Source organism: Symphalangus syndactylus, chromosome 17 (genome assembly GCF_028878055.3).
Source record: "Symphalangus syndactylus isolate Jambi chromosome 17, NHGRI_mSymSyn1-v2.1_pri, whole genome shotgun sequence".
Taxonomy (NCBI): domain Eukaryota; kingdom Metazoa; phylum Chordata; class Mammalia; order Primates; family Hylobatidae; genus Symphalangus; species Symphalangus syndactylus.
Window position 1 is genome coordinate 83,694,034 of NC_072439.2, and position 144,179 is coordinate 83,838,212.

The 144,179-nt window shown below is 39.0% G+C and overlaps 1 protein-coding gene and 2 long non-coding RNA genes across 3 annotated transcripts in view; 2 read left to right on the forward strand and 1 right to left on the reverse strand.

Moving 5' to 3' along the window:
• The first annotated feature begins 13,810 nt into the window (after positions 1 to 13,810).
• LOC134733322 (uncharacterized) lies at positions 13,811 to 22,589 on the forward strand. The gene is made up of 3 exons (XR_010116794.1): positions 13,811 to 14,003; positions 21,287 to 21,406; positions 22,470 to 22,589. It is a non-coding gene; the product is annotated as an uncharacterized lncRNA (long non-coding RNA).
• Positions 22,590 to 25,340: 2,751 nt separating this feature from the next.
• Positions 25,341 to 73,921, forward strand: LOC134732849 (uncharacterized). The gene is made up of 9 exons (XM_063619968.1): positions 25,341 to 25,395; positions 26,456 to 26,597; positions 28,682 to 28,888; positions 43,178 to 43,252; positions 43,864 to 44,102; positions 44,534 to 44,679; positions 71,463 to 71,575; positions 71,700 to 71,861; positions 72,473 to 73,921. Exons 6-9 carry the CDS (start codon positions 44,581 to 44,583, stop codon positions 72,768 to 72,770), a joined length of 672 nt encoding a protein of 223 aa, XP_063476038.1. The 5' UTR covers positions 25,341 to 25,395; positions 26,456 to 26,597; positions 28,682 to 28,888; positions 43,178 to 43,252; positions 43,864 to 44,102; positions 44,534 to 44,580; the 3' UTR covers positions 72,771 to 73,921.
• A 65,064-nt stretch (positions 73,922 to 138,985) lies between these two features.
• Positions 138,986 to 144,179, reverse strand: part of LOC134733127 (uncharacterized) — a 5,457-nt gene continuing 263 nt past the window's right edge. Inside the window, exon 2 of the long non-coding RNA XR_010116664.1 lies at positions 138,986 to 139,137. This is a non-coding gene — a long non-coding RNA (uncharacterized lncRNA). The remainder of the gene's footprint in view (positions 139,138 to 144,179) is intronic.

Sequence of the window (144,179 nt, forward strand, 5' to 3'; positions counted from 1 at the left end):
TGATGTGCTTAAATATATTGGAAAAGATTGAGACAATAGGAGAGTGTGTGAAGATATATTGGTGATAAATACCTATAAAAATACACCAAGCTGAAAAAAAAGGTAAATCAAAAAAGAGAACCATTAACTAAAGAGAAAACAAAAAGTTATGAAAGATGCTATGGAAATAAATGAAAGATATCTTTACCTCCTACTATGGTATGATCAATATATCCAGGTTATATTGTTAAGTTAAATGCTTCCATTTTCCTGTATATTAGTTCTTTCTCGCACTGCTATAAAGAACTACTTCAGACTGGGTAATTTATAAAGAAGAGGTTTAATTGGCTCATGGTTCTGTAGGTGATACAGGAAGTATGGCTGGGGAGGCCTCAGGAAACTTACAATAATGGTGGAGGGGGAAGTAGACATGTCTTATGTGGCCAGAGCAGGATGAAGAGAGAGAAACGGGAGGTGCTACACACTTTTAAACAATCATGTCATGAGAACTCACTCATATCATGAGAACAGCAAGGGGGAAATCCGCCCCCATGATCCAATCATCTTCCACCTCTTCCAAAATTGGGGATTACAAGTCAACATGAGATTTGGGCAGAGAAACAAATCCAAACCATATCACCCTAATAATATCCATTTGATTATATTAAAATTAAAACAAGTGAAAACTCATCTGAGAGGGAGGTTAAAAATAAAAGCAAGAAAAATACAATTCATAAGATAAATTTAAGGTGAGGGAGGTGATAGCTAGAAATTTTAAAATATATATTGCCTTATAGATTTGACTTTGGAACCAAGTTAACATTCTACTTAATTACTAAACAAAATTAATTTTTAAAATACAATCCCTTAAAAGCAAAATAAAATGAAACAAATGAACCTCACTGTGTAGCCAGTGAATGACATTATCTCACAGAGGAAAACCATTCTGAATGGCTTTTACAACACAGTTATTTGTCTATGTGTTCTTAGTGGCATATATTCTAAGGAGAATTATTTTCAATAATTATAACTGTTTTCAATAATTATATTAGCAGTAGTAGTGTTGGTATTGCTACTCTGAGACTATTGTATAATTATTTTGGTATCAACTTGGATATTCAGTTAAAAAAAGATAAAAAAATATGAAGTTAAGAAAAACCCTGAATCTGTATTGACAGTATCAACATAAACTTGTATTTTATCATTATATATCTATATCACATATATGTTACATATACATATCTTTTATCTATTCACTGTTCACTGGAAAAAAATGATCAACCCAGTAGCAACAAGCACCATTCATGCTCATACCATGGTATCTAAATATAATTTCCCAGTAAAATGGAAGACCAGAGTTCTTTGGAGAGAAATGTCCTATTCCAGGTCTAAAGTAGGAAATGTACAAGATGACCCTGGAACATCTTGTCATATTAGAAAACAAGGCAGCTATCAGAGATTACTGAGGTTCTATCAGGACTTAGGAGCCAACTTGAAGAGGCTTCTGCTAACAGACATAGGAATAATTTGAGTATATATGATAAGGGTAATAGTAATAAATAGAAATATATCTAATATGGTCATGCTACAGTTTCATAAGTGGTATTATTATTATAGCAATTATTTAGTAGCTCACCTAGTAATCTGTCTCTCCATTGAAGTTCTATGATACTGCCTGTAACACTCATTTGATAAGGAGAGATATACCACCTTTTTTAAATAATAGTTTACCTGTTGTATTCCTTTTAAAAATTGGCTTATCTCTTAAAAATTGTATCTATTGCCAGGTACAGTGGCTCACGCCTGTAATCCCAGCACTTTGGGAGGTCGAGGTGGACAGATCACCTGAGGTCAGGAGTTTGAGACCAACCTGACCAACATGGTGAAACCCTGTCTTTACTAAAAATACAAAATTAGCTAGGCATGGTGGCACATGCCTGTAATCCCAGCTACTAGGGAGGGTGAGGCAGGAGAATCGCTTGAACCCAGGAAGCCGAGTGAGCCAAGATCATGCCATTGCATTCCAGCCTGGGCAACAAGAGCAAAACTTCATCTCAATAATAAATAATAATAATAATAATATCTATCTATGAAAACATCAAAATATGGCAAAAGGTGTTTTAAAAAAACTATTTCTTCACTCACACATTCCTAATCTCTTATAATTATCCCATCTATCTTTAAAAAGTAACTACTATCGTATTTCTTATAGAACACTTTTTAAAAATAGTATGCTCATCTAAGTACAGTCACGTACTGCATGACATTTCAGTCAACGATGAACTGCACATATGAAAGTGGTCCTTTAAGATTATAATGGAGCTGAAAATTTTCTATTGCCTAGTGACGTCGTTGCTGTCCTAATGCCATAGCACAATGCATTATTCACATGTCTGTGATGATGCTGGTGTGAACAGACCTACTACACTGCCATTCATATAAGAGTATAGCAATACAATCATGTGTAGTATATAATACCTGATAATGATCAAAACCACTATGTTCTGGTATGTGTATTTTCTATACAATAGTTTTGTTAGTGTGCATTTATTGTATTTTTTAAGTTAACTGTAAAACAGCCTCAGGCAAGCCCTTCACAAGATACTTCAGAAGAAGACATTTTTACCATGGGAGGTGGCAGCTGAATGCTTATTACTGCCCTTGAAAACCTTCCAGTGGGACAAGATGTGGAGGAGGAAGACAGTGATATTGATGATCCTGACCCTGTGTAGGCTAGGGTTAATGTGTGTGTTTATGTCTCTGTTTTTAACAAAAAATGTTTAAAAAGTGAAAAAAAATTAAAAAAATAAAAAATGCTTGTAGAATAAGGATATAAAGAAAATATTTTTGTGTAGCTATACAGTGTGTTTGCAGTTTAAGCTAAGTGTTATTACAAAGGAGTCCAAGAGTTTAAAAGAATTAAAAAGTTTAAAAAGTAAAAAGCTTCAGTAAGCTAAGGTTAATTTATTATTGAAGACAGAGTTTTTTTTTTTTGACATAGTCTTGCTCTGTCACCCAGCCTGGAGTGCAGTGGCACGAATGGCGCGATTTCAGCTCACTGTAGCCTTGATCTCCTCCCAGGTTCAAGTGATTCTTGAGCCTCAGGCTCCCAGGTAGCTGGGATGACAGGCATGCACCACCACACCTGGCTAATTTTTGCATTTTTAATAGAGACAAGGTTTCATCACATTGGCCAGGCTGGTCTCAAACTCGTGGGCTCAAGTGACCTGCCCGCCTTGGCCTCCTAAAGTGCTGGGATTATGGCTTGAGCCACTACACGTGGCCCAGTAAAATATTTTTTATAAATTTAGTATAGCCTAAGTGTACAGGGTTTGGAAAGTCTACCGTAGTGTACAGTAATGTCCTTGGCCTTCACATTCACTTACCACTCACTCACTGACTCACCAAGAGCAACTTTCAGTCCTAAGACCTCCATTCCTGCTAAGTGCCCTGTTTAGGTGTACCATTTTAAAACGTTTTATACAGTATTTTTACTGTACCTTTTCTAGGTTTAGATAGGTTTAGATTCACAAGTACTCACCACTGTGTTACAATTGCCTATAGTATTCATTATAGTAACAGGCTATATCCTGTTGTTAAGTGACAAATGACTATACACACATATATTTATAGATCTCTATATCTTTTAAAAAGGCGCACAAGTGTCATTTTTGTAAAACAGTTCTTTCCTTGTATGTTCATTGCAGCATTATTCACAATAGCAAAGATATGGAATCAACCTAGGCGCCCATCAAGGGTGGATTGAATCAAGAAACTGTGCAGGCCAGATGCGGTGGCTCACGCCTGTAATCCCAGCACTTTTGGAGGCCAAGGCGGGTGGATCACCTGAGGTCAGGAGTTTGAGACCAGCCTGGTCAACATGGAGAAACCCCATCTCTACTAAAAATACAAAAATCAGCTGGGCATGGTGGCGGGCACCTGTAATCCCAGCTACTTGCAAGGCTGAAGCAGGAGAATCACTTGAACCCAGGAGGCAGAGGTTACAGTGAGCCAAGATTGTGCCATTGCACTCCAGCCTTGGCAACAAGAGTGAAACTCCATCTCAAAAAAAGAAAATGTGGTGCATATATACACCACAGGATACTACACAGCCATGAAAAAGAATGAAATCATGTCCTTTGCAGCCACATGGATGCAGCTGGAGGCCATTTTCCTAAACAAATTAACACAGGAACAGGAAGTCAAATATCGCATGTTCTCCTAAGTGGGAGCTAAGCATTGGATACACATGGACATAAAGATGTGAATAATAGATACTGCGGACTACTAGAGGGGGGAGAAAAGCTGCCTATTGGGTACTGTGCTCACTACCTGAGTGACAGGTTCATCTATACCCAAAACCTCGGCATCGCACAATAAACCCATGTAACAAACCTGCACATGTACCCTCTGAATCTAAAATAAAAGATGAGGCCAGGCGCGGTGGTTCATGCCTGTAATCTCAGTACTCTGGGAGAACGAGGTGGGTGGACCACGAGGTCAGGAGTTCGAGACCAGCCTGACCAACATGATGAAACCCCGTCTCTACTAAAAATACAAAAATTAGCTGGGCGTGGTGATGTGCGCCTGTAATCCCAGCTACTCAGGAGGCTGAGGCAGGAGAATCACTTGAAGCCGGGAGGCGGAGGTTGCAGTGAGCCGAGATCACACTACTGCACTCCAGCCTGGGTGACAGAGTGAGACTCCATCTCGAAAAAATAATAAAAATAAAATAAAATATGAAATTAGTTTTTTAAAAATGAAAGAGAAATAGAAATGGACTTCTTTTTTTTTTTTTTTTTGAGACGGAGTTTCACTCTTGTTGCCCAGGCTGGAGTGCAATGGTGTGATCTCAGCTCACTGCAACCTCCACCTCTCAAGTTCAAACCATTCTCCTGCCTCAGCCTCCCGAGTGGCTGGGATTACAGGCATCCACCACAACATCCAGCTAATTTTTTGTATTTTTAGTAGAGATGAGGTTTCACCATGTTGGCCAGGCTGGTCTTGAATTCCTGACCTCATGTGATCCACCCACCTTGGCCTCCCAAAGTGCTGGGATTACAGGCATGAGCCACTGCGTCCAGCCAAGAAATAGACTTTATAAGACAAACAAACAAAAGTTGCACAAGTAAGCTAATTCTATAGCTACTATCCTACACCTTTTTTAATCTGAAAAATGTATCTTGAGGCCTTTCACATACCAATATATCCAGAGCTACATAATTCTTTTTTTTTTTTTTAAATGGAGTCTCACTCTGTTGCCCAGGCTGGAGTGCAGTGGCACGATCTTGGCTCACTGCAACCTTCCCATTCGAGGTTCAAGCGATTCTCCTGTCTCAGCCTCCTGAGTAGCTGGGATTACAGGCACATGCTGCCATGCCCAGCTAATTTACTGTATTTTAGTAGAGACAGGGTTTCACCGTGTTGCCCAGGCTGGTTTCAAACTCCTGATATCAGGCAATCCACCCACCTCAGCCTCCCAAAGTGCTAGGATTACAGGCGTGAGTCACCATGCCAGGCCTATGTAATTCTTTTTAATGAGTACAAAGTATCCCATTATACAGGTGTTCCATAATATATTTACCTAATTCCACATTGATGAATAGTTAGTTTTATTTCAGTTTTATGTGATCTTGTGTATTTGATATTACTGTTTAACTTTACACAAGTCTATACCTTATTTGATTGTGAACTCTTCATTAGGGGATGAAGCCTATTGCAAGTTTCGTTATGTCACACACCGAAAGCTCTAGAAAATATGTACTTCAATGATGGTGTCTGCTTTGCCCTCAAATTGAAGTCTCCTTGAAAAATGTTCATACGTCATTTTAATACTGTAAATTTGCAGTTTTACTTTTGAGATCAATAAATAGATGCTAATAATTCATCATTATTGCTAGGGTAAACAAGAAGCTCTTTACAAAACTATAGACCACTTAGCACTTTATAGATCAAAGATAACACTTGACATTGTGTTCAGAGGTGAAGAAACAGTCACCACAACAAAAGAGGGCATAATCTAGTTTGTGCTCTAAAGACTGTGTCCTGGAGATTTGGGTTGATTTTGTCTTTATGGCTCTTGCTGTATCTTGGGACCATTAGATTTTGTTTGAAGGTGGAGGATGAACAGCACACCACGTACCAACAAGCAAGACTCCCACATATTTTCCTCCTATATGTCTTTGGTGATTCGGATTCCTTACTCAAGTAGAAATGACTTAAGCCTATCTCCATAACAATTAGCTACAGAATCATTTGCTCCAAGTTCAGGAAGCTCCTTTACCTGCTGCAGAGCAGTTTCTATTGTAATAGAAGTAAAGCCTGGTAACAGACTGAAAAGACTTGAAAGCCGTTCTATGCACATGGTAAAAGTATGAAATGCACCCCAAACAAAGCCTTGCATGTGTCTGAAGATCTCAGAGTGTGATTGTTTGCATCAGATTATCTATCAGTGCATTTGTGAGGAAGATAAGGATCTATAATAGGTATGGCACCCTGATGCCAACACAGCATTATTCCTTATATAGGTAAAATAATATTCTCATCATGAATTTAAAATGCTGAGGGGCATAAGCTACTTGTGTTTAAAGTAAGCAAACAAATGATAACACTGTCTAATAAAGTCACTATTAAATGAGAGATGCATGCATGCATGCATGAATAGATGCAGCAGAAAAAAAGAAAAAAAATCACTAATTCACTGGCAGTCTGTTGGTTTGTATTTCACTAATGTACAGGGTTTGTGGTTTATAATGTCATGAGAGTTGTACAACAGCATTATATCCCTGGGAGCTGTGCAGGTATCTCTCTCTTTCTCTTTCTGTTCTTTGCATACAATGGGGGATCTAAGCCTGGATTCATGCCCTACCCAGGACATTTCCTTTTTGTGGCATGTGAGCAGAGCCGTTACCAACGCTAAGATTTACTGCTTTGGGGATCGGTTCAGAACAAATGTTCCAAACAGCCGCCTGCCTCGGGCAAGGTAATTTTGGACAAATACAACAAGACTTCAAAGGAAGCCACCTACTACAATGCCTAAGGAGGATAAAGACCTGATTTAAATGAATGTATTGCAATTAGTGGGTATTTACTTTATATGTTGCCAAGTTCTGATAGCTTTCTCTAACCCTCAAGGAAATAATATGTATGTCTACTTCTGGGGAGCTGAAGAAATGGGATATGGGCTTCCCAGAGAGACAGGTGTTGTGAACATACACAGATCTAAAAGAGAGAAAAGATAAAAAGTTCACGAAAGCTGGAGACAAAGAATAAATGCAATGTTTGCTTTGAGGTGAAAAAAAAAAAAAAAAAGGTGAGTGTAAGTGTTGTTCTTTCAGTGTCCTCCTCCCTAGAGAAGAGACCCTCTGTTGTAAAAATCTGTTTTCTTTGAAAACAGTTTGTATTAGCTAAAGAAAAGTAAGGAAAGTAAAGAGGAGGCAATATTTAATATTGATAAATGCAGGAAAGCCACTTATCAAGTAAAGGAGTCTTGGACCACCGAGCTGATTTAGGTACATCCTGAAATGCTGCGCTGTTAATCCAATCATTCAGCATGAAGCATTCCAGCAGTAGAGGAAATTAAGGATTAAACTGTGGTGGGAAGAATGAGAAAGCAAGATGCTAGATGTATAGTCTGAGTGGACTTTAATCAAATCAAGCCAGAAACAGACCCAAATGGAAATCTAATAGTATGGTGTTTTCATATTCATGTTCACAGTTTCATTCCAGACCTTACATTTACAAGTGAGGTTTAGTGTGAGAATTGTTACAGGAAAAGACCAGAATGTTCTCTTAGTATTTCTCAAAGAATGAATGAGCAAGCCAGCCCAAATTTAGTCAAGAAACAGCGTAGAGACTTCTACTTGATGCAAAAGAGAGGGCAGAAGAAGCTACATGCCAAACAGCTCCCTAATCTGATTTATATTTGCCCTGAAAAGATTCCAAAGAGAGGGAAAGCAAAATACAATCTACTCTGTGTTCTTGTTTATTTCAGACAATACACAATTGAGGAAATAAACTCTCAGTGAAAAATCTAATCCAACACAGAGATTTAAAGACAGGACTAAAATGAGTAGAAGTCTGTTAATCAATAAGATTGCTTTAGTCAGATTTTAAAACTTGATTTATCAAGATAATCACCAACATTCTCTTCCATTGGAGATGTGACCACATACTTTCATCATATAGGTAACTAACATCTTCCTGAATTTTGGACTCAAAAACATATTTTGATGGTTAGAACTTATCAAGGGATTAAAACACTTTCGAAAAGTAGACTCCATGGAAAACTGCTCAAATACCCTTCTAGGAGTTGCCATCAGTAACATATTTTCCAGCCTTCATCATTAAATATTCTGTAAACCAGCTAAATGTTTTATGGCTGTGTATTTCTTCCTTGATGTTGCAGCATTCCTAGCCTAGAAAATTTACCGTTGCCCTATTATTTCTGAGATTTCTGAGACTGTTGCTATCTGATTACTCTTGTTTTAGAGGAAGTAGAAAAAGAGAATGAAACTCTGTAGGGACGGGGAGTGTGGCTTCTGCCAGCATGGGACTATTTGTTTTAATTAATCTTAAACCATTTTGACATGTGCTAATGTTTGAATGTAGGTATCTGGTAGGTGTGTGGCCTGTTGTGCCTCTCCCTCGCTGTTTACTTTAGCGACTTGTCTGTCTGAAAGTTATGATACCATAAAGCCTCCTTAGGGTCTTAGAGCATGATGTAGCATGCAGACTTCAAAAAACAGCCCCGAGGGATACCCCTTTAAGCTGTTGCAGGTAGAACCACTGAGGTGAGGGCAGGGAAGCTTCAAGGGAACAATGAGGAGGTAAGCAGGTGACTTCATCCTGGCTTCACCTGGGTGCCCTGAAACAATTAGGCAACTTCTACCCCCAAAAACCGCTCTCCTTTGGAAAGATAAAGGGAAATCTGTTGTTAAGTGACTATTGTCACGTTCTGAATTGCCATGTGATGCTAATTTTTCATTTCCTGGGCCTGCCATTCCATCCAAATCACATTTTGCTCAGCACGCTTCTTAACAAAATAGATCCAGTTGATTGGTGACTTTTAAGTGAGGAAGCTTTCTGATTTTTAAAAACACATTAGCAAAGGAATTTATTCTGAGATAGGGAAGAATGAAGTGGCAGTGTAAAACATAATGACCGAGGGAAAGCAGCCTTTAAACTACACACACACACACACACACACACACACACACACACAGCAAATATGAGATTTGAAATAATCAATTTCTTTAACCTGGTGATCGCAATTTGGCAAATACATTTTTGGTTTATCATTTCTGAAACAATTGCTTCTAACAAAATTTAAATTGTTTATTTTCCCTTGACAGTCTTTTTGTCTTTTTTGTCTTTTGTTATATAGGTAATGTACAAATAGAGTATTATTATAAAAGATTTAACAATACTTCCGTCACTATCGTACCCCCCAGCCCCATATACACAGACACAATCATTCACACTCTCTCCCCTTTTTAGAGGTAACTGGCTAGTGTTAGAAGTTTGCTCTGTATCTTTTGAATTTCCTTTTGTCACATTTACATACAAATACATCTACTTTGGAGGCTTTAAATATGAACACAACTAGAAACGTAATATGCCTGCTTTCTTGCAATTTTTCTTTTTTTTGCTTAATATGTCTTGGACATTTTTCAAAGTCAGCAGATATTTGATTCTCTGTATTTTAAAAATGGCTACATGCTATTCCTTAGGTGGAATTAGCATCATTCACTTGCTCATTCTTCTATTGATGGGCTTTAAGGTTGTATCTTTTATTTCTATTAAATTTTGAACTCCCCTGCCCCGTGTTAGGCTGTTCTTGAGTTGCTATAAAGGAATACCAGAGTCTGGGTAATTTATAAATAAAAGAGGCTTAATAGGCTCATGGTTCTGCAGGCTGTACAGGAAGCATGGTGCTGGCATCTGCTCGGCTTCTGGGGAGGCCTCAGGGAGTGTTTACTCATGGCAGAAGGTGAAGTAGGAGCAGGCATGTCACATGGTGAGAATGGTAGCAAGAGAGAGACAGAGGGAGGGTAGGTGCCACACACTTTTAAAACAACCAGACTTCTTGTCAACTCACTTACCACCAAGGGGATAGTGCTAAGCCATTCATGACGGATCCACCCCCAAGATCTAAAGACTTCCCATCAAGCCCCACCTCCAACACTGGGGATTATGTTTCTTTTTTTTTTTTTTCTTTTTTGAGACAGAGTCTCGCTCTGTTGCCCAGGCTGGAGTGCAGTGGCGCTACCTGGGCTCACTGCAAGCTCCGCTTCCTGGGTTCACGCCATTCTCCTGCCTCAGCCTCCCGAGTAGCTGGGACTACAGGCGCCTGCCACCACACCCAGCTAATGTTTTGTATTTTTAGTAGAGATGGGGTTTCACCATGTTAGCCAGGAAGGTCTTGATCTCCTCACCTCGTGATCCACCCGCCTCGGCCTCCCAAAGTGGAATTATGTTTCAACATGAGATTTGGAGGGGACAAATACCCAAACCATATCACTCCCACACAGATGAGAATCTATTTTTAGCAGAAATTTCCAACAAGTAGAATTATTGCATTGAAAATGTCAACTTTGCTGTCCTTTTCCAAAAAAACCTCATTTTTTCATTGATAAATTAATTACTAGCATATTCTGCATACCTACTATGTGCATGGGGCTTTAGGCAAGACATGAACACATATATCTTAGTAGGGAACATGATAGATTCCCATTTGGGGCCTATGTCTTTTCAGACAACAATTACTTTTAAACAAATCTTGCTTTCTTTGATCATAAAACAATCCTCTAAATTAATAAAAGGCAGTGGGTCTTTGCTGTAAAGCTGACTGAAGCTACTTTATTATAATACAAAATTTTCAGTTTAGAACCTTGTGCTACATTGGCACTGAACGTTTGAGATTGGCTTTTGATTATGTGATTCAAAAGGACCAATGACTGCTTTGGGAGGCCGAGGCAGGAGGATCACCTGAGGTCAGAAGTTCAAGACTGGCCTGGCCAACATGGTGAAACCCTGTCTCTACTAAAAATACAAAAATTAGCCAGATGTGGTGATGCATGTCTGTAATCCCAGCTACTTGGGAGGCTGAGGCAGGAGAATTGCGTGAACCCAGGAGGTGGAGTTTGGAGTGAGCTGAGATCGTGCCACTGCACTCCAGCCTGGGTGACAGAGTGAGACTTGTTCAAATAAAAGACAGGATGACCGTTTTTGCCTGGGATTCCCAGCCACTGAGTATCTAACTATCCCTGATATGCCTAGGCAACCCAACCCCTGGAATGCGTGTTAATCCACATCAGGTTCCGAGGGCTGGACTCTTTTTTTTTTTTTTTTTTTTTTTTGAGACAGCGTCTCGCTCTGTCACCCAGACTGGAGTGCAGTGGCGCGGTCTCGGCTCACTGCCAGCTCCGCCTCCCCGGTTCACACCATTCTCCTGCCTCAGCCTCCCGAGTAGCTGGGACTACAGGCACCCGCCACCACGCCTGGCTAATGTTTTGTATTTTTAGTAGAGACGGGGTTTCACCGTGTTAGCCAGGATGGTCTCGATCTCTTGACCTCGTGATCCACCTGCCTTGGCCTCCCAAAGTGCTGGGATTACAGGCGAGAGCCATTGCGCCTAGCCTAGGGCTGGACTCTTGACAGTGTAGCTGCAATGTACAGCATGTGGAGCTAGCAGGCTTGAGTCTGATGGTCTCTCTGCAGGACAGCATAATATGATGGGACACCAACTCTGGGCAGAGACACTTACCTCTAGCTAGTGAGGAGTAGAGCAGGGACTTGAATTCAGGTAGCTTTACACCAGATAATGAACATTTAACCATAGGTTATCTGGCAACTATCAGTGCAAAACTGAATTTCTACAGAAAGTGTTCAGAGGAGAGAGTATTTGCTGTGGGCTAGGATTGCCCTATAGGGCTTTCAGGAAGAAGCTGGGATTTGAATAGTTTTGGTTTAGGTTATAAGGAGGAAGAAGAGGAGGAAGATGAAAAGCAACTCAGGACCAGGCTCGGTGGCTCACACCCTGTAATCCTAGCACTTTGGGAGGCCAAGGCGGGTGGATCACTTGAGATCAGGAGTTCGAGAACAACCTGGCCAACATGGTGAAACCCTGTAAAAATACAAAAATTAGCCAGGCATGGTGGCACGCACCTGTAATCCCAGCTATTCAGGAGGCTGAGGCAGAAGAATCACTTGAGGCTGGGAGGCAGAGGTTGCAGTGAGCCGAGATGGTGCCACTGCACTCCAGCCTGGGCAACAGAGTGAGATCTCATCTCAAAAAAAAAAAAAAAAAAAAAAAAGAAAAAGTAAAAAGAAAAGCAACTTAGAAAGGGAAAAATATGGATATGGAAAAGGGAAAGCAAAAAGTAAGATAGCAGCCAAAACAATAGCAACAAATTAACATTACTGATTGCTTTATTAATACTATGTGCTAGTGCTCTGCTGAGTGCTCTACAGGAAATATTTTATTTAATCCTTAATAAATTGGGATGAGATAATGCTATTCTTTTTGTATAGATGAGGAAATGGGACATAAATATATATTAAGTAAGCTGCCCAAAGCCATGGAGCCAATAAATATGTGTAGCCCAGTGATTGGAGGGGATGAAGGGCAAGGCACTCATGGATGTGAAGGGGCATCGTGGGAAGGGTAGAGAGGAATACTGGGACAGGTTGTGGAGCATTTTTGATAGGGAGGCTGACCATGCCAGTAGGCAATGGGGAATCCTTGAAACATTTTTGAGCACTAGAGTGACATGTGAAAGGGCATCTGTGATAAAATCACTTTATTTTTATCCTTAAACTCTCCCCACTGATGAGAGGTGGAGACCCTGTGCCACTCCAGATTTATAGATGCTTTCTGTGATGGCTGGTGGTGATTACAAAGGAAGAGCTGAAGATAAAGACTGAGCAGTGTGACCTTCTCCTTTCATCCCTGCCTTGAGGGCCCCAGCTGAGACCTAAAATAGTCTAATATATATTGACACCTGGTTAGGTCCAACAGTGCTCCAGGGAAAAGAGCATAAGCTTCGAGACAAGAAGGACCTGGATTCAAATCCTGGCTCTGCCACTTTCTGGCTTTGTGCACATTCCTGAGTGTCTAGTTACTAGTCTGTGAATTCTAGTGGGAGGGGACTGTGCCCTGTTCACACTGTGAACAATGCCTGACTTATAGGCTTCACAATCATCCTTTTTTGAGTAACAAGAGAATGGAGCTTTCTGAGGCTTTATCTCCTCATCTGTAAACGAGGATTATCACACCTACTTCATAAAGTCTCATCTCCCATAAACCAAGGAATTGCAAACAATCCAGGCCCTCCCTGGAGAGGGAGGCCCATGTCTCTGCTGCCACGTTATCCTGATTTCCCATGTTTTGCCATCAGGGTGGGGGTGGGAAGAGATGATGATTCCTTGTTTGTTATTTTGGAAAGTAATTCTTTCCTGATTATTAAAGTAATACATGTTTATTTGTTTATTTTATATAGAATCTGGAAAAAATTCAAAGAAATTTGAAAAAATAGAAATAGAAAGTAAAAATATGTTCCTGTAAGATAAAATGTATTAGTGTTCATGTTTTAGACAATTTTCTTACAGTCTTTGTTCTTTTCCTCTACATATACATTTTATGTAATAAAATTGTGATCATACTGAATAAAACTTTCTAACTTGTTTTTTTCTCACGTACCATTTTATCATGCGACTTTTCCTAGATCTTAAACAGTATTTCAAAATAGGATTTTTAATGTCTGTATAAAATTTCATTACGTGAACTTCCTTTACTTTATTAAAACTTTTTCTTATTTTCCAACAGGTGCTTGGTTTTCAGTTTTGCAGTATTGGAAAGGACACGGCAAGGCGCCACCTCACTAGTGGGTGCTCAAAGGTTGTTTCCAGGCTGACTGATTCAGAATTACCTGGGTAGCTTTTAAACCAGAGATTTCTCCCTTCCACCCTAGATTCCTGAAGAGGGAGGTGGCTATTAAGAAAAAAATAAAAGGACCCTCCAGGTGATCCTGTTGTAAATTAGGAACCACTGATCTTGAGTTCTCAGAGGACTGTTTTTCTTTCCTTTTTTTTTTTTTTTTTTCATAGCTGAAATTCCCTTGCCCCACACAGTGCCTGACACAGTGGGTGTTCTGTAAATACTTATTGAGTGAATTAACAAATCTTATATTCTGCATTTTAATTCTGTTTCTTGTTTCCTTAGCAGAGTCTTGAAGGTAAATTAATGGGTTAAAATTTTAATTTTAAAAAACATTGATGGGGGAACAGGAGCCAAGATGGCCGAATAGGAACAGCTCCGGTCTCCAGCTCCCAGCCCCAGCGACACAGAAGACGGGTGATTTCTGCATTTCTGCTTGAGGTACCGGTTTCATCTCACTAGGGAGTGCCTAACAGTGGGTGCAGGACAGTCGGTGAAGCGCACTGTGCGCGAGCCGAAGCAGGGCGAGGCATTGCCTCACTCGGGAAGCGCAAGGGGTCAGGGAGTTCCCTTTCCTAGTCAAAGAAAGGGGAAACAGACGGCACCTGGAATATCGGGTCAGTCCCGTCCTAATACTGCGCTTTTCCAACAGGCCTGAAAAACGGCACACTAGGAGATTGTGTCCCGCACCTGGCTCGGAGGGTCCTATGCCCACAGAGTCTCGCTGATTGCTAGCACAGCAGTCTGAGATCACCACGCTGCAAGGCGGCAACGAGGCTGGGGGAGGGGCGCCCGCCATTGCCCAGGCTTGCTTAGGTAAACAAAGCAGCCAGGAAGCTCGAACTGGGTGGAGCCCACCACAGCTCAAGGAGGCCTGCCTGCCTCTGTAGGCTCCACCTCTGGGGGCAGGGCACAGACAACCAAAAACTCAGCGAGAACCTCCACAGCCTTAAATGTCCCTGTCTGACTGACAGCTTTGAAGAGAGTAGTGGTTCTCCCAGCACGCAGCTGGAGATCTGAGAACGGACAGACTGCCTCCTAAAGTGGGTCCCTCACCCCTGAGCAGCCTAACTGGGAGGCACCCCCCCAGTAGGGACAGACTGACACCTCATTCAACCAGGTACTCCTCTGAGACAAAACTTTCAGAGGAACTATCAGACAGCTGAATTTGTGGTCTCACGAAAATCCGCTGTTCTGCAGCCACCGGTGCTGACACCCAGCCAAACAGGGTCTCGAGTGGACCTCTAGTAAACTCCAACAGACCTGCAGCTGAGGGTCTTGTCTGGTAGAAGGAAAACTAACAAACAGAAAGGACATCCACACCAAAAACCCATCTGTACATCACCATCATTGAAGACAAAAAGTAGACAAAACCACAAAGATGGGGAAAAAACAGACCAAAAAAACTGGAAACTCTAAAAAACAGAGCACCTCTCCTCCTCCAAAGGAACGCAGTTCCTCACCAGCAACAGAACAAAGCTGGATGGAGGATGACTTTGAAGAGTTGAGAGAAGAAGGCTTCAGACGATCAAACTACTCTGAGCTACGAGAGGAAATTCAAAACAATAGCAAAGAAGTTAAAAACTTTGAAAAAAAATTAGAAGAATGGATAACTAGAATAACCAATGGAGAGAAGGGCTTAAAGGAGATGATGGAGCTGAAAGCCAAGTTTCGAGAACTACGCAAAGAATGCAGAAGCCTCAGTAGCAGATGCGATCAACTGGAAGAAAGGGTATCGCTGATAGAAGATGAAATGAATGAAATGAAGAGAGAAGGGAAGTTTAGAGAAAAAAGAATAAAAAGAAATGAACAAAGCCTCCAAGAAATTTGGGACTATGTGAAAAGACCAAACCTACGTCTGATTGGTGTACCTGAAAATGATGGGGAGAATGGAACCAAGTTGGAAAACACTCTGCAAGATATTATCCAGGAGAACTTCCCCAATCTAGCAAGGCAGGCCAGCATTCAGATTCAGGAAATACAGAGAACGCCACAAAGATACTCCTCGAGAAGGGCAACTCCAAGACACATAATTGTCAGATTCACCAAAGTTGAAATGAAGGAAAAAATGTTAAGGGCAGCCAGAGAGAAAGGTCGGGTTACCCACAAAGGGAAGCCCATCAGACTAACAGCTGATCTCTCAGCAGAAACTCTACAAGCCAGAAGAGAGTGGGGGCCGATATTCAACATTCTTAAAGAAAAGAATTTTCAACCCAGAATTTCCTATCCCACCAAACTAAGCTTCATAAGTGAAGGAGAAATAAAATACTTTACAGACAAGCAAACGCTGAGTGATTTTGTCACCACTAGGCCTGCCCTAAAAGAGCTCCTGAAGGAAGCACTAAACATGGAAAGGAACAAGCGGTACCAGCCCCTGCAAAAACATGCCAAATTGTAAAGACCATCGAGGCTAGGAAGAAACTATAGCAACTAACGAGCAAAATAACCAACTAACATCATAATGACAGGATCAGATTCACACATAACAATATTCACGTTAAATGTAAATGGGCTAAATGCTCCAATCAAAAGACACAGACTGGCAAACTGGATAAGGAGTCAGGACCCATCAGTGTGCTGTATTCAGGAAACCCATCTCACGTGCAGAGACACACATAGACTCAAAATAAAGGGATGGAGGAAGATCTATCAAGCAACTGGAAAACAAAAAAAGGCAGGGGTTGCAATCCTAGTCTCTGATAAAATAGACTTTAAACCAACAAAGATCAAAAGAGACAAAGAAGGCCATTACATAATGGTAAAGGGATCAATTCAACAAGAAGAGCTAACTATCCTAAATATATATGCACCCAACACAGGAGCACCCAGATTCATAAAGCAAGTCCTCAGTGACCTACAAAGGGACTTAAACTCCCACACAATAATAATGGGAGATTTTAACACCCCACTGTCAGCATTAGACAGATCAACGAGACAGAAAGTTAACAAGGATATCCAGGAATTGAACTCAGCTCTACATAAAGTGGACCTAATAGACATCTACAGAACTCTCCACCCCAAATCAACAGAATATACATTTTTTTCAGCACCACACCACACCTATTCCAAAATTGACCACATAGTTGGAAGTAAAGCTCTTCTCAGCAAATGTAAAAGAACAGAGATTATAACAAACTGTCTCTCAGACCACAGTGCAATCAAACTAGAACTCAGGATTAAGAAACTCAGTCAAAACCGCTCAACTACATGGAAACTGAACAACCTGCTCCTGAATGACTATTGGGTACATAATGAAATGAAGGCAGAAATAAAGATGTTCTTTGAAACCAATGAGAACAGAGACACAACATACCAGAATCTCTGGGACACGTTCAAAGCAGTGTGTAGAGGGAAATTTATAGCACTAAATGCCCACAAGAGAAAGCAGGAAAGATCCAAAATTGACACCCTAACATCACAATTAAAAGAACTAGAAAAGCAAGAGCAAACACATTCAAAAGCTAGCAGAAGGCTAGAAATAACTAAAATCAGAGCAGAACTGAAGGAAATAGAGACACAAAAAACCCTTCAAAAAATTAATGAATCCAGGAGCTGGTTTTTTGAAAAGATCAACAAAATTGATGGACCGCTAGCAAGACTAATAAAGAAGAAAAGAGAGAAGAATCAAATAGATGCAATAAAAAACGAAAAAGGGGATATCACCACCGATCCCACAGAAATACAATCTACCATCAGAGAATACTACAAACACCTCTATGCAAATAAACTAGAAAATCTAGAAGAAATGGATAAATTCCTCGACAAATACACCCTCCCAAGACTAAACCAGGAAGAAGTTGAATCTCTGAATAGACCAATAACAGGTTCTGAAATTGTGGCAATAATCAATAGCTTACCAACCAAAAAGAGTCCAGGACCTGATGGATTCACAGCTGAATTCTACCAGAGGTACAAGGAGGAACTGGTACCATTCCTTCTGAAACTATTCCAATCGATAGAAAAAGAGGGAATCCTCCGTAACACATTTTACGAAGCCAGCATCGTCCTGATACCAAAACCTGGCAGAGACATAACCAAAAAAGAGAATTTCAGACCAATATCCTTGATGAACATTGATGCAAAAATCCTCAATAAAATACTGGCAAACCGAATCCAGCAGCACATCAAAAAGCTTATCCACCATGATCAAGTGGGCTTCATCCCTGGGATGCAAGGCTGGTTCAACATACGCAAATCAATAAATGTAATCCAGCATATAAACAGAACCAAAGACAAAAACCACATGATTATCTCAATAGATGCAGAAAAGGCCTTTGACAAAATTCAACAACCCTTCATGCTAAAAACTCTCAATAAATTAGGTATTGATGGGACGTATCTCAACATAATAAGAGCTATCTACAACAAACCCACAGCCAATATCATACTGAATGGGCAAAAACTGGAAGCATTCCCTCTGAAAACTGGCACAAGACAGGGATGCCCTCTCTCACCGCTCCTATTCAACATAGTGCTGGAAGTTCTGGCCAGAGCAATCAGGCAGGAGAAGGAAATAAAGGGTATTCAATTAGGAAAAGAGGAAGTCAAATTGTCCCTGTTTGCAGATGACATGATTGTATATCTAGAAAACCCCATTGTCTCAGCCCAAAATCTCCTTAAGCTGATTAGCAACTTCAGCAAAGCCTCAGGATACAAAATTAATGTACAAAAATCACAAGCATTCTTGTACACCAATAACAGACAAACAGAGAGCCAAATCATGAGTGAACTCCCATTCACAATTGCTTCAAAGAGAATCAAATACCTAGGAATCCAACTTACAAGGGATGTGAAGGACCTCTTCAAGGAGAACTACAAACCACTGTTCAATGAAATAAAAGAGGATACAAACAAATGGAAGAACATTCCATGCTCATGGGTTGGAAGAATCAATATCGTGAAAATGGCCATACTGCCCAAGGTAATTTATAGATTCAATGCCATCCCCATCAAGCTACCAATGACTTTCTTCACAGAATTGGAAAAAACTACTTTAAAGTTCATATGGAACCAAAAAAGAGCCCGCATCGCCAAGTCAATCCTAAGCCAAAAGAACAAAGCTGGAGGCATCACGCTACCTGACTTTAAACTATACTACAAGGCTATAGTAACCAAAACAGCATGGTACTGGTACCACAACAGAGACATAGATCAATGGAACAGAACAGAGCCCTCAGAAATGATGCCGCATAGCTACAACTATCTGATCTTTGACAAACCTGACAAAAACAAGAAATGGGGAAAGGATTCCCTATTTAATAAATGGTGCTGGGAAAACTGGCTAGCCATATGTAGAAAGCTGCAACTGGATCCCTTCCTTACACCTTATACAAAAATTAATTCAAGATGGATTAAAGACTTATATGTTAGACCTAAAACCATTAAAATCCTACAAGAAAACCTAGGCAATACCATTCAGGACATAGGCGTGGGCAAGGACTTCATGTCTAAAACACCAAAAGCAATGGCAACAAAAGCCAAAATTGACAAATGGGATCTCATTAAACTAAAGAGCTTCTGCACAGCAAAAGAAACTATCATCAGAGTGAACAGGCAACCTACAGAATGGGAGAAAATTTTTGCAACCTACTCATCTGACAAAGGGCTAATATCCAGAATCTACAATGAACTCAAACAAATTTACAAGAAAAAAACAAACAACCCCATCAAAAAGTGGGCAAAGGACATGAACAGACACTTCTCAAAAGAAGACATTTATGCAGCCAAAAAACACATGAAGAAATGCTCCTCATCACTGGCCATCAGAGAAATGCAAATCAAAACCACAGTGAGATACCATCTCACACCAGTTAGAATGGCCATCATTAAAAAATCAGGAAACAACAGGTGCTGGAGAGGATGTGGAGAAATAGGAACACTTTTACACTGTTGGTGGGACTGTAAACTAGTTCAACCATTGTGGAAGTCAGTGTGGCGATTCCTCAGGGATCTAGAACTAGAAATACCATTTGACCCAGCCATCCCATTACTGGGTATATACCCAAAGGACTATAAATCATGCTGCTATAAAGACACATGCACACGTATGTTTATTGTGGCACTATTCACAATAGCAAAGAGTTGGAACCAACCCAAATGTCCAACAATGATAGACTGGATTAAGAAAATGTGGCACATATACACCATGGAATACTATGCAGCCATAAAAAATGATGAGTTCGTGTCCTTTGTAGGGACATGGATGAAACTGGAAAACATCATTCTCAGTAAACTATCGCAAGGACAAAAAACCAAACACCGCATGTTCTCACTCATAGGTGGGAATTGAACAATGAGAACTCATGGACACAGGAAGGGGAACATCACACTCCGGGGACTGTTGTGGGGTGGGGGGAGGGGGGAGGGACAGCATTAGGAGATACACCTAATGCTAAATGACGAGTTAATGGGTGCAGGAAATCAACATGGCACATGGATACATATGTAACAAACCTGCACATTGTGCACATGTACCCTAAAACCCTAAAGTATAATAAAAAAAAAAAACAAAAAAAAACATTGATGGTGCTTTTTAAATAAATACCTTCTCTAAAAATCAATATATATTTCTTTTTCTTTAGAAATACATATTTTTCGTTTCTTTTTTCTTTTTTTTTTTTTCTGAGACAGAGTCTCGCTCTGTTGCCCAGGCTGGAGTGCAGTGGCCCGATCTTGGCTCACTGCAAGCTCCGCCTCTGGGGTTCACGCCATTCTCCTGCCTCAGCCTCCTGAGTAGCTGGGACTACAGGCACCTGCCACCACGCCCGGCTAATTTTTTTTTATATTTTTAGTAGAGACGGGGTTTCACCATGTTAGCCAGGATGGTCTCAATCTCCTGACCTTGTGATCGGCCTGCCTCGGCCTCCCAAAGTGCTGGGATTACAGGCATGAGCCACCCTGCCCGGTCCAGAAATACATAGTTTTCTTATAAGAACAACATAGATTCATAATATAAAAATTTCAAAATGTAGATATGTAAAAAGAAAAAATCATACAATATGCACACACATATATGTATATGTATATTTCCATTCAGTTCTTTTCCTGTATGTATATGTGTGAATATATGTGAAAAATATATATTAGCCACATATCAGGCAGTAAACAAAATGTTGTGTAATCTGCTTTTTCTTTGTGGGTCTCACAATCATGATTTTAAATCCTGGTTTGGCAGTTTTTGCAATTATATTTCTAGCCTGTTAATACATAATACCTAGTCTATTAAATCTGTGTGTAATAGGGATCTATTTTCATGGTTGAATTTAAATATTTCCAAAATCATAAGTAAACACAGTTTAAAAATATTTAGTGAAACGTTTTGTTTGGTGTGGTGTAGACTGCAAGTTTTCATACTTTTTGCATTTACAGGAACTGGTAAATATCTTTTGGGGCATGGCATGGAAGTAATATATTAGTAAAGCCATTTTAAAAACCTAATTACCATCTACTACTATATCAGAGAAGAAATGATATTTTAATGTAGAAAATGTAAGTGCATTTACTTTTCTAAAAATTAAAACTCAGTTTGAGATGTGCAGACCCTATGTCACTTTAGAAATGTAAAATGGCACATAGCAATTGCAGAGGATGTACTCTGGGTAAGAAGGATAAAGCTGAGAATAAGTTTGCTAATTTTGCCCCAGACTGATGAAAACATCGTCATTAACCAGCTACAATCCTTCAGTATCCACTAGATAAATGCATGTCTTGCTTCTTAGCCATTGTATTTTCATTCACTTATTTGTGGGCTCCTAGAAGGGAGAAGTCATGTTTAATTCATCTTTGAAGTCCTAGTGCTTAAGGCTGTGCAGTTAGAGTAAATGGAATGATTGTGAGAAAGCACACTCCATTTCTGAACTACTTTCTTTTCACTTTGTCACTCAACTTTCTCTAAGTTGCTCTTTAAATTGGTATTCATTATTTGAGCAAAAGATTTAGGAGACAGAGTTGGGGAACAGATCATTTTTATGCAGTTACAAACTTGATTTTCAAGATCTGGCAAGATTGAAGAAAGATGTTTAATATACATTATCTTTACATCTAGCAACTCAAACCATAAAGGAGCATGAACACAGGATTACTGTTGTACAGGTCATGTTAGAACTGCTTTGCAAATTTGGTCCCTACTTTAATGTCCCATTGCTATTTTGTGTTTCCTCTACCAGAGGCTCCATTCTCTTCTCTGTCAAGCTCCTCCTTCTCCTTTAAAAGCCCAGCTCAAATGCTCCTTCCTCTATGGAGACTTTCCCCCCTTTTGCTTCAATGTCTCTAAACTGGGCAGAAGTAGTCATTTCCATCTTCATGCTCCCATTATGATCTGTTCATGCCTAAATTTTAGCACACCATTGTGCTTTTCTGTTAAATATATAAGGGTCTATCTTTGGTGCATGTTGAAGTTCCCTGAGGGATGGGGAGGGTTATTATCTTTGTCCTCAGTATTTAGTACAATATATGATCTAGGGTAGGGAGCTCATAAACTGATATTTTTAGGGCTTTTTAATTCAGGATCATCAGCTATACATATATATACTTGAATCCTTTTTGTTCTCAGTGGCTGCTAAGCTAAATCCATGATGACTGCAACAAATCCAGGATGTCCTTTTGAATGGATTCTTTTGGCTGGGTGGCTTCTCAGGCATCTTCAGCCATTGTTAAACTCCATGAGAAGGCGCTGTGGGTGGGGTGGGATGGGGCTTTTGAGGCAGATGCAGTACCCAAACTCTCTCTCTCCACGTACTGTTGTAAGGAGGATGGCTTGGTTCTCAACCCATTGGTCTTCTAAACCCAAATGTGTTTAATCACCTACAAGTACCACTCATTAGACTACCCCTAAAAACAATAATTAGGTACCACATTTCAATGTGAAGTGATCCATGTTACCATTGTTTCTTCTGCATAGTGACTCTCCCACTGCTGGTATTGTGACAGCTAAATAAAAAGGCCAGTAATATGTGGGTTTCTGTTTTCTGTTTTTTTACCTTGAGGAAACAAAGACTCTCCTGACGTAATGAGATACTAGGAATCTCAAAAGAGCCAAACAGAACAATAGATTCTTTTTTGTATATTATTATTATGAAGCCACTAAGAAGGAATTATTCAGCAATAACATATGGGAGACTGGTTATTGTTAGAACCTTCAGCTCATCACTAGGGGAAAAACCAAGTTGTTCAAAGCAACCTGTGAGGGGTGGATTACCAGAAATGCACATAAATTGTTAGAATTGACATTGTCTCTTGGCTGGGTGCGGTGGCTCACGCCTGTAATCCCAGCACTTTGGGAGGCCGTGGCAGGTGGATCATTTCACTTGAGATCAGGAGTTTGAGACCAGCTTGGCCAATATGGTGAAACCTCATTTCTACTAAAAATACAAAAATTAGCCGTTTGTAGTGGTGCGTGCCTGCAATTCCAGCTACTTGGGAGGCTGAGGCAGAAGAATCGCTTGAACCCACTAGGCGGAGGTTGCAGTGAGCCAAGATCGTGCCACTGCACCCCAGCCTGGGCTACAGAGTGAGACTCTTGCCAAAAAAAAAAAAAACAAAAAAACCCAACATTGTCTCTCAAAGGCAGAAATTAACAAGCAACAAAATGCTAATAAGAATCTCTCAATGCACCTTTCAAACAAAACTCTCTAGTGTTAGCCCAAAGTTTTAAAAAAGGGCAAACCTTTTTATTAAAAAAGTGTTCAGCCGTGTTGCCTTGTACATGACTTTTGGAGCCCTCACTAAAAAGCTGTTTACCCTAATTTCCCAGTAATGTCTTCATTTCTTGGTCAGGAGATTTAGATTATCTCATTACCAAGATCCTGATTCATTGGCTTGAGGAGTTAGGTCTCCCCCACAAAAGGTCCTCTCTGTCCTCTGGGAAGTAAAAAAGCCACATATAACTCCATATAACTGCCATAGAATGCCCAGGCAACTAAACTGACATCTTACCATGTGATTAGTCTGGTGCCCAGGAGCACCATGGGAGAGAATTTGAACGCTCTTGGCAGTTGGGATTCAGACCTTGACAGTTGTAACCGATAGACTGGGCTGGGGCAATGCTGATGAAAGGCAAATTTCTGAGAGAAAAATCACCCAAAGTAAGGAGTTTGGCACTGTAGACTAGATTCGGCTGCAGGAATTGTGCACTAGAAAGATGCAGTGTTTCTTTTCTTTCTTTTTTTTTTTTTTTTTTTTTTGAGATGGAGTCTTGTTCTGTCGCCAGGCTGGAGTGCTGGAGTGCAGTGGCACTATCTTGGCTCACTGCAACCTCCCTCTCCTGGGTTCACAAGATTCTCCTGCCTCAGCCTTCTGAGTAGCTGGGATTACAGGCACCCACCACTATGCCCGGCTAATTTTTAGTAGAGACAGGGTTTCACCATGTTGACCAGGCTGGTCTTGAACTCCTGATCTCATGTGATCTGCCCGCCTCGGCCTCCCAAAGTGCGGGATTACAGGTGTGAGCCACTGTGCCCAGCCAAGATGTGGTGTTTCTAATGGCAGGCACTTGAACCCAACTGAACCCTGAGAGCCCCTCTGAGAGGGCTGTGTGTCTTGGGAATGAGAGAGTTATGAGGTAAAACTGAAAAAAACATCATACGGGGCCCCAGCCATTTGAGAATTGGGCACTGGAAGAAAAAATGTGTTTCCCTGTTGGGTATTGGGTGGAGAGTGGTGTTAGAATTGGAGATTAGGAGGCAGAAGATAGGGAAATACAGGCAGGGGTAAGAACAGATAGCACAGGGCCCTGCTGGAGGTCAGGAGTGAGGCAGCGCTCCCCGACGGGGTTCTGAGGTCATAGTGAGCCTCACATCATTAGGCTCTGAGTGCTGTGGGGATTTTTCAGAAACAAAAGGAAAGCTTCTAAATTTTAGAGAGTGACTAATCCATGTGAAAGGATGGGACATAATGACCAACAATACAGGGCAGTGGCATTTTTAAATAGTACCAACAATAAGAGCACTTGTAATTCAGAGGAAGAAGGGGTTTCTGGGAAGATGGTTAGAAGGGGCTTAACGGAGGCTTAATTGAATAGCCTTAAAAGAAAGACCAAATTTAGGTAGCTGGAGGGAGGAACACTGGGGGCAAGAAGAATTCCTAAGAGCTAAGGTGTGCCTTGAGTCTGTCAGCTCCATTGGATAACTCTGGTATGCCACCTATTATAACCATTGTGTTTAAGTTTTTCAGTGCCTTCTCTAGCTTTCTATAAGTTGTTATGAGTGGACCTGACTACCTAGAGAGAGTAATACAGAAGCTCCATCCCGATCACAGCTACCTCATTACCATGTTCCTCCAAGATGGCCGCCCCTAAGCAGAAGCTCCATCCGGATCACAGCTACCTCATTACCATGTTCCTCCAACATGGCCGCCCCTAAGGAGAATCATCAACTGGGCTTTAAGAAGAGAGAAATCCAAAAGACCATCAGCAACAAATGAAAGACTGAAGTTGAAAGGCAAGTCTTCAGATTTGGAGTAAGAGCTGTATCCAGTGTGAGGTAATATTCTGGAAGGGAATGTAATTTCTGAGGTGGCAAGATATCAGTTAGTAAACTAATTTTGTCACTGTGGCTATTTGTATAACTCACATGTGTGTACATTTCACTGCCTGAGATTAATACCTTTATCTTGGTTCACAATTGGTTCTATCTTAGTATACAGAGTTGCTGTAAAATGAAAGATGCAAAAGAACGACAAGGTTAAGAGAATTTTCAGATAGATGATCACATGCAGAACCAGGAATTCAGAGAAGAATGAAGTCTTTCTCCTCCCATGTCCTCCTCCCACTGGGATATCATCAAGAGTCAGTCGGAGAAATATGTCTCAATAACCTTGAACTCATCCCTGCCCTGATCCTTCTGGAAACTGAGAATCAGTATGACATGTATTGATGAATTAATATTCCAGGCAGGCTAATTCTATTATTCTGCCCAACTCAGGAGAGAAGAGTTTACTATGCAATGAAAATAATTTTCTCCCAATGTCATCTTTGCCCTTTGGCCAAGTATAGTGAGCACCAACTGAAGGGGTTGACAAGTAAGTGGTCAGGTATATGGCTTGACAGTCGCACTGCCTTGCACTGTTAAGTCTATTTCTCCCTAAATTATCCATGCTGGCTCTCAGTGCAACACGACTCACTGATTCTTCTCCAACCCTTCAGTTCCCTTGAAGTAGCAGGTGGTTAAAAGTTTGCTGCCAATTATAAACCTCTGACCTTCAGCAGCACTCTCTTCTTGACTGCTTCTGAATCCAGTGTTTTAGCAACTAAATATCAGAGATGTTGTTAAGTGAGTATTTTGGGGTTTTGGCTTCATGTTTGGTCCAAGACTTTATGAAAGGATAAGGGATTCTATGGTTATTATTTTAACCATATTCTATGGCTATTATTTTTTCAACAAAAATACAACTACCACTGTCCCAACTTTACCACTCCCCACTAAAGATCAGCACCAAAAGGGCTTCTGGGGTTTCCAGGCAACAGGTTTATCAAAGATACCATCAATTTTAAACTTTAATTAATGTCCTCCTCTTTATTACTATTATTATTTTTTTACACAGTCCACAGGAATTTCATGGCTGCAGTCTCCTAGAAGAGTTCTTATGATTCATCCAGAATGAAAGAGTGCCTCCTTATGAGGTCAAGGCTTTCAGAGGTATATGCAGCCTGTCACCTGGACCTCCTGGCCCTGCCCCATTTCAGGTAGGTCACTGCATGAACTGCAGGTATTGAGAGGATCTTTGCTTTTCTACTTTAGCTGCTCCATGGACATAATCCCCCATCCCTGCTTTACATTTTCAACCTTTTGCTTCCATTGCCTGATGGTCAGATGCAGAACCAGGGATCAGAGAGGAATGAAGTCCTTCTCTCCCAATATCTTCCTCCTACTGGGATATCATTAAGAGCCAATGAAAGAAATATATCTCAATAACCTTGAACTCTCTGAAAATCATGGAGTTAAGGGGATTTAAGAGGGGTGACTACTGGTTTCTCTGGAACTCTTCCCCCTTCGAGATTCTAGAATGTGGGCTGAATAAAACATGTGGCTTTGTCTGCAATTGCAGGGAGTCCAGAGCCACAAGCTTCAAGCTCTGGAAAGAGCCATTGGCCTGGGATATTGGTTGTTAAAATGTTAAGAGAAAGGCAGTTTAACATGCAGCAATGAGTTCCACTTACATAAAGAGGAATATGTATAGATAAAAGATCTGAATTCAGTAAATTAAAGTATTCACAGCTGCATTGTCAGATTATAGTTGATAGTTTTCTTTGTTTTCCTGCACTTCCCAGCCCACAAAGAGCATGTGTTATTTTTATCAATAGAGTTTTAGCCTTTAAGAAGAAATAACGTAAGGGTAGGAATTGTGCTTCTTTCATTTCACTGTTGTGGTTAATGACTTCTATGGTGGACACCTGGCCCAGCACCTGGGTAATCTAGCATTTATTTCAGTGCTTCTCGGGACAGATGAAACAGTGGTGACTAAGTGCCAGGAATGATACAAGTCACTTTACATAGGTTATTTTTAAATCACGCTATCAAGGTAGGTACTATCCCCACCTTAATCTTGTAGACAAAGAACTTGAGGCAGACAGATTAAGTAACTTATCCTAAATTACCCAGGTAGTAAGAGTCTAGGCTAAGTTTTGAGCCCATGTCTATCTGGTTCAAAATGGTTTCAAAATGGGCTTTCACTATTTCCAGCATGACTACCTGATTCCTAGTCTTAGAGCTTTATCTGTTGTCTCTGCAAGTAAAACTCAGATCTGTTTTTACCTATGTCACTGCGTTGATTCACCCCTAAAAAAAGCATTCCTCTTGCTGGGATAGTTTGGTGTTGTCAGGAAGAGGCCCCCTCCCAAATTGAAAGCTGCGTGGCAGCCAGCCTTCAGCCTGAGCTCAGACTTGCTTTCATTTACTCATTCACTTCCCTTTTGTTGTGAGTGTTTCCACTTACAGGCCATGGGTACACCCAGACAGAGTGAGAGTATGGTCACCAGGAGATCACTGGTGCCCCAGTAGTAGGAGTGGAGCCGTGGGGACACAGCACCTTCAGGCTTCTGCTGGTAGTGGCTCAGGCAACCCTCACCTGACCCTTCTGCCCTCAGCCTTTGGGAAGGCTGGAGCCTGACCTGGATTTTAGGGAAAAAAGAATTGAGGGCTTCCTGAGGTGAGGGTGGAGGTGAGGCAGGGCAGATAAGGCGTCTTCTCTTTCAGAGGGAAGTAAAGACTCAAATCATGAAAGGAATCAATTTAGAGTAAGTTCTTCATGTTTAGCTTGGCTGGAGGCATTCTGGTTGATCAACTATTCTTAACAAGGGTGGTGGTGTGTGCTATACGTGGCTGAACACTTTTCCAGGGATTATAAACACAATTAAGTGTGGGTAAAATCCAAACTTCACTAAATATAATTAAATTTTTCTTTGATGATTCTTAAGACCTTCAGGATCCTGTAGTGCCTCAGGGTCACCATCAGGTTTATCATCATCCTTGATGAGGTGGGCAGCTGAATTAAAGCAACAGATTTAAAATTACAGATCTCACTCCCACCCTGCCTACTTGGGTGGTGTTGGACAGGTGACTTTGACCTCTGGAGCCTCAGAGTCTCCTCCAAAATAAGGGCGGCAGCATTACCTCATAGGGTTGTCATAGCAGAAAACTATGTGCATGAAGAATATTGTCCTTATCATCATTACTATTAAGCTACAAGGACATCAAACTGCCAGCTAATACAATGTCTTTTTTTTTTTTAATCATGTTTCAAAGCCATTTACTTTGGTCTCCTTTTAAGGAAAATGGCTTCCCCTGCAGCAGGAATTGCTGAGAAAGTGATATTTAGTCAAGTGCTAGGAAGAGTGCTATAAAACATTGTTTAACCTGCAGAAGGAGTATATGTCTGTTGTAAAAAAAAAAAAAAAAAAAAAAAAAAAAACACTAAAGAAAAACATGCTTTTTAGAAAGTTCATTTCTACTCTAATTGTTTCAATCTTCTCCAGAGGTAAGCCTTTCATAAGTCAGTGTGTACATGAGATTTAAATTATACTGTTCATTATTGTTCTGTGACTTTGCTTTTTTTTTTCAATTGACAACTTAGCCTGGGGATCTTTTTATTCTTTTTGAGAGCTGCATCTGCATAGCCTTTCATGAGATGGATGAATTTCATCTTGCTTATCTATGGCTCTGTTGATGGACAAACTGCCAGCTAATACTAATGATAGACATTAGACTATTTCTGGTTTTTCTATGGCAAACAATGCTGTAACGAACACAGAATGGCATTCATGCACTAACTCCATTGTAGCCACTCAGTAATTGTTTATTAACCTCAGGTTGCCTTAACCCATACTTCCTAAAACACGTTCTTCTTGATCTGTAGGTCGCTCCAAAGAGATAGTATCAAACATGAACACAACAAGTGATTTTTAAAAACAGTCTAGTGATTTCTAATAAGTTTGTACACTTGTGCAACTATCACCACAACTCAGTTTTTAGAGCATTTCCATGACCTCAAAAAGTTCCCTTACACCTGTTTGCAGTTCCCTTCACCCCATGCAAGATCTAGGCAACCACCAATGTAATTTCTGTCTCTACAGTTTTTGCCATACCTAGAAAGTTCATATAAATGGAATCACAGTTTGTAAGACTATGTATTGTGTCTGGCTTCTTTTCCTTAGAAAAATGTTTTTTGAGATTCAGTCAAGTTGTTGGATGTATCAGTTATTGCTAAGCTGTGTTACATTACAGAGATGTACCACATATTGTTTGTTCATTTGAATTATTTCCAGTGTAGGCCTATTTTCAGCTTATGCCTATTACGAATAATGATGCTTCAAACATTTGTGTACAAGTTTTTTTATGGGTTGGTACCTAGGAGTGGAATTACTGAGCTTATAAGTATGTATTTAACTTTTAAAAAGAACTGCCAAACTTTTCCAAAGTGGTTGTTTCATTTTACATTACTACCAGCAATATATGTGAGTTCTAGTTTCTCTATATACTCACTAACCCTTGTTCTTGTCAATCTTTTTTATTTTAGTTTAGTTTATTTTTTGGAGATGGGATCTCTCTGTGCTGCCCAGGCTGGAGTGTAGTGGTGTGATGATAGCTCACGGCACCCTAGAACTCCTGGGCACAAGGGAGCCTCATACCTCAGCCTCCCCAATAGCTGGGACTACAGGCACATGACACCATGCCTGGCTAATTTTATTTTTATTTAAAAAGTTTTTTTTTTTTTTTTTGGAGAGACAGGATCTCACCATATTGCTCAGGCTGGTCTCAAACTCCCGGCTTCAAGCGAAACTCCTGCCTCAGCCTTTCAAAGTGCTGGAAATACAGGTATGAGTCACTGCACCTGGCCAGTCTTTATTAATTAATTAATTAATTTAGTTAGTTTTTGAGACAGAGTCTCACACTGTCACCCAGGCTGGAGTGCAGTGGTGCGATCTCTGCTCATTGCAACCTCCGCCTCCCAGGTTCTAGCAATTCTCCTGCCTCAGCCTCCCAAGTAGCTGGGATTACAGGTGCTCACCATCATGCCTGGCTAATTTTTGTATTTTTGGTAGAGGTGGGGTTTTGCTATGTTGACCCGGCTGGTCTTGAACTCCTGACCTCAGGTGATCCACCTGTCTTGGCCTCCCAAAGTGCTGGGATTGCAGGCATGAGCCACCATGGCCGGCCCAGTCTTTTTTATTATAAATATGCTAGTGGTTGTGTAGTGGTAACACATTGTCATTTAAACAGGCATTTTCCTAATAACTATTGACATTGGCTACCTTTTCATGTGCTTGTTAGCCATTCATATACACTCTATGGTGAAGTGCTGATTGAAATCTTTTGTCAATTTTTTTTGCTGGCCCATTTGCCTTTTATTTCTGTGAGAGTTTTTAATACAAACTGAGTATATATATATATGCACATTTATACATGTTACATTAAACACATTTATACATGTTACATATATAGATACATGATTTATAAATATATTCTCCCAATCTGTGGCTTGTTTCTTCATTTACCTAGTGGCGAATTAGAAGAACAAAAGTATTTGATTTTGATGAGGTATAAATTAGTCAATTCTTTCTTTTATGGATCATGCTTTGGGTACTATATCTAAGAAATCTTTGCTTAACCTCAAGGTCACAAAGGATTTCTCTTATATTTTCTTCATGATTGTTATGATTTAGAAGACTAGATGAAGCTAAAGTTCTCTATAGCCCTCCTTAGGCTGAAATCAGCAGGACCATGGAATGAAATCTACAGAGTAGTTCTTCCCTACCTTTTCAGGGTAGTTTTCACAGCTTAGCTAGATTCTGTAGGTAAAAAATCAACCAAAGTTGCTCTTATTATTGACTCCTCAAAAATTTTTACCAAGAAAAAAATGTAAGATCATGTTTATTTAGGAGGATTAGGAAAGATTTCCTTTCAGAAGGTCATATTTATTTCCTATACCATGAATAGAATGTTCTTCTCAGTGTGTTATTTTATCAAACAACTGTAGGGTGATTTCTCTCAGGCAGTAAAAAGGCATTTCCTATTTACCATGGTTTTGACATGCCATAGTTTCACTTGCTTCTCTTTATTCCCAACAACTCACTTTATTTCTCTAGGTAATGAGACTATTATTTATTAGCCTTTAACAAGGTTCTGTGTGTGTATGTGTGTGTGTGTGTGTATGCACATGCATGTGTGTGTGTGTGTGTACTCTAGATGTACATTGCTCCTGATTTTTGGAACTCTTGATTCTCATTTATTCCAAACCTTCATTGATCATAGCATATACAGGTCCTCATTCTTTATTTGAAATTCTTAGGGCCAGATGTGTTTTAAAAATCACGATGTTTTGACTTTAGAAAGAACAGTGAATATGCTGAATTAATATAATATTCTCGGGGAGTCAAGATGACTAATATTTCATACTATGAACATACTAATCTTTTTAAACATCCTGAATATTTACAAGATCTGAAATAAATAGAGACTATAAATGAATTTACATCAGTTCAGATTGGATTTTGTAACATGGATTCAGGTCTGGTCAGTTTCTGGAGGCAAGTAAGTTATTAAAAAAAAAAAAAACAAACCTGTCCATTTAGAGCACTTTTGGATTTCCAAATCGAGAGTAAGGGCTTCTGGATTTGTGTTTCCTGATGCACTGCACAAGCTACCTGTTGTAGTATACTGGGTTCCTCAGCCTTAATTGACCACTGCTGGAGCTGTGAACGGTGTCATGTTCTAGAAGACATGGGGAAGCATAGACATTGGTGAGGCTTTCAGTCTGAGAGAGTTTTCTGAAAAAAAAAAAAACGTTTTGAAGACAAATAATTTCCACTGTAAACAGTGCTGTGGTTTATCTTGTTCTCTTCTGGGGGAAGATTTTCTGCCATTTGAAATCAGTATGTGCTTTTAAGAATAATTCCTTATCTCCTACTAATTCTAGTGCAGCATTTGCTTCACGGCACAGACTCTCAGACACAGATGCCTAATACATTTTTCTAGGGGTGCCTGGATTCCTGGCTTGGGGTGAAATTATATCATAAAATGGAATTGAGTCAAGCTGTGGTATATTTGAATCCCATTGAGAGCTAGATTATACGATCAATGGCAGCTCACAAACACATTTTAATCAGCAAGCACTTTGGTGCTGACCCAACAGCACTTGTGCAAATCTTTGGCCCATGTTCCCAGGAAAAACAAGAGCTTCCTTGGTACCCACTACTTCTTTCCTCTTGAATAGGAAGAATCTTGTCATTTCAACTAATGGCACTCCAAGAAAAAATTACAGAAGCAATACATACTTATAAACAAGTAATACATATAAAATACTTATACAAGTAAATTATATGCAAAAGTTTATGTAAATATATAGAGTTAAAATGTAAAAGCCCCTCAGTGCAACTTTCCCACGTCATCTCTGCTACCCTCTTCAGAGGTCACCACTTAAGGTAACTTGACATGTGTTACTCTAGGCTGTCTTCTTTGTAGCCGTATGTATGCCCACACACAAATACATTCACGCAGTTGTGTTTATAGGCAAGTGGGTCATAGTCTTCGAATTGTCCTGTCACTTGCTTTTTTTTAACCATCTACTGGAAACATCTTTCCTTGACACTGTTATCCTTTTGATGGCTGCAGAGCATTGTCAGGAATGTATTTAACTCAGTCACCAGTAAAAAACCCGTAGGCATTTTTTTTTAATTACACAGTATGCTTCAATGACCTTCCTTATTCATATTTTTTGCACACGTGTATTTTCATAGAATAGATAGTAAAAAAAAAATTTTTGTTGTTTAAGATCCCACTCCCAATAGTTGCTTTAGTAACTCCAAATTTCAGCATTTACCATGTCCTTCTCTTGCTTCTCCAGAAAAGCAATTTGGGGGCATTGCTCATCTTTCCTGGAACATGAGTTTCTATTGGGGTGCAAATGGGGACAATAAAGAGGTTTATTTTTGTTTACAAATTTGTTATACTTCTGGTTTCGCCTGTTAGCTATTAACTTGATGTCATAGTCTTTTATTTCCTCTCATATATAGGACAGGTCAGATAAAATAAAACAAGAGTTTGCCTTTAGCTGCGTAAATTGTTGCAACCTTTTTGGGAGGGCCCTTTACAATATCTACTAAAATGGCATCATGGAAATTATTTTGAGACCTGAAAGATTTTGTTAAGATATGAATCTCAGCAGGTTTTAGAAATCTGTTTAAATAGTTCATTTCATGCAAATGTTGCAAAACATATATAAATCTTTTAATTCATAGAATCACAAAATTTTAGAGCCCTAGAGTTTAAAGCTATAAGGACTTTTTGGTGCCTTGAAAAATGAGAGGATTGGATTAGATGATCTCGAGTTTTTCCTTTAATTCTTGGCATTTTGTGGTCTGTTGTTCCCAGAGAAAAGATAATAGTAAAGGTAGAACGATGACAGTGATCAGTGTAGTACTAGTGGAGGAGCCTTTGCATTTAGGACAAGCCCCTTTATTGCTTTCATTCCTAAGGTAGAAATTTTCTCTCTTCATCCTTTATTATTGTATGGTCTTTCTTTTATGTGTGCAAATATTTCTGTCAGCTTAAAGCATTCTTTGACGTGGCTTTATTTTCATAATTTTTACTGAGGAAGGTTAATTGGTGGAGATGTAATCAAACTAAGAAACAGGTTATCTTTTTGAGTATGAAGAGTGGCTGCTAGTTAACTTTTAATTGCACATGTGTAGTATTTTCCTATGGAGTAGATGTTACCTGATGTAATGGAAGACTGTTCAACATTTGTTCAATATTATAGGAGGTATAGCAGGAACTGTGGCTGCAGAGATAAACGAGGTGGAGTCCTTGTCCTTAAATAGGTCATATTTTGGACTTAAAAAAATCCAGTGACACTGGGGACAGAAATAGGGTCAAAGGGTGAAACTCCATGGAGATAGCTTTTAGCATAATTTAATAATGCAAATGAACCTAAACTCTTATCAGCCCTGGAGTATATAAATAAGGTCTTAAAGACTATGGACCTAATTATGATGATCCTTTATGCCCACTTACATGATCATAGGACACCAGCTCCCCCCTCCATCTCTTCCAGTTTCTAGAATAGGAACAAGTGCACGCATGCTCTCCCAATCTGGTAACCCACCATGTCACCTTGCCTCTGGCTTAGCTATGATGACAGTGCTTCATTGGCACAGGTTTCCTCTGCTGAGCTGTTAGGGTTCCAAAGACACACCATAGTCTCTGACAGAGCTGGGGAAGAATGGTCCTTTTCTCAGCTCTCAGTACATTTTGTTTCCTGGGCCCCACAACTGTCCTGCTTGTTCCTCCAGTGATGTTCTTCAAATTCTCCCTCTATAATCTTCCTCACCATGTTGGATCTAAACCAGTTCCCCAGGCTGTGTGACAGGGCTGGATGGGCTGATAGCATGCTGTTTCTCTGTTGTCCTTGCCTGTTTGTTTTTTTCTCATTTTTCCTCTGTAGTTTCTTGCAGGCACTACTGTCTCTTTTAGAGAAAAGCAGGTTCTCCATGCACATCTCTTCAGGCAAATAGATGCCCAGGAGCATGGCCAGCTTACTGGTTCCTCAGCAGCCAGATTTCAACATAGACCCTCTCTTATTTGACTTTGTATCCCTAATGTCAGCTAATTGCTTGCTACAGAATGGGCCTCGAATTCTTGTTGAATTAATGAGTCAATGTTTGTTAAAAGGTACATATATTAATTCCATGAAGATAGAACAGAGGTTTCCCAACTTCATGGTCATGCCCAAATTTGTAAAACACTTGCCCAAGATTAAAGCTATATATTGTCTGGATCTACAATATGGTTTAAAAAGATTAACAAACATTTATTTGGAAAAATATGTGCAATTAAAAGCAAAACAACTTGTGCTACCCCCTAGGAAGTTATCAATGTTATGGAGAGTAGCAGACATCTGGGTGAAAGGAGACAGGGAAACTGGGAGTTGGGGAGAGAGGGAAAATTGTGACTGAGGATTCCCACTTGGAACTCCTGGCCATCTAGCTCCCAAGTTCTAACTCTGAGGTGAGCAAGTTCACTTTTTGGTTTCCTTTAAATGGAATGTTTCTGAATAAGCAATCAATTCACGTAGTTTGACAACCCCTACTCAAAAAAAGCTTCCTTCTATTCATTTCCTCTTGTCACCTGGCTCCTGGAGGGGCGTTTTATAACTACCAATGCAAATTTGCTTCAGACTGGGGCCAGAGAGAAGATATGGAGACTTAAAACTTTTAGTCCCTCAGGCAAGGTCAAGGCTGACTGACTTGTTTAGGGAAAAAAACCTGTGATCTTGGTCTCGTTAGTCTTATGTTTGAACATACTGAGCTTATCAGCCTGGACAAGGAGCCCTGATTGTTCACAAACCAGCAGGCTCTCAGAGGTCTTGCCCTGTGCTTTAAAAGATTTCAGCAAGAGTTGGATCTGGTATTTGAGTTCTGAGGAAGCTATGCTTTGATGAGGACATTCCCATGGTGGTCCAGAAGCAAGTCAGAGCCTAAAACCAGGAGGGATAGGGGACACTCAAAGACTAGGAGACTGAGCATGAAGAGCCAGTACAGAAGGTCCCAGATGGGCCTGGAGTCAAGGTGCACAGGCGGGAGTGGGTCTGGAAAGAGAATGAGTTGGGAGAAAGCCAGAAGGGTCCAGCATGATGGCTATGAACAGGTGAACACCCCACCTCTTCCTAGGCTTGTGTTTCTTGCCAAATAAGTGGGCAGATGTGTGTGTAATAGATAAACTTCAATGGGCCAAAGGTTGGTGGGGAAAAATGTACCTCCAACAAAATATAGCTTAACAAATGAAAGAGCTAATGAAACTGAAATCACTTCCAATCAAGAGACCGCCTGGGTATTTCTTTTCTTTCCTTTCTTTCTTTTTTTTTTTTTTTTTTTTTTTAGATGGAGTCTCTCTCTGTTGCCCAGGCTGGAGTACGGTGGGGCCATCTCAGCTCACTGCAACCTGCACCTTCTGGGTACAAGCAATTCTCCTGCCTCAGCCTCCAGAATAGCTGGGATTACAGGCACCTGCCATCACGCCTGGCTAATGTTTCTATTTTTGGTAGAGATGGGGTTTCACCATTTTGGCCAGGCTGGTCTCGAACTCCTGACCTCAAGTGATTCATCCACCTCGGCCTCCCAAAGTGCTGAGATTACAGGCAGGAGCCACCTCGCCTGGCTCCACCTCAGTATTTCTGTGTGACCAATAAGATACTTGAGCCTTAATAAAACTTTTAGCAGATTTTATATAGTTGTTTAGAAAAATTGTCAGTTAAAAGAATTGACATTATCAGCAAAAACTCAGTGACATTTATCATTTTCTTTTAGTGAATATTTTCTTTTCCCTCTTTATGATATGACATTTTATTATTGTTTTCCCTGGGTTATTTTCTGAAATAAAAATTTACTTAGATATAAAGTCACCTGATTATATGTTAATTTTTCAATTAAACATTTAAAATGTTAATGCTTAATTTAACTAAAAAAATCACTGTGTTCTTACTGTCAAATAGTTTATAAGATTACCCTCTTTTCTTGCTAGCACTTATCACGTCTGTGAGTAGCTAATTTGGGTTTTGTTTTTTACTCTATGCTATATATATGTATAAATATTATATATAAGTATATATAGTATTTATAGTATATATGCTATATATACTAATATATAGTATAGAGTATAGTATACTACACTATATTTAATACTACATATAAATATATATAGTATAGAGTAAAAATATTTACTTTTTTTAACTTTTTTCTTGAAAACTTTACTAAAATAAGGATTAAACCTGAAAAAAGAACAAGCAGAATGCCAGCCCTTTGTATAAAATATATACTGTATATACTATAGTATATACAGTATATATTTTATGTATTACACATATGTGTGTGTGTTTGTGTACTATAAGCATCTTCAGGGCAGAACTATACTGACCTTGCCCATCTTTTTTATTTCTAGCACCTTGCACAGTGTCTGGTACACAGTAGGCACTTAATATTTGCTGGTGACAGGATGAGGGAGATGAGATGAGGTGAAGTGATTAAACCAATGAGCCACACCTTGTAAAGAAGGCTGTGGGTGTTATCAGAGTACAGAGCAAAGGGTGCTGACCCTGGAGGTCAGGAAGCCAGCAGGGAAAGCCTCTTAGGGGTGGTGCTTTTTGACTGAATCCTCTGAGCCAGATGAAGAAGAGAGTGACATAGTCCAAAGGAAAGCATGGGAATGTTGGGAACTGCTACTCATTTGACATTGGCTGGAAGAGGGAAACTTTCTGTGGGAAATGCCAAAAACAGTGAGAGGTGGGGCAGGGTGCAAGACCACAGCGTAAATGAACCCATGTGTGCCGAGGAGTGTGGAGTTCTTTCAAAGTTGGTGGGGAGCCCTGATGTCACCGTGACAACAATAGAAAGGTCAGATTGAGAAGGAGCGAGTGTGTAGGAACTCTGCTTAGGACGCCAATGCACTACGCCAGGCACCCTCTTTTTTTTTTAACTTTTTGCTTGAAAACTTTATTAAAATAAGGATTAAACCTGAAAAAAGAACAATCAGAATGCCAGCCCTTTGTATAAAATCATCAAGAAAAAGGAAAGAAAGAGAGAAAGAAAGAAGAGAAAAGAAAAGAAGTCAGGCACCCTCTTTAATTTCTTCTCATCTCTCTCTCACCGACGCTCTCGACAGGGGAGTGCTCCACCCCCACAGTCTCTTCTTTTTCTCCGTCCATTCACTTGCATTCATGCACTGCAAGAGGGCTCTCCGCCCTCGCATTGTAGACCCATGGTTCTTCATTCCCCACACTTCACAGTCACACTGCTTCCCCTGGAGCCCCACTCACCTACTTACTCAATTTCAGTTTTCAGTCTTGGTTTTGTGAGACTTCTTGACCACTATATTCTCCTTAAAGTATTTTTTGAATTGGTAATTCCTTCATAGTTCAAACCAGGAAAGAACGAAACAGAGTGAACAGTCTCTTTTCATCCTTGTCCCTCAGTTTTCCATACGCAGCCACTGCTGTTAGTTTCTTATATATCCTCCCAGAGATTCTTTATATATATTAGAAAAAATGCAAATTTATTTGTATTTAAAACAAATAAGAATATAGGTTGTTATTTTTTGCCCTTCCTAACAGAAAAAGTAGATATTGCTCATATGGTTTGGCTTTGCATTTTTTTCAATCAACAAATGAAAAAAATATACATGTGTAGACACTGGGCTTCTCATGGGCATCTGATACTCACTTTGCTCTGAACTGAATTACTTCCCAAAGCTGCTTCTCCTCTTATACTCTTCGATTCAGTGGTCCTGGTGAGTAGGGGTTATGTCCATTTATCTAATCTCTTAAGTCAAAAACCTGGTAGGCATCCTTGACCACTCCCCTAACACCATCTAAAATATCAGCAGGCTCCAGCTTTTCCCTTTCTTCATTCCTACCGTCTTTGACTGAATCTAAGGCTTTTATCCTTCAGGAATCCTTTGCTGGAAGACTTCTCCCAACTCATCTAGTTGTTCAACCCTGCAGCATTATATGTATACCTATATCATTGAACTTGCCGTCACAACTAATTTATTAGTTTGTGCCTTTCACTGGCTGGCCAGAGATGTACCAAATTCATTTTTACTGATAAGGACATAATGAATGCTGAATGAATGAATACAAGAATAAACAGAAGACGTTCAGAAGAAAGTTCACTTGGTAAACAATTGACAGCCTTAGTGACTATTTTTGTGCATTGAAGCAGTGAGAGGGACCAAGGCATCTCTAAGGATCCAAGGTATTTGGATTGGTTGCAATGAGCAGAGATCAGTGCTTTAGGAAGGAGAAAGGCTTTCACTTTTAGACATGGCAATATGAGGTTTTCGTGGGACATACAGTCAGTGGTTGTACATACGATCTGAGAGCTTAAAATAATCTAGAGAAGTAAGTTCAGAGAGTTATCAACACCTAGGGGGTTGATGTAAAAGTGTGGTGAGGCCCCCTTAATGTAATGTATAGTGAGAAGAAAAATGAAAAAAGAATCCTGGGGATGACCAGCATTTAGTGGGATGAGGAAGAAGAGAAAAGCAGCAAGTAAAGGATAAAAGATAGGAGTGTTATGCTGGAATGCAAAGGAGGAGAGAATTTCAAGTAGATGGTTTAGGGGTCAGGAGTGTCAACTGCTGCCAAAGTGTTCAGCAAGATGCGGACAGGGGTTTAACCACTAGATTGAACAACTTGGAGGTCTTTGGTGACACTGGCAATGCCCATTTTAGTGCAGTGGTAGGTAAAGAGGTGACTCAGAGTGAGAAAGTGGAGGCCAGGGAGGTAGAGGACCCTTTCAGGAGGCTCAGCTGTAAAAGAAGAGGCCCAATAGCTACAGGGGCATGTGGAGTTATGGCAGGGGATTATTTTTAAACTTTCTTGAAATTATAAGTAGAGTTCACATTCATTGTAGAAAATCGGGACAGTACAGGAAAGGATTAAAGCCGCAAGGGTCCAACCACGCTAATCCAAACAATGCTGCCTTTTTTTTTTTTTTTTTAACTATTCCTTCCAGTCTTTTTCTTGCATTTTCACTGAGTTGAGAAGAGACCAAATGGGTGATTGTAGCCTTTGCTTCTGCATGTACAGAGGATTTGGCTATAGCGTCTGTCCCCAAATTAATCACCAGGAGTGATTTGGCTGATCTAATTGGCTAGATTCCTTTCCTCCCTGACTGCTCCCTGGATATTTCTCCATATGGAGTTATTTAATTAGACAGAAATAAAACTTCTTTCATAAATTCATTCATTAAAGATTTATTAGTTGTCCATCATGTGCACTGTGTTATAGTTGCTGAGGGATGGAGTAGCGAATAAGACAGACACTTATCACCTCATGATGTTTGAGTAGTGCCATTTGCAGAGACTTCACTTCCACCTCTATGATATACAGATATTGCACTCATCTGTTAGACAGACAAGCCTCCAATGTTTACCTGAATGACGTTCTTACTTGACAATATTTTCCCCTGACACTAAAAACTGCAGAAATGTCCTCATCATAAAACTACCAGGAGCACCTTTGAAATTAAACTTGCTCCGTATCTTAATACGATTTCCCTAGGACTGATTCCTAGAAGAATTCATTGGGTCAAAAGATCTGAACCTTTTAAAGGAGATTCAATATCTTATGTCAGATTGCTTTCCAGAAAGGTCCTATTAATTTACATTCTTTAACAATGGTATACAAAGATGCCTTTTTCACCAGAGAGAGGATTAATTTGTTTATACGCTGAGTTGACTGAGCCAGTAAAAAGGGAAGGGATAAAGATAAAGAAGATGGGCCAGGCGCGGTGGCTCACACCTGTAATCCCAGCACTTCGGGAGGCCGAGGCGGGCAGATCACTTGCGGTCAGGAGTTTGATACCAGCCTGGCCAACATGGCGAAATCCCATCTCTATTAAAAATACAATAATTAGCCAGATGTGGTGGCCTATGCCTGTAATTCCAGCTGCTCGGAAGGCTGAGACAGGAGAATCATTTGAACCCGGGAGGCGGAGGTTGCAGTGAGCTCAGATTGCACCACTGCACTCCAGCCTGGGCAGTAGAGTGAAACTCTGTCTCAAAAGAAAAAAAAAAGATAAAGAAGATGGAGCAAGATCCCTGAGAAGTAGTATTGATGGAATCTGGAGAAGATGCTAGAAGTTGGTTTTGTAAAGGAAGCCAGATACCCCTCCCATTGAGACAGAAGTCAAGGTGTGTGGACCCACAAAGAGTGTTTGTGTGTATGTGTAGGAGAAGGGAGAGCCAAGGGAGTTCCTAGTTGATGGCCTCCACTCCCTTCCCATGCTAGGAGGCAAGATCATCTTGACAGAGAAGAGTAGATAAAGGGAAGTAGGCGCATAGCTAGGGAAGAGGAGCTATGTAGAAAACGGGACACCACCTAAAAGGTGCAGATGCCCAAATAACATAAGATCTAATTGTGTTTATAATTGTAAGCAAAAACTTGATCAGTGTTACTAAAACTCTGCTTACAGGGTATAGTGCAATTGAGAATTGGCAATTATTTTATTAATTTGATGAATGTTCCAAATTAGAAACACCAGGTCAGCGTATGTTTCCGATCTAAATTATACAGTGCAGTTGACTACAGTGATCAAATTAACCAGCTGATTGCCAAAATCTCTATTTCTCCCTGTCCCCTGTGGACATAGCTTAAAGAACTAATAACTGAACAGGACTCTGCCCCGGTCTATTTTGGGATAATTGATGTCTTTGTATTCATATCCCTGCAGCTTGGTATTAAACACTGAAGCTTTGTGTAGAATATGTCAGTAGGCGATTTACTACCTCAAAAAGCAGTCTTTCTCTTGTAAAGGCTTATCAATCAGAACTTTGGAGAGAATTTTCCAAACTCCCTAAGGAAAATTATATTTCATTGCTATGAAAGATATTTGATTTTGTGCATTTTGCTTCATAAAATGAATTTGTTTCAGATTCTGAATACTTACAATTTTTGTTTGTGTCTTTATGAATTACTTTAAAGCAATTTCCCTTTTACATTTAAATGGTTTCAGTTCTTAAAAACATTTATGTTCACCAGAAGTTGGCTTTTTTTTTTCTTAAATGAAAAGTATAAGGGATTTTAAACTCATAAAGAATGAGGAAAATCAATTATGGTGAAGAAACATTTCATTTCTTACTGTTTAAATATTTCCTTCCTAAATTGATGGTTGATGTAATGTAGGCTGTAAAAGGAAAGGAGGCAGTTACTGAAATACCTTGGGCTCTAAAACCCGTTTTGTAAAATAGTAATGTAATTTGAATATTTTAGGAACTGACCTCAGTGCTTTGAGCTTCCTTTGTATGTTCTTAAACAATGCCTTAACGTAGCATTTACTTATATGTTAACATGAAAGTTATAAGTTGTCTTATTGTAATGTTGACTTGTGCCTTCAGAGAATCAGCCTTCCATTACGCTCAAGTATTCATCAACCTTCAGGGCTGGGATGGTATAAAATAATGGCATGACTGGGCCAGTCATATAAGGATTTCCCTCCTCTCCTCATTTTTATTTTTATTCTTTGTGGGTACACAGTAGGTGTATATATTTATTAGGTACATGAGATGTTTTGATACAGACATGCGATGTGAAATAATCACATCATAGGTTTCTCTGGAAGAACTTACAACCTGTTGAGGTTTGCTAGGAAACCAAACTCTAACAAAGAACACTGTTTATTTTTTCTTCTCTTTTCTTGAGATAGATATTTTTTATTTTAAGTTCTGGGATACATGTGCAGAACGTGCAGGTTTGCTACATAGATATACATGTGCCATGGTGGTTTGCTGCACCTATCAACCCATCATCTAGGTTTTAAGCCCTGTTTTGATTTGAATATTATTCAATACAAGTGAAGACTGAAATGTGGACATTTATGCTAAGAACAGCTTCTGGAATTACAGATTTGCCTTGTATTCTTACCAATTGTAAGATGGATAAACAAGCAGAAATTCAAAATGACAGAATTATATTTCTTTGCATCTGGATTTTATTCTGTTCCTGGTCCAAGTTTCAAGATTGTCAAGAATGACAGGTTGGACTTGGTCTAGTTACTTCCACAGCAGCAGGAGGAACATGTGTGTGACTCAGGATAACTGGGGAAGCCTAGGCTAGGCTTTCCTCATGTCAACCTTCCACCCAAAGGGAGAAAACTTCCTGATCAGAGGAGCCCAGAACCCGGTTTTGGTGGCGTTGGTTGGGGGGTGAGTCTGGAGAAACTAGAAATCGAAGGGTGTGTGTGTGTGTGTGTGAACTTTTTTTTTTTTTTGACAGGAAATCCATAATTTTTGAATGCTGGCCGAGGTCTGTGACCTCTGACTGAATGGTTTCCAAGCTCCGAATTCCTAGGTAAAAGCCCAGACTTTACTCTCCTTAGAAGTCAATTTTTATGTCACTTAATGTGGAGCGTGTTCCTTTTCATCACTTAATCTTCCCAGCCTTCTTTTTAAGTTTTGAAGAAATAAGAAGATGCTTATATTTGAAGAAAGGGAAGGCAGGACTAACATTAGGCTTACTATGCTGTTAAATTTTCTCAAAACTCTCCATTTCAAGTTTTTTTCTGGCTACTTTATGCTTTCAGAAAACATTTGCTGAATATTCTATGGTATTTTCTTTCCAATGAAAATATATTTTGATATTTATTGGCTAATTTCAAAAGTCAAGATTTTTTTCTACTGTTTTAGTTTTAAAAAGTAAATAACTTATTTTGGATAGTATCTGTTTAAGCAGTAGTTAACTAAATGGTGGTGAAATGTTACGAGGTGATGTTTTCATTTGTTCTGGAAGGTATAACACTTGCTGAAGAAGGGAAAGGCTCTCTGATTTAGGTGTAAGCAAAACAATCTAAACAGTAGGATAAATCATGTTGGAATGGAGTTCTGTGTGAATACTCTCTTTGAACCAAATCAGTTCCACAACTGACCCTGTCAGGGATATATAAATGTATGTATTTGTTTCAGGTGGTGGTGTGTTTTAATGTTTGTTTCTCTCTCCATGAAATAATATAAAGCAGTTGTGATGCATGCAATAAAATTCCATTTATATGAGAATGATACGTTAGCTGTGTTGGTGAATAAAATCTGCTTTACCAACCTTCATTCATTTATTAACTAAGAATTTACTGGGACCCTATTATGATGTTGAGATGCAATGATTAATCAATAAAACAGTTGATAGCTGTTCAACTTATAGCACTTAAGTAACAATTGAAGTAGCACTTTCTCCCCTCTGCCACCTTGCCGATAGCAAGCTATAGCTTTGAGTTGCACAGTTTGGGAGTAAGAGAGACAGGAAAAGCACTATAGAGAAGAGGGCATTTGAGTTGTGTGTACTTTGCCAGGAAGCTCTTCTTTCCTTTGTAAGCCTGCCTAGGACTGTAAATAGTACTTCCACTGTCACTGCGAGACTGGTTATATGGTTGCAAGGGTGTCCTGAGAAAGTTTTCAGCATGGTTTTGGTAGAGTTGTTGCTACAGGGTGTCAAATGAGTTCATTCTGCCTGCAGAAATTTACATAGCGGTGGTAGCAGTGAAATAAAATCTTATAATTAAGTTTAAAAATCTTAATGTCTTATTCATTGCATTTTGAGCATTTGCCTAAAGTGCTACATGTTTTTTGGTTTTCCAGTTAGCATTTCGGTGTGGATAAAGAAGATGAGATTAACACAGATCAAGTAACATGGAAATAAAAAAGGAGACAATGCTGGATGATACAGGGGCAGCCAACAAGAGGAGAAAACCCAAGCATTGGCAAACGCCTCATTATCCAGAGAACACTGTAAGTCTGTCTTGGCCATGATGCTCTTTCCACATCATAATAATGAACAATTATATAGCACTTATGATGTGCCAGGCAGTTCCAAATCCTTGCATATAATAACTCATACATGAATGCATAGAAAATAGATACACAGATAAGTGAACTTAAGTTAACTTGCCAAGGATTATTTCCATTTTTTTTTTTTGTAGTAAACTCTACTTTAGAAATGGCTTAAAGACCCCATTCAGGTGTCATTGAAGAAAAACCTCAGTCCTCAAGAACAAATGGGCATTTGGTCACCAGCTAGTGCCAGATGAAATTAGCCAGGTTAGCATCCTTTAGGTAGAAATTGTCAGCTTTCACTTGGTTCAAATCCATTGACTACCGAAACTGCTCAGAAATGACTAAATTATTGCTATATCGGGAAGCACATTAATATCTTGCAATGTCATAGGCTCACCAACATGAATAATAATGATCACAATTCTGTGCCAAGAAAATAAATGGTCATTTAATATTTTTAGACATTTGATACCAGAAAATGGTTTATTATAGAGCTTGCAACCTACACATAAACTTCTAGTATCTGGTTATGCCAGGTGTGTGTGTATGTTTCTGTATATGTATGTGTGTGTTTTGGCATGCATGCTCACACATATACCAACAAGTTCATATGTATGTGTAGTTGATGACTTTATCAAAGATATAAAGATGAGAAAATTGCTGTATGGTCTTATAATCTTTCAAAAGTTGCTGTTGGCTTATAGACAGAACATTAAGAAGAGATCTGTCTTGGAATTTTTTGTAATTGAGAGATCCCAGGAATAGGAGGCAGGAAGCAAGCCTGCCTGTAGGGATCAAAAGGTCATAGGTGGGATGAAAGGAGAAATACAGAGACCTAAAACCAAGCCATGTGTGACACCTTGGGTGCAATTGTGAGTGCCAGGAGAGAGTAGCAGGAGTTGGCAAGGGGTCTGAAAGTGGAAGGGTAGCGTCGGGTAAGGAGAGAAATGGAAGTGGTAGATGGGCCCGACCTTCTCATGAATCAGCTTTGCTTTGTGTTTCTGACTCATTCAATTCCTGGTCTTGTCAGGGCTTGATTAGGTAGATAATGGCCCAGGTAATTTTAAGAATTCTCATGTGCACATTTTGAAATCAAACATTACTATGCAAAACCTCAATCATTTTATAAAGTAGACATTCATTGCACATTGATTTGGATTTTGGGATTCTATTTTGTTGTGCTGGGAACACCTCCTTTTCCCTTTTTCTCTGCTCTTACGAGCTGCCTTTATTATTTTATTTACTTTTTAATGCAGTTGTAATCATACATAATTGTGGGGTACAATTTGATGTTTTAATACATGTATTTGTTGTATAATGATGAAATTAGGATAGTTTGTGCATCACCTCATGCATTTATTATTGTTTTGTGATGAGTACATTCAAAAGCCTCTCTCCTAGCCATTTTGTAATACAATATCTTACTGCTAACCATAGTCACCCTACTGTGCAATGAAACACCAGAACTAGCCTGGGTGACAGAGTGACTCCATCTCAAAAAAAAAAAAAAAAAAAGGCTCCAAAACGAATTCTTCCTACCCAATTGTAACTTTTTACCCATTGGCCAACCTTTCCCCATTTTTCCCACAATCCCCTCCCTAGTCTCTGGTAATGACTGTTCTATCCTTTGCTTGCATGATATCAACTTCTTTTTGGATTACACATATGAGTGATATCATGTAATATTTGTCTTTCTGAGTCTGGGTTACATTTAACATAATGCCCTCTGGACTTATATATGTTGTCAAAAATGACAGGATGTTCTTCTTTTTTATGGCCGAATAGTATTCCGTTGTGTATATATACCACATTTTCTTTATCCATTCATCTGTTGTTGGATACACAGGTTGATTCCATATCTTGGCTATTGTGAATACTGCTGCAATAAATATGGAATTGTAAATATCTTTTTGACATACTGATTTAATGTCCTGTGGATATATACCCAGTAGTGGGATTGCTGGATAATATGGTAGTTCTATTTTTAATTTTTTGAGGAACATCTATACAGTTTTCCAAAATGGCTATACTAATTTACATTCCCGATAACAATGTGTAAGTGTTCTCATTTCTCCACATCCTCATTAACCCTTATTTTCTTTTATCTTTCTGATAATAGTCATTTTAACTGGAGTGAGATGGCCTCTTACTGTGGTTTTGATTGCATTTCCCCGGTGATTAGTTATGCTGAGCACTTTTTCATATATCTGTTGGCCACTTGCATATTTTCTTTTGAGAAATGTTTATTAAGGTCTTTTGTCCATTTTAAATTAGCTTATTTGTTTTTGCTGTTAAGTTCCTTATATATTCTGGTTATTAACCCCTTGTCAGATGTATAGTTTGTAAATATCTTCTCTCATTCTGCAGGTTGTTTCTTCACTCTGTTAATTGTTTCCTTTACTGTGCAAAAGCTTTTTGATATAATCCCTTTTGTCTATTTTTAGCTTTGGTTGCCAGTGCTTTTGAGGTCTTGTTTTTAAATCCTTGTCGTGAAGCATTTCACTTATTTTCTTCTAGTAGTTTCATAGTTTCAGGTTTTACATTTAAGTCTAATACATTTTGAGTTGACTTTTGTATATGATGAAAAGAAGGCATCTAGTTTCTTTCTTCTGCATGTAGACATTCAATTTTTCCAGCATCATTTATTGAAGAGACTGTCCTCCAGTGTGTGTTCTTAGCACCTTTGTTGAAAATCAGTTGGCTGCAGATATGGACTGCCTTTAAAAAAAAGCTTTAGGGCCGGGCGCGGTGGCTCACGCTTGTAATCCCAGCACTTTGGGAGGCCGAGGCGGGCGGATCACGAGGTCAGGGGATCAAGACCACGGTGAAACCCCGTCTCTACTAAAATTAGCCAGGCGTTGTGGCGGGCGCCTGTAGTCCCAGCTACTCGGGAGGCTGAGGCAGGAGAATGGCGTGAACCCGGGAGGCAGAGCTTGCAGTGAGCAGAGATCGCACCACTGCACTCCAGCCTGGGTGACAGAGCGAGACTCCGTCTCAAAAAAAAAAAAAAAAGAGCTTTAGGCCAGTGCAGTGGCTCATGCCTGTAATCCTAGCACTTTGGGAGGCTGAGGCAGGTGGATCACCTGAGGTCAGGGGTTCGAGATCAGCCTGGCCAACATGGCGAAACCCCATCTCTACTAAAAATACAAAAATTAGCCGGGCGTGGTGGCTTATGCCTGTAATCCCAGCTACTCAGGAGGCTGAGGCAGGGGAATTGCTTGAACCCAGGAGGTGGAGGTTTCAGTGAGCTGAGATCACACCATTGCACTCTAGCCTGGGCAACAAAGTGAGACTCCGTCTCAAAAAAAAAAAAAAAAAAGCTTTAAATTATTTTAGATGTTGAAGCCTAGATGCTGCACATAAAATATACAAGTATACAAGGAAAAGTTATGCATTTATTTATTAGTTCAATAAATATTTTCTCACACTTAATGCCAGGCACAAAGGACATGGCCATAAATGAGTCAAAAGGCTTGCCCTCATAGGGTTTACAATCTGGTGGGGGAGAGTTAATTTTCTATTTCTAGTCTTTTACAGGTTATATCAAGCAAACTATGTGAATCAACCTGGAATGTTTTAGATTCACTCAGTTGTGAAAAGTTCAGAAATTCAGTTGGGAGTAGCAATATGAGAACCTGAATTTGTCTTTGGCTTCAGTTAGTCATTGGATTCCCAAAGGTAGTGTCTTCTTGATTCCCAAAGGTAGTGTCTTCTTGACAATATGATAGGCTTTCAGGTCTAGATGTGAGTGTTGATGAGCAAATAGGCTGTGGCCTCGAACAGCATCCTTCAAATTTATGTGAGAACATAAATTTTAATTTACTCTCCCATCCTTAACACATTTCATAGAATGATGGCTTTTGTTTTGTTTTGTTTTGTTTTGTTTGTTTTTTGTTGTTGTTGTTGTTGTTTTCAGACAGAGTCTTGCTTTGTCACCCAGGCTGGAGTGCAGTGGCTCAATCTTGGCTCACTGCAACCTCCACCTCCCAGGTTCAAGCGATTATCCTGCCTCAGCCTCCTGAGTAGCTGGGATTACAGGCACCTGCCACCATGCCTGGCTAATTTTTGTATTTTTAGTAGAGACACGGTTTCACCATGTTGGCCAGACTGGTCTCAAACTCCTGACCTCAAGGGATCCGCCCGCCTCAGCCTCCCAAAGTGGTGGGATTACAGGCGTGAGCCACCGCACCCAGCCGATGGCATGTTTTTTAATAGCTAAGATAAAATATTATTTTCCTGCTTAACTCTGCTTTCATAAAACATTCGAGTCGCTTTTATCAAAGAACAACATTTCTTAGTGAAAATGAAAGCAAAGTATAGAAAATTCGATTTTTGAACATGATCAGAAAAAAATATAGTGCAGTTTCTGAAATCAGAGGAGATTTTCCTATTTCTGTCTCTCTAGTGATCCCAACTCTTATTTAAAAAAATCATAGAGGAAGACACTATAACCAACCTTGGATGAATTCGTAGAAGACAATTTCCTTCTTTACTCATTTAAAAATCTCTGATTATTGTTATTATTATTATTTTGAGACAGAGTCTTGCTCTGTTGCCCAGGCTGGAGTGCAGTAGTGTGATCTCGGCTCACTAGAACCTCTGCCTCCTGGGTTCAAGCGATTCTTCTGCTTCAGCCTTCCGAGTAGCTGGGATTATAGGCATGCACCACCACGCCTGGCTAATTTTTTTTTTTTTTTTTTCTCTTAAGATGGAGTTTTGCTCTTGTTGCCTTTGGGTATAACCCAGTAATGGGATTGCTGGGTTGAATGATAGAACTGTTTTAAGTTCTCCAAATTTCTTTCCACAGTGGCTGAACTAATTTACATTCATACCAACAGTGTATAATTGTTCCCTTTTCTCCACAGCTTCACCAGCATCTGTTATTTTTTGACTTTTTCATAGTAGCCATCCTGACTGGTATGAGATGGTATCTCATTGTGGCTTTGATTTTAAGTTTCCAAATTTTCAGAGTTTATAATGTTTTGTTGAGTTAAAAATATGATTAAGACTATTAATGTGCTATTTAACCAAGATAGTGTTTGCTAAAACAGTGTAAATTTTTTTTTCTTATTTCTTTTTTTTTTTCTTTTTGAGATGGAGTCTCACTCTTGTTTCTCAGGCTGGAGTGCAATGGCACTATCTTGGCTCACTGCAACCTCTGCCTCCTGGGTTCAAGCGATTCTCCTGCCTCAGCCTCCCGAGTAGCTGGGATTACAGGCGCCTGCCATTATGCCTGGCTCATTTTTTGTATTTTTAATAGAGATGGGGTTTCACCATGTTGGTCAGGCTGGTCTCAAACTCCTGACCTCAGGTGATCTACCCTTCTCAGCCCCCCAAAGTGCTGGAATTATAGTCGTGAGCCACCATGACCCGCCAGAAGGTTAATTTTAAAATGCCCTGCACCTCAGGAAACTCCAAAGACTACAAAAGGATGTTCAAAGAGAGAAGAAAAAAATGAACAACTTGGAATGTAATATTAGTAGAAGGTGGAAAGAAGACAGTCGTATTCAACTTCTTTTTTCTGTGTTGAGCAGCATGGTCTCTAGACTCTAAAATGTAGGGTATATATTCTAGGAGGATACATTTGACTAAGATAGAATAAGAATTTTACATCTAAATAAATCCATAGTTTCACATGGAGTCATGCCTCCATTTTTGAGTGAAGTATGTAGGATATGTCCATAGTCTACAGCTGTAATGAACAATCCAGTGTTCAAACCTAACAAGAGGTTATAGACAATGTGAGTGGAGACAGTAGATAAGAAATGAAGTGATGCTATTGATGTTATCAAAAGAAGAAAAAGTTGGACTACTAAATTTTAATGCTGATCTTAGGCAATAACTGAAAACAAATTATATATCTGATGGTTGTAAGTGCCTAAAAGAAAAGCAGAGATATTTGTTTTTACTGGCTTGATTGAAGAATGAAATGCATTGACTAACTGTATGTTAATCTCAGCAAGATGATAGACCTGTGAAAACCTGTGGGTATCCAGTGCAGATTAAATGGTAAAAGGGTGGAATGGATTAACAGTATGCCTGTATGACCATGAGAAATTCTTTAGAAGAGGGAAGGGTCTAATCTTGATCCTGCTTTGTTCAGTGTTTTTATTAATGACTTAATGATGGCAAATATGATACTCATCAAATATGCAAAGAAGTCTGGATTGTGAGGGAAAGTTAATACAATAGAATACAAATGGAAAAGATAACAAATGCCTGAAATAACGGGTCTTCATTAACAGGATGACCATTAACACAGATTACTATAAACTTCTGGATTTAGGTTGGGTGTCTGTGTCTTTTAGAAAAGTTTCATAACTTCTCTGAGCCTCAGTTTTCTTGACTGAAAAACAGTGATACAAATGCCTACCTTGTAGAGTTGTCATGAGGGTTATAAATGTGTAAAAGACTTGGCTGAGGGCCTGACATATAGTATGTGCTTGATAAACGGTAGCTGTTAGTATGATAGTTATCATTTTACCAGTTCTTGAAGACAGAAGCATGTGTGGGCTTTACAGATTAGGATAACTTTAAGACTCACTGGTCCCAATGAGCAGGGTACTCACAAACAATATTAGGGGAGAATATGAGGACAACATCTTTATGAAGTCTGAGCTCAGGAATAGATTTTAAAATTTTGATAAAAGTGGCTTCTATTAGAAGCGAATCTTATTTAATTCATACATCTGGAAGAAGACTCCCAAACTGTGGAATTTAAGGCTGCAAATGATGGAGACTAATTTGAGGCTAGGTGTAAACGCCAATAGAGATTAAACTGCTGAAGATTTTTAAAAGACTGTTAAAGTATATGTTAGTGCTCCATTACAAAAGTTTCACAGATATTGAGTGGTCTGCCCAACCTTATTTTCCCCATAAACTCTATTACTCTTCATGTGCAATTTTGTAGAAGGCAAAGCTTCTTTCAGTTACATTGTACCATAGAAGAATGCCCGTAGATGAAACATTTAAATGTAGATGAATACTTGTATTTGCTTGATACTTTATTCTTAATTCCACAAACAACATGTAGCTAGGAAAACAATATAGACAGAGAGGTACAGTGGAAGAGAGTCTTGAATTAGATCTCAGGTTTGCTGGGTTCTAGTCCTGATTCTTCACTCATTAGCTGTATGTTATGGGCTGAATTGTGTCCCTGCTCCCAAATTCATATGCTGAAGTAAGTCTTAACCCCAGTATCTCAGAATGTGACTGCATTTGGAGATAGGTCTTAAAGAGGTAATAAAGACAAATGGGATCATTGGTGTGGGCCCTAATCCAATGACGGGTGTCCTTGTAAAAATAGGCAATTAGGACAAAGGTACCCACAGAGGAGTGCACATGAAGACACAGAGAGAAGATGGTGTCTTAGCTCAGGCTACTACGCAAATATCATAGACTGAGTAGCCTGTACAGTGAACATTTGCTTCTCTCCATGTTGGAAGCTGAAAGTCTGAGATCATGGTGCCAGCTTGGTCTGGTTCTTGGTGAGGGCCTTCTTCCTGGTTGTATCCTCATGTGGTCTTTCCTTGGTACCTGCATGCACAGAGCGGGGGGGAGAGAAAGAGAGAGAGAGAGAGCTCTTCCTTCTTTTATAAGGGCATTAATCTCATCATGGGGACCCTGCCCTCATGACCTTATCTAAACCTAATAACCTCCCAAAGGTTCCACCTCCAAATAACATCACATTGGGGATTAGGGCTTCAACATATAAATTTTTCAAGGATACAAACATTCAGTCCATACCTGATGGTCATCTACAAGTGAAGGAGAGAGAGATCTCAGAAGAAATAAATTCTGTTGACACCAGAACTGTGAGAAAGTAAATTTCTGTTCTTTGAGCTACCTAACCTATGGTACTTTGTTATGGCAGCCTTTGTAACCCTGGGTATTTAACTTCTCTGAATTTTCATTTTCTCGTCTGTAAAGTGTGGTGATATTTTATGATATAAAATGGATGATATTTTAAAATAAGTAAAATCACCTATTTTAAATTGGGGGAAAAGATGACAACAAAAGGAATAGTATTGAATAATGGTAGCTTTCTAATTCATTTATTTTTCTAAAAGTCTGAGAGAAAAATATAGATACATCCTGATTTGAAAGGACCAAAAACTCTACATAAAACTAACTAAATAAATAAATGAGTAAGTATTTACAGGAAAATTCCCCAAATCATAATACCATCACTTAGAGAATATGCCAAGGGAATTTTAAATAAAATTTGATTCTCTCTTTCCAAAAATGTCAGTTTACATTAACTATCCAGAGGTGTACCTATTGCATAAATTAGGACACATCGTACTTGTTAAATACTTAAGCTTTGATTTCATGAGCAATTTTAGGATGCTGAAAGCAACCTAACCCTGCTGTTGTTATTGTAATGCATGCATAGACTGCAGTTGATAATCAGAGCTGTGTTGGGCATTCCACTTTGCACCTCCTATGGCACCAATTTTCAGAAACTGTTAGAACTCAATGGAAAAATCTCACCTAAGATTCATCTGTGAGCTAAATTACAGGGGAAGCCATTATCATTCATTTTACATGCACTATTGGTTCAGGTTGTCAGCCGAGCACCTCTGGATCACAGGGGAGGATTTTGCTAGCTTTGAGAATCTGAGAATTGAAATGGTCAACCAAGTTATTTCATTGTCCTTCTCATCAATAAATACTTTTTAATCTAACCAAAATGATGTCTAGGTCTTGTCTGAGTTCTGTGGCAGGGTTGGGATAGAGGAGTAGAAATTTAAAATCTTGTTGGAAGAGACCAAACAAATACTAAACAATTAGGAATCAATTAAATGTTAAACTCTATAGAATTAAGTGGAAAAGTGTTTTAGAGAAAGGCAAGGTGCATATCAATTTGAGGAAATCGATTAGGCTGATGGAAGAGGTGAAGCTTGGACCAGGGTTTTGAAGTGGGAAGCTTGGAGTAGAGGATATGGGGGTGCACGTTAAGGGGAAGGGTGTGTGTGTGTGTATGTGTGTGTGTGTGTGTGTGTGTTATGCATGGTGCTCAGGCACCATTTTCTGGGGTCGTGGTTGGGGGGAAGTGTGAGAGGAGAAAGATCATGAGCAAACATATGTAAGTAAGAACCTAGATACTATGGGAAATACACTTAGAGAAATGTGGCTGATGAGAGGAAAAGGTGTGCCCATTTACTGTCAAGATTAGGAAAGTCTTATTTCTAAGTCCTTACAACAACCTACAATGTAAGTATTATCATTGCCATTTTGGAAATGAAGAAACTGGGATTTTGAAAAATGCAGTGATTTACACATACTAAATGCACAAGCCACCTAAGTCTTCATGAGTTTGTCTGGCATAGTGGGAAATGACAGGTCCACATGGATATCACAAATTAATGGAGACCACTTTCTAAAACTAGGGCTAACATTATAATATACGTTGTGCTCCAGAGTTTCTTGATGGGATCAAACTGAAGGTCATCTGAAACTGAGATCACATCTTGCTTAATATCTCCTCCCCTCCCCACATATTCTATCCTGTATCCCTCATGCTCCCTCTCCAGAAAACACTCCTAAAAAATCACTTGAAAAGAATCCCCATCTAAGTCTCTGCTTCTGGGGAACACTACCTAAGACACCAGCATTTGCCAAATAAGGCTCCAAATTATGATCAATGCATACAGTGTATCATTGCTGCAAGTGAGGACTCATTGTGTAGTGGAGCCATCTATCAGACAGCATTGTGCTGAGTGCGATGTTGGTGGGAGGTAGTCATAACCATTACCTTTAGCCAGTGTGGATGTAATAAGCACTTTACCTGGATCTTCTTTCCTAAAGCTGATTCCTAACCCTCTGAGTTAGGTTCTATGATTGTCTCTGTGCTTACAGATATGGAAACTGACATTTGAGAGAGGAGATATGATTTGCTCACGGTCACACAGCTTGTCAGTGGCAAAGTCAGGATTCCACTACACCTGTGTTTAACACTGCAGCTACAAAAACGAGTTTGTGCTTACTGGAATATGTAATTTACTAAACATGTAACTTACTAGAATATCTAAGAATCATGGCTCAGGACAGTAAAGAGTTCTACTCAAGTTGTAGGGGCAACCTATAATGGTATATACAGTGTAATCCCTTTAAATGAGCACAGAATTATTTGAGAACTCCTGGGCATAAAAGAGAATGGCAAATTGGACAGAGAAGTTTGAAGTAAGTAGAAGATATGGTAACCACATGATTAATTAACCAAATGGAATACTATGGAAGGCAATAGGAGATGCCATTAATAATTACACAAGGATAATAAGTGTAAGACAGACTGAGCAAATCAGGATGTATGATCACTTCAGTAATAGGAGGCAACAAGGAGCTATAGTAAGTTCTTGAGCAGGAGAGTGAAATAATTCTTCTGTAAATGGTGTGCAACATGATTTGAAAGAAACCTTGGAAAGTAGGAGAGCAGGAGACAGGCGATTGTTCTACAGATACTAATGTGGTCTGTCTGAATTTCTCTCCCGGCCTCTGGTTTTCTTTCTAGTTCACTGCTAGAAATGGTGCTTCTTTCTGGACCTCAACATGCTTTCCAAAGGCTGTCAGCCAATCCTTTGTCCCAGGACATCTGAACCCTGTTCTGGTATTCCCAACCACTGGTTACATCCTTAGTTTAATTCAGAAGGACTTTGCCCTGGAACCAAATATCCTCATTCTTTTCTTTTTTTTTTTCGGTGGTGGTGTTGTTTGAGACAGGGCCTCACTCTGTTGCCCAGGTTGGAGTGCAGTGGCATGATCTTGGTTCACTGCAACCTCCGCCTCCTGGGTTCAAGCGATTTTCTTACCTCAGCCTCACGAGTAGCTGAGACTACAGGCATGCGCCACCACGCCTGGATCATTTTTGTATTTTTAGCAGAGACGGGGTTTCAGCATGTTGGCCAGGCTTGTCTCAAACTTCTGACCTCAGGTGATCCACACGCCTCAGCCTCCCAAAGTGCTGGGATTACAGGCGGGAGGCACCGAGCCTGGCCCAAAATATTCTCATTCTGCTGGCTCTACTTTCCTGAAATATCTATGTCTTCATGGGGTATCCTGTGCCCCAGGAGCCTTGTGACTTTTCCCATAGAAAACAAGGTCTGGATGAACAAAAAGAAAGAGGTGCACATTTCCCACTGAGAATCTCAGACATTTTGCCTAGATAGATTTATCCTAAAACTTACTTCCCTCTGCTTAATGTAAGTAAAGTGAAAAAGGTCATTTTGTATAAGTGGTCCTTTTTTTTTCAGCCTTATACTCCTGAGAATTTGTGGCAGTTCTGGGTTAAACGATGAAGGCTTCTTATTCTCATGTAGGTCTCACAGCCTCTTGTCTCCCTGAGTTTTAAACACATTGCATTACCTTTCCAGAGGTAAGATTAGGGTCAATAGTTTGAATTTGGGTTTTAGAGGGGAAAGACAGAGGACCTAATATTATTGATGGAGAGTTCCTTTGCAAAAAGGGGGTGGGAGGGAGAGAATGGTGTCTCCGGGGTCTGCAGAGATTTAAAAATACGTAAAAATATATATATTAAGCTTGTAGCTTATGTCCTTTGGAATTGAAACACATGTTCTTTCACAAGGCAGCTTCCTGTGTCCTTGTCCTTTGAAAAATGCTGCCTCCTGGTCTGCTTGTGTGGAGAAAGAATGAGGAAGACAAGGAAATTAAGGAAGGACCCCTCATTCTGTGAATATGGGACTTTGTTTCTAAATACAGATTGATTGTCCAATCTTAAAAAACCCAAACTTGTGAAACGGGCTTTGACTGTATTTTTCTTTCTGTTCTTTCTTTCTTTCTTTCTTTCTTTCTTTCTTTCTTTCTTTCTTTCTTTCTTTCTTTCTTTCCTTTCTCTTTCTTTCTCTCTTTCTTTCTTTCTTTCTTTTTCTTTCTTTCCTTTTCTTTCTTTCTTTTCTTTCTTTCTTTCTTTCTCCCTCTCTCTCTCTTTCTTTCTCTCTCTCTCTTTCTTTCTTTCTCTCTCTCTCTCTTTTCTTTCTTTCTTTTTTTTTTTTTTGAGACATAGTCTTGCTCTGTCGCGCAGGCTGGAGTGCAGTAGCGCAATCTCAGCTCACTGCAACCTCCGCCTCCTGGGTTCAAGCGATTCTCCTACCTCAGTCTCCTAAGCAGCTGGGATTATAGGTGCATACCACCATGCCTGGCTAATTTTTGTTATTTTTAGTAAAGACAGGGTTTCACCATGTTGGTCAGGCTGGTCTCGAACTCCTGACCTCGTGATCCTCCCACCTCGGCCTCCCAAAGTGTTGGGATTACAGGCGTGAGCCACCGTGCCCAGACTCGAGTGTATTTTTCTACCTTTATAACATAGTGAAAAGCACCCAAACTTTAGAATTACATAGATATGGGTTCAAATTCTAGATTTATTGTTTAATAGTTATGTGACTTTGGATAAGCTCTATAACCTCTTACCTTGATTTTCCTCATTTATAAAATGTCAGAGAAAAATAGCACCCCTTGAGATTGTCATGCAGTATAAATGAAGTACTGTTTATCAGGTCTCAAGCATGAAGCTTGGCACATGATGAAGTGGAACTGTTGCTTCCTCAGGCACAGTACACATGGACTAATATCTGCACTTTGCATAGCCCACTCTAAAGGAACATATCACATCATCTTATACTTAGTTGTCCATGTGCCGCCTCCCCACCAAAACACCTGTTTCTTTTTGTAGTCCAGAGCCTGACATACAGGTGCTCAGAATATAGTCACTGGATGGAAATTAAAAATAAAATCATCTTTAATAGTAACCTAGTTTCCAGGCAGTATTCTCTTTATCTGGAATCTTGACAAAACTTTTCTTTTTTTCTTTTTTTTCCCTTCTTTCCTTCCTTTTCTTTTCTTTCTTTCTTTCAGTTGTACATTTCCAATGCTGTTTCTTCTTTGGTAACATGGAGTCCCTCTCTAGGGGCTGCTGTGAGGATTACATGACTCAAGTCTGTGAAGGGCTTGGCACAGGACCTGGTATAGTGCAGTTGTTTGGCAGGGGCCATGGAAGGGTGTTGAGACAGGGTCTCACTCTGTTGCCCAGACTGGTTTTGACCTCCTGGGCTCAACCAATCCCCTTGCGTTAGCCTCCCATAGCACTGGGATTACAGGTGTGAGCCACCATGCTCAGCCTAGTGCAGATAATTGTGTGCTTCTGATAACAACTTGTGTATTTGCTATTACAGAAGAACAGCTTTTGAGGTAATTTATGTTGAAATTTCTATCTCTTAAAAATATGTTTTCATTACAAAATGAATACATGCTCACTGTTAAAAATTTGGCAAATATAGAAAATAGAGACTCCTCAGTCTAATGAATGGCTCCTTTCTGAGGCTTCTGTGGAGCAGATTTATGGTGGGCAACATTATTCTTGCAAGGCATGAGAAAATTAGAAAGCTGGACTGGAATACTCACGCAGAACTGCAGATGTAGAAATTCTCAGGCTTGGGCAGTCTAGACCTAGAGCACATGTCCTGGGAAAGCTCCTGAATTGGTTTGGGGAACCTCATCAACGATAGGCTTACCTACATGACACCTTTCATTCCAGTCAGTGTTTCTGAAGCCTGCCTTGATGAAATCATAGTGTGGCTGCAGAACTGACATTGGCCCAATTGTCCTACCACTCGTAGCATCACCACCTGGACTCAGACAGCTTTGGCTACTGGTCCAGACATCTGGCTCTCAAGCCCTGATTTTGGTGAAGTTTGTCTAGTGTTGGTTTATAAAAGCCTATAGTGTCAGTAAGGTTCTGCCCACACTAATAACCCTACTCAAGTAGTTACAGTTGTCTCATCAGCTGCTTTAAATACCTTCTGTCATTTTGGAGCACCCAACCACAGAGAAACCCAGCCCTGTCTCTCACTCAATGAACTGACCCTTTAGTGGTGGATCTAGTGACTGTGTGTGGAAATGGCCCATGTTAGCAGTGTGGCCACACACGTGCTTATTGTCTTCTCTTTCTTTCCATAAGTGAGGAGCGTCACTAAGGGTACATCAACAATTTTATTCTTTTGATTCAACCTTGGAACTTCCAAAGTGGCCCTTCCTATCCATCCCCATTGTTTCAGTCTTCTTGAGGCCCTAACATGTGCTATCCTATAAGGTACTTCATCCCCGTTACAATACACATTTTCAGTCCAACTTCCCGGAAAAAAAGATGTAGCCAATACCCAGCTGCTGCAGTTTGCTGCCCAGGAGTCTATCACCATTGTCTGTAAATCCATGCTTCTCCAGTGCTATTTTCTTTGCCAAGAATATTCTATCTCTGGGAAAAGTCCTACTATTTTACCTAATCTGAATGTTGCTGCAGTGAAATCTTAGTTGACTCTGGAAAACAGTTATCCACTTCTTTCCAATGCTCTCAGAGCCCACAGTTTTGCCTCTGTTACTGCCCTTATAGTATGTTGTAATTATCTATTTATACATCTGTCTCCTCCCACTGGAATGTGAGATTGTGGAAGCCAGCGATAGCTCATATTCACGGGTGCATCCCCAGCACCTAGCGCATACTAGACATACAGTGTTAACTGGAGGAGTAACTAGTGACTAGAATAAATGTTCCTTTGCTCATGGAAAATGGCTTTTAGGCTAATATGCTTTTGTGATTTAGCAAAAAATAACAAAGTTTGAAGTGGAAAAAAGTTTCCTAACCTGTTGTGACATACAGCAAGAGATTTTATTGCATATTTCTGTTTTTATCTGCCATATGGCTTTCCATTCACAAACTGTTCTAGTGAGAATTACTTTTGCAGATAATTTTCTAATGATTGTCTTGGGATAAACAAATTTATCAGACTTGTTTGGCTAATGTATTCAAGGAGGTTCACAGGGGAAAAGATTAATCATCTAAGAAGCAAGCCGGTGTCTGTCATTAGACGGAAGGGTCCAGAGAGATGATCGGAGCTGAGCGAGTGGTTGCTATGACTGCAGATACCTTTCTCTCCCTTTGTGAGGTCAACAGCAGCTCCCAAGCTGATTGGCTAAAATTAGATTATCCTGCTGACCAACTATGGGGAGTTAATTTCATCAGAAAGAGAAAAATGGTAGGAAATCCTGCTGTGATGCTACAAAGGAATTTTCTTTAGAAACCCACAGAGTCCAAGTTTGCTTTCTTTATAATTAATATGTTCCATCTAATAAAATAATTTAAGGGAAGCAGACAATAGCATTAGTCTATTATTTTGTATATCCATATAAGCTTTAATCTTGTTTGTCCTAAAACCAACTCTCAAAGTTAAAGTTACCTTTATTTTCCTGTAAATACCTTCCATAACCAAAGACTGTCACCGTGTACATGTTTATATAATTGGAGATAGGCTAATTGTGAAAAATACAAAAGGAGCTGGCACAATTAAAGGTATCTGCTTACAGGGCTCTTACCCTAGGGAAATAGTAGGGACAAAAAACTTTAAGCAGAATCATTTACCTTTGGATTGAGAGTGTAGTTTTAATTGAATTTGAATAGAATTCTGCCTTCCAAAGGGTTCTTTCCCTGGAAGTCTTATACTGCCTACCCTCTGGCTTTCCACCTGGTATATCCTTTGTTCTGGAAATTAATCACCACTGACCTGGCTTATTGCATTTATTTCTGTACAGAGAAAATACAGACTTAGTTCGTCTTATGAAAAAGAATGTTGTCTGTTTGCAGGCTCTACTGAGTTATAAACTAAGTGGATGTAAAACACAAACCAAAGAAAACCAACCCAAAGGTTTTTTTTTTTTAATTTTTTTGTTCTTTTGTGACTATGGAAATAAAATATGATTAAGAAAGAATCTGAAATAATTTGTACCTCAAACAACCGTGTCACAAGTTTACCTGTATAGCAAACCTGCGCATGTACCCTGACCCTAAAATAAAAGTTAAAAAAAAAACCCAAAAAACAGAAAAACAGCTAACATTTATGGAATTCTGGAATTCTGGATACTCTACATGCTTGTGTCTATATGATTGCCAAATCAACATGTTTTAAAAATTAAATTAACCTATTGAGATACATTTGGTTGCATGCTGAAGGGCTCATGAAAGGGACTCAAGATGCCCCTTTCCTGAGAGCCATGGTTGGGGGATTGGAGATGAGCATGTATGTATAAAAGGTAGTGATGCACTCCAGGCAAAATAAAAACATTACTGAACAATCATTTCAAATAGGAAGCACTATGGGAATTCCTAGGAAGAGAGAGTGAGACTACCATGGCTGAAATGATCCAGCTTCAGATATTTCTTACAGAAGACTGGGTAGAGAGATGAAGAGATCACCATCACGATGCATATTAATGTTACACATCATTGAGGATTTGGGAAACAAAGACAAAACACCATAGTTCCATCACCCTCATAATAATCACTATATTAATCATATCTATTGAGTGCTTATCCTATTTCAGCCACGGCACTCATTTACCTCCCTGCAATACTCCTCTGGAATAAGTTATTATTTTTATCACTATTATTGCATTGTAATTAATGTGAGGAAGTTGAGCCATAGAGATTAATCCACCTAAATTCACACTGTTAATAAACTGGGGAGCCAAAATTCAAATCCAGTTCCTCTTGTTAGCATTTTTTGCATGAGTCTCTGCTTGTTTTGCATGAGTGTTATTACAATCTTCATTTTTTGTTACTTTTTCACTTATGTTATTGTATAAATCTAATAATCATTTTTGATAGCTACATAATATTTCATTGAGTGATTTGTACTACCAGTTACTCAACATTCCATTATTGCTGAACTTTAGTATTTTCAAATTTTGGAAACATTTTCTGAATAAGTTATTTTTCTGTTTATATTAAGGCTATCATATAACCTATATCCTAGGGTTAATTTCTAGAGTTGAAAGTACTCTTTGAAAAACAATGTTGTCGAATTCTCTCTTGTCAATAATACCAGGGCACTCAATGTACTGCATTCTTGACATCTTGGAAGAATCATTAAAAAAGCAAAAACACAAAACCAAAAAACAAATTAAAAATGTTGATTGATAGGCAACAATAAGCTTCCTGTTTTATGCTTTTCCTGGTCACTAAATAATTTAGGTATTTGTTAAAGCATATTTACTGAGCACCTCTTGGTCTTGTGATATATTAGTGGGCAGCATAGATAAGTGATGATATATCTGTTTCCTAATTCTATTCAATTGTTTCTTCAGACAGGACATTTTAAATATCACTATTATAGTATGTGGGAGGAAGATGATTAGAAGGCAGAAAGATTTCAGGGCAACCAAGTTCAGATACTATCTTAATAGAATGGCTAGATAAGTATTCAGTGACCAAACAATTTTAAAAAGGGAAAAGTGGGTGCACAAAACATAGGATCACAAACTCTCATGAGTTATCTCAATGTTCTGGTGGAATTTCCTTATAATGACATTATTAAAAGTCTCCATCCCAGGCTATTGGATTTAATAAGAACTTTGTAGATGCATGTGAGAGACTTTCAGCTCACGTTTTCATGTATTTCTTTCTCTTCCTATCTTTTAATACTGTGGCTGTTGGGTGGTGGTGTTGTATAGCTTCACGTTTGGGTCGCATTTTCAAGTAGGAGTGATGTGGTTGTGGTGAGACATGTTGAAATTTGAGTTGTGGTGGCATAATAATAGACCTAAGATAGCTTTATCTCGTGGTTCCCTAGGGTAGAAGGGGAGAGGTGGTCATCCATCCTCCCACTACTTGCAACAGTGCAAACATCATATAGCCAGATAGTTTGGTTCTAGAGTATGGCTATCACACAGCCAAGGGCTGTTTGAAAGTGGGTGTATGGTCACACAATTGATTCCTGTCATTTTAGAGAATGGATTATATTGAAACCAACCATAGTCTATGTTTCTGCAGATCATTATCTGAGACAAACATAGCTTGCAAAAGAAAATATTTGTTCATTCAGAGGTCATGCATGCTAGGTTATTTAGCTCAGTACTCACCACAAAGTAAGTGATCAATAAATATTTGTTACTTTTGTCATTTTTATTTTTATTATTATTAAATTTGCTGAAGTGTGATTTTTTTCCTCTTCGTATTCCAAAGGCATCCAGAAGTGAAAGGGAAAAAGGAATAGCATCAGAGATGAAAGAGAAGGAAGGATCAAGGGGGGAGCTATTTTTAATACTGGGCTGCTGCTCTGAAGTGCATAGGAAGAAATAAGAAGAATAAAGAGACGGATGATGAGGGCAGAGGAGAGATCAATGGTTAACTGTGTAGAGTTGTGGGAGCAGGTAGAGGGTCCTGGACAGGAAGAACAGTTCAGTGGAAAACTAAAGAAATGTTAGCAAGCCAGGGATCTGAAATCATGATGAAATTTAGCTTGCCTTAGGCTAAGCACTATTCTGCTTCTAAAGCCATGAGGTATGGAAGGCCATACTCGCTCTCTATTGCATGCCAGGTTGTGCAAGGATTTGCAATTGAAAGCAAATTGCCTTATTACTAGAGAGAAATTAAAGACTGGAGTGAGCTTGGGAATGACAGGTTGATAAGCAATTATTTTGTTTCCTTGAAAGCAAGATTACTGGCTAAATGTTGAAATTTCAGTTAACTAACCACACAGTGGGCCGCATGGCTTGTTATGCGTAAGAAGCAAATGGAAAGGTCCAACCATGATTGTGATCCTGGTCTGACAAGGTGGCAAAGACCAAATGGACTCCTTTTATGCTGAGCACTTCCTGGAAGGAAAAGGCTGATGATTTCTCTGTCCTCCACTGAGAAGTTTCCTTAATTTTGTCTGAGCCCCTAAGGAGGGAGGGGCAACATCTAACTGGTTTGTGGGCATACAAGTTGATAGGGGCCTACAAAGAGGATTGGCAGGCAGAGTCTCCACAGACCAAATTGTGTCTCAGCCAATACAGAGCACTACCAAGTCACTGCGTGCATGGCTGTGTCAGTGTCTGCTACAGGAAGGGACTCCATGGTGGGCTCAGAACTGGGGCATTGCCAACCATCCACGTGGCTCGAAGCAAGTCCCTTCACCCTGCAGGGGTCCAGCTTTATCCATCTGTAAGGTAAGGGCACTGGACAAAGAGCCCTCTGGGTGCTAAGAGTCATGACTTAACTATACCTGTAGTAGATGGGCCTTGAGGAATGTTGGGCCCACAGAAATGCTGGCTGAAATGGGAGGAATAAGGTAATTTCCAATTGTATTTTCTCTGGCCCAGAGAAATTTTTTAACCTTTTCCTTGCTTCTGTGTTGTAGCCTATTAGATAGTTTCAATTAGTTCTTCCTTATTGTACAGTAATTGTGTATCTGTCTCGACTGTGAGCTATTCAAGAACAGGGACACAATTTTTCTTGTAACTTATTTAGTTTTGAAGAAGTAGTATATTTACATGATTCAGAAGGTACAAAAGGGAATACGGTAAAGTCTTCTTCCCTCAGCAACCCATTTCCCCTTCCTATTGGCAATCAAAGTTATTGTTGTCTTGTGTATACTTGCAGTTGTTTTATGCATGCACAGACAAAAATATATGTACTGTATTCACCTTCCTCCTGTTCCCAATACCTTTTGTGGACAAATACTAGTTAGTATATGTACTTGTTCTGCATTTTCTGCTTTCTGCTTAATGCTATATAGTGAAGATATTTTTACATATTATAAATGAATTACCTCAGTCTTTTTTATAGCTGCATGGTATTCCATTTTGTGTATATGTCACAATTTATTTAAAACAGTCTCAATTTGATATTTAGGTTGTTTTTAATCTTGTGATGTTATAAATAATACTGTAATAAATAATCTTATGATTTTGCAGGAGTGTGTGTGTGTGTGTGTGTGTGTGTGAAAATTTCTAGTAGTAGAATTTTTGGGTCGGATATATATGCATTTTCAATTCTAATAGATATTGTCAAATTGCTTTTTATAGAAGTTGCCTCAGTTGACAGTCTTACCAGTAAAATTCAGAGTGCCTGTTTTTCTACACTTTCACTAACATAACTGTGTATCTTGACGGGAACCTGAACTCTTGCAGGGGCTTGGGTTCTTTGATTAGGAAGATCAGCCAAATCTATCCACTTGCGATCAGTACGTGTTCTCCAGCACTGCTGCCTCTTATCCTCCCACCTCCTACTTGCGGCAAGGGGGAGGGGGAGGGTGGGGGGGGGAGAGAGAGAGAGAGAGAGAGAGAGAGATTTTGTGCTAATGAGACAAGTGGCAGATAAGTTCCTAAAATGTGATTTGGGAAATGCCAGTGGGGTCTCTCCTTCACAGATACTTATCCCATCAATTTAATTTGATTTTTAAAAAATTCCACATTTGAATTCATTCCTTTGCTTGAGATTTTGTCTCTTATCAAAACGTAACTGATTAAGTCTTATCAGTCATTTGCACCCTACTGTGAATTATTTCCACCATAAGCAGTTTTGCTGTGCAGGAAGTCAGGGAGAAAGATGGGAAGGAAAAGATTCTGAAAAGGGAGATGAGAGAATACTTAACAATTTTAGCTACGTCTACTGTCTCATTAGAGACATCTCTCTAAAACCAATTTTGGTCATGTCATTTTCCTGCTTAATATGTTTCCACGACCCTCACCACTTTTAGGATCAAAGATACATTTAGCATGGCATGCAAGGCCTTTCACAGTCTGGTTTCTGTGGACCATTATAGCTTCTTCTCTTTTAGTCTTGGCCCTTTAAACCACAGTTACAGTTAGCTTCTTGCTACCTCTGAAGTGAATGATTACCCTGTGTATCCTTTACCACCTTTCCTAATTTGAACTCTGAAGGCCATTCTGAGGGCTTCCTAAAACATTTGTGCCTACTTCCATCCAGTCAGAACTTCTTCAGCATCATAATTTCTCTTAAATTAATTGTTGTTGTTTAATTCCTATCTCTTAATAGACTATAAGCCTCTAGTAGGTAGGAAGTCTTTTTGTTTTTGTCAAATCTTTTTTTTCCACAGGTTATCGGGGTACAAGGTAGTGTTTGGTTACATTAGTGAGATTTTTAGTGGTGATTTGTGAGATTTTGGTGCACCCATCACCAGAGTAGTATAGACTGCACCCTATTTGTAATCTTGTATCCCTTGCCCCCTCTATTAGTCCGTTTTCATACTGCCAAGACATACCTGAGACTGGAAATAAAAAGAGGTTTAATTGGACTTACAGTTCCACATGGATGGAGAGGCCTCAGAATCATGGCGGGAGGCAAAAGGCACTTCTTACATGGCAGCGGCAAGAGAAAAATGAAGAAGATGCATAAGCAGAAACCTCCGATAAAACCATCAGATCTTATGAGACTTATTCACTACCACGAGAACAGTATGGGGGAAACCGCCCCCATGATTCAAATTATCTCCCACTGGGTCCCTCCCACAACATGTGGGAATTATGGGAGTACAATTCAAGATGAGATTTGGGTGGGGACGCAGAGTCAAACCATGTCACCCCCCTCCCAACCTTCCTCGCAAGTCTCCAAAGTCCATTGTATCATTCTTATGCCTTTGTGTCCTCATAGCTTAGCTCCCACATATCAGTGAGAATATACAATGTCTGGTTTTCCATTCCTGAGTTATTTCAGTTAGAATAATAGTCTCCAATCTCATCCAGGTCACTGCGAATGCCATTAGTTCATTCCTTTTTTATGGCTGAGTAGTATTCCACTGTAAATATATACCACAGTTTCTTTATCCACTCATTGATTGATGGGCATTTGGATTGGTTCCACGATTCTGCAATTGCAAATTGTGCTACTGTAAGCATGTGTGTGCAAGTATCTTTTTTTGTATAAAGACTTCTTTTCTTCTGGGTAGACATCCAGTAGTGAGATTGCTGGATCAAATGGTAGTTCTACTTTTAGTTCTTTATGTTCTTTCTTTGAATTTTTCTTTCTTTTAGTTCATTGTGGTTTCGATTTGCATTTCCCTGATCATTAGTTATGTTGAGCATTTTTTCATATGTTTGTTGGCCATTTGTATATCTTCTTTTGAGAATTGTCAATAGCTGTGACATAATTAAACTAAAGAGTTTTCTGCAACAAAAGAAACAGTCAGCAGAGTAAACAACCCACAGAGTGGGAGAAAATGTTCATAATCTATACATCCAACAAAGGACTAATATCCAGAATCTACAAGGAACTCAAACAAATCAGCAAGAAAAAAAAATCCCATCAAAAATTGGGCTAAGGACATGAATAGACAATTCTCAAAAGAACAGCCTTCATCCCTAGATCTTCCCTCTGACAGAGCCTACCCAAATGAGAAGGAACCAGAAAACTAACTCTGGTAATATGATAAAACAAGGCTCTTCAACACCCCCCAAAAAATCGCACTAGTTCTCAGCAATGGATCTAAGCCAAGAAGAAATCCCTGATTTACCTGAAAAAGAATTGAGGAGGTTAGTTATTAAGCTAATCAGAGAGGCACCAGAGAAAGGCGAAGCCCAGTACAGAGAAATCCAAAACACAATACAAGAAGTGAAGGGAGAAATAGTCAAGGAAATACACAGCATAAAGAAAAAACAATCAAAACTTCAGAAACAATGGACACACTTATAGAAAGGCAAAATGATCTGGAAAGTCTCAAAAATAGAATTGCACAAGTAGAAGAAATAAATTCAGAGCTCGAAGACAAGGGACCAGTCCATGTCACAACTCTTTAACCATCTTTTTCCGAATATTACTTCCTGTGATCTTTTGAAAGTTGATGGATAGTTCACCAGACTAAGCTCAAATTGATTTGGCTTTCAGTTGAAACGAGGCAAGCTAAAGAACAGAATATCTTCAATTAGCAATATCATGGTTTATATAAACCCAACAAGGCCTCATATCATTTTGGTACTAGGATAATGTTTTTCTTAATGTCATAATATTAGTAAAATTGATCTGTAATGGTGTGTGTGTGTGTGTGTGTGTGTGTGTGTGATTTATGTAACTTGAGTGTTGGCTAGGATAGCTGCTGAAGTTTATAGCAATATCAGGGTAGGATTAAATTGGTATGTAGTCCAGACTGCCCAGTTTTGAATCCTGGCTTCATAACTAGCTTTATGACTCCTGATGCACAACAAGACATTCTTTGATCTCCTCAGAGGATTGGTTTCAGGATCCCCAGCAGATACCAAAATCCACAGATACTCAAGCTCCTTACAGAAAGTGATGTAGTATTTGCATATAACCTATGCACATGCTCTGTATACTTTAAATCATCTATAGATTACTCATTATACCAAATATAATGTAAAATATAATTATTATACCATATTGTTTATTATTTGTATTGTTTTTGAACATTGTATTGTTATTTATTTATATTTTTTCAAATATTTTCAATCCATGGTTGGTTGAATCCTTAGATGTGGTACCCATGGATACAGAGGGCCCACTGAACTTAACATTTCTGTCACTTGCGTTATCTTCTGTAAATGGGCTGAAGATAATAGTAAGACCTTCATGGAATTTTTTGAGGATGAAGTGAGTTAATATATATAAAGTGCTTTCACCAGAACTTGGCACATAGTAAATGTCCAATATATGTTAGCCACTGTACATGATACTGGGAGCAGATGAGAAATAGTGGTGTTTATGCATCCTGGGTTGGGGTTTGGTGTGGAGAATATGTGCCTGCTCTTGGCCTTTTCTCACATTATCAGGAAAGGCTAGAGAGGGAGTAGCTAGATTAGGGTGCTGTAGGTGTCCGTTATAGAAGAGCAGCCCCTGGGGAATAAACACAAGCTATGGAAGGAAGCTTGACCAGGCAGCTGAGTAGGTTTCATGATAGTTAGAGTAGGTGTATATGGATCAGCATTAAAATGGTCAGGTCCCAGGTGCTGGTGCTACCATTTTGAGGCTGAGGTTCTTAGTGGAAACTGACAAGACAGGGCAGATTCTAGGGCCTGTAGAAACTCTGCAACTCATGTCTCAGACAAAGGGCTAGTTCTGTTCTCCAAAAAGAACTCTATAAGACAATTAAATAAGCCCACCACTCTATTAAAAGAGAGCAAAAAATAGAAATAAACAGTTTGCAGAAAAAGAAGTAGAAATGGCTTTTACGCACATGAAAAGCCACTCAGCCCCACTCATAAAAGAAAAAATGTGAATTACAACTACAGCAAGATTCCATTTTTCACCTATCAGATTGGCAACGTAAGAGTTTGATAATACTGAGAAATGGCTCTCTGCCAATTGGTGCAACTTTTACAGAAAGACATTTGTTAATATCTATCCAAATTAAAAATGCATATGCCTTTTCACCTAGCAGTTCCACAGGTAGCAAAATGTCCCACATATATATTCTCAAATATGTGAAATGAAAACTTTATTCGTTTAAGCATTGTTTGTAATAGCAAAGTTTTCAGAACGTCCTGAGAGCCCACCAATAGGACTGGCTAAATAAATAAGTTTGCATCAATTTAATGCAACTGTAAATAAGAACAAAGAAGTACTGTGTAGATATGAACTCCATGATTTTTTGCTTTTTTTAAAAAAGGCAAAGTGCAGAAAAACATGTCTAGTGGGCTACTTAGTACTTGTGTTTAAAAAGGGAAAACAGGCTATATACATACTTATCATCTTATGTATATGCATATGCATAAGTAGGTGATACAGATTATCTGTTATCTGAAATGCTTGAGACCAGAAGTGTTTTGGATTTAGATTTTTTTGGATTTTGGAATATTTGCATTATGTTTACTGGTGGAGTATCCCTAGTTTGAAAATCTTAAATCCAGAATAGTCCAATGAGCATTTCCTTTGAGGGTCCTGTCAGGGCTCAAAACGTTTTAGATTTTGGCATTTTGAATTCTGGATATTCAAATATGGGATGCTTAACCTGTACATTATTTGCCTGTGGGGAGGAAATTTGGGGGATAAGTGAAAGAGAAACTTTCCTCTTCATAGCATTTAGTAGTGCTTGAATTTTAACTGTATAAATTCATTACCTATTCAACCTTTTAAAATAGAAATATTGCATCCTGCTCTCTAATATAACCATGGAATTTAATGTGAAAAGTGTGTTTTGAAATACTGATGAATGCAATTAATCATATACCACCCTACTCCTGTTCCTTTTGATATCCAACAATATTTGAATAAATCTGATGCCCCAGGAAGACACTAAGGGCTTATCCTCTAGCTCCTTACATCTTGGTGTCCAGATCAAGTACTGCTGAACATGCACTTACCACAGTGTGAGATGGTTTTAGTGGCGTGAGTAAGGCTTTGGAGGAGGCAGAGCTGAGCATAAATCCTGTTTATATTATTGTTGGCTACATTAACTTGATTGGGTTGCCTAATCTCTCTATACCTTGATTTCTTGATCCGTAAAATGTAAATAATAACTATTCAGTGCTTTATCATGAAGTTGTCCTTCACTCCCCTGATATGCCATGGGATTTCAAGTTGATTTAAGGATGAAACTCATTAATAAACAGCTTTCTGCATTAGTGTCCCAGCTTTGCCTCTGTTAGAGCCACGGTAAAGCTGACCGAACTTACCTCTTGCCCCTTGTTTCACTAAGTCCCTTGTGAATGACTCCAACCCACTGTTTTCTGGTTCCTGCTGCCTCTCTGAAGTTGGTCTCCATTTCTTCCTGGTCAGTCAATTCTCTTTCTAAGGTATCTCAACTTAGCACTAAGAATGTGCTTCTTACCCTCTTTCCTATCCAAAGCCTCTGGAGGTGTTTTAGATAGCTGTTTTCTCACGGTTGAGAGAAAGGGAATTCCTTTCACAATGGGATTTGGGGGCCAATCTATTGTGTCTGGATTCCCAGGGACATGGTGGCAGTCACACTTATCTTGGAAGGATTTGTGCCAGGGGTGCAGGGGTGGGTTAGACTCTTCTGTCTTCCCTTCCTCTAACTGCAGCTCCTACTTACCTGTGGCAACTTTCAGATGTCTATGCTAACCGTTCATCAGAGTTTGGCTTGGTGTAATTTACAATCAGATGTACATAAAATGTGTTTGTGTCTTGCAAACTGTTTACTTAAGCAACTACTAGGACCTGTTACCACATGACATCAAAGGCTCTGAGGTAGTTGTTTTACAGTCAGTCCAAAAGATGATCGAAGATTTGGGTTTATATGTGTTCATGTACTTTAATGGGAGAGAAATTCACATATGGTTAATACATTGGTTGCTATGATGAGATAGAATGCTTTTTGAAGAAGTTTCCCTTTAAAGTCAAACATTAATCACTTTCAAGGTGGAGGGAAAGCAGAAGTGAGACAAACCCAGACTGTGGTAGGCTAGATTTCCCACAGATATTATTGCTGCTTCTGTCTCTACAGCCGAACATAACAGCTGGTGAGTAGGGAGAAACTGGAGAAAGACCTTTTCTTGCCTTTAATCCAGTATGCTGTTTTCTTGTGCCCGTTTTACTGTAATTCTCGGTGGCCATGGGACAAAAGCTGTTGACTGATACATGCAATTACCTCCTCTAATATTGCTCTCAACTGTCGGGCCTGACTGACAAAAGTGGATGAGGTTTAGTTAAGGTCTGGGAAAACACTCTTAATAAAAGACATTCCCATCTCTATGATCACACCTTACCTCAGACCTTTTCATCTGTTTTCTAGAAAGATAAGGTCTCGTGATGGAAAGTTAAAATGTGGTGCTGAACTTGGACATTAGCAACACCACCATTTACCTCAAAAAAATTCTCCACAGTGGTGTGTTTGTGTGTGTGTGTGGGCACAGTTTGCATTTGCAATGATGGAAATCAGTTTGGATCGTTGGGCAGAGTTTCCCCAGAAAGAATAAGAGGCTATTTTAGAACATTAAACCAGATCCTTATTGGTTTCAGCCCTCAACTGATTATTTTGTAGGCAAAAGAAAGACTGAGGAGGCTTTCCCCTCTGAGTTTTTCCGTGGATTGCTGGACTCTGAGGCCCTCATTCCTCTTGCAGGAGGTATGGAGCAAAACTGTGTTGAATGAACTGTAGATGGAAATTCTCTCCTTCCCACCCAGGAGCCGTTGCAGATTGCAGACTCCCAGAATGCCACACTGAGAAGAGGAGGGCTAAAATTCTAGAGCAGAATCCCTGGGGCAGTCCCTGCTGAAGGAGGGGGCATCTGTTGAGAATCTCACCACCGCCCCCACCCCGCCCAGCCTTCAATTTAAAGGAATTTCTGGTTCACGTAGAATGCAAACAAGATCACATAAGTGAGGACGACGCCCTATTTACAAGTGTGGTTTGGAAGACTGAAGTGGAAACCTTGGGAAGGTGTTCTTATAAAAACAAAAAACTGTGTGGGTTGGGTTGTGTGCCTGCCTTTTGAAAGGCCTGCTGGTCGTTCTGAATGCAGACTGCTGGCCATGGTGCAGATGGAAACCAATTCTTTAGAAAGGCTGGGCAGCGCTTGGCAGAGCCTTCTCCCTGACTCCTTTGATTTGTGTGCGTGTGTGGGGAGGGGGTTGGGACTGAAGAGGTTTCAGTTTATTCACACACCCAGAAGGGAGCTAATCCAGGTCAGAAGGAAGTCTGCTCCCTTATCAACAGTTAGGTAGCTTTTCCTATCAGTTTTCTCTTGTGTTGGCACTCAATTTTCATAATACAATATGTAATGTGATGAGGCCTACCCATTATTAATAGTAGCAATAGCATGGCAAGGTTATTCCTATGCAGTTTTCTTAAAGAACAAAGGGCCAAGCTACTGATGAAGTGAAATTACCTATGATTTTAGAACCAGGACAAAACAAATTATTCTCTTTCAAGTATCTGCAGACTCTACTTAAAAAAGGCTTCTCTTAGTGATAAGCCCACCTTCCACCTCCACCCTTTCCTCCTTCATATGGAGACTATACATCAAGGTAGCACCTGTTTGCTTTCTGTAGGGGCCTCAGAGTATGTCAGCTGGGGTCAGATGGGAACAGGAGTCTGACTCAACACACATTTATTGCACTCCTGCTTCATCCCAAGAAATGCACCAAAATCTGGGACTGTGTAACACAGCAAAGGAAAAGACTCATCTCCGGGAAGCCCCCTTGTCTAGGGAGAGAAACTGAATATCAGCATAAGGTGGTGAAAAGCTATCAAGGAGGTGAGTGCCACGAGTCCATGGAGGAAGGATTCCAGCCTGCACAGGTGAGGAATGGCTTTCTGGAAGAAGCAGATGCCCCAGCTGAACTTTAAAGTGCCCATGTGAAATGAACTGTCTGTATCTTCAATCAGCAAATGGAGTTGGTGGCCACTGTTTAATTCTGGAATGGGGAAGTGTAAAGGTGTGGTGTGTGTGTTTACCCCTACTTAGGGATTCAAAACAGACAGTAAAGAACAAAAGTCTAGCCCTTTGAGCATTCTCCATGGGACATTTGAGGTCTAGCTGGCCCCAGAGAAAGGGAGACAGAGGCAAGGTCATATCCATTTGAGAAAATCAAAGTGTCTGCTCCAATTGAGTCTGGTGTCCTTATTCCTGGAATAGCCATCCCTACTGCTCTGGTGCTGATTTACCTCCTGCAGTTCAGTGCTTCCTGGAAGGTAGGCTGGGCTTTTTAACAAAGTGACTCCTTACTTGGCATGTTTTACCCATACACAGAGGCCACTGCACTATGTGCAAGAAACAACAAAAAATTAAATGAGACTCAATGCCTTCCTTAGGGATCTAAAACCCCAGTAACAGAGATAAACAGGTAAACAGATAATGGCACGATGCTGTGATTCTATAGCAACAGGAATAGGGCACTGCAGGGCCACTGAAGGAAAAGGTGATGACCTGGCTTGGATTCAGTGATAAAAAGGGGCTTACCTCCTTTCTCTGTTTCTGCTAATAGCCAGTGATTACCCCATGCTTTTCCCATGTCAGGCATAGCTATAAGTACTTTGGACATAGCGGCACATTTAATCATCATGCAACAATAAGAGGAAGCTGAGGCAGACAGAAGTGCCCAAAGTCACATACTTGAAGCCAGGACTTGAACCTGGGCTATCCGGCTCCTGAATCCATGCCTTTCACTAATAATGACTTACCCTCCAATGGGGAGCAAGCTCCATTCTGGCCTTTCTTTAGAGAAGGCAACTGCCTGAGCTCATGGTCTGATCTGGCTTCTGGGAAAGAGAAAGCAGGGGAAACGTCTAGAGATGGCATACTGGGAGAAGAAATTTCTTGCTGTGGAATCCTGCCCTCATCTCCCACCCCACCATACACAGTCCCACGTGTACTTACACCTACACGCTGTATACACACGAACATTTTTTCCCCTACTCCCATGGGCCCCAACTCTGCCTTTTCATCAAAATCACCCAGAGTTTTAAATAAAATGCTGATACTGAGGCTTGTTCCTAAATTATAATCTTGGGCATCTAAATTTTTTGATTAAAAAAATTGACATGCATGCTTAAAGTAAAAATTTAGACAATACAGCAAAGAATGTGTTTGTACCCCTCCCACCTAGCCCTTAGTTCTTCCCAAAGGCAAATACTTAACCGTTCTTTGTGATCCTTCCAGAAAACAACATATGCATATATTCTTCTTTTTTTTTTCTTTGTCTGTAGGTGATTGTGGTGAATAGTCATGAGAATCTGGGAACTGGCTCCTGCTCTGTCTATCTTGGAGATGCATCTTTTGTGAGAGGCCAGGGCAGGAATAGGGAGGCTTAGGCAATGGGGAGTTTCTGAGTAGATAAAGCAGATGGCAGAGCAAAGGGACAGAGCCTGGAGAGAGGCTACTCCCTGTAGCAACCTGCTTAAGAGTGAGAGGAAAGCAAGGCATGGCTATGAGCATGTGCTGTCTCAGCTACTTGGGAAGCTGAGGCTGGGGGATCACTTGAGCCCAGGAGTTCAAGACCAGTGTAGGCAACATAGTGAGACCATGTTTCTTTAAAAAAAAAAAAAAAAAAAGAGAGAGAGAGAGAGAAAGGAAAAAGGTGACAATTCCTGCAATACACATCAAGTACATAAGAGCTAACAAGGACACGGTGGCAGAAAATAGTCAGAATTGAGCAAGCATCAGTGAGGAAATGCTTCCCAGAGGAGACTTGAGCAGTCTCAAAATTGAAAAGAAAGAGTATTTGGTGTAGAAAGAATGGCATGAGATGTGAAAGCTCATTCATCCATTTATTCCAGGTATATCTTTTTCTTCAGTACTTTGGGAGGCAATAGGTGTAATAGCAAGAACATTCAGGTTAGTGTGAGTCTGCCATATGTATGAGAGTTGAATATACATTAGGTGTGGTGACTATCATATGGGAGGCACTTCAAGGTGAAGGAGACACGTCTTCACATTTGGTCTTTGGGAAGCTAAGCAGGCAGAAACCCAAGTGCAAAGTGGCCAGTGTTTTCCTAATGCTAGATAAGTACATGATGTGTTGGAAGGGTGGAGTAGAACTAGAAACTCCTGGAATTTCTTTTAAGAACGAATGCAGGACCTCATTAGCCCGAGTCTTTAAAGAAGTCACACATTTTTGGTCACGACATTCTGGAAGGGGGACAAAAAGATCTGTCACAGACAAAATTTGGAGATATTTAAGGCTTTGTTGACTTTGGCAAATGCTTGGTTATAGTTCTGTGGTCTGTTTGTTTTCTAGAGTCTCCAGGAATTGCAAGGGAAAACAAGTGGTACACCGGCATTTCTATTAGATAACCCGTTCTCTTTGGAATTCAGGTTGGAAATCAAAGGCTTACTTGAGTTTTAATGCTTTCAGGACTTGAAATTCTTTTCTATCTTCCCAATAATATATTAACATTTTCTGAAGACAACATATATCTGGAAAACAACACTATTTACTCAAATAATTTTTTTTGAAAAATGGACCAAAAAAAAAAAAAAGAAAAACCGACAAAAACCTTTTCATGTTGTATCTCAGACTAGCCCAGGTTGTGTTCCAAAATTTTTTTGCTGAATGGTCGTTTCTGCAACTGAAAGGCCCATGTTTTTTTTTCATGGCACCATTTTGCTTTTTAAAATTTCTACTGTGTGCCAGGTATGGTTTTGGCATTGCATCCTTGCAGGAGCACTGCAAGGGAATGATTGTGCTATTACCTTCATTTTACAGATGAGGAAAATGAAAGCAACAAAAAGTTTCATATCTTACCTAAGGTCTTCTTGTTCTGATAAGTGATCAAGCTGGTATTTGAACTTGGGTGACTCAACATGAAGGTCAAGCATCTCATTTTACAGATGAGCCAACTGAAGTCCCAAGGTCACTCACCTCATTGGTTACAGATCTTGGAGCCCAGGGACTCTTAATTCAGGACCAGTATGCTTTGCATGACATGCAGGATATATCTGAGACACAAACTGTGCTTTGTTCTCTTTTCTTCCCAGTGCATCCTGCATACAGTCTCCCTACCCCCTTCCCCCATGAATCCATGTTTGTGGTTTCCCAGGAGCTACAGATGATGGTCCCAGACTCTGTCCATCCTGATCTTTGGCATGGACCCCTAAATCCAGCCAAATGCAGCACCCACAGTCCCTTGCATGAACAAGATATGGGCTTTTCTATCTCTGCCATTATTCACCATTTACTGTGGTTGGCATGCCTTCTTCCTGCCAGTTCCAGAGTTCAAGGTGCCACTGTTCTTTCAGATGCATCACACATGCTACTTCTTTTATAAAACTCACAGAGTCTCAGAGTTGCATGAGATTTGTCACTCTTGTTGAGAGAAAGAGGACAGAGTGGAGAAGAAAAGGGAAGAGAGAAAATGGGTGGAATTCATGGCCCTAGATATGAAGCTTGGAGATGACTGAAGTGATAGATGACTCCAAGGATAATCAATAGCCATGAGAGTTATGGCTTATTGAATGCTTACTATTTCTTGGGAGAGTGCAATGTTATCATCTCCTTAAATTCTCATTGCAAGTCGTCAGGTTTCTGCAGCTGGGATTTAAGCCCAATTCTGCCTGAAGTCAAAACTTGTGTTCTCTTTCACTGTTGTCTCCTAAGACAATTGGTTGTGAGGTAGAAAAAGAACTGGATAATCCTCAAAATGGAAAATTAGAAAGATGAAACAAAATGGTCATGGATTGAGACAATACAGTGAGAGACACTGGAATTGGAAGAAATGAGGCATGAGGCCAGAGTGGAGGCTCCCTTAGGACACTGCTTTTGGCTTCTGGAGCCTTTATTACAATGAGGCAGCTTGGGACTTACAGTGTTCATCTGAGTGCCAGGAATCATACTGTCATGGTGCTTTTCATGGCTTTTGCATCTTGCTTTGTGTTATAGGGCTTTGGGTTCACAAACTCTCTGAAGGAGCTGATTGTGAAGGCAAGGACTGTGTCTATGCCTTTTTTAAGGAGACACATAGTTTGTCTTAACCAAGTGGACACATGAGAGGCACAGAGAGTTGTGCACCTCAGTCTGCCCAAGGATATGGAGTGGGGGCTTCATGGAGACCTGAGGATCCCAGGCAGAGAAAAGAGACAAAGTGAGGGAACACTTGAGGCAAATGGCAGGGCACATGCTTAGGGAGGAGAGCTTGGAAAGGCATAGGCGGAGTGTTTAAGGATGCGCCCAGTGTGTAATCTAGAGAAAGCAGTCAGAGGAAACGAGACTGGAGAGGCAGCTCGAGGCAGGGCACAGATGTGAAAGTCACTCGCACCCCCTCTCATCATATGACTCCAGGCAGTCCTCCAACCCACCCACTCGAGCTCCCTGCCTTCTGACAAGTTTCCTTATTTCTGAGCCTCTTGTAACAGGCCCAGGATATCCTTCCGTGTTCATGTAAAGAATTCCACTCATCTTTCAAGGCATTTTAAACAGAAGTCCTGTGTGAGGCCTGCCTTGAGACACTCACTGAATTTACTTTCTTCAGAAGTGTCTTTTCTACTTCTGTGTTCTAGCACAGCCACAATGTTTCGTCTGTTTTCCCTACTATTGTGAGGGCTTCTTCCACAAGAAGAATTTTGTCTTCTCTTTGCACCCCCAACGCCAGCACATAGTAAGCACTCAGCACATTTGATAATGGAATGGCTCTGGTTTTACATTCCTGTATTTTTCAGGCAGATAGTGAGTAGTCAGCAGGGACTCATGCATGACTCTGGGAAAAGTAGAGGGTAATTTTTTTATTTGCTTTTCAAGGGCTGATCAGGGCTACTTATTTTTATGGCAGGCCAGCATCCTGCTCATCCTGACTCCCTCCAGCTTCTGGTACCTACATTTCCAGGCTATGTTAATTTCCCTGCATTTTTCCTCTTTGTCACTTTTTCTTTTTTTTCTTCAAAGAGCATAGCAATCTCTCAGGAGTTTGATTATATTGCAAGATGAATAGGATATTTGAATTATGCTATTTAAATGAGTCATCTCAACCCTAGTGTAATTGTTCACCCCGTCACACTAAACGTGACCTACATTTTTAAAAGAGTGCTTTTGGCCTGAATAGAGGACTGCTGAAATTGCTGGGTTCCAGTTCTCAGCAATTTATCATTTGTTATCACAGACTGTGTCTTTTGTTTCACATCTGGGCAGATGTGAACTTTTAAAACTGTCTCTCACTAGAGCTATCAAAAGAAGCTGCTTTTATTTGCAAAAAGAAGGTGAACTGATTTCCTGGGTGTTTATGTGTGTGTGGTATGTGGAGGGGCACAGAGGAGCAGCAGAGTTCATTAAACAGAAGATGTCTGGTCTTGGCTAAGCAGTTTAAAAACATATAGGAGTACTTATGCTGAATTGATTCAGATTTTGGTTCTGTGGCCTGAAACTTGCTTGTTTCACCCTTCTTTTTTGAGAGTTTCGGTTGTCCTAAGACCAAGCCTGCATTAATGCTTTTGAGATGGATCAACTGGGGAGTCCTGTCGTGCCTTTTACCATTTTTTCATCTTGGAGTCAAGCTGCAGGACAGGATTCTTACACTGCCCAAATGATTGGAGGCACATTTCCTTTCATTGTCCATTTCTTTGACAGGCTGTGAAACATAACTAACTCCAAAGCCACCTATCAAAGTTCCTGAAGGTTTTAGTTAGGAACTGGTGGTTTTGTTGTTACAGATACTTCAATCATTCAGACCGTGAATTTGAGTCATAGCCTACTAGGCAAGGCCCATACTGAGATACAAAGAAACTGAACTTTATAAATTAGAGATGAGCAGCATTCCTGAAGTGATAGATAAGGTCCTTGTACTACATTCATTCAGCAGATATTGATTGTGTGCCCATGTGCAGGGTGTTAATACAACAGAAACTGGTTTTTGAGGCCCCTGCCCTCAAGAAGTTCACAGTCTAGTGAGGTTGACAGGCATGCATATGATAACATAATGGAGGCATGCAAGAAATGCTGTGGAAAATTAAGACAGCACAGTCTGCCTGAGGAGATTGGTCAACGTTTTAGAGGAGGATGTGCTTGTGTTGGAACTTGAAGGATGAGTAGTGGTTTTTAGCAAGGTGGACATTATGGTGAAGGCAAAGGCTACTGTGGCTACAGTCTAGTGTACGATGATGGAGATGAGGTGGTCAGAACACGAGGGTTCTTGTATGTCAAAGTACGTTGGTTTTACACCATACATTTATTATTATGAATTCAGCTGCGAGGAACAGAAATCTGCAATTCAACTGGCTTAAACACTGAGGAAAATTTATTAGCACATATAATATGTTCAAAGGCAGTTCCAGGATGACTGAATTCAGTGGCTCGACTCTGTCATTAAGGACTTAGGTTCTTTCCATTTTTTTGCTCTGCCATCCTTGGTGCGATGGTTTGCTCTCAGACTTGCTCTTCTCCTGATCACAAAGTGACCAAAGAGGAAGAGAGATTTGTTTCTTTGTTTTTGAGGTTTGTTGGTGTTTGTTTTGTCTTGATTTGCGTCTTTTCAATCAGTAAGGAAAATCTTTCCTAAGGCGCTCTCCTGCCACTCCCATCAGACTCATCCTCATGCCTCCGTGGCCAAAAGTGCATCACGTGCCCAATCCTAAACCATTCACTGGCAAGGGGAATGCAACCACCATTACTGGCTCAGACCAATCTTGATTCATTCCCTGGAAGAATTGTCCCGCTTCTTCTGGATTATATGGCCCACGTAGAGGATACTGGAACAAAATTGGGTTTCCAATAGAAAGTAGGAGAAAGGGAGACAATTGATTGCTGAGTTGGCAACCAACAGCATTTGCTATGGTAGATGATGGGAAACAAGTGTAGATAATTGAGCAGGATGGCATGATCAGTTATATTTTTTAAAAGTCCTATCAGAAATGTAGAGTTGAGCTTAATAGATAGAAAAATTGAGAACACATGGAATAGTCTTGTAAGCAGCCAAGCAACTGATCAACATACATGTGGAACTGGAGCTAAAACTTTTCTGGAGTCACGCTTCTGTAGTGGTAGGAGGGGGTATTTAGAGGTAAAAAGGCAACTAATGCAGAGTAGAGATTTACCAAGAAGTTCCTTATGGTACTGTGGCAACCATACAACTTTTAAAAAAAGTTCAGATGATAACGTGGTCCACTCAGAGGAGCCATTGTGGTGACAGAATGCTAGCATTTTGGAACTGGTAGTGATCTTGAAGTCATCTAGTTCAAGACCTTTATTTTACAAATTACAGAACTGGGACCCAGACAAGCAAAGTGATTTGTTAAGTTCCTGTGTGTGGTCTGTGGCTGAACTAGAACCACGCCCACAGATTTTCTGACTTTCAGCCCAGAGCACTTTGTCATGGGTTCTCAGGACCCTCTCTCATGGGGTTTAACGTGTCCATTCAGGAGTGCTTCTAGAAGCCCCACAGGCCCTCTTCCTATGTTTCTCTTATCCTCGACAACAATTCTATTGTTGGAATTTTGTTGTTGTTGTTTAAATATGGTTTTGGTTTCTATAAAAATGCAAATAATACTGATAAGTATAATGTTTTAAGCTCTTATCATTCATTTGGATCTTAAAGTGAATGTGTCCTTCCTGTTTTTTTTTTTGAAGCAGATTTTAATGGGGGATGGGAATAAGAAATTCAGGGGACTGGAAACATAAAAGAGAAAAGGAGGCCCTAAGAAGAATCCCTAAGAAGAGAAGCTGGAGGCTGAGGGTTCATTACGTTGTTCAGGGTGTTTCTTATGACACCAAATAAGACTCATGGTGCCTGAGATACTAATGAGAGGCAATTGCCATGCTAGTGTGAGGTGGAGCCTCTGGCCCACTTTTCTTGACAATCTAAACATCCATTTACAATGACCCAACTGTACTTCTTCACTCTTTCCTTTGGTCTTCAATGTACCTTTGCCTATCCTCCCCAGAACATATACAGTTTTGGCTAAAATTGCTATGCAGAAACTTTTGGAAATTCACCCTGGTAGACAGAGCATGACAGCAGGCATTTAAAAAAAAAAGTTCAGTAAAAACAAGAAAATGGTTTGAGAATCAAGCTCTTAACTGACAAGGAATCTTAGCAGTTTGGAGCTGGAAGTGACCCTGAAGTCATCTGGTTCAAGACCTTTATTTTACAAATGAGGAAACTGGGACCCAGACAAGCAAAGTGAGTTAAGTTCCTCCTACGTGTGGTCCACAGCTAAACTAGAACCATACCCATAGATTTTCTTCCCTTCAGTCCAGGACTCTTGGCAATGGGTTCTCACCAAGCTTAAGTAAAGACTGATGTGTAAAATCAATTTATTTCAACTTTACTTTTGAAAATATTCCAAAGTATTAATATATTAGTTTATTTTTTTGGTAGTATGCCAAACATTATAAAACTGCTAGTTTTAGATGTAGACAGTGGATAAAGATTGAGCTAAATCTGTATAGATTGTGGCCTTTTGGGGCATTTGGTAAAAGATAATCCTGTAAAACAGGATTGTTTTATTTCTGTAAAACAAATACTGAAAAGAGAAAAAAAAAAAGCACATATGTATGTGTATGTCCATCTAAGATTGTTTAAGCCTGGAAAAACATGGAAGGATATATATGAAGTTGTTATCACAGGTTTGCCTGACAGTGCTGATGCGGGTGGAAGAGGAGGGATGGGAGAAGCTGTACAAATATATGAGAAAGGGACTAAAAAGGGATGTCTATGATGATATGTATATAAGTTTATTTCTAGGTGTGGCTGTATATTGAAAAAATGAGTAAAATACTTTAAAAAGAGATCTGGAAAATGAGAAAATAAAAATGAGTGTAATTCTCATGTGCATTTAAAATTATAATGTGTCAAATGTTTGTCTAGATGGGATGATCACTAAGAATAAAATTAAATTGGAAATTTTAATTAAAGGTGCTAATACGTAGCTGGACATACTCTTCTATTTTCATTTACGTTTTGTTTTACTTTCATCCACTTGCTATGTAGTTTTTCATCTCATGCATTTTTTTGATACTTTATGTCAGTGGTGGCTGAATTGTATTTGAAAAGTACGTATCATGTATAATTACATACACACAATTAAAACTAAGTTTATTTCAAAATCGTGTATCATTTATTCTAAAATGTGAATTTGATCCATCTTAAAAAAATCCTTTAGTATTTTTATGATGCTCTTATTTAAAAAAACTCTCAAAGTATTAGGATGAGAACTCTGAATAAGCTAGTCCAGTTGATATTTTTAATCGAGATCTTGTAAACCCTTTTCTAAAATTGTGCTTAACGAACTGTAACTGCTTCTGGGTTCACTCAGTACATCCATTGGCACTTTTAATTGTAGAGAGACTAAGTGCATTCATTTATGCCATCCCTCCCTCCACCTCCCAAATACCTCCCATCACACGCAGGTGGACCAACAGCATTTATTAAGCATTTATCAGGTGTCAGATACTCTCCTTACAATAAACTAGTAAGGGCAAATATTTTATGCCCATTTAATAGATCAGGAAACTGAGTCCAAAAGTGATTAAGAATTTACTCAGGTGAATGAACTGAGTCAGATTTTAAATCCTGGGCTCTTTGAATCCACAGGTCAGCTTTGTTTTTTTTTTTTGTTTGTTTGTTTGTTTGTTTCCATTTGTTTACTACACAACCTAAGCCATGTAACAAGGAAAACTGGAAGGGTTTTCTTACTCCAAAGACTTTATCCAGGCATTGTTTCTGAGATGTGGAAGAGGAGATGGAAGAGAAAGAACAGGAAGGGAACGACAGGGACAGTCTCTATTCACTTGAATGCCAGGTTTTCCTAGGAGAAATGACTGTCTTGGAATAGCTCAGTCTTGGGGTAACCGTCCTCTAAGAACCTCACCCATTCACTCCTAAAACCAGTACCTAACATCATTCACCTGGCTTCCAGAATATTCTAACATTCTTAAGGCCATGTCACTCCTACCATGTTTAAGCAGAGAGAAATGGAGCTTGGAAATATTCAAAGGCACCAAAATTAGAATAAAATGGGGGCATGGGGTCTTGATTTGAACAGGCTGATTTTTTTTTTTTTTCCAAATCTTGGCACCCCAAGGGTAAGCTTTCTTTTGTTAAGTAGCAAGAGTTAAAAGAAAACTCCAGGAAAAGGAACACTCACTGTAATCTCCTATGGCCTACAATAAAATGAAAATGAGGCAATGTGGATTTTTTTTTGCCACCACTTTGGACCTTGTTCCAATCCTAAGATTCAATTGAGTGAAAATGTATTTGTTTTGTTTTTTTTTTTTTTTTTTGAGACGGAGTCTTGCTCTGTCCCCCAGGCTGGAGTGCAGTGGCGCAATCTCGGCTCACTGCAAGCTCCGCCTCCTGGGTTCACGCCATTCTCCTGCCTCAGCCTCCCGAGTAGCTGGGACTACAGGCGCCCGCCAACACGCCTGGCTAATTTTTTGTATTTTTAGTAGAGACGGGGTTTCACCGTGTTAGCCAGGATGGTCTCGATCTCCTGATCTCGTGATCCGCCCGCCTCGGCCTCCCAAAGTGCTGGGATTACAGGCTTGAGCCACCGCTCCCGGCCTCGAAAATGTATTATGTTTATTTTCCTCTGACACATACACTTTAAAATTAAACTGTTGTTTGAGTTGGTTAACTGCAATAAATCCAGGGAGCCTATTTGACATTTTAAGTCATTAATTGTTGCGTAGGCATCATCAATTGTTATAACAGAAGGCTTTTGTTTGCTTCCTACATATTTAAGATTTTTTTTTTTTTTACTTTTAAATAGGACAAAGTAGCAGAGGATTAATATTTTCTTTCTGTTGGCTCAAGCAGGAATCCAAGACAGATTTCGATTCTACCATGTCTGATTGATAACTTTGAGAGCACCTAGCCAGGTATTCTGTGATCAAGTATGTAAGCACTGGAGAGTGTGTGGCAAAAGAAAACACACAGGAAGGGGCCAAATCACTTTTTTTTTTTTATTACCAGATAATTTTAGAATAAGTCGATGCTTAACACAATGTAATCTGACATCTCACACAGTGTATAGTATACATTACTGTGTGTATGGTCATACAATTATGTTCTGGGTATGATTGCTCACATAACGTATTACAAATCAAATGAATATAATTAAAGTCTGTCTTTTGAGTTTCTTGCAGAAAAATTATATTTGACACACGTTAATACAAATTAAATACAAGATTAGAGTGTGTATAGTTGTTTTGGGTATCTGATACCCACCATCTGCCCATTTCATAGTGATATAACTACATTCTGCAATAATAAATTATTAGTTCAGAAGTTTTGAAGACTAGGAGAATGATGACCCAAGATATTTCAAAGGGTGGCATCAGAAATAACAATCAAAAGTAATTATAAAACGAAATAAGTACAGTTAAACTGGTGGTCTTCCAGCCTTCACTTGCTTTATTTTGCCTTTTCATTGGATAGTTAGATGATCCTAAAAGGCTTCTTTACTGTCTTTACCCTAGGAATTATGAGCTTTCATGTGCATGGTATTGGGAAATTGTGATTTGTTGTTGTCTAGTTAGGAAATATGCTCTAAACAGCTCCTAAGACACTGCTGAGCATTAAACAGATACAAGATAATTAAAAACAGTAATTTTTATACCCTTTAAGTTCAAGGAAATTAATAGCTAATTTTAGGGGTAGAAAAGAATAATTAACTTGAAGATGCTTACATTCTCTTCTTGATGATAGGGGCAGCTGATACCAAAGCTTTTTTTTGAACTAGTCCCCTAATTTCTAAGTTTGGGACTCAATCATATGGAAGATGGAATATCGGAGCTTTTGAATGGATTCCTTAATCTTGCCTCCGAAGTTGCTTATTTTATGGATTCTAAATTATGAGCCACAGAAAATAATATTTTTCCAATTTTTTTATTGAGATGTAATTCACATACCATAAAGTTCACCCTTTTAAAATGTACAGTTTAGTGGTTTTTAGTATCTTTACAAAATTGTGCCACCATTATCACTATCTAATTTTGGAATATTTTTATCACCCTGTCAAAAATCCCCAGCCCCATTAGCAGTTTACTTTCAATTCTTTCTTCCCCAGGTCCTGGCAATCACTAATCTACTTTCTGCCCCTATAGATTTGCCTATCCTGGATTCTCCTGCCCTTCCAGGTGAACTAAGTCATACGGATTATTCTGTCTCTACTATCCTGTCAAGAGTCCTTTCCACTCTTCTAGTGAGTACTATTTCTATATTCAAAGACTTTCTATATTGTATTTCTGTACTGAGAGACATGCTTTCTAGATTTTTTTTCTTTTTTTTTTTTTTTTTGAGATGGAGTCTTGCTCTGTCACCCAGGCTGGAGTGCAGTGGCATGATCTCGGCTCACAGCAGCCTCTGCCTCCTGAGTTCCAGCGATTCTCCTGCCTTAGCCTCCCGGGTAGCTGGGATTACAGGGATGCACCACCGTGCCTGACTAAGTTTTGCATTTTTAGTAGAGACAGGGTTTCACCAAGTTGGCCAGACTGTCTCAAACTCCTGACCTCAGGTGATCCACCTGTGTCCACCTCCCAAAGTGCTAGGATTACAGGTGTGCCCGGCCAATTTTTTTTCTTTTGAGACAGTCTTACTAATCAATCACCCAGGCTGGAGTGCAGTGGCGTGATCTTGGCTCACTGCAACCTCCGTCTCCTGGGCTCAAGTGATTCTCCCGCTTCAGTCTCCCGAGTAGCTGGAACTGCAGGTGTGTGCCACCCACCACGCCTGGCTTTTTTTTTTTTTTTTTTTTTTTGTATTTTTTGGTAGATATGGGGTTTTACCATGTTGGCCAGTCTGGTCTCGAACTCCTGACCTCGAGGCATTCTCCCACCTTGGCCTCCCAAAGTGCTGGGATTATAGGCATGAGCCACCATGCCTGGCAGCACTTTCCGTATTGGGACTTGGTGAAGTAACACATTTGTTGGGCACCTACTGCATGCCAGGCATTGTGCTATGTACTAGAAATACGGTCTGTACCACAGGATCATTTAATACTCAACACAACCTTAGAAGTTTTATATGATTACAATCCTTATAGACAAGAAACTTAAGGTCCAGGATTTCCCAGCTGGTAAGTGGAAGAAAAATTATATGAACCCAAGGTTGGATGGCCTTTTCAATCCACACTTTTCCCACCATGGTCACCATCAGGAGCTTTACATGAATATTCCTCATGTATACCCAATTCAGGGCCTAACACTCACTGTGCGTTTGGTCCATGTTTAGTGTTGGTGTTGGTTCTCCTTACACATCCCTATTGTAGATAATTTAAGAGTTAGTAAACATGTTTTCAAAAGTAGAAAAAATGTTTAGCCTCACTAATTATTAGAGAAATGCAAAGTTAAAGAAAAAGGAGGCACTGTTTTATACGGGCTAATAAACATTTTTAAAACGACAATATTCAAGTGTTTGCAATATTCAAGTATTTGGTATAGCCTTACATTTCAGGTGGAAGTGTGAACTTTAACAGTCCTTTGAATGCAATACCAGTTAAAAAAACAAACAAACAAAGTTCAGTCTCCATGACCTGTTGCAGTAATTTAATGTAGGGAATGAAAAAAAATTATATATATATATATATACACACATTAAAAAAAGAAAAAAGGTAGAGGTTTATTTACAAAGATGTTCACAACAACATTATTTCTAATGCCAAACCATGATTCAAATTCCTGAGAGTGGTTTAATAAAGGTAAGGTATGGCAGACATCTTCAAATGTAACATTAGGGAGCCATCAAAAATGATAATCATAAAAACCTGGAAATTGTTTGAAAAAAATGAAAAGATTAAATGCAGACTTAAAAGCTTTGAATATAACTATTTAACAATTTACATGCGCAAAAATGTTGTAAAAATGTAGGACAATATCTGGCTCACAGTAAACAGTAAGTATTGACTGAATGAATGAATGACCAAACAGAAACAGAATAATACCTGCATGGTATGTAATCTCATTGCTAGAAGTTACAAGATTCAAATAACATACTGTGATTGAAGTAAGGTATGTTTAATAAGACTAAATGTTACATAGTGACTCAGGAAATGTCAATTGCTGTAAATGATTATTGCCGGTCTAGGAAAAATGTAATATTCTTGGTGATATATACAGGCAAATAATTTATAACAAATAAAACTTTAGAATGTTTAGAGAATGGTTTAATTATCAACAACGATGTAAATAACAATTATCATAGCTTTTAAAAATTTTATCTTATTTTGTTTTGTTTTATCATAGCCTTTTAAAGATGGTATAATAGCATCATTTTATGTACTTGTTTATAATTTAGTATCTAATTCCAAAAATAACATAGGTTAGCTAATAATAATAATGAGTAAAGTTTAAAAACCACCTATTTTGAAGAAAAGAGCCACATAGGAGAAGGAAACAAAGACAAAGGCCATGGTGGGTAAAAAAGAGACAGAGAGAGATAAAGAGAGAGAGAGAGAGAGAGAGAGACAAAGACAACTGTGCAATCTCTAGAGCTGAGCTGGTTCCTATAACTGGCAGTGGCAGCCAAGAGTAGAGAAGCCCATGATGGGTTGTATAACAGTCCTTACAATTTCTTGGATGATGATAACTGCCTGCCTCAGTGCTGTAAACATTCTATATCTCTTTTGTATCCTCAGAGAAGAGTCGAGTAGCTACGGGGGCTGCCAAACTACCAGAGTTCATATTCTAGCTTCACTGCTTTCTATGTTATTATATTACCTTGGGCAAATTCCTCAATCTCATCTGTAAAATGGAAAAAATAATTGTATCCCCTTCACAGGGTTGTTTTAAAACCCAATGCTTGACACACAATAAAGTACTCAATGTTAGCTATTCTTATTATAATTCTGAGAGATATTATTATTCTTTTCTTACAGAGAAGTAAACTGAGGCTTACAGATATTAGAGGCAAGATTCAAACCCAATCACATTTCAAAGCCTAAATGCTTTCTCCCACATCTCATCAAGTATATTGTTGACAGAAGAGGTTGTCCATTTTGATGAGCTTATCAAAGAAAAATTCTTCACTCACTATTTTATACATCTGATGAACTGAGAAATTTTTTACAGACTACCTTCTAGCTCCATGCATTTCAAACTGTATTTCTTCTCCATTATACATATACTTTTGGGACCAATTTCCTGTAGGACATTTGTATTGTGGTATAACATCTGGTCTTATACCTTTGTTTCATGATACTGGGTGAAATTAGCACAGTAATGGGAGGCATAATCCCAAAACCCATTCTTTATACTGGAATGGCTAGCAAAGCAGATAAATATATCCTATTAAATCTAAACTAATATATCCCCTGATTAACTTCTCCTTAATTGGATCTCAAAAATACATCTACTTCAAGGCTAGCTGACACAAGAATTGTGACAAAAGGAAGGTCAGAGTGGAAAGAGACCAGAATGTTAACTGATTGAGATGAAAATTTCTTAATTTTCCAAAATTTTCCAAAGCATATGATAATGTGTACATATTGCCAGGGCCACTCCCAGAGCCTTGGAATGGGCCTGTACAAGTGAGGAGATCTGGAGCTTAAGGCTCATTAGCTTCATGAAAAATGTGTCTTTGATTGTCACATTCCCAATGTAAAGGTTACTAATGACTTTTCACTTTGTGTCTTCTTAATATATAGTCAATGCATAAATCCGATGGCTGTACACAGTGTAAAAGAACATACACACACATAAGAATTACATACAAGGCAAAAAATAAGACTTGTGTCTGCACTTCAACTAAAAAAGCATTTTCAAGATAATATAATTTTGAGTGGCATAATCTAAAAACATGTTGTTGTATATATGAAAAGGCATGTACATATAATCCATATTTCAAGGAAAGTACCTTATTTTCAATGTACTAGAAAGATTATAGCACATTAACTGGCTCTGGTAGGAGGGAAAGTTTATTGATCTTCACAGCTTCTGGTTCTTCTTCTGTCCCACATCTTGAAGGTCTGCTCCAGAGCCTCTCCCCACTGTCACCACTGAGGAATGTTTCTCCACATCTCTTCAGGCCCTTCGTCACTGCCATTGCTTGGATGCTTGCCATCCACCTCAGACACTGGAAACAACCACGAAGGCATTCTGCCTTGCTTCACCATTGTACTTTTACCTCCCCAGGGCTATAGCAATCTACAGCTGTACCTTGGCTCCCTTGCTCCTGGCTTCTTTCAGAATAGAAATTAACTCAAGTTGTTAGAGGGGGAAGAACTGCAAATTGTAGCAGAAAAATAGGCTGTCAAATCAAAGGAGAAGGAAGGTGTTCTAATTTTGGCCACTGCAAATACATTAAACCACTTATTGAAGTTTTCTTGGTGCCTTAATATTACATGGCCTCATGGCCTTCACTCCAGGCACCTGAGATTAATCAGCTTTGAAGGACGGTAGACAGTCTCAAACAACAAAACAAGAAATAGGACACCCCAAATCTGGGGCCAGTCACTGTGAGACTAGAACATAACAGACAGCACATCTGAATTTTGTAAGGTCACAGAATAGCTGTTTCTATTCAGGAATTCTTTGGTATCCAAAGAAAGAAGGTTGTGAGAGCCAAGTGGAGGAGGAGGATAAAGTGGATAAAATTCTTTGCTTACATACATTAATTGGTAAGATAGATGAACTCTGGGAGTAAGCTATGTCTACAGTAGTTCTTTGAGGGGAACAGTTATCTCTCTAAAGTTATGGCCTCAGGAATAGAGGAGAGTAGGAAGTTTTGGCTTAGCTATTCGTAACCAAGTGGCAGTTAATTATGGCATTTCTTATACCTTGAATGGGTGTTTTAAAGACTGAATTTTATTTGTACTTAGTTATTCTTAAATGCAAAGTGCCTCTAGCCTTTACTGGAATATTACAGAAAAGGCCTTTATTTATCAACTGTAGGTATTTCATTTTTTAGAGGCCAAGAACATGAATATTATTAAAATGAAAATTCTCTGGTTTTAGCCCTCAGATGGATTAGCAGAGGAGCTATTTTCAGTAACTTTTGGCATCTGGCAAGACACCCACACATACTCTCTTCTCTCCAACCCCAACCTAGAGAAAAGATTCAACTAGACTTGCTTATTTGGTTTGATATGTGGATATATAGCCATAGCAAGTCTGGGAGCCTGTGGCCTGCTTGGTTCCTAGGGAAGCAGACCATCAGTTCAGCTCAGTGCCCATCAAGCTTTAGGATGGTGAAACTGTCTTCTGCACTGAAGGACAGTACTTTGCTTTTTTGTACTTCATCATCCCACAGCATGTAAACCACACCCCTACTCATCACGATCAGCTTCTACCCACCCTGTGAAACCAGAACATTTCCTACTCTATGTCAAGCAAACATTTGTTTACAGCAGTTTCAGCAGCATTGATGGAATTAAACATAACACTACTAGTCTCTACCAGCCATATCCAGAGAGGAGCATGGTGGCACTTGTTATGCCCTACAGTGGGAGCTATCCTTCACTGCCAGCTCCCATAGACCTCGGGGTCCAGAAGGAATGTCTAAGATAATGGTGGCTGGTGTAGAGCACAATGTACTTCTGTACTTTGGGCTGATTTATTTCTCCTTTCTCTCTCTCTCTCTTTCTTTTTCTTTCTCTTTTCTTTTCTTTTCTTTTCTTTCTTTGTTTCTTTCTTTTCTTTTCTTTCTTCCTTTCTTCTTCTTTTTTTGAGATGGGGGTCTCAGTCACCTGGACTAGAGTGCAATGGCATGGATCTCAGCTCATTGCAACCTCTACTTGTGAGGCTCAAGCAATCCTCCCAAGTCAGCCTCCTGAGTACCTGGGACCACAGGCACACACCACCATGCCCAGCTAATTTTTGTATATTTGTGGAGACAAGGTTTTGTCATCTTGCCCAGCTGGTCTTGAACTCCTGGACTCGAGCTATCTTGAGTCTTGGCCTCCCAAAGTGCTGGGATTACAGGCTTGAGCCATCGCAGCTGGCCTTGATTTCTTTAACGATTTGTTCACCTTACAGATGGCTGTTTTTATCTGTTTGAAATCTTCTTGTAGAAGATTAAGTTTGATCCCCAGACCATGAACTAAGCTAGCAGAATTTGCTTTTTCTAAATTGGTCTATTTGGCCATGGAGGCAGCAGAAGGAAGGCAGTAGAAAGAAAAGGTGAAGAAATTGGTCTTCCTCCATGTGAAGGGGTCTTGGTCATGGAGCCTGGTATCGGTACCATGGCTTGGACCACCAATTATTATCCTTGGCAGACTCAGGACATCATTTGTTGGTTTCCAGAAAGATCAGATCTGTGAGTTCAGGGAAAGAAAATGGTGAATTGGAAAGATCACGATCCATGTAGAAATTGAGATGGTGGTGGAAACTTTGAACCAAAAAAATAAAATAGATTTGTTGTGCTCTTTATAATTTATCTTGAAACTTTCTACCAAGTTCTAGTTGTTCCTATTCAAGGGATCTTATTCTTGTGCAGGCTTTAGTTGCTAAGCTATTCTCAGAGTCTCCTAAACACTGGTGTCAGGACCAGTGGGGTGAGATAGCTTCAACTGCTAAGGAGCCATAAAAAGAAAGAATGCAGCTCTTCCTGTATGTCAAACCAAAAAGCAGTGGTGTCCAGAAAATGCAGTGTGTGTGTGTTAGCGGGGGGATCATTTCCAATGACAGACAAAGGTTATTCAAGGATCCAAATTTATTCCCATGTTATTGTCATTTTAGAAGGCATAGCAGAGAGTTGCGTCTAATTTCTATTTTTAGTTACTAATACATCTCTTCTGAAAACACACTGTTTGGTCTGAGTTCTCTGACTTCAGGGTATAGAGATGGCAAATGCAGATTAAATTCATCTGTCAACAGTGCCTGGAGGTGTTCTTGACTTTGGCAGAGCCTTCTTCTCTACCTCCATGCTTGTCCCCATCTTAAACCTAACAAGTTGAGAAGGACACTTAGACTGATTTGAAAGTTTGCAGTCTTGGATCCTCCTCAGTTTGAGAGGAGGAAGGAAAACTTATATACTAATTGCCTGTATTTTAAATTTTATTTTAATTATCCACTTTTAAAGTCTGGGTGAAAATGTCACTAATCAAAATAATGGGTTTTTCTGATCACAGTACAATCTTTTGTCCTAGTTTTCCCATTTCTAGGATATTTCTGCTGTACGAATGAAAACCTTTGATTTTCAAATAGGAAACAAGATTCTCACAGCAGGGCAAGTGCAAGACTGGCTGCTCTGATAAAACAGGAGCCATACTTGGGAGTATGGAGAAAGGAGGACATTTTCTCCAGTAATGTGTGGTCAGAACCATGGGGGAAGGCGCACAGGTCCTGTCTGGGACTGGAAAGAACAAAGGCCTTTGAAACAAACTGAGTCTTGGTTTCATTTCTTAAAAGCTGTATAACTTTGGATAAGTTGATTTACTAAACTTTAACATGCATTACAATCCTCAGAGAGCTATCTTCATACACATTTGAGGAATCTACCAAACTTTCTCATTCAGTGCCTTGGGTTGGGCTTAGGAATTTGCATGTCTTCAAAAAATTAGCCAGCCATGGTGGCACACGCTTGTAGTCCCAGCTACTTGGGAGGCTGAGGTGGGAGATCACTTGAGCCCAGGAAGTTGAGGCTGCAGTGAGCTATGATAGTGCCATTGCACTCCAGCCTGGGTGATAGAGTCAGACCCTATCTCAAAAAAGAAAAAAAAAAAAAAGAGAGAGAATTTGCACTTTTAACAAGTTCCCAGAGGCCAGACTTTGAGAACTTAGATTAACCCATCCCAGTCTTTTCACCTATGAACTGATGCTAATGTTACCTACATCACAGGATTGCTGGGACAATAAAACCCAACTTGCATTGAGCACATAACAGCTAGGCATTATACTAAGCATGTTACAAGCTTCCTATCACTCAATTCTCACAAAACTCTCATGAGGAAGGATTTGCTTTGGAGAGTTTGCTAAGTCAAACAGCTAAGAAACAGTAGAAGCAAAATTTGAACTCACACAGTCTTGGGACCACAGCCCATGCCCTTAACCATTCCCCTAGGCCATCTTTGAAATTAAATGAGATGATGTGTAAGGTATCTATTATGGTGTCTGGCACATGGGTGCTTAATATTTGAGTGACTTCTGGTAATTTTGAGTTCTTTCTTGAAATGACACAGGGGAAGGGGAAAAAGGGAACTATGTATAAGGTGCTATGCCTGAGTGCCTGAGTTCCAGCGGCGGCTTCTACTTTTTTTTTTTTTTTTTTGAGACAGAGTCTTGCTCTGTCGCCCAGGCTGAAGTGCAGTGGTGCAATCCCGGCTCACTGCAAGCTCCGCCTTCCAGGTTCACGCCATTCTCCTGCCTCAGCCTCCCTAGTAGCTGGGACTACAGGCACCCACCACCATGCCCGGCTAATTTTTTGTATTTTTAGTAGAGATGGGGTTTCACCGTGTTAGCCAGGATGGTCTTGATCTCCTGACCCCATGATCTGCCCACCTTGGCCTCCCAAAGTGCTGGGACTACAGGCATGAGCCACCGCGCCCGGCCTCCAGTGGCTTCTTCTGTTACATGCTGCCAGGCTGCTGCTGGTGGCTTGGCTCCTTGAGCCTCTTTGCTTCCTTTGCTTGTATGTCAGAGAAAAGGGATAGTCCCAGGAGATGCACTTTTCAGGGGTTTCACCACACTGTGGTGTCCCGTGTGATTCATCATGCTTTTGTTTGTTTGTTTGTTTTGAGACAGGGTCTCGCTCTGTCATCTAGGCTAGAGTGCATAGAGTGCAGTCGCACAATTATGGCTCACTGCAGCATCAACCTCTCCAGCTCAGGTGATCCTCCCACATCAGCCTCCTGAATATCTGGGACTACAGTCATGTGCCACCACGCCCAGCTAATTTTTCTTTTTTTCTTTTTATTTTGTATTTTGTGTAGACATAGGGTTTCACCATGTTGCACAGGCTGGTCTCAAACTCCTGGCCTCAAGAGATCCTCCCACCTCGACCTCCCAAGTGCTAGGATTACGGGCTTGAGCCACCACACCCTGCCTTTATCATGGTTAAAGCCCTTAAATTTCACTCTCTCAGGTTCTGACAAACTCTCAACTCCAAAGCAAGTAAAGTTGTCACACACACCCATCTTCCAGATTGGCTCAGGTGTGACCGGAGGGAGTGTTATCCAGGGCCAAGCTTTGGCATTCTCAGTAAAACTTGAAACCACTGAAATTAAAACATATTACCTTGAGCCAACTTTGACTCTCTGGCTGATGTAATAATAACACTTTAAAAATATCACAAGACAGGACACTCAGAACATGAGAAGCTACTGCTTACTTGTTGCATCGTTTTGCCTTTAATGAAGGTCTGTGGGATGACTCTGGGGGGACTGGAAATTGCTTCCAGGAGAGCTGACTCAACTTATCACTAGCTTTTCTAAAAAAGAAGTCAGAGCCTTAGTGTTTAAAGGTTTGTAAGTCTCAGCAAGCCCCAAACCAAACCTCTAGTTTAAAAAAAAAAAAAAATCCCCCTGATTCAATGCTTTAATAAACATCATTGTTAGCAGAAAAAATGTTGCTATTATGGAAGATATTGTAACTGATAACTTCTCTATTTGGCCGTATTTGAAAAATAATGTCTTGAAACTCAAACAAGATCTTCAACTTTGCCTTTCTGATATTTTTTCATTTGCACCTTGAGATATATTAGCCATACAGCTCAAACAAATTCAGTAAAATTTATATTGCAAAAATCTGACACTTTGAAAATTTAGAGTGATTTTTTTTTCAAAGTAGGAAATACAGCAAATCCAATTATTTATGGTTGCAACTGGAACTATTCCATTTACTCTGGGTTTAACAATTATTCCCCTGAGAAGGCAATAGGGATTGCCAAAGGATAAGGGGAATGTGATAAGTGGGGATATGATTTTACTTTTGTAACTATGATCATTAAAACCATATACATACATATATCTACATCATATATTTTTCCACAAGTTATTACATATTGAAAACTAAGACTTAGGAGAAATGCAGAGTAGAAAACATAATTGACAGAACTGAACATCTTTAATCAAGAAGAATAGTGCATTTTTCTGGCCCTGCAACAAATGGTCTGAGCAAGTTGTTGAACCCCTATTGTAGACTGCATTTTTTTTTCCATTCACGTTCCTTATTTCCAGAATGAGATGTTATGATAATTACTGGGACAAGCTTAGCAAATGAATCTAGAGCTCTGTGGTAGAGGGTGGCACCGGAAATCAAAGTATGATTCTGTTTTGGAATTTTGACATTCTAAGATCTATCTAACTTCTCTGACTAAAGCTTCCTATACAGACACAAATACCAGATCCTAGTGCCTGTAAAAATTCCATTGCTGGTTACTGCTCTGTAGTCATTAGCTGGAGACCTTTGATGTTTTCTATCTACAAAGTTTCTAATCTTTCTGAGAAATAAATAAAGCATTCGTTCTTTTACCCTTTACATTTAGCGCTTTAATTTTCTAATTCCACCTTCCCCTTCCCCCATCTTTCCCACTTTGCAGATCTCACAGGTGTCTGGTCAGACCCGTCAGGTGGGTCTCTGTTTGCCTGTCATTTGGGAAGCTGACGGTCTTACCTGGGCATGGCTGATTGCACAGAGCAGAACAGGGGTTAGTTTGAATTGCAGGTGTGAGCAATCAGTGTAGATCAGCACTAATCCATCAGCTATTATAACAGCCAAGCTGCAGCAGACCCAGCAGAGACAGCTAAATGCTGAGTGTGAGTGTGTGTCTGTGTGGGTAGTCAGTGGTTTCCAGTGCTGAGGGATTTTGCATTTGCAGAATGTGGTGTCCATGATACTTCTTCACTGAGGCCTCACGCTGTTCATGCTGTATGAGAAACCATGGTGATCGGAGACAATTAAGAAACTGATCACATCTTCAGGTGGCTTATAACCCAGAAGAAACACAATGATATGTAACACAAAGGGTACGAGCTCAGGCTATAGAATTCTGGGTTCAGATAACCATTCTGTTATTTATCATCTGTTTGATCTTGGGTAAGTTTCTTGTTTTCACTAACTCTCATTTTCTCATCTACAAAATAGAGATAGTACCTATTTCAATGAGTTGTCTCTGGCAAATAGTATGCACTAAGTACATGCTAGTTGTTGTTAATTCTACTATTATTATTAGAAAGAAGTACGTGTTAAGGGATATGAAGTAAGAAGAGGAAGATACTCCTCTCAGTCTGGGAGGCCAAGGAAGATTTCGGGCGGCAGGTGGGATGTGAAGAACTTGAGCCTTGAAGATTCACACACGATCAGAAGGAAGTGGCATAAACAAAGACTGTTCTGGGGCCAGCAAAGAGTTTATTTCGGTTCATTTGACAGTTTGGAGATAAAGGTCTATGGGGCCCAGTTTGTCAAGGACTATGCTCTGTAAGGTTTTTGTCCTTTCAAAACAAATTCTGTGATATGAGAGGCCCAGCATCCATTTATCAAAAGATTCCCTTGCAAATGTTGTCACTGTGATCCACATGTCAAGCAAAAAGCCAGGGCACATAAGAAGGCACACTTTTTTCTTTTGTCGGTAAGGTTGAGTGGCTCAATATGCATTCCTCGAAAAGTATATTAGAAGAACTTTCTATGTCTGGGAGCATTTACTTTTGATTAATTTTAATACTGCAAACCTCCAAAATAGGAGGAGGTTGCCCTTGGGATGCTCTAGTGCCTTTAAGCTTCATATCAAAATACGGAACATAGCCTGTGATTTCCACGAAGCTGAAGGCAGCTTAAGGCTGAGATACTCAGAAAGGTGACTTGTTGGCGGAATTGATCACATTGTCAGGTAGATGGAGCAATATATGAAGTAAAAATCATTTGTCATTTATTAGTGGGGAGACTTTGGAGCAAGTCACCTCTTCTTCCTATTACCCAGTGGCTACATCTGTAAAATTAGGGGGTCACACTGATCATCAGTAAAAATCAAATTTTTCTAAGTCTTTTTCTTAGGTAGCAAAAGCCCTTTAAGTCAATCAACCCAATGCAGAATCCCAATATATAAATGAAATAAAAGCAGGGTGGAGAATCCTGCTGAGGCCTCAGAGTACTCTGCCTCTTGCCCTACCCTGAGAGCGGGGCACCACAGAGATGGACACCTGAGCCTCTGTGGGTCTGGTGTCCAAGCTGATGAACTTCAGGATCGCTGAGATTCCTCATATTTCAGACATGCTACCATCCTGTGACAGTGTAAATTACCATGACACAGAGGGCTTGGAGGTTTCAATTTTTCCATTAACTTGATTGAAAAGTTTTAGAAAATAAACTCATCTCCCATGGGCCTCTCTGTTAAAAAAACTGCATAATATTTATTTATACAATGGTTTTTCCCAGACATATTTCACTTTAATATACTAGAGCTCAAACACCAAGTGCCCTTTGAATAAGGGCATTGAAATACAACAGATTGCATGTGTGTTGGAGATATTCAGCTAGGAAGCTATGTTTATTAGAAATGATACTGAAGTGTTTGCAGTAAAAGTCTTGTCTGGCATTGGAACAGAGGTGAGGAAACTTAAAGGAATAGGTTCTCTGAGCTGTAGAAGAGCCTTCCTCTGGAGCTGGGTGACACTTGTCTATTGATGATCCTCTAAGTGAGAGTAGCTGTGGTCATACTGAAGGGCAAAGGCTCCATTCTTAAGGAATTTGAGGAAATAGGAAAGCAGCTGAAAGATGCTGATATCCTAACCCTTCAAAAGTATCCCCGTCCATTCCTGCTGCCGTCAGAGCAGTTAATACTAAGTTGGAGAAGATAATGCCTTAAAATAAGGGCTTTGCAAGCCTCCTAGTGTTGTTATCCTCCAGCAGCCAACCTTAACTGGAGAAGAAAGTCAAGGCCTTGACTATCTCTAATGCTACCAAAACCTTGGACCACACTCTAAGCAGGACGATTATGCACAAACCACAGAATTAATGCATCATAGACTTAGAAATCATATCCTATACCCAGTCACCAACTACTATCTTAGAATATCTGTGGCCAGGTGGCATGCTCCATCTCAGAGAAGCAGGTGTACAGGCCAGAGGATTCCCATGAGCTTCTTGAGCCACTCAAGCTTCACCTTAGTGGCTGGGAAGCCCTGGAGCCAGCAAGGGGACGTGGTCGTCTCCTCTGTGACTCATTTACAGTCATGTATTCAATAACTAGGTTTTATCCTGGAAGATTTTATCTTCAGAAAGTCTCAGATTCATCAATAATTCCGTGAGAGTTACACTTGAAATTCTATGCTTATTTCAAATTCTATGCTAATATTGTATTACTATGCTAATATTTCTATGCATCTAAATCTAAATGCACATTATTATACACTTTTTGAAAGTAAAACAAAGAAACAAGCCCTGACAAACAGAGAAGTCAATGGCAAGTTGAATTTTGTATGGTGACTTTACCAGAAAAGATAGCTAATTATTCCTGCTGTGTAGTTCTAATTCAAACTCTAATACTTTGAAAAGTCCCTTAACCTCTCCAATCCTCAACTTCCTCTTCTGTAACATAGATTTAATAAAACTTACTTTGCAGAGTGGTTGTGAGAAGCAGAATGTATATATTTTTTACCCTCCTAGCATGGTAGTGGCTTATTATAACTAATAACTAGTAACTTTATTATTGTCACTTTTGGTTTCTATTTGCTAATCAATTGATTCTGTTGATTAATTGTGTCTGAACCATGAAGCCATTAAACACAAACTACTTATTTAAACTTTTCTGAAACACTTACCCTGCCAACGATTGCAGATTAGACAAGCTATGTCCATGCCTAGAGCACGTGAGCAATGGTCCATGGTCAACTGTCTAATGATATGTTGACATTCTGTAAATGGGAAGTATGAATTCATTGTAAACCTCAAAGGAATACTAAATAAGTTACTATAATAGTTTAAGGTACTACTAGTACCTGGTTTAGTCTTTTTGGAGGCAATTCTTACATAGTTCAGTTCAGACCAATTTCTAAAACACACAGGATTAATATTAAATAAACACATTGACTAAGTAATGTTAGGGAAGACACTCCAGACTTGCTAGCTTAGTGCTAATGTGGACAAAGCTTAAATGGCTAATTCTACCTAGAAAGAAAGGTTTGAAGAGCTATCTCCTCTCTATTCTTTTGACTAAGGCTATGCTGTTTTTCTTAGCTTGTGTGAAAAAAAAAAATACTCAGAAAAAGATTGCTAGATATGTCTTTCCTTTGGTGTATTTTTTTTCGGCCAAAGTATAAGACCTTGCTTAGATGACTAGCAATTAAGGAATTTTTGTGGTTTATTTCCTGATCTAACTGCTTACTTCTGAAGAAAGCAATTCTGACAAGCTTCAGTTAACCCGGATCTTACCAAAACCATAGAGCCAAAAACATTTTTGAAAGATTCAGATAGAAAAGCCAGGCTGGAATTTTAACCATAAAATGCTTCTTAAGGTTCTGTTTCCTAGGTCACGTGGACTTTTTTTCCCCCTTGGATACTGATTTTGTAGAAAATAATATATTTTTCTGTTCATTAACTTTATGTTTTAATAACATTGGAGACCTGCAGCTGAACTAGAAGTAAGGCAAATAGTCAAATCAATGATGATTATTCTTACAATAATACTTCGAATTAATAAAGCCTTTACTTAGAAAGATTTCAACACTATTTTTTTATAAATATTGCCTCTTTTCTCTGTAAGCATTAGTTGAATATGGATTTGAATGTTAAATCTCTTTCAAGAATTGTTATAAGGAAGAAAAGAACTTTTAAAATCCATTTTCTCGGAGAAACTCAAAGATGTCACATTCAGTGTCAAGATGCAGATTTGCATCCTCCTGATTACCGGTAAATGCTGAGTAGTGCTAGCATCAGGGGGGCATGAATCAGCAGCTCAAGTGTGCCCCCAAGGATTAGATATTTTCACATCTCTGTTTGCCATCTGTGGTGTTGACTTCATCTAATGAGGCTTTACTTATTGTTGCAAAATGACTGCCGGCAACAGCTAGGGCTGTTTGCTGTCTGGTTGGCCCAGTAGGTGAGCATGGCCATTTTTGCTCCAGTATTCTTTGCGGCTGTCCTGAGGTTCACTCTGATGGTACTGGCTTAGTTGTGGCTTCGGGAGGCGACGGACTATGTCTGTTGGCCAGGAGAATACAGCCAGGTTCCATATCTGGAGCCCTGAGCATATGGTCCAACAGGCGAGGATACATTCCTCTGGAGTTGCTGACAGGCAGACAAAACCCAGACTGAAACATAGAAATGTCCATGATATTGGTCACCAATTCACAAAGCTATGCTTTGGGAAAATACTGTTGATGGTAAAAGTCCAGTGAGAGTGGAGCGGGTGAGTAGAGACAAGAGGGTGGAGATACTAAGGACTTTTGAGCAGGAATATGACAAAGCAAAATGGCAATTTAGGCATTTAGGAATGGTAATGATAATGACAGTAATATCTTGTGTGACTAGTGCTTAATATTCTCCAAAGCACTTTCACTTACTTGAGAGCTCTGGATCCTTTTTTAAGGTAGAAGGCGCAGGGCATATACCTATTTTGCAGATGAAATAGGGATCCAGAGAAATTATTTACAGCTAATAAAAGAGCAAGGATGATGATTCAAGCCTCTTAACTTTTTGTATAGTTCTCTTTTAACTATATTATCATGTATAATACAAATTATTATATGAACTACACCAAAGAAGATTACTGATACAGTAATTATTCACAGAATATTTAGTGAATGATTATGATGTACCAGGAATTATGTTAGTTGTTGGGGCTGAAGGACTTTACTAAGAGATAATACCACATAAGCCAAATTATTGATCATCAGCTAAACAAAAGCACAGAGTGATACAGGATTAATGTAGTCTTGAAAGAGGTGGAGGTCCAGTTAGGGAAGTCTCCTGGAGTAAAAGCATCTCAACTAAAACCTTCAAGACAAGTAGGGGTAAGGCAGATTCACAATAGAAGACCAAGAGTGTAGCGAGAGCAAAGCTTTCCAACAGGAAACAGCATGTACAAGGGTCCTGGGGTGAAAGCATGGGATGTAGAAAAACTGCATAAAGTTCAATATGGCTGGAGCACCAAGTGCCACTGGTTGAGTCATAGAGACAAAAGAAGTTGGAAAGATGGGCTGTGGCCACACCATAAAGTGCCTTGAATGCTTTAGTTTTTTACCCTGAGGGAATGAGGGGACATGGAAAATGTTTTACAAAAGTCACTCAGCTTAGAGAATGGAAAATGGGTGAGAATAGGGGGAGGAAATGGGACAAGAAGCCTGTTATGACTGTTTCAGTCAACAATGAGTGAGGTGTAGTGTCAAAGGAAGGGAAATAAGTATGTATGTGGGTTTATGAGGTATTAAGGTTGCAAACATACAAAAAATTATTTTACTTCAAGGAAATAAGTAATGTCTATTCAGAACACTTAGCTTTATCTTTTCGTTCAAGGTTCACTTAAAAATTTTTTTTCATTGAATTTTCTTTATTCAGCAAACATTTATTGAAGCACCTAGAGCAAGCCAGATATTCTAATACTCCAAGTGCTGGCATTCTTGACATCTAAGTTGTTTAGAATACATTTGCTTCTTTCAGGCATATCGCAAATTGGTCAGTTTCAGCCCTATTATACTTTATTTTGGAATTGTTCTGAATTAATATTATTTAGAGTGTAAGAGAGTTGTGAGATAACATTTTTTTTGCACATATTCGTAAACTAAAAAACCATTATTTTTCTGACGATATCTTGGAGAAAGTCAAAGACGTGTCTTGAACAAATCACTTTACCACTTGATATAACTGTGTAAAAATCACTACAAAAATTACTTGCAATGCATTTTGTGGGGCTTGCTGAAATTTCAAAATTAGGACAATTCTATATCCAACAGATGCAAATGAGAAAAGGTATTTAGCTCCTGCAGGGAATAAAAGGATGTAGGCAAACATGCAGTATTTGTTTACTAATTAATTCAGCTAAATTTTGATGAAGTCCGATGTTTGAAAACACTCTATTTATTTATGGAATTAAAAGTCCATACGCTCCTCCATTATCAGCAGGCTGGGCACATTCTTCACCCAGGTATCAGCTCCTCTAGTAATCTCTAAGCTGTTGTGGCGCTTTACAACTCTGGCTGATAAAGGCAATTCTAATTTAGTGCACACGTTAATTATCAGTAATATTAAATGAATATATTGGAGCTATTTACATGTGTCATTCATAGTTGCTGCATGCTAAGGAAAATGATTATAATTGTTCTTATTAGTTATCATATTTCATGCTTCTGCAATGAAATTCTTTTTTGGGGGGGTTGTTTTGGGGAATATCTTAGTGAGGAAAAAGGGCTTATAATATAAAATGTTCACAAGGCACTGAATAGCACTTTTTAATTCATTAGTCATATTTTATTGAAAAATTCCTTTGTGTTATTTGTTTCTGAGCACATGTAAACCAGGTTAAAAAGTAGCAGCCAGTCAATCTTCCTTAGTAATAACTGGCAAAAGAAATTAGAGTAGAGAATAAAAAACAGAATACCTCTGAGATTTGAGAAAGTTTAGATTTCTCTTTATTTTTGTACATAGTTCTGTTAGGAGTTGAATATGAAAACACGAAGCATACCTTTTGTTGCCTGAATGTTACCCAACTGGAATCCAACTCATAGTAACCCTGCAGGATAATTTGTTTCCATAGCATCTTTTCCTAAGCTGAAAGCATTTCACTCTACCCCATATTGAATAAAAACTTATATTTCTAATATGTGGATTACCTGTCTGCTGTAGACACCTGATTAATTTTCAAAGTTGATTCAGTATTCTAAACTTTGCTATGACAATAAGAACTGCCAGGTGTTCACTTGAATTGATGTATATAGAATGATGCCTCAGTTATTTAGTGCAGTTGGGGGAATCAAATATTTAAAAAAATGGTTTATTTCCAAGTAGCTGAAGTTCAAATCTTTAAATCGTTTTCCTCCTGAGCACTATGTATCATCCAAAGCTCAAGTCAACATTGCCTTTTTTGAAAATCCTTCCCTAATCTCTCTACCAGCCCCAGTTAGAGTTTATGCTCCCTTTCTTCGTAGTGCCACACCATTTTGTATTGTAAGCTCCTGTTCTACTCATCTGTCCTTATCAGCCTCCTTCCTTCTCCCTCGCCCTACTAAATCACTGAAAGTTGGAACTCTGTCATACATTAATATTTCCAGTGCCCTATGCCACGTCTCATATACAGTAGATAGATTTTCACCACGTACTAGAAGCTATTTGAAAATAGAACATACATTTTCCTTTAAATAAAGTTTATTTAAAAATAATAATCAAAGTTTGATCACTCATGTTTATCATTATGGTCCAGAGGTCCACACAACCTCCAAATGTACATCTATTCATCTCACTGCTATTTGTCTCATGGTTGAGCTCCCTAGGGTTTGTGTTCCCTTTAACAAGTTTCTAGAATGAGGTGAGTTCTTGGTGTCAGATCTCTGGAGCTGTTGCAAAATGCTTTGGGGTCCTTTGAGCTGGCTCTGGACATCAGGGTGTCTGCCCCTCCATTCTTTAATTGACGTTTGACTTTCTTCCATTTCCAATGACCCTCCTCACCTCTTTTCCCTTTAGTTTTGGCAATCGTTGGCTATTAAACCAAGTGCCATGGTTTTCAGAGCAAACACTATCCTTTTTTTCCCAGGACATAAACCAACTCATCCCAACACATCTTATGACATCTTTTTAGCTACTGTCATTACTGAACTCTAGATTTAATCACATTCTGAATGCCTAAACTGAATATTTAATGTGTCCAGAAAGCTGCTTTCCAAAATGTTGAGGTATTAAAATAATTGATTCCCATTTCAAATGACTCAAAATTTGTTTTGTGTCTAAAAAAAAAAACCCTCTAGAAATGTAATTTTAACTTAGCAAGGAAAAACCAGAATATGTATAGGTATTACATTTATTTCAAGTAATTCTATAAATTTTTTTACTTTAAATTACTTTAGGGTAAGATTCTTCATCCATTTCCTTTTAATTTTTCCTAGACTCTTACTAGTCTTTTAGTATCACATGACTCTTACTTTAGGACATGCTTCTTTCTTTCTTTTTTTTCTGAGATGGAGTCTCACTCTATCGCCCAGGCTGGAGTGCAGTGGTGCGATCTCGGCTCACTGCAAGCTCCACCCCTCAAGTTCACGCCATTCTCCGGCCTCAGCCTCCTGAGTAGCTGGGACTACAGGTGCCCGCCACCACGCCCAGCTCATTTTTTGTATTTTTAGTAGAGATGGAGTTTTACCATGTTAGTCAGGATAGTCTAGATCTCCTGACCTCGTGATCCACCCGCCTCGGCCTCCCAAAGGACATGCTTCTTTCTGAGAGCTAACCTAAATACTTTCTACAGTTATTTTTGTCTCTTTTTTGCTGCACCATTTTCAGTGAAGGCACAGGTTTTTCACTTACTGACATAGTCCATCCCTTGAAAGAATTGGTGACTACTCTAGAATTTATGTTTTTCCCTTAATTGTTGCTCCTTTCCAAGATGCACATTAGAGCAGCATTTCTCAAAATGTGATCCATTGGCCATCTGCATCAGAAGAAGGCTTACTTGGTATTTACTGTAAAAGTTCTCCAAAACTCCACTCTATGTATTCATTTATTCAGTATTTGGCTTTGTAAAAAATAAGAGTAATACCAATACTAAGGTGAGATTAAGTAAATTTCGATTATGGTTCACTCTGAACTCCTGATTATCCCCCTTGTCTGTTCAAAGCCAGCCTGTTTAATTATTTGTTATAGTGTTAAAAAGGCCCTATAGAGGTCAAGAATCTTTCTCAGTTATGTTTGAGAAATTCTCCTGTGTTTCCAATCCCAGGTTGTATTCTCCTTTCTATCCATCCTCACTCCAGGTGAGTGCATCCAGTCTCATGGCTTTCAATGACATGTATGAGCTGATGGCTTCCAAATTTATAACTCTGGTCCAACCTCTCCCCTGCACTCAGACCCATATATTCAATTACCTATTTGTCACCTCCATTTGAGTGTCTAATGAGCATCTCACACTCCATGGCCAGCAAATCTTAAGATAACTGAAACGTAATTCTTGACTTCCATCCCAACATCTAAAACCCATACTACTTCAAATCTTCCCCATTCCAATGAGGATCATTACATTTATTTATCTTCTCTGGCCAAAAATCTAAGAGTCATTTCAGATTCCTCTCTTTCTCTCATTTCTTACATCCAGTTCATTGGCAAGTCCTACTGGTACCACATCCAACATATATCTTAAATCTGACCAGTCTTCGCTCCCTTCGCTACTACCATGCAGCTTCAAGCCACTATCCAGTTGGCTTGAATAGTTCTTGTAATAGCCTTGTCACTGTTCTCATGGCTGTCACTGCTATCCTCTACCCAGCAGCAGAATCAGCTTTTTATAACATTAGTCAGATTGCATTACTCCATTACCCAAAACGCTCTGAGCCCCCAGCCATACTCGGAATAAACCTAAGGTCCCTACCATGATCTACGAAAGGCTTACATGATGTAGCCTGCCTGCTTCCCCTACCTTCTCTCCTACCGCTCTGTCCTTGTTCACTAAGCTCCTGGCATGTTTCTACCTCAACGTCTTTGCATGTGTTGTTTCTTCTGTCTGGAATCCCCTTTCCCCATGTATCATCCTGAATTTTTCTATCACTTCTTTTAGATCTGTGCTCCAATCACCTTATTTGAGAGGGCTTTCTCATTTAAACTGCCATCACTCTCCATTTCCTTATTCTGCTTGACTTTTCTCCAAAACATGTACACTATCTGGCATTATATTACATACTTATTTTGTATGTTTACTGTCTATATTATTCCTGTCTGTGTTACTCTACTGGGAGCAGCACTTCTCATGCATTACTGTTTCTTCAGGACCTGGAACAGTATAAGCTCATAATATCTTTTGAATGTGTGAATTTAATCCATGTCCCTTCTTCATACAATACTTTAGTTAAATTATGGCTTAGAGTTTGAAAGAAAACATTTTGAAATTTTTCTATGGCCTAAAGTGACAATGACATCACTCAACTTTGGGTGGTCATTAAATTAGTCTGTTATTTATTTATTTCTGAGACAGAGTCTTGCTCTGTCACCCAGGCTGGATTGCAATGACATCACTCAGCTTTGAGTGATCATTAAATTAGTCTGTTAATTTTTTTTTTTCCAAGACAGAATCTTGCTCTGCCACCCAGGCTGGAGTGCAGTGGCACGATCTCAGCTCACTGCAACCTCCACCTCTTGGGTTCAAGCAATTCTCCTGCCTCAGCCTCCTGAGTAGCTGAGATTACAGGTGCAAGCCACCATACCCTGCTTTTTTTTTTTTTTTTTTTTGGTATTTTTAGTAGAGATGGGGTTTCACCATGTTGGCCAGGCTGGTCTTGAACCCCTGACCTCATCACCCACCCACCTTGGTCTCCCAAAGTGCTGGGATTACAGGCATGAGCCACCGAGCCTGGCCTAGTCTGTTAATTTTTACTTTTTTGTTGTTTGAAATTGTGTCCCTAAATCTGATCACACTTATTTTATTACTGAGACCTCTCTTTGTCTTGGCTGAGCATTCCTAGAGCCTCGTAGCTGGGCCCTCTATATCCCCAAATCTAAATTATAGCACTACCATAATTGCTTTTACCATTTGATATCACTGTGCATCTGTGAGTATAAGTAATCACAGAATTTCTTCTGAGACATTTCTTGATTTTGTGTTCTTATTTATAAGTTAGATATACTTTGGACATGTTTAGTTATGTTTTTACTCTCCAAGTGGCAATGAAAATATGTTAAATTGGATATCAGAAATATTAAAAGCTTCTTTTTCTTAGCTTGGCATCATCAACTGTGCTCATGTAGGTAGTTGAAGATATTATGCCCAGAATTTAGTATATGCATTAAATATGATAGAGTTCACTAAGAAACATAAAAATAGAACAAAATGCAACACTTTGCTCACAGATTGGAGGTGAGGTGATTGGTATGTTAATTAAAGGTGACCTCAACACTCTTAATATTAACCTCCTGATTTTCTCCAGTGTTTCAGGTGGAAAAAAATTATTCTTCAATATTCGTAAGAATGAGATTGGATAAAGGACACAAATGAAGTCCAGACCAAGTACAAAAACATGAGCTCCTTCTCCTGGCTGCTCAACTAATGCAGACTTAGCCTGAGGATGAGATAACTATCTCAACAGCCATTCCATTGCTCAGACTTCAAATTATAGTAATTATGACAATTTGTGCCAATAGCCACGAGGTGGGATTTTTGATGTGGTTAAAAATAACATCTGTAAAACCCAATAAAAATTACATTTTGCTAATTTTCTGATAAGATACTGTTTTAACTATACTGTGTCTTCTGCCGCTGCCAGTTTTCAATTAGAGCATTCCTTAAAAAAATTTTTTTAACCCATTTTGTCTCCTGGATCCAATTCCATCCTCAGCAATGCATTTGTTTTAACGCTGTTAATTAATTGTTTTGTGTGAATTTTGCCTTTCATACTGATAGTAATCTTCGAGACTTTATTAATGTGCTGATTGCTAAATCTTGATACAAAAGGACCAATAGCACGACTCAGCTTGTTCTTTCTGGCTTAGAAAACAGAGTTCCCATAGCGGCCTGCTCAGCCAAGTCAGTGCAGAAAAGGACAATGATGAAGCGAATAATGGGGCTACTAAAACGGGTTGGGACTGCAGTTCTGTTGGGCTTGGAAATTGCTAGCTCGCTCTAGGGGCATAGCCATTGGTGATATTTCACAAAGAGATCCCCTCAAATGCATTGTAACAGTGCCTCGTGTCTTCCTATGTTATGTTTCCTTACACTCCTTTCCTCTTGATTAATTTTTGATGAAAAAATATATATTTTCCCATTTCTTTATTTCACAGGTGATAAAGTTGAGGTTTGGCAAGCTCAAGTGGCCTGCCCAAGTTAGCTCAGAAGGTGGATGAGTATCAAAGGCGGGGCTAGCATAAGGGCCTTTTGATTCTCCTCTCATAGGTCTTCCAATTTAACCATGTGGACTCCAAGCCAATATATTAGTGTGTGGGTAGCACCAACTGCTGCTTCCTCAGAAATCATTTTCTCATCTTTGCCCTTTGTTTACTTCATCTTCTCTCTAAACAATCAAATAAAGCTCCTTCTTGATCTAGCAGCCTCCTCCAGCCACCACCTCATCCCTTTCCTTTCCTTTTCTTCACATCTATACTTTATAAAGAATGGACTACTCTTGTTGACTCCATGTTTTCACATTCACTCAACAACATGGCACCACTAAACTGAGACTAGTTGGTGACAATATTACTCAAGCCAATCTTCTCTCTTCATTTCACACTGCTGATAATGACATACCTGAGACTGGGAAGAAAAAAAGGTTTAATTGGACTTACAGTTCCACATGGCTAGGGAGGCCTCAGAATCATGACAGGAGGCAAAAGGCACCTTTTACATGGTGGCGGCAAGAGAAAATGAGGAAGATGTGAAAGTGGAAACCCCTGATAAAACCATCAGATCTCTTGAGACTTATTCACTACCCCAAGAATAGTATGGAGGAAATCACCCCCTTGATTCAATTTATCTCCCACCGGGTCCCTCCCACAACACGTGAGAATTGTGGGGGTACAATTCAAGATAAGATTTGGATGGGGACACAGAGCCAAACCATATTCTTTCTTTCTTTCTTTCTTTCTTTCTTTCTTTCTTTCTTTCTTTCTTTCTTTCTTTCTTTCTTCTTTTTTCTTTCTTTCTCTTTCTTTCTCTCTTTCTTTTCTTTTCTTTCTTTCTTTCTTTCTTTTTTCTTTCTTTCTTTCTTTCTTTCTTTCTTTCTTTCTTTCTTTCTTTCTTTCTTCTTTCTTCTTTCTTTCTTCTTTCTTTCCTTCCTTCCTTCCTTCCTTCCTTCCTTCTTCCTCTCTTTCTTTCTTTCTTTGTCTTTCTTCTTCTTTTTTTTTTTTTTTTTTTTTTTTTTGAGACATAGTCTCTCGCTCTGTCGCCCAGGCTGGAGTGCAGTGGCGTGATCTCGGCTCAGTGCAAGCTCCGCCTCCCGGGTTCACGCCATTCTCCTGCCTCAGCCTCCGGAGTAGCTGGGACTACAGGCGCCCGCCACCGCGCCCGGCTAATTTTTTGTATTTTTAGTATTTTTAGTAGAGACGGGGTTTCACCGTGGTCTCGATATCCTGACCTCGTGATCCACCCGCCTCAGCCTCCCAAAGTGCTGGGATTACAGGCGTGAGCCACTGTGCCCGGCCCTTTCTTTCTTCTTTTTGAGACAGAGTCTCGCTCTGTCACCCAGGCTGGAGTGCAGTGGCGCGATCTTGGCTCACTGCAGCTTTGCCTGCCAGGTTCCAGCAATTTCTCCTGCCTCTGCCTTCCAGGCAGCTGGGATTACAGGCACATGCCACTACCCCTGGCTAATTTTTGTATTTTTAGTAGAGATGGGGTTTCACTATGTTGACCAGGCTAGCCTCGAACTCCTGACCTCAGGCAGTCTGCTCACCTCGGCCTCCCAAAGTGCTAGGATTACAGGCGTGAGCCACCGTGCCCAGCCATTATTTCTATCTTCACTGCTCCATTTCTGGCCCTATCTCTCCTCTGGCCATGTGGGTATTGGGCGATATGGGAAATAGGTGTTTCTTCATTTATACATTTACTAATTACTGACGACATTGTAGTCAGCAAAACACACACGATTCCTTCTCTCACTGAGCTTATAGGATCTTTTGGCCTGTTCTGTTTAAGGTGAATGATTAAAGCCCTTCTCACTTCTAATGTCCTCTGTCTCTCCACCTCAAGTATATGTACATAATCCTCTCACCAAAAAAAAAAAAAAAAAAAAAAGATTTTACTGTAAATAATATGTCAATAATTATATCCTTTTACATATATTCACTTCTGAAGCATAACAGCTAAAACAATAGCTTAGTTATTATTAAAATATTAGGTTGGTGCAAAAGTAATTGTGGTTTTTGTCGTACTTTAATGGCAACTACTTTTGCACCAACCTAATAGAAGTTATATTCTCTAGCAGTATTTTTTGCTCCCCAAGTTTGGTGGTTTTTATTGAGAGCATTTGTGTGTGTGTGTGTGTATGTATATGCACACGTGTCATGGTAAGAGTTTATATGTAATGTTTCATGTGCTAATTCTCTGGTTAGTATTTCTCTGTGAAGACATTTTCTTACTTTGCCATTATTGATGAGTTTCAAACATGCAAGTGTCTGCTTTAGAAAGGAGATTTGCCTTTTCATTCATTTTTTCCACTTGCAACTTAGTCTGTTGCCAATTATGCAAAACATTGATAATACTACTTTGCAATATCATCCATTTCCTCAGCAATCTTTTCCAATTAACTCATCAATTCCTTTAGTTATTTAAAATTTTCTTATTGGAAACAGACTAGACATTTATAGTTTGTTTTACTTTAAGTAAAAAAAAAAATCCCTTTACAGCGACTCAGTGTATCGTTTTATTTCACTTACGGTTTTGCTCCCTCTTCTTAGAGCTTGAAAATTCAAGTATGTCAAGAAATTAGTCATTCTTGAATATTTAAATAACTTGTTAGGAAACCGAGGCTCTATCTGTGCCTAGAACATAAATAAAGATGGCACGAACAGTTCTGGTAATGTTAGGAACCACCACAGAGTTCTAAAAGGTCAATTTCCTATCAGTCATAAATATAGCTGGAAAGAAATAGCCATCTTCAGATTTTATCTTGCTGACCTGCTACACACAGATTTGGTGTGAGGTAGAAAAGTGAATTAAGCCCATGTTTTTCATCATTCAAATCATGCATGGCTCACCTGAAACCTTGCAGGAGCTGAGCTGAGTGGGTAGAAGGGGACAATAAAGGACAAGTGGGAAGGGAGTGCTTAGCTACTTAGGATATAAGGACCGAGGGCAGCCAGGCCACAGAGCTGTGAGGGCAAGGGCCACGTCTGTTTCGCTTAGTATCATGATCCCATCACCTGTTGAATACTCATCAGTGAGAGTGGTTTCAGGTAAATGTTTTTGCTCTAATTACTATGACTTGCAAAATAAATGGGAAGTGAAAAGGTAAAGGAAAATGTAGTCTATTTATTCAAGAAGTTTGGTTGTTAAGGAAGAAAAGAGATAGGGTGATGGGTAGAGGAACTGTGGAATCAGAAGTTTTTGCTTTTGGTTTTTGGCAGGGGGTCATTTGAAGCAACTTAAATATATTTATAAGAGTAGCAAAGAGGGAGAGGAGAGATTGAAGACAAGAAGATACTGATAGATTGAGATCCAAGAGGAACAATGTAGGATACACTCACACACACTCTCTGCCACACACACCTTAACAGACATATGGCTTTTTGCCATACAGTATAAGGGCACCAGAGTTTTAAATCTTTTGATCTTTAGAGGAAAGTCTTTCTCTTGCTTTTTTTTTTTTTTTTTGACAGAGTCTTACTCTGTCACCCAGGCTGGAGTGCAGTGGCCCGATCTCAGCTCACTGCAACCTTTGCCTCCTGGGTTCAAGTGATTCTCCTGCCTCAGCCTCCTGAGTATCTGGGACTATAGGCGCATGCCACCACGCCTGGCTAGTTTTTGTATTTTTAGTAGAGATGGGGTTTCACCATGTTGGCCAGGCCGGTCTCGAACTCCTGACCTCAAATGATCTGTCCGCCTTGGCCTCCCAAAGTGCTGGTGTTACAGGCATGAGCCACCATGCCCAGCCTCCGTTGCTTTTATTTCTGAAAACTTTCTAGTATAAAATGCCTAGTTCTGGAAAAATGTAAGTAGAAGAAAAGAGAATTTCATCAAAGTATGGAAACACTAGTCACACACATGTTTTATATATATATATATGGTATATATGAATTATATATGTTATATAAAATATGATATGTATATTTAAGGAAAGATTAGGGAAGCTAGGAAGGGTCATAAATGAAATAAGATTGACCATGAGCACTCTCTATTTGTTTATACATTAAAAATTGTACATAATAAAACATTTTTATAAAGAACTAAACAGTTGCCAAACTCAAATGCTCATTATTTACTCACTCATTGAGTTTGGAAATGACTGTAAGACTTGGGTAGTCTACAATGATAGTTAATTGAGTACGTTAATATCTTTAGTGAAAACTGCATTAGATAATTTTTTTAAATTCTCAGTCTCTTTAATTTTTTGATCTGATGGGTAACAAATGAGTTAACTAATTGCCTTATTGACAGTTATTTTAACTATTACTAACATTGAGCATCTTTCATATGCTTATTGGCTATTTATTATTCTTCTTCTGTGATTGAATTTTAAAATATTCTTTGCCAATTATATTTATTTCCTGTAACAAATTACCACAAACTTGATGGCTTAAAACAACAGAAATTTATTCTCTCACAGTTCTGGAAGCCAGAAGTGGAAATCAGTATCACTGAACAGAAATCAAGGTGTCAGTAGGGCCACACTTCCTCTGGAGGTTCCAGGGATGAATCTGTTCCGTGCCTCCTCCATCTCCTTGTGGCTACCAGCATCCGTTGGATTGTAGCCATATGACTCCAGTCTCAAGGCTAGCATCTTCAAACATCTCTCTGCTCCATCGTCACATCAACTTCTTCTCTGTGTATACGAAATCCATTTGCCCTTTTGATATGATCTGAATGTATCCCCCCAAAGTCATGTGTTAGAAACTTAATCCCCAATTTAACAAACGTTGGAAGGTGGAGCCTAAAGGGAGGTGTTTAGGTCATGAGTGTTCCATCCTCATGAATGGATTGATGCTAGTTATAAAAGAGCTTGAGGCTGTAAGTTTGATTTATTATTCTTTCTTGCCCTCTTGCCCTTCCACTCTCTGCCACGGGCTGGTGCAACAAAAAGGCCCTCACCTGCTGCCAGATCCTCAATCTTGGACTTCTCAGCCTCTAGAACCATAAAAAATAAATTTCTGTATATTATAAATTACCCAGTCTTAAATATTCAGTTGTAGCAACATGGAATGAACTATGACACCCCTTCTTATAATAATACTTGTGAGTATTATTAGGGCCTATCCAGACAATAATCTTCTCATTTCACTCTATTCCCCCCAAAATCTACCCAGGAGATCCAGAGTTAAGGACAGCTAGGCCAAAGAGCTGTGAGGCTGTCTGTTTTACTTATCATAATCCTATTATATGACTAACTAAAACACACCTTCATAGCCTCTTTGTCCTTTTTTTTTTCCTTCTGTCAAATAAAGTAACATTCACAGATTCTAGGGTTTAAGATGTGGATATCTTTTGGTAGACCATTTTTTAGTCTACCACACTCATCTTTATACTGCCCTTAAAAAAATAAATGTTTTATGTTGGAATAATTTTAGATTCAGAGAAATGTTTCAAAACTAGCACAGTATTCTCATTTATCTTTCACCTGGTTTCCCTAGGATGATTTTAAAGATGTTTTATTTCTCTAAAACTGTGTTTCAGGATTTTTAGGTGCTAATAAATTTGGGTATAGTGTTTATTTTTAGAATAAAATGTTTTGAAAAAAATTTATGTTGTCCTTTTTAATTAAAATGAGATCCCCATTATCCATCTCCTACTTTTCCAAAACAAGGAGGCAAAAGAGGACCATGACTCTGGCTAAAAAACAAATTAATACGTATAGCAAAGTCACACAATTCCACTTGGACCAACAACTGGAAAACAGCCATGACTGTCAAATGTTAAGAGAGAGTTTTAGTAATATTAATGTGACAATTCCCAAAGTTTCTTTTATACCTTGTCAATAAATTTCCATATAGATTTTGTTTAATTTGCTCAAGAACAGCTTGGCATATTTTAAGATTTTTTTATTAGAAGGAAAAATTGAAAGTAGTAGATTTCAATTTTGTGTGTCACTGTGTATTGAGAAAAAGGGTATAGCCTAATTGTCCCATTCACTAGTCCCATGCTATGTCATTAAATAAGACATTGAATATATTGAATTAATTATATACAGTCATGCATCAAATAATGATAGAAATACATTCTGAGAAATGCATCGTTAGGCTATTTCGTCATTGTGCAAACATCACAAAGTGTTCTTACGCAAAGATGTACTTATGCATAGCCTGCTGCATATCTAGGCTATGTATGTGGTATATAGCCTATTAGGCTACAAACCTGTACAGCATGTTAGTGTACTGAATATTATAGGCAATTGTAAAACAATGGTAAGTATTTGTGTATCTAAACACAGAAAAGATACAGTAAAAATATGGTATAAAATAAAAAATGGTACACCTGTATAGGGCACTTACCATGAATGGAGCTTGCAGGACAGGAAATTGCTCTGGATGAGTGAGTGAGTGAGTGAGTAGTAAGTAAATGTGAAGGCCTAGGACATTACTATACACTATTGTATACTTTATAAAACTACACTTAGGCTACACTAAAATTGTTTTAAAAGGTCAATAATAAATTTAGCTTACTGTAACATTTTTACTTTATAAGCTTTTTAATTTAAAAAACTTTTCTACTCTTTTAATAATGCTTAGCTTAAAACACATTGTATAACTGTATAAAAATGTTCTTTATATCCTTATCCTATAAGCTTTTAAAATTTAAAATATTTTTATATTTTTATATTTTTTAACTTAATTTTTAAAATTAAAAGCTAAGTCACAAACACACACATTAGCCTAGGCTTACGTAGGGTCGGGATCATAGGTATCACTATCTTCCACCTCCACATCTTGTCCCTCTGGAAGGTTTTCAGAGGCAATAATATGTATGAAGCTGTTATCTTCCATGATAATAATGTCTTCTTCTGGAATATGTTTTGAATGATTAACTGCAACTGTTTTAAAGTTAACTTTTTAAAATAAGGAGTACACGCTAAAATAATGATTAAAAGTATAGTATAGTAAAGATATAAGCCAGTAACTTAGTCATTTATTATCATTGTGAAGTGTATATTGAACATTATTTTATCTGCTTTACATTTGTATAACTGGCAGCATAGTAGGTTGTTTACAGCAATATCACTACAAACACGTGAATTACGCATTGCACTATGACGTTAAGGCGGCTATAATGTCACTAGGCGATAGGAATTCTCAGCTCTATTTTAATCTCGTGGGACCACTGTTCGTTGTCCGTTGTTGATGGTAACATTATGTGGCTCATGACTGTATAATTTATTGAATATTATGGAGTGTGATTTGATCTAAACTCAAAACAATGTCAGTATATCTAGGGGGTTCAGGTAAGCCACTCTAAATTTCACACAATTTCAGACATTTGGTGGGAGGGGCAAATGATCAGCGGCTACATTTTCACATCCATTTGTATTTGCTTTCTGAGACTTGATGTTTGTCATCAAATACAGATTCAGCAATAGAGATCTGTGGACTGATTTGTTGGGATTAAGGAAACAGAAGGTAAAATTCTATTTAAAGACTCGATTTGGTGATGACACATTTTTAACTTCTTTATGACCAGCCAGGTTAATATCATGAAGAATCAAGCTTACTCTCTTAGCATAGGCAGCAGAACAATCATCTGTTTTCCACTAGGCCATCTGGAGAAAGCTGCTGGTTGAATGACACTGTATATGATGTATGAGAGACTAATGAGAAAAGCAAACCTTTTATTAAAGTTTGAGATCTCAGAACTCCTCAAGCCACCACAGTCTTCAAATATTGTTTTCTCAATGGCTTTGGGCCAATTACTTAGCCTCTTTACCTCAGCTTCTCAATTGGAAAAATGGGAACTGTTATAGTGTGATTAATTTATCTCCTAAGGGGGTTGTTTATATTAATTAACTGCTGTTAAGAGCTTTGAAGATGAAAAGTGCTAACTGCTTATGTCATGATTACCCATGGAATAGTGGAATATGATAACTGCTTCACTAGATAAATTACTAAACCTGATACACACAAACTGTGAAATCAGTGGGAGGGGTTAAGAACCAGGGCAATGAGACAGCTGAGGAACTAACCTCATCAAGGAATATATTAGTTATGCTTTAGCCTTGATTTACGCTGTTTAAACTACCTTCTGAAATATATGTTTAAAATTTCATAACGCAGCCATCACATTTTGCTTTGCCAATGCCTATAATGACATTTCTTTCCTGGATATATTTCCTCTATAAACCTAAAGAAATCTGCCTCGACTCATATTCTGAAAAATTTTTATTATTTCAAGTTACTCCTTTTGAGTGTGCTCTCACCCACCCACAGAGGACACACAGATTGTTACTGTCGACAGGGTAGAACATTCTGCTTCTTATTTGCATTGTTCCAGAAAACCAAACACATTAGTGGTGCATAAACGGCTATTTCTTTGAGCCAATGGATTTTTTTTTTATTATACTTTAAGTTCTGGGATACATGTGCAGAATGTGCAGGTTTGTTACATAGGTATACATGTGCCATGGTGGTTTGCTGCACCCATCAACCTGTCATCTACATTAGGTATTTCTCCTAATGCTATCTCTCCCCTTGCCCCCAACCCCCCAACAGGGCCTAGTGTGTAATGTTCCCCTTCCTGTGTCCATATGTTCTCATTGTTCAACTCCCACTTATGAGTGAGAACATCCTGTGTTTGGTTTTCTGTTCCTGTGTTAGTTTGCTGAGGATGATGGTTTCCAGCTTCATCCATGTCCCTGCAAAGAACATGAACTTATTCTTTTTTATGGCTGCATAGTATTCCATGGTGTATATGTGCCACATTTTCTTTTTTCTTTTTTTTTTAATTAGGAAATAAATTATTTATTTATTTTTTATTTTTTTATTATTATACTTTAAGTTTTAGGGTACATGTGCACAATGTGCAGGTTTGTTACATATGTATCCATGTGCCATGTTGGTGTGCTGCACCCATTAACTCGTCATTTAGCATTAGGTATATCTCCTAATGCTGTCCCTCCCTCCTCCCCCCACCCCACAACAGTCACCGGAGTGTGATGTTCCCCTTCCTGTGTCCATGTGTTCTCATTGTTCAATTCCCACCTATGAGTGAGAACACGCAGTGTTTGGTTTTTTGTCCTTGTGATAGTTTGCTGAGAATGATGGTTTCCAGTTTCATCCATGTCCCTACAAAGGACATGGACTCATCATTTTTTATGGCTGCATAGTATTCCATGGTGTATATGTACCACAGTTTCTTAATCCAGTCTATCATTGTTGGACATTTGGGTTGGTTCCAAGTCTTTGCTATTGTAAATAGTGCCGCAATAAACATACGTGTGCATGTGTCTTTATAGCAGCATGATTTATAGTCCTTTGGGTATATACCCAGTAATGGGATGGCTGGGTCAAATGGTATTTCTAGTTCTAGATCCCTGAGGAATCGTCACACTGACTTCCACAATGGTTGAACTAATTTACACTTCCACCAACAGTGTAAAAGTGTTCCTATTTCTCCCCATCCTCTCCAGCACCTGTTGTTTCCTGACTTTTTAATGATCGCCATTCTAACTGGTGTGAGATGGTATCTAATTGTGGTTTTGATTTGCATTTCTCTGATGCCAGTGATGATGAGCTTTTTTTCATATGTTTGTTGGCCACACAAATGTCTTCTATTGAGAAGTGTCTGTTCACATCTTTTGGACACTTTTTGATGGGGTGATTTGTTTTTTTCTTGTAAATTTGTTTAAGTTCCTTATCGATTCTGAATATTAGCAATTTGTCAGATGGATAGATTGCAAACATTTTCTCCCATTCTGTAGGTTGCCTGTTCACTTTGATGACAGTTTCTTTTATACTGTGCAGAAGCTCTTTAGTTTAATTAGATTCCATTTGTCAATATTGGATTTTGTTGCCATTGCTTTTGGTGTTTTAGTCATGAAGTCTTTGCCCATGCCTGTGTCCTGAATGGTATTGCCTATGTTTTCTTCTAGGGTTTTTATGGTTTTAGGTCTTACGTTTAAATCTTTAATCCATCTTCAGTTAATTTTTGTATAAGGTGTAAGGAAGGGATCCAGTTTCAGTTTTCTGCATATGACTAGCCAGTTTTCCCCATACCATTTATTAAATAGGGAATCCTTTCCCCATTGCTTGTTTTTGTCAGGTTTGTCAAAGATCAGATGGTTGTAGATGTGTGGTATTATTTCTGAGGCCTCTGTTCTGTTCCATTGGTCTATATATCTGTTTTGGTACCAGTACCTTGCTGTTTTGGTTACTGTAGCCTTGTAATATAGTTTGAAGTCAGGTAGTGTGATGTCTCCAGCTTTGTTCTGTTTGCTTAGGATTGTCTTGGCTATACGGGCTCTTTTTTCTTTCCATATGAAATTCAAAGTAGTTTTTTTCTAGTTCTGTGAAGAAAGTCAATCGTAGCTTGATGGGAATGGCATTGAATCTATATATGACTTCGGGCAGCATGGCCATTTTCATGATATTGGTTCTTCCTATCCATGAGCGTGGAATGTTTTTCCATTTGTTTGTGTCCTCTCTTATTTCCTTGAGCAGTGGTTTGTACTTCTTCTTGAAGAGGTCCTTCACATTTCTTGTAATTTGTATTCCTAGGTATTTTATTCTCTTCGTAGCAATTGTGAATGGGAGTTTGCTCATGATTTAGCTCTCTGTTTGTCTGTTATTGGGGTATAGGAATGTTTGTGATTTTTGCACATTGATTTTGTATCCTGAGACTTTGCTGAAGTTGCTTATCAGCTTCAGGAGTTTTTGGGCTGAGATGATGGGGCTTTCTAAATATACAATCATGTCATCTGCAAGCAGAGATAATTTTACTTCCTCTCTTCCTATTTGAATACTTTTTATTTCTTTCTCTTGCCTGATTGCCCTGGCCAGAACTTCCAATACTATGTTGAATAAGAGTGGTGAGAGAGGGCATCCTTGTCTTCTGCCGGTTTTCAAAGGGTATGTTTCCAGCTTTTACCCATTCAGTATGATGGTGGGCCAATGAATATTTAAGGATGTTAGTTTACTTCCTCTAATAGTCTTTAAGAAATTCAAAAAATAAACATGTGGAACAAAGAAATAAAATGTCAAACCTTAAGCTTCAGCTCTCACTGATGAGGACTGTGTTTTAGCATTGACCGTATCATTACCTACCTAGTTATGAGGTCATACTTCTGCATAGTTCATTAGAATTTATCTTTAATTTTATAGCAAACCATAACTGCAAAGCCAACGTGTTTTGGTCAACATTTATTGCATGGGCATTTTTTTCAAGGGCATATATTAAAGAAAACTAAAGGGACAGAGTCTCTCTAAAGTTCTTTAGATTAAGAGTATTAATGATACTTTAAAATATTTCTTTCAGAGTATTATTTTGGGAACTTTCTCTAGCATTCTAATGATTCACAAATAATAGTAATACCATTTCATTTTGAGACAATTAATAGACTTTAAAATTTTTTCTCAATTTTTCTTTCCTTACTTATGCATATGCCACTTTGTTTTTAAAAAGGATTTAAGGCAGCCTCCTTTATTAGAACATGCTTTCTCTATATTGCAATATAGTCCTCAAAGCTGAGGAACATATCTGGAGTGGGATATGGGAAAGCACAAATTTAAATTAATTCTCACTGGAATGCTTAATATTCATACCTAAGAGATACCACAGTATAGTGAAAAGCATGTCAAATTTTTAGTCAAAAATCTGATTTTCATTCTCTGGCACTTACTTGATGGTGCAATTTTGACAAATCTTTTGACTTCAGTATTCCCATCTATAAGCTGGAAATAATTTCTTCATCATAGACTTACTATAAGGATTAAATGATTAATGTTTATGAAAGAGTGTCTGGCATCTGGTAGGCACTACACACATTTTATTTATCTTTTTTGGACAGTAAAAATCCCTACAAAAGGGACATTTTATATTTTTATCTAAAAATTGTGCCTGCATCAGTTCTATTTCTGTAAATAGTTCATTCATGAATAATTCCTACAACTATAATATGGTTGTAGCTTTCTCATGCCATAATATTTATATTAAAAGCTAATTTTTTTTTTTTTTTTTTGAGACAGGGTCACCCAGGCTGGAGTGCAGTGGTGCAGTCATGGCTCACTGCAGCCTTGACCTCCTGGGCTCAAGCAATCTTCCAACCTTCTGAGTAGCTGGGACCACAGGTGCACACCACCATGCCTGGCTAATTTTTGTATTTTTTTTGTAGAGACAGAGTCTCACTATGTTGCCCAGGCTGGTCTCGGATTTCTGGGCTGAAGTAATCCTCCTGCCTTGGTATCCCAAAGTACTGAGATTACAGTCATGAGTCAATGCACCCAACCGCTAATTTTCTTTTAAAGAATTGAATTTTAAGGGAAAAAAATGCTTGCCCTTGATTATTTTTCAACTGAGAAATCAGTGGTGTGAAGGAGGTATCCTATGGCTTCATTTTAAACACAATCTTTCAGAGTGATGAATGAGGGTATATTTTACGACTTGAGTTTGTTTAACAATTTAAACTTTTACAACCTTTAATTTATGTGTCCCCGAATTCTCTATTTTCAGGCTTCAGCTACTACTTCAATGAATAAGGCATCAGTCCCTAGACAAATGGCAAGGAAATCTTCATATAATCTTTAAAAGAGAGAGAAAGGAATGGGGAAGTGCCTAAGCCTAACAGGAATAGTCTTTTTCAGAATCCAAGCCCAAATAAATATTTGAATGAGAATGATATCTTCATATGTGTAGTGGAAAATAGGTCCTTTTCAGGCTTCAGATTTTGGCAGGCTGGCATGTTGACTTTATCACCTCGGGATCACTGGGGTTTCGGACGCCTTGCCGCAGGCTTCATCATGCTCATGCGCACACCCCCTACCTGTTGGGCGCCAAGACGAGGCCGCAGGCCCAGGCCTGTGAGCCGCTTCCAGGAACATAACCTGGCTGTCTTCCGTCTTGGACCCCAGCCTTCAACTTCCCCTCCCTGTTGTTTAATCAGTCTTCATCAAATGTCATTTTAGCCATATCTACTTAATATCCCTGGAAGTCAGAAGTCTCTGCACAACAGATAGAACCAACGACATCTCTATCTGAAGACAAGTTCCACTTTCCTCATTTCAGTCTGATGATAAACTCCATACGTTTGGATTAATTGGGAGGAAAGGCAAGAGGCCAAATAAAAATGTTTGCAAGTTTGGGTTGTAGACCTAAAAAGGTTTTAAAAGGTCTAAAAAGAAGTGTAGACCACAGCAGTCTGGTAAATATAGATCTTTAACAAGTTCAGTTTGTTCATACAGTGCAGTGGGCAGTTTAAAATGCCATTTGGGAGGTAATTTAACAGTCGTAAAGGTGGATATTGCCCAGGTTGCCCTCTTTATTGGCTGACGTCTAAGAGAGGGATGGACTCGAGAGGACATTTCTGGGGGCAGAAGACTCTGCTTGGTACCCAGTGCTCAGGTTCTCACCACCAGTGGTCCCCAACCCCATGACCTGATGAGGCAGATACCCAAAAGTTAGCTTGAAGAATGGCATCACACTCTTATATGAAGTAAGAATGCCAGAAATAATGTATTATCCAAATGAGAGCCGTCTGTTGTTTGTAAGTATTTTTAAGTATTTGCAAAGTTTTCAAAAAATAAATAGCTTTGCTTGCTTTTTGAAAGTCACTCCAAGAAGAAAATGGTTATGTCACATGCCTTTTCTTAGTTCACTTCCGGCTTTATCTTTGAGAGATTAAGAATTTTAATTATTATGAGTATTATATTTTTTTTTCTTTTTTTTTTGAGACAGAGTCTCGCGCTGTCACCCAGGCTGGAGTGCAGTGGCGCAATCTCGGCTCACTGCAAGCTCCGCCTCCCGGATTCACGCCATTCTCCTGCCTCAGCCTCTCCCAGTAGCTGGTACTACAGGCTTTTGCCACCACGCCTGCCTAATTTTTTTTTGTATTTTTTAGTAGAGATGGGGTTTCACCATGGTCTCGATCTCCTGACCTCGTGATCCGCCCGCCTCGGCCTCCCAAAGTGCTGGGATTACAAGCGTGAGCCACCGCGCCCGGCCTATGAGTATTATATTAAAGTAACAAATCATTGTTTATCATTAGCACTTTGATCCCCTTGCCATAAGCTTTGTTCTTTCATCCAGACTTTTGTTTGTTTGTTTCAATAGGTTATTGGGGAGCAGGTGGTGTTTGGTTACACGAATAAGTTCTTTAGTGGTGATTTCTGAGATTTTGGTGCACCCATCACTTGAACAGTGTACACTGCACCCATTGTGTTTTCTTTTATTCCTCCCGCCCACACTCTCCACCACCCAGTCCCCAAAGTCCATTGTATCATTCTTATGCCTTTACATCCTATAGCTTAGCTCCCATTTATGAATGAGAATATATGATGTTTGATTTACCATTTCTGAGTTACTTCACTTAGAATAATGGTCTCCAGTTCCATCCAGGTTACTGCAAATGCCGTTATTTCGTTCCTTTTAATGGCTGAGTAGTGTTCCATGGTGTGTGTGTGTGTGTATACATATATATATATTATTTTATTTATCCACTCGTTGATTGATGGGCATTTGGGCTGGTTCCATATTTTTGCAATTGCGAATTGTGCTGCTGTAAACATGCATGTGCAAGTATCTTTTTCGTATAATGACTTCTTTTCCTCTCAGTAAATACCCAGTAGTGGGATTGCTGGATCAAATGGTGATTCTACTTTTAGTTCCTTAAAGAATATCCACACTGTTTTCCATAGTGCTCGTACTGGTTTACATTCCCTCTGACAGTGTAAAAGTGTTCCCTTTTCACAACATCCACACCGACTTCTATTATTTTTTGATTTTTTTATTATGGCCATTCTTGCAGGAGTAAGGTGGTATCGCATTGTGGTTTTGACTTACATTTCCCTGATAATTAGTGATGCTGAACATTTTTTCAAATGTTTATTGGCCATTTGTATATCTTCTTTTGAGAATTGTCCTTAGCCCAGTTTTTGATGGGATTGTGTTTCTTGCTGATTTATTTGAGTTCCTTGTAGATTCTGGATATTAGTCCTTTGTTGGATGTATAGATTCTGAACATTTTCTCCCACTCTGTGGGTTGTCTGTTTACTCTGCTGATTGATTCTTTTGCGGTGCAGAAGCGTTTTAGTTTAATTAAGTTCCATCTATTTATCTTAGTTTTTGTTGCATTTGCTTTTGGGTTTTTGGTCATGAAGTCTTTGCCTAAGCCAATGTCTAGAAGAGTTTTCCTGATGTTATTTTGTAGAATTTTTATGGTTTTAGGTCTTAGATTTAAGTCCTTGATCCAACTTGAGTTGATTTTTGTATAAGGTGAGAGATGAGGATCCAGTTTCATTCTTCTACATATGGCTTGCCAATTATCCCAGCACCATTTTTTGAATAGGGTGCCCTTTCCCCATTTTATGTTTTTGTTTGCTGTGTCAAAGATCAGTTGTCTTTCAGCCAGACTTTGAGAGAATTGGCAAGGCCCAGGCTTTCAACAGTCATCAAGAAAAGAAATATGATGTTGATACTAGTACTCAGCTTACTCCTCGGAGCAAAGACTGGAATAAATAACCAATTTTAAAATAAGAAAAGTGGTTTGGGCTGGGCTCAGTGGCTCATGCGTGTAATCCCAGCACTTTGGGAGACCGAGGTAGGCAGATCATTTGAGGTCAGGAGTTTGAGACCATCCTGACCTACATGGTGAAACCGCATCTCTACTAAAAATATAAAAAAATTAGCTGGGCATGGTGGTGCACGCTTGTAATCTCAGTTGCTTGGGAGACTGAGGCAGGAGAATTGCTTGAACCCAGGAGGCGAAGGTTGGAGTGAGCCGAGGTCACACCACTGTACCCCAGCCTGGGAGATAAAGTAAGACTCTGTCTCAAAAAAAAAAAAAAGAAAGAAAGAAAAAGGAAAAAGAAAAGTGGTGTGATTCTTGCGAAGCATTCACCCAAATTTGTAAAGCTAAGGGTCTAATGAAACTGCCAATGACTTTTTGGACAATTTATGAGCTTTTTACAGAGTTTGATGGGATTAAACGAGATAATGTTTGTAGAGTGCTGGGCATAGAGTCTGGCACACAAGGAAGCACTAAATTTTAAAAAGCAATTATAATGCTGATAGTACTGCTTGTTATAACAAGTTTCCAGAATTTATTGAAATCAAAGAGTGGGAGAAGTGGAAGATCATGTCAACCATTGCTCATGTAGCTCTTCTACAGTGCTCCAGTATGTGATATATGATGTACTTGGGAACTTCTTGGGTTCCTATGGAAACATCTCCCTTTTTTATAGTCAGATTTACTCTGGAGAGACATTCTACAACACTTCTCAAATTGCATTGGCTTGCACCCCTCTGGCATTAACTATATGCCAGTAAGAATAGTCTGGGTTTTATTGACAGAAGGATAAAATTCTGGGGTCTTATCATTTGAGTCCCCAGTCAACTCTGGCCTTGGCTAGCAACTTTCCTCCAGACTTAGGAATACATCCTGGGTTTCCAAGGATATCATCATCAGTTTGTAACTCATTTCATTGCCCTGACTCTATTCTTGACCAACCTGCTGTGTAAGAACCATGGCTTCTGGTGGTTGTTCAAGACTTGGCAGGTGAACTGAACTCTAAAATGATGTTTTACAATAGGGCAGATCTTACTCTGGCTGGATCTGAATGCAGCAGCTTCACCTGGGAGGTAGACTGCATGTGGAGGAGGGGAGGCAGGAGTATGCCAGCTCAGTCTGAAACTGGCTTAAGTCCCAAATCACCAATAACTTTTCCAAAAGTGAACCCCATTTCAATGACCAACGTCAAGCTGACCTTCAGGACTTGGCATCACAGTCAAAGGGCCAGACCCCCACCAGGAATGGGAATGTCTTCAGGTGCACTTGGCCTGCAAACTCAGTGAGTAGCTGTCCACTTTTGTGGCCTGATATGGTTTGGCTCTGTGTCCCCACCCAAATCTCACCTGGAATTGTAATAATCCCCACATGTCAAGGGCAGGACCAGGTGGAGATAACTGAATCATGAGAACAGTTTCCCCCATGCTGTTGTCGTGATAGTGAGTGAGTTCTCATGAGATCTGATGGTTTTATAAGGGGCTTTCGGCTTTGCTTGACACTCATTCTCTCTCCTGCCATCCTGTGAAGAGGTGCCTTCCACTATGCTTATAAGTTTCCTAAGGCCCCCCATCCCCAGCCATGTGGAACTGTGAGTCAATTAAACCTCTTTTCTTTATAAATCATCCAGTCTTGGGTATTTCTTCATAGCAGTGTGAGAACAGATTAATACATGGCCATTCTGATTTCAAGAAAGCAAATCCTAAAATTTTAGAATTAATGTACAAAGGTCTTACTTTGCCATGAGGATACCAGATGCCACCTAACAGCCTCTTTTCAGAGAACAGAAGCAGAAAGTTATTCTCCATTACTTGTCACTTTCTGTTTTTCTGTCTTTGTGCCCTTGTGGATGATTGGGTTTTAAGTGACATTGTGTGGGGTGGGGGAATAGGGATTTCATAAGCCTACACCAGGACAAGTGGGGCAATGAAGCTGACCTAGGGGAGACTGAAATCACAGCCTTCCCTACATAGAATTTAGTCTCCTGGTTATGACTGAGGCCGGTTTGAGGGCAACTTTGGAGGGATGGCGCTCCCTCCCCTTTTCTTGAACCTTAATCCTTTTCCTTCCTGCCTCACTTCCCACACTTCTACCATGCTCTTTATATTTCATTTGTGGCTTTTTAAAAGCCCCCAAAGATATGCATCAGGCTGTTAGTACTGGTTAATCTCAGTGAGGATATTTTCACTTTAAAAGCTCTCTTTACATTTTTGGATAATACTACTTGTTGCTTTAAGCATTTATTACATTTGGAATTAAAAGAAAAAGTTAATCTGCTCTGAGAAACAAGAAAAAACTAAAATAAAAAAGAACGAAAAACAAGTTAATAAATCTATATATTTTTTCCTTTACCGCTCCCCTCCTCCAAGGCTTCTGGCTCAAAACTGATTCTTCCTTCTATCCCTGATCAAAATTTTTATTTCCAAAATGCTGCCTTTTCAGCTAGATAGTGATCAAGCTATTTGGTTAAAGTAATTCCACTAATGTGTGTGTGAGAAGTGTTGTTGGGTGATGTTGACGTTGACGATTATCCAAAGAGTGTCCGGAGGGCATTTGCAGAGCACGTCGGCCTGGGTTGTAATCCCCCTACTGTTGGCTTCATTTAGAACCTTGAGCATGTCACTTCAAATGCCTGTATCTCTGGCTTAATTCTTCATCTAACATGCAAAACTAAGAAAATAATACTACTATGCTTGCTTAACCTAACAAAAATACATATTTTTTTCTTAGTCTGTGATTATCCATTGCATTTTCTCCTAGGTCCGGTGGAGATGGTGGTGGTGAGATGCAGGGAGATGGAGAGAAAAATGAGAGCACCACCTTTCTTTACAAAGCCAAAAGCTACATCCCCATTGACCTAGATGTCATAGAGTTTTTTTTCCCCAAAGGCATATGCACCCTCAAGAGTAACTTGCAGTTGATAACCACCAAAACTAAAATACAAACTGCTTTGCTTTGTACACTTTTTAGACTGACATGACCAAAACATGACTTCTTGATTGTCATTTCATTTTTCATAGAGCACCATGATGGAGAATCGGCTTTCCCAAGGACACACATACCTTTGTCACACTAAGCACCACCTTGTCCTCGGACTGTTCTTGTACTGGCTTTGTTTACAAACCAGAATTTTTTTAAATGAGAAAAATCAAATGTTCACTTAAGAAGTGAAATTTGAATAAAATTACAGTTTCAGGCAAAGCCTATATTATTTTTAAAATCGGTGAATAAAGCAAGGGAAATTAAATTATGATCTTTACCTGAAACAGTTCTTCCTCTTTTTTTTTTTTAGTAGTATTCCTATAGTAGGAAAATAATTCATCTGGCTTGATTGTGTTCATTACCACATAGCTGGCATGGTTGTCTCACGCAAGCACCGAGAAGATACAAAGCTAAATCAACAGACCATGATTTGTTGGCTCTACCAAGTATAAACTAGCCACTGGAAAATCGAGTTGAAAACACAGGACAAATCTATGAAAGAAACAAGCCACAGCTTGCAGGAAAGAAAATGTTTGCAGAAAACTCCAGCATTACAGGTTTATCTAAGGTGTGGTCTCCAGTAAGCCTCAGTAATTACCCAGGATACCACAGCTAGTGGCTGAAAAATGTGCTTCACAGACTTAACCCTTTCACCCTACCCCTAGACAATTTCTTAGAGGAAATTGCACTACAGCCAGATTTAGCTTAAACAAGAAGACTTGTTTTTATTGTAATTGAAGTTGTTTGTAAACATTGCTACTACGGTCTACTACAGATATTTCTTGACTGTGAACTTTAGCTTGTTCTTTCTATAATAATATAGGTTTATGAGTGGGTAGGACTTCATTTTATGATGCATCATGGTTGAGAATCTTATACCACTTGGAGGCTTTGTAGTTGAGGGGTAATATGGTTTAGGAAGAAAAAGGAGGTGAAAATTGCATTCTGGTCTTGTCTCTGGCCTGAAGCAAATTTCTTCGTAACTTGAATCTCAATTTTCTTATCCTATCCATGGCATTATGTGGTCTCTGAGGAACCTTTTAGCTCTAATTCTCCATTTTTCTATTCTGTGAAAGTGTGACATCAAGAAGCAGTTCTTCCTAACTGTATCCACAAAAATACATCTAAGTTATTGATTATCACATCTGGATTCAGAAAAGCCATAATATTTGGAGATTGCTTTGTTTTGTTAAATAATGATAAAACTGAAAAAGCACTTGCTTGGTTTGAATTGTACCCAAGTTAAAAAGAAAAAAAAACTTTACCTACTTTGCTTAACTTGAAAACGACCTGATTTGTCTCATTCTGTGTTTTGGAGTTTTACATCAAATTAACATTTATATTTCCCCTGAGTATATTTCAATGTTTTCTAGCCAAAGGATTTTAGTTTTGCATAAAATTTAGGGTTTTAGGTAGAAGATGCCTGGACCTACACCTGTATTCCTTCTAGAAGCTACTGCTTTACTTTGCTTTTATAATACAAATAGCCCCTTTCCCACAGAAACTGTGCAAATACCTATAGCTAGTGGTTCAACAAATCCTATAGCCAAAAGAAAATTCAGGCATAATCTCATCCAGCCCCTCACATTTTTGATGATCATAGTATTATAATAATTAATAACTATCATTCTTTGGGTACTTCCTGTAAAGCCAGATATTCTGCTGGGCATGTTATGTTCCTTATCGCATTCAGTTCTTAAAACAGCTTTGCAAAGTAGGAGTTATTATTCCCATCCCCGAGCAAGGAAAGTTTAAGTAACTTGCCTCCGAGTCCATATACTTAATAACTGTTGGAACTGAGACTCAAACTCAGGCCTGTAAGATGCTAAAATCCTTTGATTTTAAATTCTAGTGTACAACGACGATATCAAAATCAGAGACATTGTATACGGCCTCAAGTTAGAGAACTTTGCATGTCTTGTTTCCTCTGCACGGAAAACTCTTCTCCTCCCCATTCTCCATTCCATTCTCCAAACTCCTACCAACACCTCCTTGGGAGCAAATGGCCTTTCAGCATTACTTTCTGTCTTAAGAGATGAGGTCAGTCTCCTCACCACAATTTTCTTCTTTCATGGCCTCAGTACTTTTCTTCCACAGTACCTTCCTAGCATTTACAAAATGCAAAAAAAAGTGAAACTTTTTTGATTATTTGGTTAGTATCAACTCCATAAGGACAAGGGTAGTGTCTGACATTTATTTTTCATTGTTGTTAAATTTAAATAAACTTTAAAAAAGAGTAAGTTTACATTCACAGAAAAGCTGAAAAGATAGCACAGGCAATTCCTATATATTCTGCATGCAGTTTCCCCTACTGTGAGCATCTTACATTAATTACTATGGTAATTACCTTGCCACAACTAAGGAAGGGACATTGGTACATTACTATTAACTAAACTGTTCTTTCTTCAGATTTCATTAGTTTTTATTTGATGTCCTTTTTTCATTCCAGGATTTCATCCAGGAAACACAGTATATTCAGATGTTGTGTCTCCTTAGGCTCATTTGTTCTCAGACTTTTCATAGCTTTTGATGACCTTGACAGTTTCGAGAAATATATCTGTATAAGGTCCAAAAGTTTGTCTGATGTTTTCTTGAAGTTATACTGGAGTTAATGTGCTTTGGGGAGGAAGACTTCAAAGGTAAAATGCCTTTCTCATACATCATATCAAGGGTGCATAATATCAACATTATTTATCACGATATTAACTTGGCTGAAGTAGCGTTTGACAGGTTTCTCCTCTAAGGTTACCCCATTTTTTCCACCCCTTACATGCTCTACTCTTCAGAACTATATTACTAAGCATATCCCATATTCATGGTGTTTTTGTAGGGAAATAAGCTCTACCTTTTTTAAGAGGGTATATCCACAGACATTATTTGGGATTTTTCTATGTTGGAGATCTATCTCCTCTCATTTATTTATTTATTCAACTATCTATTTATATCAATATGAACTCATTGATATTTATTTATACTTTGGGTTATAATCCAAAACTGTCATTTATGTCGTTGCTCAAATTGTTTCATCTTTGACCATTGGAAGCTCTTTCAAATTGGTTCCTATGTGCCATTGATATGCAACCCCCATCCTTTGATCTTTTAAGCAATTCCTTATTATTATTATTATTATTTGTCATTAAAAGATGCTCCTGGCTGGGCATGGTGGCTCACGCCTGTAATCCCAGCACTTTGGGAGGCTGAGGCAGGAGGATTGCTTGAACCCAGGAGTTTGAGACCAGCCTGGGCAACATAGTGAGGCTTCATTTCTACAAAAAATAGAAAAATTAGGTGAAAGGATTGCTTGAGCCCAGGAGATTGAGGCTGCAGTGAGCCATGATCGTGCCACTGCATTCCCGCCTGGGCGATGGGAGTGAGACCCTGTCTCAAAAAAATAAAAAGATTCTCCAGTTCCAGGCTTATCTTGTATATTTCCTGCCCCAGCCTTAGAATCAGTTAATTTTTCAAGAACATCTGATCCTTTTATTGAAAAATGGTATTAGAAATCAACATCGCTAATAGTGTGTCATTACTTCCAGGCTCTCTCAGTGGAGAGAACTAGGAAATGTATTTGTGTGTGTGTGTGTGTGTGTGTCTATAGCAACCCATGTATATGCACATAACTGTAATTTTTCTCTATCAAACCATCTGTATCTATATAAGCTAAACATGAGTTCACACTGATGTCTCTGAATCTAATCCAGTACCATGTGGTTCACTCTAGACTTCCCTCCTGGCTTATCTGTAACTTTCTATGCCAGCTGGTAGAAATTTGGTTCTTGTCATGCACCATCCATTTGCTCACTTGTTCAATCTTAGTATATATGTACAGCAATTTCATAATTGTTAGCCTATACCCCCGTAAGAAAAGTCACCAACTATAGTACAGCAAGCACAGTACAGTTTTGTTTAGTCTTGCGATTTCCAGTAAAAACACAATTTTTCAAAGTTACTTAGGTCAACACCTTCCCCATGGCCCCCCAGTGACTTATGCACTTTTTAATTAATTAATTTATTTATTTTGAGACAGTGTCTTGCTCTGTCACCCAGGCTGGAGCACAATGGTGAGATCATGGCTTACTGTAGTCCCAACTCATTGACTCAAGTGATCCTCCTACCTCCACCTTCCAGTACCTGGGACTACAGGTGCATGCCATCATGCCCGGCTAGTTTTTTGTATTTTTTGTGGTACAGGGTTTTGCTATGTTGCCCAGGCTTGTTTCAAACCCCTGGGCTCCAGGAATCCACCCACCTCAGCCTCCCAAAGTGCTGGGATTATAGGCATGAGCCGCCATGCCAGGCCACTTATTCACTTTTATTTGTTCCAGAACATAGAACAATATTTGGCATGTAAAAAGCATTTTTAAAATATTGGCTGGATGAGTAAATGACATAAAAAATCATGAAGGGTCTCATATTTTTTCATTTGTTACCTTTTAGTGAAGATGACCTTGACAACTGATATATATTGCAGTCCAACCCCACATTCCCTATATGCCTTCGCTGATCTACTTTTGTTCATAGAACTTATCATCATCTACATATTATCATATTTGGGGCATGTTAGAACAGCAGTGATTATTGCAGTAGAGTCTACCATTTATCCATGAATACTTCTTGCTATGAGCTTTAATGAGACATTCAACTGCTGCAATATATTTCATATGTCTAACTCTCACTTAAAAATTATTATGCCAGTATCAAAACATTTCCTGTATCTTATAAATATACACACCTACTCTGTACCAACAAAGATTTTTTAAAAATTAAAAAAATTTTTCACACAAAATCTTATTTAATCCTTCCAAGACCCTGTGAGGTGCGCAGGGTAAATGCCTAAAGATGACAAATTGAGGTCCAGAGGAATAAATAATGCGACTCAAATCACACAATTAATCAGTGCTAAAGTTGGGATTCTTCTGTTAACCACTATATCTCCCAGGAGCATGAGCAAAAGGTATCTTGGCAATGGGGATGAGATGGCGCTGATTGAGTTAGACATGTCAACCAGGGCCCTGGAGATACCCTTCTACCCCTTCCCCCCACCCCACACACTCACCTAGGAGAATACCTGTTACTAGAACAGAATGAGCATGACTTCATAAAGAATAATTCATGTCTTTAATAAAATTTACCTTCCATCACTGGTAACTATGGCTGTGATAAAGAGAAACAAATCTAAAGATTTTTATGCCTTTTATCCATTACCATTGGAGAATCACCCTAGAGCAACTCAGAAACACACACAATTGGGCCAGCTTTGTTTCTTGGCAAATGGGAGAGTATGAACTGAGCCCAGATGACCACTTTAAGGGGCTGTCATAAGAAAAATTTAAGCAGGGAGGGCATGTGGATGAAGAAAGAAGGAAAACCAAGTGATCTTACTTTTATTTAAAAGTAAAAGTCATCACCTTCCCCTGACCCCCCACTGACTGACTGACTTTTTTTTGAGGCAGGGTCTTGCTGTGTCACAGAGGCTGGAGCCCAGTGGTGAGATCATATGCAAATAAAAGTCTTTTATTTTTAAGGACTGTTTCCTGAGCTGTTATGTTGGTTATTACGTTGGAGAGCAGGGTCAGGGAGTAACTGGTGGAATGATTTGACCAGCAGCATGTATTCAAATATGTGGAATGACAGATTATCTTGCCTTTTGCAAGGCAAGTTTACGTTTGGTATTGTAAAGCACATTAATGCATAAATTGACTTTGTTCAGACTTTCCTTATATAAATACTAAAATGGTATTTGAGTCAGTTCCAATGAGAATATATGGTTCTTAAAAGTCTAAAGTGCAAATTAAAACTATCTTTCCAGCTTCCACAGCACCCCTCAGCCTCTCACCACCACCTATAAGTAAGTTTATAGCTATTTTATGTTAAAACATTTTAACATAAAATTTAACATAAAGTATTCCCTGGAACATCTAGGCTTGGCCTAGTAGCTACTCTAATCTTGATAAGTCTGTAATCTGACTTTCACAAAAGTCGGTTACCTAGTTTCTTAAGTAGCTTCTTTTAGTTCTCTTCTCTTCAAGATAATTGGAATGGTAATGATTTATCTGCCAAAGAAGGCTGTAGTGGGGTAATATTGAGCACATTCTATGTGTTGTATTTTGGTCTATATTTACTACACACATACACTTGGGGATTTTCTGACAGGAGGCTGGAGGGTTGGAGTAGACGGTAAAAAAGGGAAAGGTGGGAGAAAGGATTAAGAATTGGCATTTCTCTCTGAGACTGAAGTATTGGTTAGCTATTATTGTGTAACAAAGTACTCCAAAATGTAGTGGCTTAAAACAGCATTTATTATCTCAGTTTCTATAGCCCAGAAATTTAGGCAAAGCTTAGCTGAGTGGTTCGTGAGGTTGTAACCAAAATGTTGGCCAAGGCTGTGGTCATCTGAAAGCTTAACTGGGACTGGAAAATCTGCCTCCAAGATAGTCATGTACATGGCTTACATGTTAGTCCGGGCCACTGGCAGGCAGCCTCATTTCCTTCTATGTGGGCCTTTTCACAGGGCTGCTTGAGTATCCTCATGACACGGCAACTGGCTTTCCCCAGTTGTAAGTGATTCAAGAAGGTGAGGCAAAAGCCTCAATGCCTTTCATTATGTAGTCTTGGAAGCCATACCTCATCATATTTGCATACTTTATTGGTGATACATATCAGTATTATTCAGTGTGGGAGGAGACTACACAAGGCTGTGAATACTGGAAGCCTGATTACCACCACTTAGTTTCTATATTCATAAACTTAAGATAATATTTGCCCAGCCTGTCTCAGTGCTATTGGGAGACTCCCATGACATAGTGGATGTAGAAGCTAGACATGAAAGAGCGTAGAAGCTAGACATGAAAGAGCATAGAAGTCTAATGCGTTATCATTATACATGCCATTTTTAATTTATTATGGAGAAAATATTTGCTGAGCACCTGCCATGTCTCAGGTACTGGGTAACAGTGGTGAACAAGACAGACAAAGTCTTGCCTTTATAGGCCTTACCTTCTAGTAGAAAAAAGAGGCCACAGGCAAGTAAAAGAATAAACAGTAATGATGAAATTGTGTTAGGTTTACATGTAAGAAAGAACAGCATCCTCTAACAGAAAGAAGTTGGGCACTGAGGCTACATAGGGGGAACTATAAAATTGCCCTCTGAGGATTCAATTTCTTAGCCAAGATCTAAAGGATAAGATGGAGACAGCCACATGAGGAGAGCTCAGGTATCACTGGAATAGGGCTCATTACCAAACAGATTGTAGAGCTCCTAAATTGAATCCCACAAAACACCAAACTACGTATTTTAAAGGCCCACAGGAGTCCAACTTGCCTGTAACGCAGGTATTAGTCATCGTCTCGAATCCTAGAATTATAAAGGTTGTCCATTGTGCTTCCCATTCAGGGAAAACTGCCTATTGACCTGTCTATAGAGGGGTGGTACCTAAAAGAAGGAATCTGAAAGATAGTTCACTTAGCAAACATCTGAGTATCAGGATCCACGACTCCCCTCCTAGCCTCACCCCTGCCCCATCACCATGCTGCCAGTCTTACAGTTTGCCAAAAAGTAGATAAACCCCTGGAAGGGCCAGAGGAGAAAACAATTAGTCTTTTCTGCTCCTCTTGCTTCTATTCCAGGTGTACATGGGGGCCAGCAGAGGATCAGAGGAAAGAGATTAGAAGATGAGAAGTGGAAATAAAGCTCCATGACAGGCTTCCCTGCCATTTATTCAGGACCAAGCCTCTTACCCACATTTTTATATCTCTTAGTTTGAAGAATCTTTCAGAGCTGAAGGGATCATTAGACACAAAGGAAGTTTACCCTAGCAATGTTGGTTTCTGGGTTATTTTCTACTTAATTTTTAAAACCATACTCTTGTTTTAGTTATTTCTTATTTTTGGATCAGAGCAGTAAAGGTAATTCTCAGCCCTCCTAAGTAAACATAGACCTGAGTGGAGAGAAATCAGGTAGCCTTAGTTTTGGGAGTGAATACAAGATAAGGCAAAATATGTCATTAGGTCCTGGCTCTGAATCCTTTTGACTGAAGTCTAGCAGGAGTGTCTTTTGCATGAGAAGGTTTTACAAAGAGATCATTGAACCTAGGAGACATTTCCAGATGCCTTGGGGATGTGTACCCCTTCCCTTCACCCCACCTGTATCAGAACAAGCCAAATGAGAATACAGTACAACACCCAAGCAGCTGGCAAAAGACAGGCTTTGGGCCTGCAGAGGCCTTAGAAAGAAAACTAAAAGCCGGCAAATCCCCCAAACCACTTTGTTTTAAATATGTTTTTCATGTTAATTTTAGTCATAATAGATGATGAAAATTAAAGAAACACTCTATGGAAAATCGCTGTAAAGCCCAATAGAACAAGTCGCTTCTTGGCCAAGAAACGTACCTGACAAATTGCTTCAGGATCATGCTGGATGAAGCCTTACTGTGGTTATTAGCTATATGACTTAGGGCCGTTTGCTACCTTTGATCTAGCCCACTACCGTCAATGTTACAAAAAAGAAGCCCAGGTTATGGCTACATAAGACCCCCGAGTTCACATTCAGTTAAAAGCCTGGCAGTCTGGCATCATAGATACAGGCATGGGCATTGATGTTAAGTGGGTCTGAATCTTAGCTTTGCTGCTTCCTATCTTTGGAACTTTGGGCAACTCAAATCTCCCCAAGACTTCTTTCCAATGAGAATGAAAACAGTATATGCTTCCCAGGCGTGTTGAAGATTCAATAAGATAATGTTGATAAAACAAATTTCGTAGTAAGTGCTCAATATATATTCGTTATTTTTATTATCATGTCTTTTTACTCATCTTCCTTCATTTGAAAAGGTCGCTTTTGGCCTACTGGCAAGTGGATTCTACATGTATTATCAATTGCATCTCTATTATTTTTTTCCGTAACAATTTTATTGTTTTAACAACAAATCCATCCATCCAGAAACTAGTATTTACTCAAACCTATATAGGCCATATTTCTGGAATTATGCTGCTTTGTGTATTTGGACAACCACAACAATACTGTTAATGAATGAATATAGACCAGTGCTGAAGTTGAAGTTATGACTGCCAGTTAGGTGGGATGTGTTTAAGACAATCAGTGTACAATTTTGAGAAATCATTTTAGCCATGTGGCAATCTTCCTATGAACCATTATATTAGTCTAGGGATCCTTTTTAGAGATGTTAGCTGAAGATTTTATTATTCTTTAAAATTCATCTTAGAATATCTGGGAATAGTTGAGCTGATTGGAAAAGGCAGTGGGAACTTTAAGTTCAATGTAAATTATCAATGTGCTTTAGAAAAATTAAAGACCTCTTTAATTCTCTGGGGCTTGATATGAAAAGCATCCAGACTAACACAATAGGTCACACTTAAATGATTCTCTCCTTAAGAATTAAACTGTCTTTGCACCATGCATTGGTGGAAGAAGATAATAAGATGCAGCTCCCCTAACCGAATCTTTCTTAAAGGAACTGACCACGTAAAAGAATGGAGTTACCATGCATGAAGAAAGAAAAATACAAAAATAATTTGACCTGCGAAAAGAATCAATTTTTCTGTGTACTGGAGCAAGACGCTAACAAGCATGACAGTGAGCCCTTCCAGTATTGAAACACTCTGTAAAGGCTTTGCTTCAGCACTTAAGGCATCTATGGGCCAGATTTCAGCTGCAGGATGATTCAGCCACCTAGATCTGAATTCATAAAGAGTTTTAGATAGGATATGTCTGTAACTACCGGGGGTTGGAATTAGCTACAAGATTGTATGTGTGTGTGTTATGGGTGGGGGTGATTATTAGGATACTGAGGATTTATAGCTCCATAGAGAAACAGAATATTACTTCTATCTGAGATTGCCAGCCACCACAGAACACTTCCCTGTGGCTCAACTCTTCTTAAAAAGAGGACACTTTTGTTAGCATTAACATAGAAAGGGCATAGGACGAAATGGGGTTGATACATTTAATTTCTTCTTAATAAGATGATATTTCACCTGAATAAGGTGGTAGTGGGTAGGGATGGAGTTGGGGAGGGCTCCATTTTTGTAGCGAGATTGCATAAAGCTGTCTGGAAAGCTGTCATACTCTCTAGTGAAGAGACCTTTTAAGTTCTTCATAAATTTGAAATTATTTCATTGTAGCAAAATAAGTATAGCTATAAATTTGCATTGACTATGTGTGAACCACTGTTCTTTATATCCATTTTTAAATTTAATGCCCATAACAACGCCCTAAGGCAACGGCAGATATTCTTAATTAATGGATTGGCAAACTAAGGCTCAGAGAGGAAGAAGGCACAACGGTAAGTGGTAAAGTAGGGATTTGAACTCGAGTCCGTCCAATTCTAAGATGCTTTTATGAGGCTTCTAACCACTATGTGATCATCTTGATTCTATGTGGTCTTACTTGTCCCATGGTGAAGTGCGGGATTCCCCCAGAGGGACTGGAAACATGCCCTGTGCTGTTTCTCAAGAGAGGGAGCTACTTTCATGTTATGGCACTGCTCATTTAAATAGTTCACATGTGTGTGTTTGCTGAGTGTTTTTAAATGTTGGTCATAAATATACTTACTAGGACATAGTATAAAATATTCAAAATTGAAACTATCAGATAATACTGAGTGCCTGGTCACCATAATTACAAGAGATACAACACCATGATCCTGCAATTTCTAGGGATTTACATAGCAGCCCAGATGAGAAGGGTGGTTGAGAACATACTGAATATCTATATGAATCTATTTTCTTTTATAAGGAATAAGTATGTAAGTGCCATTTAAAACTGCAGTGTGGGAACAAGCGACTCTAATCTTTAGTCACTCTCACCTACCCTCTAAGACCTTTTGGTCACTTCATCAGTTCCCCTGGCTTCTTCATCAGTGAAATTGACTTAAATGGAACTGTGTAAATGAAATCAGATAATGTGAAAACACTAGCAAAGTAAACAATGTGAACAAAACAGAGAAATTGCTAGAGCCACAAACTGACTGAGGCAACTGCAAAAACTCCAGTGTGCCAACTCTTGTATTCAGCTTCTCCGTATCATTACCTATTGGCCATCTGTTCTCTCTTCAAAATTCTCCTCCATTTCCCATCCCCAAATGAAACATCCTGGAAAGTGGGCTCAATCCCATATTCTTCAATCTAGTTAGCTAGCTTCCAGCTAAAAAAAAGTTCGTATATTCCTACCAAGGATATTTTTAATCCAACAGGTTCAAATAGACTCCAACTCACCTTGCAAATGAAAAAGGATAAGAAACCTAAGTTTATCTAAAATTTCACATTAATTCTGAGTGAATTACAGAAAGCAGGGACCAAAGTGAATACTATTGAGGTTAAGTACTTGAACACAACCTTTGTTCTGAAAAGTACAGACCATAATGACAAAAGTCTAGACAGTAATAATGACTTCTTACTAAGTCATTTTTGCAACTAAGTATTGCAAAAAAAAATAAATAACGGTGGGGGAAAGAAAGAAAAGAAGGAAGGGAGGAAGGAGGGAGGGAAAAAGAAAGAAAAGGAAGGAAAAGTAAAAGAAAAAAAATGACAACATAATGGGTGCTACGAGCCATGTACTTTCAGCCAGTTTGTACAAAATATGCAGTGGGTCAGATCCATGTTGGCAGCTAATGATGCATCATAATACACTCAAACGCCTTTAGAATTTGTGAGCGTTGTGGCAGACTTTTGCAGGGAGAGGGAAATTAACCAAAGTTGTTATTGTAGTTTTTAATAAGTCAGATGTTAGAGACCAGCACAAATCTGTGAAAATAGACTGGATTTTCTTAAAAGCAAATGGTTTTTGTTAGGGGTTTATTTTTCTCATGTCAAAAATATGAAATTACTTCATAAAAGGAAGTGGTAAAATCTGCATCACTCAAAGTCTTGGGGATGTATACACGTGTTCCCACATGTTCAACAGTTATTGAAAGTGTGCGATTCTCATTTTATCTGCTAATCCAGTGCTTGGAAGTATTCAACAGGGAGCTTAGACTTCTCCTGAGTTTTGTTTTCTGAGCAATGTCGGTGAACACATGCTACTACAAAATACACTCAAATGTTTATAATTTTAGAACTTACTTTATGATCAAGTGTTTTACATGGCTCATCTATGGTGAGAATAAAGCAACAATTTCTGATTAATATATATAGTCTGGCAAGTTTTCTTTGAAGAGAATTCGGGAACTACATAATGAATGTATACATTTCATCCGTATAGACTTTTAAAGTGACTCTGTGATGTATGATAATGAAACAAGCTTTTTAGCTGAAATAGTGGAAAAAGTTCCCAGAATTGACAGAAGAGCAACCTGGGCCTGAGGTTTTTTTTAGATAACTGGCTCAATTCTGTAATTCTCCTTTTGCTGTAATCTCACACCATCTTAAATTTAGACTTTTGAATGAAAGATGGGGAGGAACATTGTGCAAACTTTCAATGAAGCATAAATGGTCCCAAAGCAAAACTTGATCTTTAAAATTCTATGATACGCTTCAAAAAGTTTAAATGTATTGAAAAATTTTTAATGTTTACAAATGAATAGAATATTAATTACTTCTGACAGATAGCAAGGACAAGATATTAAGTCACTTTTTATTAAGCCACTTGTAACATTACATGTATTTTATATTTCAGTAAGTATAAAATATATTTTTGTATTTCATATATAACATATACATTAAATATAACATATACATTAAAATTATATATACACACAAATACATATATAATTTTTAAGGCAGTATTAAGGAACAGTTTATATCCTCTGAAATTAGTATACAGGCAAGATTTATTTACTTCAAAGGTCGCGATCCCTTAGCTTCTAATTTCCTGGGTCCTTAGTGACTTCAAAGTTTGCAGTTGTTCCTTAGTTGCTGATTTCCTGGGTCCATAATGCTGAGTGGAGCAACAGATCTTTTAACCTGGGAAGATGGAGAAACCAGTAAGACCAAATTGACCTAGCTCTTATGTTACCCTCCTACTGACTTGGAAAAGGTACATCAAGGTCTGTTGAGAGACATCAATGGTATTAGTAATAGTAAAAAGCACTAATTATGCTTTACATGGATATAGCGCTCAGAATTTCTGTGTGCTTGCATTTGTGTCATCTAATTTCTGAATTCAAGTGGCAGTAGTGTACCTTAAAGTGTCTACAAAGCTGCAGGACTAAAACAAAAAGAAAAAAGTAATATACCCATTGTTTTGAGCCAAACCACCATCCAAACTCTGAATTTTGTTTTTCTTCTGGTACTATGAAGCATTGGTGAATGGATTATGCTTTTTCCATATCATTTCTTTAAGAGATAAAATAAAAATGGTCATTTCTGCTTATTTGGGGACTTTGTCATAGAAACACACTATAAAAATAGGCTGTAACCACTTGGGACCAATGTTGCCAAATGCATGTACTGAGCACACTGTTGATTCAGGCTGAAGCATTCACTCAGCTTAGTGATTATCTAGCATTATCTCAGTGGATAATGATTTTAATACTTCATAATACTCATTATGGCATTAGTGGTTTCATATTAATAAGATATTAGTTTTGTTATTCAGGGAATCTAATACATGAAAGTAAAAAAAGAAAATCAACCCTAAAGCCTTTATTACCCAACAGGGTTTTTGTTTGTTTGTTGTTAATATCAAAAGGCCTTTCCTTATTAAAATAATTATTTGAGCTTTCATGATTCTATCTCACTATTCTTAGTGTTAATTTATCTTGTTCCTTGACAATTTGACCCTTGTGAATGCCATACTTTGCATTTGGCTATAGTTGATCCAGGGAAAAATGTTAGATTATCTTATTTAACTTCTTAGTTTGTTCATGCAAAGCAACTTGATCTCAACGCTTATCTTTCATTCTGTACAGATTAATTATAAAATGTACTGTAGATCAAAAAGCAAAATTTGGGGATAATGTCATTATATTTAGAAGCCAGTGATTTTCGAAGGTTATGAATGAACAGAAAGTCCTTTGGTGTAACATCACTCATCTTGTTCTTACGACGAAGGATGCAAATTGACACAGGAGAGTGCCATGTCAAGGTTTATGAGAGGTCTGGCAATGCAGATGAAGGCTTTTACTGTAAAGGCTGGGGAAAATTGCCTGAGGAGAAGTCTTCCTTTAAAACCATAATATTTCCCAAGGAGTTTTAGAATTTTGAATTTAATCCTAAATGAAGAAAATGTAAAATCTTGGAGAAAAAAATACATACATGCATATGTATATATATACACACACACACAGAACACATGTAGCTCATAAGACGACAGCTCTCCTAACTAGGTTACAATGTCTAATGCACAATTGTAATTAAAAACAGGACTGATTTATTTATTTAATAAATATCTATTGAGGACTTGCTATGTGTCTGGCACTGGACTAAAAGCTAAAGGTAGAGATACAATTATGAATGAAATATAATTTTTGCCCCAAGGAGCTATTTATTCAGCATAGTTCCTTCTCAGATCTCACAAGTATAAACCTTATTTTTCAGTATAAATAATAGCAGCATATTCTAAGTCTTCCTCATATACACGACATCATCGTCTTACAGTGAGCACAAAATAAAGAATTTGGATGGCACAAAGTTTGACATAGAAAATAATACTGTTAACACCTTCAAATGAGGAAGGCACATGAAAGATATACTAGAACTATTCTTTTTCATAAAATTGAGATTTTTTTCGTCATAAAATTCTTTCTTGCAAAATTTTCAGAAATATATTTTTAAATCTATGGTTTAATAAGCTAATTTTAGTTATTTTGATACCCCCCCAATTTCTTATTTTAGCTAGTTTTCCCAATAACAATGGCAGAATATATTCAGGGAAATTTGATTCTATTTCAAGTGACTCATGATGAAGTCTAAGGGAACTTACAAAAAGGATTTACTTTTCAATGCATTTTTTGGCAACTGAACCAAAAGCTTTAAAAATGCAGGGTGGTCAGTAAATTCAAAACTATGAGAGTTGAAGGAAATACCACCAACTCAGAAATTATGCTCTTTAATTTCTTGAATTTGGGGAAATACTGATCTTTATGAGACTTCAATGTGTGTAAATGAAAAAACCATTATTGATGGTGGTGATTTTTTACATATTGAAGAATGTTAAAATAGGCTTTTTACATCTTGAGCTTTATGGAAAGTAGTGGCTTAAAATTGAAATTTAGGGGCATGAGGGAATGTGGGATGGTGCTCAGAATGGTCTGGGAACAAGAACCCGTGTCATGGAAGTTTTAAAAGAGAGGTGAGGATTCTAAATATATCCGGTAACTCTTGATATTATATTAAATGTACTTTGGAGATTGCACTGTAGCACACTAAATGAAGTAAAAGGGTAGGTATTAAATGTTTTGTGTAGCATTTTTGCTGGCTTCCTCAGTCTAGTCACTGAAGACATTATAAAGATCACACCGACTGAAGAGCGTATCAGAGCATTTATGTACCCCAAGGTGAGCCCCAGAATGAATACAATTCACTTCTTTTGCAAGTTTAAAGTTACATATATCAGACGTTGACTTCTGGACCTTTTGCCACTAGACACAAGTGATCTTTGAGATGAACTGATGCTACTCAGTACTTCAAAGAATGCTGGACAGTTCCTGAGAATCCTTGAACAAAGCCAGCCTAGTAACACCAACAAAAGTGCACCATGTTCTCCAGTGGCTAGTGGACTAAACAACAAAATTTGACAAATCCGTGTGAGTCATCGTGATCACAACTTGGCTTCATTTCTGTTTGTAACTTAGCCTCTAGTTTTAAGTCGATTTTTCCCCCAGATTTTAAGGTAAGCCTGCTGGCAAAGAAGACACGCATACATTTCAGCAGTATTAACTTTTCAGTTATCTCAAAACTCTTACGCATACATACACATACACACACAGCTCCACAATTTCTGTCATGGGAAAGTCTCTCAAAAGTGTTTCTCTTGACATCAAAGTAAACAGCAAGTTTGAAGAATAACACTATTTTGCTACAAATGTGACAAGAACTGCCTTCGCAAATAGTATTGCCTGTTCTCATCTATGGTACGTAATACAAAAGTTTTCTGTATATCACAGAATCACATAATGCTTTTTGTTCAAATGCTACATTAGTATCAAATTACCTGTTTCCCTAAAGTTATCATACCAAATTCTCAAAATTAAGTATGTAAAGATTCATATAGTTTTTTTCTTTTTGGAAGAAGCAAAAACATCCAAAGGAGAAATTTGAATGATACATGTGTGAACGAATATTGTCTTGTTCCTTTGAAGTTACTTTTTAAATAAGTCTTCCATGCTAGGTGTAATAAACAAATGTAAGTGAGCTCTGAGATCTAAAAATTAGGTTGCCCTTTGCTCTTGGAAATCAGTGATGATAATGTGGGAATTATGCCACAGGAAGGTATCATTCCAGTGAACAACCCCGGCTGTCAAATTCTGATCTAGTTGCAACCTGAGCTCAATAGCTAGGAAAATAGCAAACCAGTAATTGTGTGAATCCAATCAGGGAACAAAATCGCAGAATACTTCAGCAAGTAAGAAAATGGAGTTGTAAATATCAGCCTTGTTTATTTCCCATTACCACAGCTGGAGGCAAGAAAAGAACATGGTTTAGTATAATACAGTCAGGTAGGAATTATCACATACAATGAGGTTGAAAATTCTAGAGAAATATTAGAAAAGGAAAGCACAGCACCTTCATGAAACATATTTGGGTGCGGCTACCCTGTCACATTGCCTCATTTAAAAATCATATCTAGTTTAAAGACAAAATTACTTTGAAGTCTATAACAGTAGCAAACCTGCCCTTTGTTGCCCGGGAGTAACTTCAGAACATCTCTGTGAGCCAATATCATTTTTTAAAGAAGGATCTATTTTTCACACCATATGTTTTGATGATAATTTTTGCAAAACACTCTAATAACCAGACAGTTATTAAACAATGACAGCTGATACTCCATGCATCTTGGAAATAAATTTGGGTAACAACCCATTATCTGTGCACCATTCACAAATGCTGACATGAAGTAGCTTGCATCAGCCAGTATTGGCAGCTCAACTGTGTCTGTAAGGACAGCTGCCAACGAGTGCATCCTGTGCAGCTTAAGGCCTTTCTATGTATACACAGGGCCTACACACTTCATTTCTTCAACCTTCCCCAAAAGCCTGTGTCTCTCTGTACCCTTCCTTTTTCTTTTTTTCCTTTTTCCTTTTTTTTTTTTTTTTTTTTTTTTTAAGAGACAGAGTCTCACTCTGTTGCCCAGGCTGGAGTGCAGAGGTGCAATCTTGGCTCACTGCAACCTCCGCCTCCCAGGTTCAAGCAATTCTCCTGCCTCAGCATCCCGAGTAGCTGGATCTACAGGTGCACGCTGTTACGCTCCGCCTTTTTTTTTTTTTTTTTTTCTTTGGATTTTAGTAGAGACGGGGTTTCACTGTGCTGCCCAGGCTGGTCTCAAACTCCTGAGCTCAGGCAATCCGCCCACCTTGGCCTCCCAAAGTACCTTTCCTTTTTCTTATTTTTCTTCTGAAATGATCCTCACATTTCCTTTCTGACTTTTACACCACTGACATCTAATACTTCTTATGAAAAAAAGTCTAACTTTCATCTTTCTTATGAATAATGGCAATTAGAAGCCAGTTCAAGGTTTCTTTAAATCTTAATCAGTCAGTCTGACACCAAATGTTAATCTTTTACTGCAAATAAAGCAGTAAGAATAGCAATAGGAAGAATAATAAAGATGTCACTAGAACATTTGGTAAAGAGAGTACAAATTCAACTTATCGAAACCTTAGCAAAAAGTCCCACAGACCTACTTCATATATACCTGGGCTGCAGACATCATCTATTCATTGTAGTAAAGACCAGAAACTAGAAAGAAGAATGATAGTGTCCAAGGACTAGTTCGTTTATGGTTCGATTGCAGTGTTTTTATTCCAGAGGATATGAATTGGCCCACAAAACTATATAGAAGACAG

Excerpts from the sequence above, each read along its gene's own strand:
- LOC134732849 (XM_063619968.1), top strand. The coding sequence starts at position 44,581 with ATGGAAATAAAAAAGGAGACAATGCTGGATGATACAGGGGCAGCCAAC. Across the intron at positions 44,680-71,462 it reads CTCATTATCCAGAGAACACT|GCAAAAGAAAGACTGAGGAG; the intron begins GTAAGTCTGTCT and ends ATTATTTTGTAG. Across the intron at positions 71,862-72,472 it reads GAAGTGGAAACCTTGGGAAG|GGGCCTCAGAGTATGTCAGC; the intron begins GTGTTCTTATAA and ends TGCTTTCTGTAG.